The sequence below is a fragment of the Glycine soja genome, chromosome 4 (genome assembly GCF_004193775.1).
Source record: "Glycine soja cultivar W05 chromosome 4, ASM419377v2, whole genome shotgun sequence".
Classification (NCBI taxonomy): domain Eukaryota; kingdom Viridiplantae; phylum Streptophyta; class Magnoliopsida; order Fabales; family Fabaceae; genus Glycine; species Glycine soja.
The window spans coordinates 42118128-42262306 of NC_041005.1; the positions used below are offsets into that span (position 1 = coordinate 42118128).

At 33.4% G+C, this 144179-nt stretch overlaps 10 protein-coding genes across 11 annotated transcripts; 6 read left to right on the forward strand and 4 right to left on the reverse strand.

Moving 5' to 3' along the window:
• Window positions 1–18063: 18063 nt before the first annotated feature.
• Window positions 18064–69104, forward strand: LOC114409731. Its single transcript, XM_028373306.1, has 10 exons — window positions 18064–18199; window positions 23401–23567; window positions 23646–23710; window positions 24785–24825; window positions 24983–25071; window positions 25148–25258; window positions 66454–66531; window positions 66899–66982; window positions 68065–68149; window positions 68998–69104. Exons 1-10 carry the CDS (start codon window positions 18064–18066, stop codon window positions 69102–69104), a joined length of 963 nt encoding a protein of 320 aa, XP_028229107.1.
• On the reverse strand, window positions 29082–29925 carry LOC114409732 (WAT1-related protein At3g28050-like). The gene is made up of 3 exons (XM_028373308.1): window positions 29744–29925; window positions 29499–29649; window positions 29082–29253 (listed from the first exon to the last, which is right to left on the reverse strand). Exons 2-3 carry the CDS (start codon window positions 29603–29605, stop codon window positions 29100–29102), a joined length of 261 nt encoding a protein of 86 aa, XP_028229109.1. The 5' UTR covers window positions 29606–29649; window positions 29744–29925; the 3' UTR covers window positions 29082–29099.
• LOC114409730 lies at window positions 52292–56510 on the forward strand. 2 transcript variants are annotated; one of them, XM_028373304.1, is made up of 9 exons: window positions 52292–53647; window positions 53763–54252; window positions 54377–55048; window positions 55190–55379; window positions 55469–55636; window positions 55713–55817; window positions 55923–55995; window positions 56075–56170; window positions 56270–56510. In XM_028373304.1, exons 1-4 carry the CDS (start codon window positions 53637–53639, stop codon window positions 55208–55210), a joined length of 1194 nt encoding a protein of 397 aa, XP_028229105.1. In that variant the 5' UTR covers window positions 52292–53636; the 3' UTR covers window positions 55211–55379; window positions 55469–55636; window positions 55713–55817; window positions 55923–55995; window positions 56075–56170; window positions 56270–56510. The 2 variants fall into 2 exon arrangements, with proteins under 2 accessions (XP_028229105.1, XP_028229106.1); XM_028373305.1 differs by having other exon boundaries at window positions 55923–55979.
• A 495-nt stretch (window positions 69105–69599) lies between the features above and the next one.
• On the forward strand, window positions 69600–72958 carry LOC114410819. The gene is made up of 9 exons (XM_028374740.1): window positions 69600–69662; window positions 70494–70682; window positions 70897–71011; window positions 71156–71297; window positions 71411–71519; window positions 71621–71806; window positions 72013–72204; window positions 72296–72407; window positions 72921–72958. Exons 1-9 carry the CDS (start codon window positions 69600–69602, stop codon window positions 72956–72958), a joined length of 1146 nt encoding a protein of 381 aa, XP_028230541.1.
• Window positions 72959–76833: 3875 nt separating this feature from the next.
• Window positions 76834–79378, forward strand: LOC114409733 (HVA22-like protein a). The gene is made up of 5 exons (XM_028373309.1): window positions 76834–77017; window positions 77297–77323; window positions 77713–77835; window positions 78732–78975; window positions 79103–79378. Exons 1-5 carry the CDS (start codon window positions 76962–76964, stop codon window positions 79139–79141), a joined length of 489 nt encoding a protein of 162 aa, XP_028229110.1. The 5' UTR covers window positions 76834–76961; the 3' UTR covers window positions 79142–79378.
• A 1975-nt stretch (window positions 79379–81353) lies between these two features.
• On the reverse strand, window positions 81354–86879 carry LOC114409734 (microtubule-associated protein RP/EB family member 1B-like). Its single transcript, XM_028373310.1, has 8 exons — window positions 86382–86879; window positions 85308–85376; window positions 85128–85214; window positions 84442–84548; window positions 83241–83362; window positions 83016–83092; window positions 82605–82718; window positions 81354–81719 (listed from the first exon to the last, which is right to left on the reverse strand). The coding sequence occupies exons 1-8, from the start codon at window positions 86487–86489 to the stop codon at window positions 81570–81572; spliced, it is 834 nt and encodes a 277-aa protein (XP_028229111.1). The 5' UTR covers window positions 86490–86879; the 3' UTR covers window positions 81354–81569.
• A 12771-nt stretch (window positions 86880–99650) lies between these two features.
• On the forward strand, window positions 99651–101728 carry LOC114409735 (40S ribosomal protein S9-2-like). The gene is made up of 3 exons (XM_028373311.1): window positions 99651–99810; window positions 99931–100312; window positions 101344–101728. Exons 1-3 carry the CDS (start codon window positions 99783–99785, stop codon window positions 101525–101527), a joined length of 594 nt encoding a protein of 197 aa, XP_028229112.1. The 5' UTR covers window positions 99651–99782; the 3' UTR covers window positions 101528–101728.
• Window positions 101729–115719: 13991 nt separating this feature from the next.
• Window positions 115720–116139, forward strand: LOC114410820 (pectinesterase 1-like). Its single transcript, XM_028374742.1, has one exon. The coding sequence runs from the start codon at window positions 115720–115722 to the stop codon at window positions 116137–116139; it is 420 nt and encodes a 139-aa protein (XP_028230543.1).
• Window positions 116140–125997: 9858 nt separating this feature from the next.
• Window positions 125998–127205, reverse strand: LOC114408191 (transcription factor PRE4-like). Its single transcript, XM_028371273.1, has 2 exons — window positions 126978–127205; window positions 125998–126483 (listed from the first exon to the last, which is right to left on the reverse strand). The coding sequence occupies exons 1-2, from the start codon at window positions 127089–127091 to the stop codon at window positions 126319–126321; spliced, it is 279 nt and encodes a 92-aa protein (XP_028227074.1). The 5' UTR covers window positions 127092–127205; the 3' UTR covers window positions 125998–126318.
• A 2718-nt stretch (window positions 127206–129923) lies between these two features.
• LOC114409736 (39S ribosomal protein L47, mitochondrial-like) lies at window positions 129924–132617 on the reverse strand. Its single transcript, XM_028373312.1, has 4 exons — window positions 132474–132617; window positions 130979–131146; window positions 130631–130788; window positions 129924–130426 (listed from the first exon to the last, which is right to left on the reverse strand). The coding sequence occupies exons 2-4, from the start codon at window positions 131142–131144 to the stop codon at window positions 130319–130321; spliced, it is 432 nt and encodes a 143-aa protein (XP_028229113.1). The 5' UTR covers window positions 131145–131146; window positions 132474–132617; the 3' UTR covers window positions 129924–130318.
• Between the last annotated feature and the right edge of the window lie 11562 nt (window positions 132618–144179).

Genomic DNA, 144179 nt, shown 5'->3' on the forward strand with positions numbered 1-144179 from the left:
AGATGCAAATATGTAGGAAGAGGGACAAATTAACCCCTACATATGTACCGATATCACATGGAGGAAGCAATTAAATACACTGACTAAACATAAGCTTTGGGTCAGGATTTTCTTCAAACACCATACGTGCGTAAAAGTTTGCCAACTTTAAAATTCATCTCTATAACCCCTACTTCACAGAACAAAACACATTGCATTCCAATTTTCAAATCAACACAAACAACTTCTCAATCGTGTTTGTCATGTCTAGGATTACCATTTTTAATTCAACAATTGAAGTTAAAAATATAATGTGATACTTGTTTGATTGACGATGCACAAATGACTGCAAGAGAACGCGACAGAGGAACCAAACGTGACAAAGACCGCAAGAGAATCAGGCGAAATGGACGCCACAGAGCACGCCTGAACGACAATGGAAGAGGTCATGATAGTGACTTTGTCTCCACGAACTGGGTGCTACTGCAACAAAGGAAATACCATTAGCAATTAGGGTGCTAGGCAACACAACCATAGCGCAAATTTAAAGTGTAAACCAAATACGAACAACAATAATGAAGATCTTGTGGTGTGGTATCCGTGAAGGGCACAAATGGGGGAGGAGGGGGAGAAGAATGCAAAAAAACGAAGTGACTCAAAAGGCTAAGGTTGTCGAGATTTGTTTTGGAGAATTTTAGTTTCCAATAGATTTCCATTTATTGATGTAATCCATCGGAAATGTGAACTTTCCCAAGGAATAATTGATCATATGTAAGATCCATCATTTATTTAATAATTTCAGACAAAAAAAAAATTCTTCAGTAAATTATGTGGGAAAATTCAAAATTTCCAAAAAATTCCGCCGAAAATAAACATTTTTCTTGTAGTGTTTTCCTTCAAAAATATGTTTCATGTTATAGGGTGTTTGGATTTCCATTAAAAAAACATCATATCACTAGACAAAAGTTAAGAAAAAGAAAATTTTCAAATGTTATTATCTGCTACAGGAGAGGAATTCGTAAAGGGGTCTCCCTTTACTTAATTTGGCAACGAGAGATAGCACAAAGAGTGAAAAAAATTTAATTATTATAATTTTTTAATGAAAAAATAGGTATATAGAAGAAGAATTTAATTAGAATCCATTGACAATATAAAGGTTTTTCTGTACTATATATCATATCTTATCATAATGATAAATTAATTAGTTTTTATAATAATTGTTTTAAAAAATATATTTAGAGTAATATTTAAGCATTTGATAACATAAAAATCGTTATTTGTTTGTACATGAAAGTTAAAATCTAAAAAGAAAAGAAAGAAAAATATAAGATAAAATGATTGATACAATAAGATGAGATTAAAAAAAAAGTAGTATGTTTTGGAATCTAATTATATCCCCTTTTCACTAAAATAATAAGCAACATGAGTGTATGATGCAATTTAAAATTAGTAAGATAAAGGGGAAACCCGGAAAAGCAGGTTCAGGATATTCCTCCACTACAATTTTTTCTGTTCTGCACAATACGATTCGAGGCTTAACTTTTATTATGGAGATCATGTCAGTAACAAAGAGCAACCACGAAAATAATTAATGTGTATGTATATGCTTGTTATTCATAATAATAAGATCCCATATCTGATTAATTTATATATATAATTTGTTACGATGGATGATGAGAATGGTCGATGGAATAAGGGTACCTTGGTGATGTTCCAATTATGGGCACTTGAACAGTAAGGTGATAAAGGCACTGCTTTTAGATCGCTCCCACCGAACGCTAGCTAGAGCTGTAAAAGGCGAATCAAGGAACAACAATATTGAATTGTTGCTACAAACATACGTTTCTACTTTCTCGTATTATCACTTAGTTTTTGTTCATATCAGATACAATATACAAATTGTGGTATCTTGACAATGAAGAACACATACCAAGAAAGTATATTGTGTCTTGCTTCGTTTTTTTTTAACAAAGGTATCATTCGGTTCGATTGTAAATCAATGATTGATTCCCAAATTACTTACATTCATTTATGAGATTCATTTTTTCTAATAGATGTTTCTTTATACATATGAATTAAGGATTAAACCTATGATCTCATATTTAAGGAGATAAGATTATTTACTAATCATATCATATTGGTAAGTAGTGTCTTGTTTTAGTTTGGCTACTTCAATTCTCTCTCTCCGACGATAATCTGTGGTGAAATTTTTCTGATGTGCGTGAAATGTTACGTACGTAGAACTGCACGCTGGTGTATTGTACCGATAATAATAATAATAATACATTGCATGCAGTTAGATCGAGGTTGAACATTCCATTGTTAAGGTGCAATCGACATAGGAAGTAAGATGGTTCCTTTCTTTGAAGTTTGAAGGTTTGTAGTACATAGAAGGGCAATAGACAAGCCCCGCATATATACAGATATTCACACAGTCACGACTTCTACAGTTATAATTATTGAATGATGTAATATTTGTTTAAGTTATATTAATATAATTTGATATATATATATATATATATATATATATATATATATATATATATATATATGAAAGATTTTTATGTTTAATTGAGGAAAATAAAATGATTTTCTGAAGGTAAAATATTTTTTAGGATAGTAATTAATTAATAAAACTTTTCCTTAATAATTTATTGTAAAATTACTAAATTATCATATGCTATTTAAATTGACTGAAAGAAATTATTTTTAGTAAAAATAATAATAATAAAATATGATTTATAATTTTGTTAAAAAACAAATTTCTAAGAATTTCATTATCAAAATAAAAATTTTAATTGGAAATGAAAATTTCTTATTACCATACACTATTTTAAGAAGTAAGGGCTCTGAACTTGAATTTTTATTAGCTAGAGACAAAATATGAATAGTATATCTCTAACAAATTAAACAATTTTTAAGGGATCAATATTTAATTAATTTATGAAATGAATAAAAAAAGCCACTCGTATATACGTGTGTACTTTATATATATATATATATATATATATATATATATATATATATATATGTGTGTGTGTGTGTGTGTGTGTGTGAGCCTAAAATTAGTAAATAGTACTCCTTTACATTAATATTTGAGAATTGATTTTTTTATAAAAATTTTAAATAATTTATAATGACAGGCTTATAAATTAAGTGTACATATGCGCTTGTATGCTGATAGATATTTTATACTAATAATATAACTATTAAACAAATTCCTAGAGAAATAGTAGGATATTGATGTTATAGTGGAATTTTAAATTATTCTAAAAAAAAATGCAGGATATTGTAGACTTATTGGAGTCCTTTTGCATGATCAGGTGATGTCACTACCTGTCTGTCCGTTAAATTCATGCTTGGCATCTTTTGCCAATGATTTGTATGATTAGCAAGTGTTTTATTGATCATTTATTACCATTAAAACCATTAATTAATATATACATAACATAACATGTAGCATTATATAGCATCACCCACTCGTGAAGTGGAGAATAGGTCAGTCAGGGTCGTACCCATTGTTCACATGGACTTCAATCTGACATAGCCACACGGATGCGGCCCCCCCTATCAAAATCTTGTACCCCATAATTTTATACCTAAGTCTAGGTAATATATATTATTTTGATTCAATCATTTTTTAAATAAATTAATATAAACTTAGTAACTTAATATTTTATTTTATAAAATATTGTGTAACTCTCTTAATTTAATTAAAACAATTATTTCTTCCCAAAGGCTTGCAAACTTGTCTTAAAGGAGTGAACAAATCTGCTAGATTTTTGGGGCAGATATAAAAAGGGGCTGCAACAAATTTACGTGCTAAGAGGCAACAAATTCTAATAATTTGGCCCATAAAATTCCCTAATTCCCTGTTTGGGCCCAGAAAATCTCTTAATCCTGCCATAGTTTCTGATAAGGAAATATTGACAAATGATTGACATTGACGGACGCACCAGCATGTGCCTCCATACTGGCGCTTTGCCAACAGGTTGAGAGTTACTGGTTACGGCATGAGAAATTAGAGATATAGACACACCACATCCACTCAACATATGTTGTGTTTTACAGTACTGCCCTGTTATGCTTGCACTTTGTATGGATATGGGCGGGAGATAAATCGATCTGTTGCTATTTCATGGTTTAAGTGCATTTAGCTAGAAGAAAAAAATGTGATTAATTAAGTTGAAAAGGACATCTTCCATATTTAAATTTACTTTATTTTAAAGTTGTGAATTGCAGAAGCTGCTTTCCTCATTATCTCAAGCATAATGCATAGACTTCAAGTATTCTTTACGGAAGATAATCTTTTGAGTCAGGTCGGACCATTATAAGCAATAAAGTTTTCCATATAAGAATTTAAAACAACTGCATACAAAAAAATTGAACTCGAAATTTTTTATTAAACTGAAACAACCTTATATCAATTAATTTACATGCTTGTTAGTAGCAATGCATATCTGATAGAGCATGCCATGGATTGATATCACCTATTTATCATGGACCCATATTAATTGGTGATATAACTAAAATAATGTATTTAAGCATGAAGTAATTTTCAAACTTATGAGTTAATTTTTGAGATTGAATTAAATGTTAATCTAAATTTTAAGATGATATATTAGAGTTTATTTTAAGGATTCTTGTTCAGCCTATTAAGTCAACCCTTATATTCACGATAGTTTTTCGCTTTATGTAAAACCTACCTTTTTCTCTAAGCCATGTTCAGTGCTTTGGAAAGTGAAAAAATGTCTTGAAAGTGTAAAATGAAAAACGCTATGCATTCTCAAACACACATTTATAAGTTATGCAAATTTGACACTCAAAATGTTCATTCCTTAACTTGAGAAGATTTGTTAGAAATCTTACATTGACTAATAATATAATTAAAAATTAAAATAATATATATAAGTATAACATACGGTCTTATATATCTAATTAAAACAAAATATATAATCTCCACTAGCCAAAATAATATTTATAGAGAGAGAGAAAATAATCTCATTTCATAAACTAGTTTTTGAAAATAAGTTAAACTCGTACTCAAATTCTAAGAAATGACCATATCTTTTAACACAAAAATGACACACTAATCAGCCTAAAGTTTTCTAATTAAAATTCATATATAACTAATTTTAAAGTAATTATTATAAAAATTAACCATCATATTATACATGACAATTCATGATTGGATGATAATATAAGAGTCTTTTGTTAGCATTGTCCATCCATTCTAAGTAAATTCATAAGATAAACTATGGTAAGTAACTAATTTAACTGCAGTCATGAAAATCTACAAATTTCACTACAGCTGATAGATTTATTATTTGGATGTGTACTCTTCGTAGCTATTAAGGAGGCAGCTGAGCAAGTGAGCAGGTGGTAATAATCACAATCCTCTCTATATTCAAGCCAGTTACATACACTTAATTAGTACATGTGACAACGGGTATAGTCGGAGAGGTACAATAATAATGCAAAAAATTGATGCAGCACACTGCCACATCCCTCACATGTAGTGTTGGAGATCAGTTTAAGTGTTTGTCCTAGCTGGTGACCGGCTGCTGCAACAAGCATGTGCATTCTAAGCTGCCCAAAACAAATGAAGATTTTGGTTGGTTATGTCTCCACAATTGGTGCAGTACATAGTTTTACTCACAGCTCCAGCTTTAGGAGGTTAATTAAAGGTGGACCAGTTTAATTTATAAGGGAAGGAACACACAAAATTATATGTAGGTGATATGTACTGTGTGACTGTGTCCACTGTCCATCTAAAACTGAGTAACAATATGCAATTAATATACAAATAACTGAAGCATGTAATGAAAGAAAACATGTCAAGATTGATGAAGATTTTAAGGGAAGACAAAAAATTATATGTAAGTGGTATAGGTACTGCATGTGTGTGTGACTATGTCTATCTTTTTTTGGTCTAGATAACAGGTATTCTTCATTGAAAGCAATTTTGTTTGAACTAAGTAAGATTACTATAGATAACAAAATTCTCTTTCTAAATATTTAACACAGCTGCATATCCAGACTTGAATCAAAGACCTCTGATTAAACTTGAACAATCTCACGTCAGTTAATGTACATGTTTGATGGTTTACTATGTCCATCTAAAACTGAGTAATATTACATACAATTAATATACAAATAACTGAAGAGCGTGTAATGAAAGAAAACATGTCAAGATTGAAGCTTTGATGATGAAGCTCTTCCATGCAAGGGGCCTCACAGTCACAGGGTCAGTAATATATATGCTGTTTTCTTAAGCATTAAACTCTATTCCCATTTACCCTTTTGTCTGTGGTTGTATATTAATATGAAATTAAACAAGTCAACGTCTGATATGTTCCCTGCTGCTGCTGAAGACCCATATCATTGAATATGATTTGGTTTTGGCCTGATAGCTGCTCTCAGTGCCAATAATTGTTTCTCATCACAGTAGTAAACTGCTCCAACAGCCTAAGAATGATACATACGAATAAAACAATGAAAATGATAGCGTTATGGACAACATTATTTTTTTACATGTGAAGTCTTTCGGATTTAAATAATTTAGGTGTATTAAATTGTTTTTGCTTGGGACAAACTAATCACAACATCACACCATAGGGGCATAATAGGGCAATGTGCAATGATCATTGGAAATAGGCTGGAAGTACCTGTGTTGTAAATACTTCGACATTCGAGAATAATTAAGAAATTAAGAATGTGGGTAAAGAAAAATAAACATGTTTGAGGTAAAAAAATTTACTAATAGAGTTAGGGTCTTCTAAAGTTGTAGGTTAGGTTTATGTTAATGGACTTGTGTTAATTCCTGCTTGTGAAAATTTGTTTCAAGTATAAACATGGACAGTTAATTACCACCAATAAACTGCGGATCTTCATGTTTTAAGGTAATCTTTCAGAATAGCATTTTGTTGACAAAATGAAAGACTAATCACTTGATAAGAAAAGAGATTGCCAGAATTACGGGAAAAGTAACGAGAATGCAAACTGATTGGACGTAAACTAATTAGAAAAAACATGTGTTCTAGAAAAAACATCTGAGAGGGTGGATTGTGGCATAATCTATGCATTGTGACTATCAATCATAATAATTAGTTTTCAATTTCTTTAATTATTTAGCCGTGTAAATCTGTTATTTCCAATTCTGATTTGTTGATAATTATTAGGAGATTGGTAGCTTGATTCACTACATATTAGGGCTGTTCACTTGTATATATATCACTGTAAATTAATATCAAATTCATCAATAAAAGTTACAAACTTATTCCTCTATATGGTATCAGCCTAAACGATCCACCCATTCCCTATTTCTTCAATTAAGGACGTCGTTCCCCACCCTTGCCTCCCATGGCCGACAACAACTCCTTCATTCCCAACCCCCATGAGCCATCCAAACCCCTTGCTTGCATCACTTTCACCAATGTCACCAAACTTCTTCCCAACAATTATCCTAATTGGAAACAACAAGTTGAAGCTCTCCTTGATGGCTATGATCTCCTCCAATATCCAGATGGATCTTTTCCTGCGCCGTCGGAAATGACCCCCACCACTGCATCACTTCCGGTAACAACTCAGAATCCTGCTTACCAAACCTGGCGTCGACAGGACCGCCTTATATATGGTGCTCTCCTCACCATTCTCTCTAATGAAGTGGCCTCCCTGGTGTCTCACACCAAGACCTCGCATGATCTTTGGATCCTTCTCAAAAACACCTATGCCAAAGCATCTCACAAACCTTTTCTTGGCCGCTGTCAGTGGTGCAACATCAAAGGTCATGTTCTCTCTCAGTGCAAAACCTTCCAACAGCAGCATCCTAGTGTCCCACCGCCACCTCGTAACTCTCCGGCTCACACTGGACAAGTTTAGGTCAATACTGCAACTGCCGGCCCATCGCAACATGATTTTCTGTTTGACAGTGGAGCGACACATCACGTAACCAATGATCTCGATAATCTGGTGCTTCATCATCCGTACACTACTCCTGACTCACTGTTTATGGGTAATGGTTCAGGTTTAAACATCACTCATTCTGGAACACTTTTACTTAATGATTTATCCTTGTCTAATGCTCTGTGTGTTCCTTCCATGAAACAAAAAATAATCTCTGTCTCTAAACTTACCCAACAAACCAACTCTGCTGTTGTTTTCCTGCCAAACTCTTTTTATGTGAAGGACTTGCAGACGGGTCACACAACCCATAAAGGCTCATGTGTGGATGGACTCTATCTCTGGCCCGCCACCTCACCCTCCATCCACACGGTTCGAACAGAATCCTCTGCATCATGGCATCATAGGCTTGGGCACCCTTCATCTTCTATTTTCAAATTTGTTCAGAAACATATTTCCTTAGGCTCAAATAAATTTCCGCAATCCGATTGTCACTCGTGTCAAATTAACAAAAGTCATAAACTTTCATTCCATGAATCCACTCTTCAATCTTGTTATCCATTAGAAATAATTTTCTCTAATGTCTGGACTTCTCCTATTTTATCAATTGATGGTCTTCGCTATTATTGCATGTTTGTTGATCATTTTACTCGTTATATTTGGCTATATCCAATGAAACGAAAATCTGATGTGCAAACTATATTTCCCAAATTTAAATCGCTAGTTGAAAATTTCTATCATCACAAAATAAAAATTCTTTACACAGACAATGGTGGCGAATATATTGGTCTTCGCCCTTTTTTACTAAATCATGGTATAAGTCATCATACAACGCCACCTCATACACCTGAACATAATGAAATTTCAGAACGCCGGAATCGTCACATTGCTGAAACCGGTCTCTCTCTTCTCCATCACTTGGGCTTGCCCCTCACCTATTGGCCTCACGCCATGACCACCGCCGCTTATCTCATAAATCGCCTCCCAACTCCAATTCTTGGGTACCAATCACCCTATTCTAAATTGCTTAACATTAGTCCGGATTATCATAAGTTAAAGTGTTTTGGATGTTTGTGTTTTCCCTGGACTAAATCATATGCTAACCATAAACTTGCACCAAAGTCTGCTATGTGTGTTTTTGTAGGTTACTCGGCTGATCAACATGCATATTTGTGTCTCGATCCCACAACAGGAAGGATCTACACCTCTCGGCATGTGAAGTTCGTTGAATCTGAATTCCCGTTCAACTCCCTAGTAACTCATGCTAGTTCAAGTCCGGAGCAACAAACAGGCCCACTTCAACTCTCCATCTTACAACCCATGAACCCACCAGAAGATTCATCTCCTGCCCCTTCCTCCCCATCCATCACCAACTCCCCATATATGGCCCAGTCCTCCACCGAACCCACAAACCCCACTCAATCTCCTCCTCCAACCTCACAATCATCCTCGCAACTCTCTGCTCCACCACCCCAAACCATTGTCCACCCAAATGGAGGTGGGATCATCACTCGGTCTAAAAACAACATTATCGAACCCATCCAAAAGCTTAATCTCCATGTCCAAGCCTCCTCTCCCATTGAACCCAACACCATCACCCAGGCCCTTCGCGACCCTGATTGGCGCTCAGCCATGCAAGCCGAATTTGATGCCTTACACCACAACAACACTTGGGATCTTGTCAGTCGGTCCTCTGATCAAAATTTGGTTGGCTGTAAATGGGTATTTCGAATCAAACGAAATCCAGACGGATCAATTGATCGTTACAAGGCTCGGTTAGTCGCCAAAGGGTTTCACCAACGCTCTGGTTGGGACTATACAGAAACTTTTAGCCCCGTTGTTAAACCGGTGACCATTCGCATTGTCCTAACTCTTGCAGTTCGTCAAGGGTGGCCCATACGTCAGCTTGATGTCAACAATGCATTTCTTCAAGGGACACTTAAGGAGGAAGTCTTCATGATACAACCACCTGGTTTTGTCAACAAAAACTTTCCTGATCATGTTTGTCGCCTCAAAAAGGCACTCTATGGGCTGAAGCAAGCACCCCGCGCCTGGTATACGGAGCTTCGCGTATTCCTGCTCTCCCTTGGTTTTGTCAATTCCACTGCAGATGCATCTCTTTTCATCTACCAAAAACCAGAGGTTACACTTTACTTATTAGTATATGTTGATGATATAATTATCACTGGAAATTCATCTGCAGAGTTGTCCAAACTCATTGCCACACTTGCTGCTCGGTTTTCGTTAAAAGATCTTGGATGTCTCAGTTATTTCTTGGGTGTCGAAGTAATTCCTTCCGCTGCAGGAATGTTTCTTTCACAAAGGAAATATGTCATTGATTTGCTACATAAATCAGGCATGACAAATACAAAACCAGCATCCACTCCTTTGTCAGCGAGTGTTCAATTACTTAAAGATTCTGGTGATCTCCTACCCTCTCCAAAGGAGTACCGCACACTGGTTGGAAGCCTTCAATACTTGAGTCTTACACGTCCAGATATCGCCTTCAGCACTAACAAACTCGCACAGTTCATGCAAAATCCAAGAACGGCGCATTGGTCTGCACTCAAACGAGTGCTCCGATATTTGGCGGGCTCTTGTGACAAAGGAGTCTTCATCTCAGCGACTGCTCCTTTGACCTTTCATGCCTACTCGGATGCTGATTGGGCTGGTGACAAGGATGATTATGTTTCAACCACTGGTTACTTGTTGTATCTCGGTAACACTCCCATCTCCTAGAGCTCCCGTAAACAACGTTCTGTTGCTCGATCATCAACTAAAGCAGAATACAAAGCCTTGGCTGACACGGCTAGTGAACTATTATGGGTTCTTTCCTTGTTCACAGAACTTGGTCACATGCCCACTGCCAATCCAGTCATATACTGTGACAATCTTGGTGCCACAAATCTCAGTGCTAATCCTGTCTTCCACTCTCGGATGAAACATATAGCCTTAGCCTACCACTTTGTCCGAGAACATGTTCAACATGGCAAGTTTCGAGTGTCTTTTGTGTCTACCGATGATCAACTTGCTGATATTCTAACAAAGCCTCTGCTTCGCCCTCGGTTCGAATCGTTACTGTCCAAGTTGCATCTCTCATCCAGATTATACAACTTGCGGGAGGATATCAATCATAATAATTAGTTTTCAATTCCTTTAATTATTTAGCCGTGCAAATCTGTTATTTCCAATTCTGATTTGTTGATAATTATTAGGAGATTGGTAGCTTGATTCACTACATATTAGGGTTGTTCACTTGTATATATATCACTGTAAATTAATATCAAATTCATCAATAAAAGTTACAAACTTATTCCTCTATAGTGACTTCATCTTGTACCACGAGTACAGCCAATCATAGACTTAGGGGTGACGGTCCCCCGATTGCGGCGATCGCAGTAGCAAGCAGTTATTGTGATGCGGATCGTCCGTTGCCATGTGAAAATAAGATATGTTTGTGGCTTAAATATAAGATTGGTGTCCGTAGGTTAACGTTTTTCACTTTTGGTTTTGCTTGTTTTAGTTTTAGGATAAAGAAAACATATAACAGAAAAGTATCAAAGAAGGCAACTTGAGAGTCTATTTGGGAACTGCAGGAGCTTATTTTTTATTGAATTAAACTCATGTTTAAATACATTAAAATAACTGAATAAAAGATAATATTTCTTGATTTTAAGAGTTGCTACTAATAATTAGAAGCTCCTTCAGTTGTGCTTTCTTGTCTCATGAGTTTTCTTAATTAGCTCTTGAGCTTGTAAAACACTGAATACTTCTGCCAAGAAATTAGTTATCAAATCTTTCACGAAGAGTAACTAGAATTTCCTGGACAATTCTAGAGTCTTTGAAGTCCTGGCCTAACAATCTAATTCGATTTGCAATGTTGAGAAGTCAATCAGAATATGTACTCCTTCACTATTTCAGACTCCTTCATCTTTTGCATTTCAAATTTTCTAATCAAGTTGAGAGCTTTCATTCCTTTGATCCTCTCATCTTCTTTATATTCTTTATTGAGAAAATCTCAGATCTCTTTAGCTGACTTCATCATCATGATTCTGGTGAAAACTTCGTATGATAAAGCATTGAACAAACACGTTTTGGCCTTTGCTTTTTCGGAATTTTAATTTAAGAAATTGTAGAAATCACATAATTCGCGGTATCTCTCTACCCAGATCTGTAAGTGTAATGGATTAGGCCTCCCTTAAAAAAAAGGATTCATTTTTTGTCCTAAATGTGTAGAGCTGAAAAATTCGACCATGAAAAATAAAATTCAAATTTTAGTCTCTAAAAGTGGAACAAAAATGCGACAAATTCATTCATCCGTTAACTTCCGTCCATTATCGTTAATGAAAGAGTATGTGTGACACAAAGGGATGAAAATGTCACAAAAATTATTGTCAACGCTGCTAAATAGATTGGACTAAAATGTTAATAAGTTACCATTAGACCAAAATGTCAACAATTTTTCATTGGACCAAAATGTTAGTAATTTTTTTAGACCAAAAATCAATACGTTTTCATTGGACCAAAATGTTAGTAAATTACCATTGGACCAAAATGACACTAATTTTTCATTGGACCAAGATGTCAGTATTTTTTTTGATCAAAATATCAATATGTTTCTATTGGACTAATTTGTCATACCTCAAATTTCGTTTCATTTAATGGTATAATATAATTTAATTTTCATCTTTCCCTTTTTTATCGTTACAAGCATAATATTACAATAAACACTTCAAAAAATAAAGAAGTAAACATAAGTTAGAACAAATATAATAATAAGCATAATCTGTTTGTTGTTATGAAATTTCTAATGTGACAATACTTTATCCAAAATATGATACTCAAACAAAAATGCATAACTATTAAGTTAATCCTTTCACAAAAAAATGAGACCCAATTTGATTTTATCACTACCTAATGTTGTCACAATAGAAAATTTTCAAAATAAACATTCTACCAATATACAAAAATAAACATTATAACAGTATACCAATCATTACAAATTTATTCAAATTATAATAATTAGCAAAAATCTACTATAAACAAAAGACAAATATATTTCATATTTCACTTCTTTAAATCTTGGCGGCTAGGCAACCCTGATGTGGGTATGAAGCTCATGTAATTCGATTCGTTCATCCTATAAGATGGTACATCTGAGAATATAATTTGAATTGGTGGTGAAGGCCTAATTGGACATGGTCTAAACATACTTGAATGTGGTATAGGTATGAAACTTGTTTCCTACAACAATTATAAATAGGACTAGTTATGCATAACATAATTTAATAATAACTAATCAGTTATATGTGAAAATCACTCACAACATTAGGAGTTTGACCACTTTGAGTGGTAGTTGGAGTTGGATCAGAGCTCGAACACTTTCAACATTAGGAGCTGGAGTACTTTCAAAATTAGTTGGAGGTTGTTTCACTTGTGAAGTAGATTGAGAACAATTAATCTCATCCTACAACTATGTAACATCTAACATAAATAACTTGTAAACAACAATAAAAATAATTAATTAAATTTTAAGAAATATGTTACCGTTGTTGTTGTAGTTGCATTTGAGTTACAATGTTTGTTAAAATAATTATGCTTATTAATCAATATTATACTTATTATTATATTTGTTTTAACTTATATTTATTTTCCTATTTTTTAAGTATTTGTTGTAATATTATGCTTGTCATGATAAAAAAAGGAAGAAGATGAAAATTAAATTATATTTTATCCATAAATGAAACGAAATTTGAGGTCTGACAACTTAATTCAATGGAAACGTACTAACATTTTGGTCCAATGAAAAAATGATTAACATTTTGATATTATGAATATTTTGGTTCAACGGTAACTTACTGACTCACATTTTGGTCCAATGATAACTTCTTGACATTTCGGTCCAATGATAATTTCCTGACATTTTGGTCCAATCTATTCCGCGGCAATCATTTGTCTCTCTATTACACATAAGCTCTTTCGTTAACAGATAAAAGTTAACGAAGGAATGAATTTGTCTCTTTTTTTTTTTACTTTTGGGAACTAAAATTTGAATTTTCATCTTTTAAGATCAAATTTATCGGTGCTCTACATATTTAGTAACAAAAATAACTATTTAACAAAAAAAAAAATTTGCACTCTACCACAATACTCATGCAATTTGTTATCACAAAGCAAAATTCACTAGTAGCACCATTACTTTAACGTCTAGGAGGTAAGAAACAAATAAGACATGTTGGTGTACTCTATATAATCTATTATCATCTCCAATTTGTTTGCTCTATGATTACCAATAATTTTGACAGTATAATCGCTCTGGTATCGATTGACGATGAACAATATTTTCCTATTTGTGGTTGCTTCTTGGTACAGCACGCAATGGCAGAGCCATTCCGGTAGAGCCTTAATTAGCATGCATAGTGAAGCTACTGTTATGCGATGATGGAACAATTATTTTTGAAAATTTTAAACTTGATATATTATATATAATTCGTTGACCTCCTCCAAAAAAAAGTTTAAATGATTAACAACGATCAGACTTAAGAAATTGTATGACGATCAATAGACAATTTGGTTAGTATTTACTAGCGATTACATTGATGAAATGTTCTGGATTTTAAAATCACACTTAATTAGTTTGACAACATATATTTTATGAATTGATATCAACTTTAAAAATCACAAATCTACAAATATCATTTACGAATTGGTATAATTCAAGCTTTGTTATAATTTAAAATAAGAGTGTATGCTTCAGAATTTAGTGAAAATTATTTTAACAATACTTAAAAACTTTCATTCAATACCAAATTTATAATCAAATAAGTTAAGATTATCATTTATTTTCATAACTATTTTTAAATTAATATAAATACCCAAATAAATAACTATTTTTGAATTCAAAAAAAAATTCAAGAACCTATTTACAAAATTCTTTTTTTGGTGTGCGTGTTATAAGGATATCTTTTGATCGATAGTGAAAGATTAATTTTTTTCAAGACATAAAGATTATCAAAATAAATTTTGTCCCACATAACTAGACATCCCGATAATATGCTTAAGAAACACGATTATTTACTGATTGCGGTAAACCTTGTTGGTTTTTACAAAAACCATTAAAACTCTTTGTTAAAGAACATTGTTAGCACAAAAATAATAAGATACATGTAAGAAACGATATATATATATATATATATATATATATATATATATATATATATATACACTTTATAATAAGTTTATATTTAACAATTTATTTCAAACAAGTAAAGTTGTATTTAAATTATTTTAAAATTTTAATTTAAATATATTTTTTGTATGTACTTCTTACCGTGTTTCTTTCATTCTTAATTGATATTGTATAGCTTTTATTTTAGTATGATACAAATATTTATCATTTTAGTTATTTAAATATTATTATATTTTGTTATAAAAAAATTATCTCTATATATCGTAATTGATGTATAGCCTTGTTAATTAAATTTTATAACATTTTTTTTATCAAATCAATTAATATAAACAATTACCTTTTATTTAAATATTAATATCTTTTATATAAATTTTTTCATTCCAAATAAACATAAATATTATTGTTTTTCACTTTTTACTATAAACACTTTGATCCCCATATGTTATGGTTTCTGTATAATTTTTATATTTCTATATTAATAATATTACATATAAATAATAATATTTATAAGAAAATTTAAATGTTTTAAATTAAAAAATATCTCTTATATGTTTATTATCATCTTTAATAGGCTTTTATTTTTTAACCCTAGCAATTTTTTAACTATTTGAAAATAATTAACATACAAAAAATTTAAATCAATTTAAAAATAGATTTAAATTGAAATTATAGTTATAAAAATTTATATTAAAATTAGAATAATAATGATGATGAATTAAAAATCATCAAAAACATGTGGAAAAAAATTAGAGTCCAAATTTATATAAACACGCAAGAATTAATTTTAACATGCGATCCTGTAATTGAATCTATATTAATTAGGTAAAAACAATTTCCAAATTTTACTAAATAAAAAACTTCAATAAATTTGGATAAGCAGACACTTCAATAAAAAAATCAAGTCAATAATCACTTGCTTATATGCATATAATTAAATAGTATTTTATCATTTGCAAAAAAGAGAAAAAAAAACTGTTATCAATATAATTATTTGCTTAGAAATTAAATAATATATTTTTTTACTCCAATAATATAATTTTTTTTTATTTTCCACAAATAGTGAAAAAGAATCTCTTCTTCAAGTAGATGAGCACGGGTGATATAACTCTTTACTTATGAATTATATTTGAAAAGTAAGTGATATCTATTTATACCACACACCATGAGTTATGGACAAAAATTATCTTAAAACATGATATAAAGTAATTTAGTTTATTGTCATGAAAATCCGTATGGTAAGGATGCTTCATCACAATTTGTTTCTTCAAGCATATAAAATAATAAATGAAGCTGTCAAATGACTTGTTCTGAACCCGTATAATTATAAGAATAAGAGAAAATTTTGTTACACTAAATTTTATATAGATATAAAATTGCTTTCTAATTATCAACATTTACCTTTTTATGTTTAAAATTCACTTCAAAATTTTAAAAATATGAACCCTCTTCGATGGTTGATCATTCCCCTTTCAGGCTTTCACTATTAGTTTAGCGAAGAGAAATAACAATATCATTCCATTGCAGCACTGTTTACTCCATTGAGCCTCCTTAAATTTCCCATATCAGCTTTTCATTATTTTTCCAATTTTCCCCTCATGCCACTTGTCTTTGTTATTATTTACAACATCTCTTATTTGCGTGCTTATTGGAAACAAAAATTTATAAAACTATATTGAATTAAGCAAATAATTAAACCGTAAATTTATTGTAACATGTCAGAAACCAACATAAAAAATATTGATAATTAACGATGTTGAAGTTATTTGTTTGGAGGGTCTTTTATTGTTAGTTTGTTTATTTTTATTAAAGGAAGGATTTGAATTTACCACATTTTCTCTCTTTTTTTCTTCTTTTATCATTATGTCAATCTTGCTTGGGGTAATATATGATAGAAGTATCAAACCTAAAATGGACATGCTATCATTTTTTATTTTTTATTTCTGAAAACGGATATGCTATCCAAATTCCAAATATAAGGTTAAAAAAATGGCATAGTTGGGAAACAAAGATAAAAGTGTGGATAGAAAGATGTAATTTATAATAATAATAATTAAAAGATAACTGCAATACACAAAATACAATAAATATGAGTTGAGTTTAAAATAATAAGTGAATAAAGATTCATATATATATATATATATATATATATATATATATATATAAAATAAAAAGCAAAAATAACAACAATACATTCCAACATTGACTGTAATAGCATGAAGGAGAGACAAAGAAGAGATCAAATACAAAATTAAATCAAAAAGAGAAAAGAAGAATGCTAAGATACTTGGACTAGTCCTTCTGAAAAGGAAAACGGAGTGATGAATCCTTCTGTTTTTTTCTTTTTGTGTGTGTAAAGAGTGGAATTTTAAAAAGAAAAAAACAGAAGGAGACTGAAGGAAAAAAATTAAAAAGGAGAATGAATACGTAAACAAATCCATAAAAAGGAAAGAAGAAAAACTCCGTCATTTTTATTGATTTCCTTGGTATATCAACAAGCAAGCATATGTCCACTACTAAATCGTATGGATCATCTGAGGTAGTGTTATTTCATCTTAATCAAAAATCTCGATTTGAATTTTAATTATACATATTAAATATTTTGAAGGAAAATTTTATCGCCTAATAATTCTATTTGTCTCAGACTGCTCCAACGAACTAAAGGATACATGTGCTCTAATCTAAATAAAAAAAAGTAAACATGTGTTCAGAAAATGATTTTACAAACAAAATTATTGATTAGACATGATTATAAAGTTGTAGCCTATCCTATCTTATTTATTTATATTATTTTAAAAATAAAAATATTTACGAAGAATTGGAGGAAAAAAAAAACTAGTTTGTTGGAGTGATGGAGTCTTATGCCCATGTATCACGTTAGCTAACTATTAGAACTTAGGAATAATGAATCAGCAAAAGGGTGGTGATGACACTGATTTGGTTGGGACTGTACTACTCACTAAGTTAATCTTTGATATTGTTTGCCGTACAAAGTGATGACGGGTAAGACTCTGAACTTGAGCCATTCCAAAACGGTGGTTTTGATCTGGTTCATCTCCGCTTTCTGCTTCTTCACCTTGTTCAAAATGGCCCTCTACAACTCATCACAAACTCCTTCATCAACGTCTTTAGGTAAAATTGTATTAGTTATTATTGTTGGAAATAAGGCTTTTTATGTTTAGGAAAAATGTTTAGGAATATTGGAGACTTTGAATAGAAACTTGATAGGAAGAAGAATTCTTTATGGAGGAGAGAACTTTGTATTTTTGCTTGATACAAATGTGTAGGATTACATCTCTATTTATACTACTCTAAGGAGAACTCTAGACACACTAATTCTAGAGAGTTCTCAACTCTAGAGATCAAAGAGTATTCTAGAGAATATTACAACCATAAGAAATATCTAGACACTCCAAACACTACAAGAATTCTCTAGAAACATGACCCATAATTACTTAAACCTAAAATAACTAAGTCCAAGGAACCAAATAATTAATTTAGGCCCAAATCAAGTTTATATTTCAACATCCCCCCTTAAACTTGATTTGTGACTCCAAGCATACTCCTTAGCTTCACGAAAGTTTCCAACTTGAGTGGCTTGGTGAAAATGTCAGCAGCTTGATCTTGAGATATCACATACTTCAACTTTACCTCCTTCTTCTCAATGCATTCTCTTATGAAGTGGTAACGGGTGTCGATGTGCTTACTTCTTTCATGAAAGACTGGATTCTTTGCCAAAACGAGTGATGATTTATTGTCAACACATATTTCCATAGGTTCTTCTTGTGGCATTTTTAACTCTTTCAACAAATTCCTAAGCCAAATTGCATGACAAACGCATGATGTGGCAGCGACATACTCGGCTTCACAAGTTGATAGTGTGACTATTGGTTGCTTCTTTGACATCCAAGTGAAAGCAGTATCTCCCATAAAGAACACAAAACCAGTAGTGTTCTTTCTATCATCCAAGTCTCCACTCCAATCGCTATCACTATAGCCAACAATGTTATAATTGTCAGAAGAGTAATAGTACAAGCCAAAGTTTGTTGTACCTTTGATGTATCAAAGGATTCTCTTTGCCGCCTTGAAGTGAGTTGTGGTTGGAGCTTCCATGTAGCAACTTACTACTCCTACAGCATAGAGAATATTCGGCCTTATACATGTCAAGTAACGTAAACTTCCAACCAAACTTTTGTAAAGAGTTGGATCCACATTCTCTCTTTTTTCATGCTTGCTCAACTTGCTGCCACATTCCATCGGGGTGCCAACTGGATTGGCGTCATCCATCTTGAACTTCTTAAGGACTTCTTTGGCATAGTCTTCTTGGGTGATGAAAATTCCTTTGTCTTCTTGTTTTACTTCGATGCCGAGATAATATGCCATGAGCCCCATATCCGTCATCTCAAATTCATTTGACATATCTTTTTTGAACTCTTCGAACATGCTTGGATTGTTCCCTGTAAAGATCAAGTCATCTACATACAAACACACAATCAAAATATCTCCACTTTGCGCTTTGATATAAAGTGCATGCTCATATGGACACTTGATGAAGTTCTTGTCTTGAAAGTACTTGTCGATTCGAACATTCCAAGCTCTCGGTGCTTGCTTGAGACCGTACAACGCCTTCTTCAACTTCAAGACTTTTTCTTCTTTCCCTTTTACTTCATAGCCCAGTGGTTGCTCAATATAAACTTCTTCTTCGAGAAAACCATTCAAGAAGGCTGACTTCACATCCATTTGATAGATCTTCCATTTATTTTGGGCTGCCAAAGAAATGATCAGTCTAATAGTTTCAAGACGAGCAACAGGAGCAAATACCTCATCATAGTCAATTCCTTGTCTTTGACTATAGCCTTTAGCCACTAATCTTGCTTTGTATCTCTCCACATCTCCTTTAGCATTCTTTTTTGCCTTGTACACTCATCTTACTCCGATTGCTTTGTGTCCTCTTGGAAGTGTAGTAAGTTCCCACGTATCATTCTTCGTGATTGACTTGATTTCTTCGTCCATGGCGTCTTTCCACTTTATGTTTTCTGCCGCTTCTTGATAGCTTAGAGGCTCACAATTACCAAAAAGACAAAAGAGGTTAATGTCATTTAGATTTTTGGTTACCTCATAAATCTCTTCAATGCTCCTTAGTGGCGGTGTCCTCTCACTTGAACTTGTTTAATCCAGCCTTGGTGTCGGTGAGGCAGGTGGTGTAATATGTTCCTCTATGATTGGTTGTTCAATTTCATCATCTTCTTCAAAATAAGGAAGAAAATCATACTTATCTTCTTGAACACTCCAATCCTAAAAATCTTCTTCGTCGAACTCCACGTCGCGACTTATGACGATCTTTCTACTATTTGGATTATAGAGCTTGTACCCCTTGGATCTTGAGTCGTAACCCACAAACATGTACTTCTCACTCTTATCATCGAGCTTTGTCCTCTTTTTGTCTGGAACATGGGTATAGGCAATGCTTCCAAACACTTTGAGGTGAGAGATCCTGGGCTTCCTTCCACTCCATGCTTCTTGTGGTGTCTTCTCATGCACGCTTCTTGTTGGGAAATGATTTGTTAGGTAAACTGCACATGCCACTGCTTCAGCCCAAAACTCCTTCGGCATCTTCTTGCTCTTGAGCATGCTTCGCACCATGTTAAGTATGATCCGGTTCTTTCTCTCTGCTACTCCATTTTGTTGTGGCGATATTGACACTATCAGTGGGCGACGAATTCCATGGTCTTCACCATATTTGTTGAACTTATTTGAAGTGAACTCTCCTCCTCGATCAGATCTCATGGCCTTGATGGAAAGACCACTTTCTTTCTCCATGAGGGCTTTGAACTTCTAAAAGTTTTCAAACACTTCTGATTTCTCCTTCAAGAAATAAACCCAGGTTTTTCTGGAATAATCATCAATAAAGAGGAGAAAGTACTTATTCTTACCAAATGAATTAGGTTTGATTGGTCCACAGACAACGGTGTGTATGAGCTCTAGCGGCTTTGTTGCTCTTGTTGTTGATTCCTTTGGAAAACTTTTACGAAATTGCTTCCCAATTAGACATCCTTCGCAAAGTTGGTCTGGGTGGTTGATGCTAGGCAAGCCTCTCACCATCTCCTTCTTCGCTAAACGTTCTAGACCGTCGAAGTTGAGGTGCCCGAATCGTAGATGCCATAGCCACGAAGAGTCGGTATAGCAAGCCTTGAGACACTTTACCACATCATTTTGAATGTTCAAGAGGAACATTCTATTCTTTGACATAGGCACCTTAGCAATCAAGTTATGTCTACAATCTCTTAAGAAAAGACTATGTTCTTTCAAATGGATGTCATAGCCTTTCTCTAATAATTGTCCCAAGCTCAAAATATTATTCTTCATATTAGGCACATGGTAGACATTGGATATGAATTGATGACTCCCATTCTTCAAACGTATGAGAATTTTACCTTTTCCTTTGACTGGTATCTTTGAGTCGTCTCCAAATGAGACATCACCAGTTGCCGCTTCATTGATCTCCATGAACATGCTTTGATCGCCGCACATGTGGTTGCTTGCGCCGGTGTTGAGGTACCACTTATTTCTTTTCTCTTCAAATTTGTTTTGGCACGCGAGTAGCAAAGTTTCTTCTTCTCCGCCTTTTTCTTCTACAAAGTTAGTTTTCTCTTCAACCTTCTTCGAGAATCTACACTCGGATGCGTAGTGACCAATCTTGTTGCAATTGAAGCACTTGATTTGTGATTTGTCATACCTCGACCATGAATTTCCTCTTCCACGACCTCTTGTTACTTGTGGATTCCAACTTCTTTCTCCATTGTTGAATTTGTTGGAGTGGTTGTTGTAACCACCTCTTCCTTCTCCTCCATGTCCTCGTCCACGTCCACGATCTTGGCCGCGACCTCGTCCTCTTTGGCTCTTGTAATTTGCATAGTTTGCTTCCTTTACGTTGAGTTGTAGTAGTTGCTCCGTAGCCTCCTTTTGTTTAATTTTTCTCTTTTGTTTTTCTTCGTATGCTTGTAAGGAACCCATGAGTTGCTCAATAGTCATGGTCTTTAAATCCTTGTTTTCTTCAATGTTGGTAACAATGAAGTCAAAACTTGGATTTAAAGTTCGAAGTATTTTTTCAATGACCTTCACCTCATCAACATCTTCACCATTTCTTTTAAGTTGATTGACTACGGCCAATACTCGAGAAAAATAATCAGAAATTGACTCGGACTCCTCCATAAACAAACGCTCAAAGTCACCTCTAAGAGTTTGAAGATGAATCTTTTTTACCTGCTCAACTCCTTTGTTGCAAGTTTGAAGCTTATCCCATGCTTCTTTGGCCGTCATTGCGTTGGATATCTTCTCAAATGTATCTTCATCCACCGATTGATAAATGAGAAAGAGAGCTTTCTTGTCTCTCTTTCTTGACTCCTTCAACGTCTCCTTTACACCTTGGCTTAACGAGGCTTCATCTTGCTCCTCAAAGCCATTCTCTATGATATCCCACACATCTTGAGCTCCTAGTAGCGCCTTCATCTTGATACTCCAATTATCATAGTTGTTCTTGTGAGCATCGGCATTTGGAAAGGAAAACCTCCATTCGCCATCTTTTGAGGATCTTGAAGCTCTGATACCACTTTGTTGGAAATAAGGCTTTTTATGTTTAGGAAAAGTGTTTAGAAATATTGGAGACTTTGAATAGAAACTTGATAGGAAGGAGAATTCTTTATGGAGGAGAGAACTTTGTATTTTTGCTTGATACAAATGTGTAGGATTACATCTCTATTTATACTACTCTAAGGAGAACTCTAGACACACTAATTCTAGAGAGTTCTCAACTCTAGAGATCCAAAGAGTATTCTAGAGAATATTAAAACCATAAGAAATATCTAGACACTCCAAACACTACAAGAATTCTCTAGAAACATGACCCATAATTACTTAAGCCCAAAATAATTAAGTCCAAGGAACCAAATAATTAATTTAGGCCCAAATCAAGTTTATATTTCAACAATTATCTCCCTTTTATTACCAATCAATTTTCAAACTTTTGTTTACACCAGGTTCAGTTCGGTTGGTTTGTTATGTTCTGTTTATGCTTGTGTCTGTGTTTCCATTTATGGTAGATTTTACTTTTGTGACAATTGTCTAGAGTGTCTTCAATTTGGGTCATTAAATGTTTGTCAAATTGCCAATTATTTGGCCTTCCCAAGACAAGGTTTAACTTTTAGAGTGTGTTCTTATGCTTAACGTGATAATTCCGTGTAAAGATGGTATCTTGGAAGTGGGTTTTATTCAAAATTTGATTTGAGGGGATATATATGCGAGTTTCTTGCTAAATTTAGAAGGGTCTATCTCAGATTCTCCAAATTCAAACACGGGGCAAAGATCAAAGTTGTATGATAAGATGGGGAGAGATCTGGATGAGCATGGAGCTGCTTTCCTGAAACATGGTGAAACCTCTCAGTCATTGTCTCTTTCCGATATATTCACACTGAAGGATGGATCTGTAACACCTGCTCTGAAGGTGACATGTTAACAACAGTTTAGGCTGTGCTTCATGGAATTGTTTGGGCAGCAACTGATGACTATTTTCCATGTGCAGCCAGCAAATCCTCCTGTGCGGGCTAATGTATTGTATTTGAGCACTGAATTCTCTGTACCTATCGCGTAAGCATTAATAATTTGACTCCTGGATTTTATTGATGATCATTTTATGCACCTATGCTTAGCTGAAGACATAATTCTTCTGAATTTGGCCATGGTTTTGAATTGGATGATAATGCTTAGATAGTCATTTAAAAATTGTTTTTTCTTTACATGATATAGGCTGCATCGTCTAATTGTTGCTGGTAAATTCTTTTATTTTGATGTATTGAAAACTTGCATGTCACAAACAAACCATTCATAGGATTTATAATATAGCACTCTTGGTCATGATGTTGATAAGATTTAGTGTTTCCTGGGAATTTGAAAGTTGTATTGTATCTTAAGCCAAGAAATATCTTTCTGAACCCATACGTGTATGTGTCATCTTACTTTTAAAACGGGGTTATGCCAGAGATTCATGCTCCCAGTTAGCATAAGAGGAAATGGAGATTTGAAATAAGTTTTGTCAAAATTATTGCATAAAATTTCGGGATCAATTCATACCTCATGTATTATCATTGTATGGTATAGGCCTCTTTCGGTAAGCTAATCCAAGAGCAAGGTTTATCTGTTTAACCTTACAATACTGGTTCTTTTCTTTCTAACATTTTTACGGCAAGGTTTTATATGTATTGGTGTACAACTGTAGATTCTCTTACGGATGAATGTGTCTTTTTTAAAATACTTACTAATTTTGCTGGAAGTGACCATTTCTTGTTTAAGGTGCAAATCTCCTAATATGGTTCTATTTAGGGAAAAAATGATCACTTGAGTGGTTGGAAGAATCAAGGAGTGTATCAGTTTGAAACTCAATAAGTAAATTGTTATAGAGATCAATGCTTTAAAATTGATTCAGACTAAAACTTCACCAGGTTAAAGTTTGAGTATATCCAATTTTTTTCTTTTGCTCTCCTGGAAAGTGGAACATTGCATACCACATTTGTTAATTATAATTGTAGAAAGGATGATAATTTATCTTCAGTTTCACGTATCCTTCTTTACTTTTATCTTTATATTCTTTGATTTAATTCTTTTATTACTTCATGTCAAACAATTTGGTATTCATATAACACATGCACGGTTTGTATGACACAGGGAGGCTGTCAAAAATGTTTTTAATCCATACTTTGATAAAGGTAAGGTATTGTTGGATCAACGTCTAGCTTGACAGTGATAACAAAATTCTGATTTGTTCACTGGTCTATATCTTTGCACTTTAAACATGCCTGTGCTGCTTCAACCTTCTCTTCATCTTGTTTTATTTATTGGAATTCTTACATGTGTGTCAATTAGCAATCTGGTTTCAGAACTCTAGTCTGTACCATTTTAGCATGTTCCATGCCTCCCATCATATTGTACCTGTACCTGCCACCAAAGAAGAGGTATACTTCAATTGTGCATGTCTCAGTTTCTTCTTGGCAATTTCCTGACTAAGCTCATTGGAATCTTTTGTGTCAGATAGAAGCTGAAGCATCTTCTGTGGAAGTTGTTGCAGCAACACTCTGCCCTTTGAAAATTGTTTTGGATAGGGTTTTGACTTCAACTGGGGTGCTCCTGGGTTGCTGGCAGGTTGTTTCCCGTAATCTAAAGGATTTGTTTCATTAACCTTGACACATGTATTATAGACTGGATAGTATTAATGAGCATTATCCAATTTCTTGATGCTAGTCCCCTACCCCTACCCCATCTCTCTCTCTCTCATACACCAAAAAAAGGCGGTGCAATATATTGAGTTCTGTTAAGTGAAGTGAAATTTTAGAATGGTAAAGCTTGTCCAACATAGAAAATTGTTAGCTTTTGACCTCAAGTGGTTCAGTCTTCTAAATTTTCTATGTTACAACAAAAGTGAAGATATCTATAACATTCTTAGGTTCATACTTGTATGGTTCATTCAGTGTTTGAAGATATCTATAACATGGGTCACTTGATTAATCAAATTTCAAAGGTTAATGTTCATGTGAATTTAAAATTCGTGCATACGTATGGGTCACTTGATTAAGGGAACTTCAAAGGTTGATGTTTATGCAAATTTAAAACCTGTGCATACGCTGAATCACTTGATTAAGGAAACTTCAAAGGTTGATGTTCATGTAAACAATTATTTCAAATCATAAAATTAACAAACTATATTAAGATGAATCTCATGAGACTCAAATATAATAAAGAAAATAAATGTTTAAAACTAAAAGGGTTAAAAAGTAAAAAGAAAGTGTAGCTAAATTGAGAATTGAAATTTCAAATAAGTCAAATAGTTTTTTTTATAAACATATGGCAGCATGTCAATTATAATACAAATTACTCCATATTTATATTTGTCAACTCACATAACAATAAGTTGATTGTTAATTTATATTTAAACACTTGAATTTCAAGCACTTCAACAATGACCACAATATTTTCTCTAATTACATGCAATAACAGGGAAAAATTATCAATTTCAAATCCATGTTCATGTTCTATTAGCTGCAATATCTTACCAACTTAAATTTAAAAGACAATGCAAAAGAATAGGACTCATCACCATCCCTATGACATTTTTCTCATTTCCATTCACTTCACCACCAAAAAAATTCAAGCGAAAAATGAGAGGAAGACTAACGTCTTCAAATCCCGTGGTTGACCTGACCTACTCATGGTGGAGAGAAGGGATCACAGAAGCGAACGAAGAAATATGATAATTGCATGTCTGCAATTGTAAAGAAGAAAATGAAACACAAATTAATAAAAATGAAAAAAGAAGACATAAATCCATAGCACAATAGCATGAAATTTGAAGTTGAAGTACCTTGTACCTTCTATCAAAATAATAATAATAATAATAATAATAATAAACATGCATAAAACAAAGCACAAAGAAAGAATCTTGCAAGCAAGAAAATCAGAAAGGGGAAAAAACCGAAAAAAAATCAGTAAAAAAGAAAAAATATGAAACAAACAAAAATAACTAAATAATAATAATAATAATAATAATAATAATAATAATAATAATAATAATAATAATAATAATATAAAAATAATAATAACAATAATAATTATAACAATAATAATAATAATAATATAAATGTTTTTTTAGCATAACTTGTTATCTTCTCTTCCAATCTCTTTTTCTTGGCTTTTTATCTCTCTAGGAATTGTCGAAACCTCTTGCAAAACCAAATAATAGAACAAATAACAAAAAATAATTTTAACATTTATAATATAAATGTTTACAACAAACAAAAATCAGACAATTGCAGATAGATCTGGCTTAATAATAATTAGATTCTAATCCAACTAAAGATAAAAGTTAAGAAAGGAAAAAACAAAAATCAATTACCTTCTTCCTAGATTTTACATAGGTATTCAACATTTAACTCAGCCAAATTTTTGTACTCAAGCAAAAAGGAAGCAGAGAATCATGTGTATTTTCTCAGCATTATCACAACCAATTGTAAAGAAAAAATTTCAAATGACCAGGGAATGAAGGGCGGGGAATAAAAAGGGAATAACAATGATTTAAAATTTCAAGTTAGATGTTACAACTTCACACCATCTTGCAATGAAGATGAAATATATGTAATCAAAATTTATATAACTATCAAACAGCCATTAGAGGGATAATCTAATAAAAAAAATTCATGGACCTACAGCGAATATGCAAAATCATGAAAGCATATGTAGATAGCAAGGAATAGTAGATAACCATCAAAGCAGTGATAGTCACCTATTTTATACACGGCAAGTCCATGAACTTAAAATTCAAACCTAAAGTAATTTTGGACAAATAAAAAAATCATATCACAGCCTCTCTTCTAGAATAAATCACATAATCAGAATGTTATTCATATAGCATAAATGTCATATCATAGCACAAACACTCAATTTCCAATCCTTCCATAACATATAGTTGCATTGATTTCAGTTTCATATCCACTATAGCAGCCCAATGATTTAATGAATAATACTTTTAGTCCTTTTAAAATAGACTATCTCCTGGTGGGATAAGACTATTATTGTTAGATTACCTCAAACAACTTCACTACACTAAGGTTGACTTATATGTGGGTATTTTGGAGGGATACATTAATACGCCTAGGGGATGCGTAAGACATCTAATCTTATTAAAAATATATAGGAAGATTCAAAAGTATAGACAACATGAGTTTTCAAAATCCTCCAGTTGCCGACCAAAGCATTAGGAATATACTATTCATTTGTAAACCATTGAAACAAACTCATTGTCATATAGGTAACTCGATCTTAACTTATGTCTCTTTTATAATTATTTTTAAAATTTAATTTGATTTTTTTATTTTATATTTTAGTTATTTTAATTATTTATCTTATATAGATTTACTTTTGTTGTTTATTTTTCATTCAATTTAATCTTCTGATTCATTCTAATCATTTAAGAATTAATTTTTTTTATAGAAATAAAGTCAAGAGGAAGGGAAAAAATTGAATAATTTTTTTAAAATGGTAGTCCCAATCAATGATACTTGTTAATCACCCACGTTCCATTATAAAAGATTATAAAAGTAAATTTATTGTCAGTAAAGTACATAGCAATATAGCCAAATGCATGATACTGAAGGATGTTTACTGAATTACAATATTCTCTCTCACTGAATTACAGTATTCTTTCTCCACCTGTGGGAACTGCTTTCCTCATCCACAAAAAGTCTTTTATATATACACCTTAAGAATAGGGGTGCGTGAGTCTCAAGGAAATGAGTGAATTCTTGCTCTCTTGGAAATATCAGCCGGGTACCTAGCCGAATGAATGGAACAGGAAGTGTTAAAAGGCAAGCAACAAAAGTGTATGCCAGGACCAAATAAGGGATCGATATCTTGTAAGTTTAGGAACAGAAACATTACTTATCTATGTTTCATCATTTAAATAACCACTATATTAAGATGAATCTCATGGGATGATTCACAATTGCACATATAAAATATAAAAATAACATGATTAGCCAAAGACAAAGAACTTCACAATTGCACAACCCAAGACCCTCTCTGGACATGCAAATATCTTGATTGAACAAAGAAGGATCGCAATTAAATTTGTAAAAAAGGAGAATACTAACTAACCAATGGTCTGCAATGGCTGGAAATGCAGAAGCAAGATATATGAGAATAGCACGACTGAAATCGTAAAGAAGAAAATGAAGTCAAGAAATTCCAAAGGATAAATTCTTTATTTTCTATCGTACGCCTTCTTTGCTGGGCTGGGCCATATAGCTAATAGAATACTTATTCAGCTGTACAAATGAAACAGTGTGAATGATATTAACAAAAAGAAAGATAAAGGAAAGATAATAATGCCCGATAATCTATAGCAGCGGCAATTCAATTAGAATACAATTGAATTGGAATTTCCCTGGACATGTGCTTTGTGTCTCATTTGAACTAAAGAATTGCTATGATTCTATTCCTCCATTCTCTTGTTCTCCAAAAGAGGGACAACGGGCGAGTATGATTCCGAGTCATCATAGACTTCACACTCTTCCTTTGCTTGCTCTTGGCTTTTCCCCCAAATAACAGCATAAAAACCAATAACCGCTATGGCTGCTCCAAGCACACTGTATATAAACAAAACCATACTTACATAATTGTATTCCTTCCAAGATTAAAGTATTTTTAAGTTGCATTCACACACACGCAAACAAAAGGTCCCCCTTTCATAATTGTAGTCCTTAGACTAAAGTATTTTTTAAATTGCATTCATTCACACGAAAACAAAATGCTCCCATTAATAAAATCATAAGTCCATAAGTGGACACACCTCCAATTTTTCTTATGATTGAGACATGAAAGAAACGTATACCTTCCAAGATAGATAGAGTCACCAAGAAAGGCAATTCCCATGATGACCGCAAAGATGATTCCAATTGGCTTAAACATTGCAACATAGAGAGGGCCCTTCTTGCTCATGACCCATATATGAACAATACTTCGAAGGGATACCCAAAAATTGCCTACATTAAGAAGCAGATCAAGTTAATCGAAATTCAGAGCAAGAAATAGAAGACTCATGCTGATATAGGAAATAGTATCACCATTTATTCTTACTTGCAATGCAATAGCTATCAAATTCACATCAAATCCTAATCTCAAAGCTTTTGGATCCGTTACCGAAATCAGTCAAGGTGGGATAGATAGCATAGCAACTAATGTACCGCGAGTGAGCACTATCACAAGCTCTGCAGGGTAATTTCTGATTATCCATGTCTACAAACATCAAAGAAAGTAAAAGTGTTTTTGTTATGGGGGAAACAAAATGGATGGGGCAGTGTTTTTGTTATGGTCTTGGCTGAAATATTTAGAGAAGGATTTTACCACTCACTATAATCAGTGGTATTCAAATCTTAGGTCTAGATTTTGCATTAGTAGCAGATATCACTGTAGGTCAAATATATGTACAGTTTTTTGTGTGGTTACATTCTGCTCTGGATCAACAATTGGCTGATTTGTATGTAGCAGAAATGTAATCTGAAGCTTGTACCTATTAGTACCTCTGGTATATTGCAAATTTAAAAAAAAAACTTGTGGAATGGCTTAAGAAATGACCCGTGCGTCCATGCTTTGCTATCACTTGGCCACCTCGTACCATTTTGCTTCCTTTTGTTTTAAACATAACTGACACAATGTCACTTCCTTCACTAACCTGAAGCCAAGCTAAATTATGGAGAAGGGAGGAAAAATAATCACTCAAAATGTTTCAAAAAAACAATGACCAATATGGAACATTCATGAAATGAATGCTAGTGAAAGAGATGTCATATAACTCAACAATAGAGAAAGTGAAGTTACTAGAAAAGGTGTATAGCATTCCTTTCTTAAGTTGGACCTTCTGAGAGAAACTATCCAATGGATGTGTTCTGTTGTGAGCAACAATGAATCTACTGCTTGCATTCGATATTCGCTCCTTGATTGCTCCTTTTCCAAATACCGTCCAACCCTCTATGTTGTGATCAAATCCTGGATGGTTCTGCCAAACACTGGTTGTTTTCAAAGCAATGGCAACACCAGTAAGCTTGTGTATTAACTGCTGACAGAAACTACCAAATACATATAAACTATCAAAATAACATGAGTAGCCAAAGTCAAAGAACTTCATAATTGCACAACCCAAGACTCTTTCTGTACATTCAAATATCTTGATTCCACAAAGAAAGATTGCAATTAAATTTTTAAAAAGGGAGAATACTAACTAACCAATGGTCTACATTAAATTTCAAACATAAGTAATAATATTTTTTTCAGCCAATTTTGCTAACCGGCAAGTTTGATTTGTGATTTTAACGGGCTGGCCCGCAGAACACTATAATTTGAAAGAAAAATGGGAATTGAGAATTAACTAATGAATAAGCATTTAAAATTTATACTTGAAAGTTAAGACATTATATAAGACTTTCATATTTAGTCACTGTATTTAGTTGAGAATGTTTTTGGTAGTATTTTGGTGAGACTTTTAACATTAAAATCACCAAAATGGCCCCCAAAATAAATCTTAAACAATGCAGTATTGTGGGAGTAAACAGGGGTTTTCAATCACTAATCAAAGTTGTGCCCGCTGATACCACAAAGCAAATAGCCGTGAATGTGGCTGCAATCCACAGCACCCCAGGCAATGGATGGGCTTCAATGGAGGGGCCCACAGCCGCAACACAACAGTGTAGCACCACTATAGACAGCTCTGCTTATAATCCAGGCCACAAACTTGGCAATTAACCTTAACAGACATCAGAAAAATAACAATAGCAAAATCATCAATTTTGTGCACAACTAAGATGCACACTTGAATTTAGACCCTAAATATAGCTTCAAATAAAAGAATTAAGGCAACAAATCAAATATAATGGAAACAAAATTCTGACCTACACAACACTCAATCAATAGATCTTGGGCATCTCTTGCAACACGTACATCCGGGGGTAACATCTCTTTAATAATTTTTGACATTGTTGCTGCCAAAAAATTAGAGATTTTGTAAGCAATAGAACAGTGATGCATTACCAAGAAAGAGAGAACATTGAGATTCACTACCAAGTACAATAAGAATTAAAGTAACCAAACATCGCAATGCATAATTAATTAGGAGCATTATATCAATTAAACCTATTAAAAAAAACATCAACCGGTCTTCTGATGATTAATGTTAAGAAGAGATTGTTTTGATATGACCACAATTCACTTTAAAGCTTTATAAATTGATAACAAAATAAGCACATGCAATTGTCCGTACAGCTAAGGTACGGATCAAACCAAGAAATGTGCATGATTTAGAAGAAAAAAAGGCAAAATAAAGCAAGTCAAAGAAATTTATTTTCGGGCTGTGCCTCATCATGAGTTGTTCCTTTTGGGGCTGTGCCTCGTCATGAGTTGTCTCACTGCTTTCTCTTCTTCCCCATTTTTTGCTAGAAAATCTGCCATACCCAAGAACCAAAATCATATAACAAAAATGATACTGAAATTATATGCATAATAAACTTACGTTTGCGCTTCAGCAGTTTAAGTTTCAATCTCTTCTTCAATTGAATTTTTCCCTGATGATCTACTGGTATCTTTGGTATCCCCTCCTTTATAATAACTGCTTGTTATAGTCTTGAATCGCTCGTGTCCAGCTCCATCCCACTAAACAAAACACAACAAATGACTCCAAGCTTGGCATGCATGTGGCCATAATCATGAATATGATCAAGTGAAATGATGATTTCGCTTCAAAAATATTAATTGAAAATACATTATTTTCATTAAGCAATATTTAAATACATTCTATAATCTAATTATGAAACATAGAAAAATCAAATGCAATTCAATTTCAACACAATAAAGTAATCATAAACAATCAATTACAGACTTATATACCTTGTATTAGATTCATGTATACCATTACCATATCTTGCACTTATTTAGTTATATACTTCCGGTAAAATGTAAAATAAGGCGCTATTTATCGGTTCAATTTGGATGTTCATGACTTCATGGCCAGAAACGACACGAAAATAATTATATAATAGTAAATTACTGGGATTGAATATAATAATAAACCAAATCATCGGAGGGATAACATTTGGAAAGTCCTAACACTGCTATATGATCGTTGACAATGCCACACTACTAGAAAAGAGATTTTCTACGTCACTGTTTTTACGTCGGTTATACGAAAACCGATGTAGTAAATAAAGCGGTGACATTTTTGTAAATAATTATAGCTTTTTAAAGACGGGTACTTTAAAACCGGCTTAAAAAATGCTTTACGAGAGCGGTTTTAAAAAATCGTCTTTGAAAACTTGTGTTTTCCAATTTGTATGCTAACGTGGCACGTTATAACTGGATAAGCTTTGACAACCCTCTATCTTACTTTTTCTTGTATCGTGACTCTTCGTTGCCATCATAGAGAGCGGGGCAGAGAGAAGAAACACTCTCTGGCCTCTCATCTTCGAGCTTCGATGGAGATGAGCGTTGCAAGGCTAAAGAAGGACGAGATCCAGAGGCTGAAGAAGGAGATCAATTAGCTCCGACGTCCGGCGACAGAGCTGCATGACTCAGAGACAAGCGCGACGCTGAAGAACCTCCTCGAAGAGGGAGAAAGAATGGTGACATTCCTAGAGACGAGCGCGCCAGCACCACCATCACCATCGCTGATGTTATTCAAACCCTAACCCTCCTCACCCTCACCCTCAACCCGTTTTGCTCGTCTTTTCCTGTGGGACCGCCTTCAACGACGTCGTCGAGGAGCTCAAGAATTTCACCACCCGCATCGCTCACGTTCTCCCCATTTCTGACGATGGAGGAAGCACTGCTGAGATTGTTCGTGTGTTGTCAGTACTGCGTTATGTTAAATTAATAATTATGATTACTAGTGTTTCTACATTTGGGAATTTTTGTGGAACCAAATTTCGGGGGCGAGGAATTAGGGATTTCGATTGATTGGGTGTGTGCGTGCGTTGCAGGTGGTCCTGCTGTTGGAGACATACATTCCAGGTTTTCGACCGCCACTATGGTGCCTTCCACGCCACCAACCACGTTGCGGTCGAAGAAGTTAAAGTTTTTTTAACTCTCTTCTTCTCTTTTTCTAATCCTTTCACTTCACTCATCTTTTTTTTCCCATTTTCCCTATTTTCATCATCCTATGCATTTTTCTCCGATTCCGATTCATGCATTTTCCCACTGCTTTAGGACCATCCTTCAATACGACGTCGTATCTTCTTCCTAGGGTTTCTCTGAACCAATTCCTATGGCCATCAGAGGCGTCGATTTCAAGTGGTTAGTTAGTTCTCTCTTTCTATCGTATGAGCTTGATTTCAAGATCGCCTTCTTTTTTTCATTACAGTTTTGATTGAATGTAACTCATTCCTTGCAGGTACGATGACTTTTTCTTGTTAATGCTCGCCACCAGTGTGTATCCTTTCTCAATTCAGCTTCTGAATTTTCCTAATTTTGATGTCATTCTACATTTTCACTTGCCTCATCATTCCTTCCTTCTCTAGCCACTTTCTAATTTAATCTTAGTCAGTTCTATGAGAAACATTGAAAAAATAAATAAGAAATGTGTGTTCTTTAACCTCACTACTCGTAGAGTTATTGTGGCAATCAATTGGAAGCGGTATCATTCTTGAACGTATCCCCTGCATATATGGATTGTGGCGGGGTTTCCTTTCCTTATTTTAATTATTCCATTCAATATCACTATCTATTTCTATTTTTTCATATATGATAAGGTAGCCTCGTAAATGATCCCTCTCCTTTTCTTTCATTTGTGTTTAGGTCAACTACACCATTGTGTTTACTTTCCGGGTATTGATGTTTATTGATAACGGGCTTTCTACAAGAATGGGTTTGTAAGGCCTCCCATCCATGTTTTAATATAAATATTTTGGTTTTCTTCAATTTACATGCACTAATTTAATTGAAATTAGAGTATGATGGATAAGGTTTGGGTTCTCACCATTCTTGTATGTTTCTCGGTATGTTGAATTGAAGTTTAGCCATATTTATGAAGCACGGATACTTCTCCCTGTTCAAAATGTCACTGTGTGTCCGACATTTTTGTGATATGTAGCAGATGAAGTCAAATGATGTTTTAATTCATCAAGTCTCGGTACTAATTCAATTGCGCTTTTATGCCCCCTCCCCCTTTGTATGCTTCTAGAGATTTTGGTTGGCAACAGAGATATGCCTGTTTCTGTGGAAGAGTAGTTGTCCTTTCAATCCTTGTGTTGCTTCTTTATCCATTTCTTTGGGCTTGGACTGTAATTGGTACCCTGTGGTTCAGCAGTGCCAAGAATTGTGTATGTTTTATTCCTGTTTTACCTTTTAGTGTACTCTTGTTAACAAGCTTTTGATGCATAATGCAATTAATTACTTGCAGTTGCCTGAAGTGGTTAAAAAATGGGGCTTTCTCATCTGGTTACTTTTTAGCTATTGTGGACTCTTTTGCATTGCTTGCTTGTCTCTGGGTAAGCACTACTAGAAAAAGCCCAATTTACGACGCGCATTCTACATCGATTGTGCGAGCCCGTAGTAGTTTCTTGCACGGTGGCATTTTTGTAATATTAGCTTCTTCATCAACGACGGTGCTACAAAAGCACGTCGTTGAATAGTCCTTTCCCGTTTTTCCACTGCATTTTTTGGGAAGCACCGTCGTTGACTATCCCATCATTTAGTCACATGAAATTAAGCTTTCCCTCCCTGAACTTGGTGTGCTCACTCAGTTCTGAACTTCGCGCGCGTCACAACCTTCCCTTCTTGAGCTCAAGGTGTTCCTGGTAGCTACCTTCGACGCCGCCTCGCCCCTGACGTCGAACATCTTCGGCCGCCGTCACTTACCATGATCATGTAGGTAGGTGAGTCTCTGATTTCCCTAATTTTATTGTTACATATATGTTGAAAACCCTCCATTAGGGTACGCTTCCTGAAATGTCAAAGATTTCCTTCAAGGCCTTCATGGTCTTTAGTAGTTCTATGGCAGTTTTCGACCTTTTTGGAACATTAGGGTTTACTGAAATCGCAAACATTATGATATTTCACAGCATCTCTTGTCAAGTATAACTTAGGTTGTTGAGAGCAGTTGTGGTTCTCTGAATCAATTTTGAAATTCAACTTAATTAGCATCTCTTGTCAAGTATAACTTAATTAGCTTCTCTGACTTAACTCACTCCTGGGGAATATATGTGTAGTAGCTTCTGGATTCAAAGCTAAATTATGAAATTTAAGATGTTTGCTAGTAACAACTTTCTTACAGGAGTTTGGGAAGTTTATTGGGCAGTGTCAGTGGGAAGAAAGGTCAAGATGAATGAATGAATGGAGAGAAGAATTTTGAGATTTTGAGACTAAAATTTAAGCAAAACGGAAAGGGGTCCACCTTGGGTAGTTATTGGCAAACACAAGGTTGATGCACTTAAGTTAACAATGGATTTGATCTTTAAAATAGAACATGAACACTTCGAAGGCATGCTATGCTTGCTTTTGTCCCAGAAGTTGAAGAATTGAAAGCTTGTGTGATGAGACAATCGATCAGTACTTGACTATAACCCTTAAATTTTAGCTAATTCAAATTCCTCCCAATGACAGCTTCAAGCATTACGCATCCAAACTAGACATTGTTGATATTTGGGTTTGGATTTGTTGAAATATAAACTTGATTTGGGCCCAAATTAATTATTTGGTTCCTTGGACTTAGTTATTTTGGGCTTAAGTAATTATGGGTCATGTTTCTAGAGAATTCTTGTAGTGTTTGGAGTGTCTAGATATTTCTTATGGTTTTAATATTCTCTAGAATACTCTTTGGATCTCTAGAGTTGAGAACTCTCTAGAATTAGTATGTCTAGAGTTCTCCTTAGAGTAGTATAAATAGAGATGTAATCCTACACATTTGTATCAAGCAAAAATACAAAGTTCTCTCCTCCATAAAGAATTCTCCTTCCTATCAAGTTTCTATTCAAAGTCTCCAATATTCCTAAACACTTTTCCTAAACATAAAAAGCCTTATTTCCAACAAATTGGTATCAGAGCTTCAAGATCCTCAAAAGATGGCGAATGGAGGTTTTCCTCTCCAAATGCCGATGCTCACAAAGAACAATTATGATAATTGGAGTATCAAGATGAAGGCGCAACTAGGAGCTCAAGATGTGTGGGATATCGTAGAGAATAGCTTCGAGGAGCAAGATGAAGCCTCGCTAAGCCAAGGTGTAAAGGAGACGTTGAAGGAGTCAAGAAAGAGAGACAAGAAAGCTCTCTTTCTCATTTATCAATCGGTGGATGAAGATACATTTGAGAAGATATCCAACGCAACGACGACCAAAGAAGCATGGGATAAGCTTCAAACTTGCAACAAAGGAGTTGAGCAGGTAAAAAAGATTCGTCTTCAAACTCTTAGAGGTGACTTTGAGCGTTTGTTTATGGAGGAGTCCGAGTCAATTTCTGATTATTTTTCTCGAGTATTGGCCGTAGTCAATCAACTTAAAAGAAATGGTGAAGATGTTGATGAGGTGAAGGTCATGGAAAAAATACTTCGAACTTTAAATCCAAGTTTTGACTTCATTTTTACCAACATTGAAGAAAACAAGGATTTAAAGACCATGACTATTGAACAACTCATGGGTTCCTTACAAGCATACGAAGAAAAACAAAAGAGAAAAATTAAACAAAAGGAGGCTACGAAGCAACTACTACAACTCAACGTAAAGGAAGCAAACTATGCAAATTACAAGAGCCAAAGAGGACGAGGTCGCGGCCAAGATCGTGGACGTGGATGAGGACATGGAGGAGAAGGAAGAGGTGGTTACAACAACCACTCCAACAAATTCAACAATGGAGAAAGAAGTTGGAATCCACAAGTAACAAGAGGTCGTGGAAGAGGAAATTCATGGTCGAGGTATGACAAATCACAAATCAAGTGTTTCAATTGCAACAAGATTGGTCACTATGCATCCGAGTGTAGATTCTCGAAGAAGGTTGAAGAGAAAGCTAACTTCGTAGAAGAAAAAGGCGGAGAAGAAGAAACTTTGCTACTCGCGTGCCAAAACAAATTTGAAGAGAAAAGAAACAAGTGGTACCTCGACACCGGCGCAAGCAACCACATGTGCAGCGATAAAAGCATGTTCGTGGAGATCAATGAAGCGGCAACTGGCGATGTCTCATTTGGAGACGACTCAAAGATACCAGTCAAAGGCAAAGGCTTGCTATACCGACTCTTCGTGGCTATGGCATCTACAGTTCGGGCACCTCAACTTCGACGGTCTAGAACGTTTAACGAAGAAGGAGATGGTGAGAGGCTTGCCTAGCATCAACCACCCAGACCAACTTTGCGAAGGATGTCTAATTGGGAAGCAATTTCGTAAAATTTTTCCAAAGGAATCAACAACAAGAGCAACAAAGCCGCTAGAGCTCATACACACCGATGTCTGTGGACCAATCAAACCCAATTCATTTGGTAAGAATAAGTACTTTCTCCTCTTTATTGATTATTATTCCAGAAAAACCTGGGTTTATTTCTTGAAGGAGAAATCAGAAGTGTTTGAAAACTTTAAGAAGTTCAAAGCCCTCGTGGAGAAAGAAAGTGGTCTTTCCATCAAGGCCATGAGATCTGATCGAGGAGGAGAGTTCACTTCAAATAAGTTCAACAAATATTGTGAAGACCATGGAATCCGTCGCCCACTGACAGTGCCAAGATCACCACAACAAAATGGAGTAGCAGAGAGAAAGAACCGGACCATACTTAACATGGTGCGAAGCATGCTCAAGAGCAAGAAGATGCCGAAGGAGTTTTGGGCTGAAGCAGTGGTATGTGCAGTTTACCTAACAAACCGTTCTCCAACAAGAAGCGTGCATGAGAAGACACCACAAGAAGCATGGAGTGGAAGGAAGCCCGGGATCTCTCACCTCAAAGTGTTTGGAAGCATTGCCTATACCCATGTTCCAGACGAAAAGAGGACAAAGCTTGATGATAAAAGTGAGAAGTACGTGTTTGTGGGTTACGACTCAAGATCCAAGGGGTACAAGCTCTATAATCCAAATAGTAGAAAGATCGTCATAAGTCGCGACGTGGAATTCGACGAAGAAGATTGTTGGGATTGGAATGTTCAAGAAGATAAGTATGATTTTCTTCCTTATTTTGAAGAAGATGATGAAATTGAACAACCAATCATAGAGGAACATATTACACCACCTGCCTCACCGACACCAAGGCTAGATGAAACAAGTTCAAGTGAGAGGACACCGCGACTAAGGAGCATTGAAGAGATTTATGAGGTAACCAAAAACCTAAATGACATTAACCTCTTTTGTCTTTTTGGTGATTGTGAGCCTCTAAGCTATCAAGAAGCGGCGGAAAACATAAAGTGGAAAGACGCCATGGACGAAGAAATCAAGTCAATCACGAAGAATGATACGTGGGAACTTACTACACTTCCACGAGGACACAAAGCAATCGGAGTAAGATGGGTGTACAAGGCAAAGAAGAATGCTAAAGGAGATGTGGAGAGATACAAAGCAAGATTGGTGGCTAAAGGCTATAGTCAAAGACAAGGAATTGACTATGATGAGGTATTTGCTCCTGTTGCTCGTCTTGAAACTATTAGACTGATCATTTCTTTGGCAGCCCAAAATAAATGGAAGATCTATCAAATGGATGTGAAGTCAGCCTTCTTGAATGGTTTTCTCGAAGAAGAAGTCTATATTGAGCAACCACTGGGCTATGAAGTAAAAGGGCAAGAAGAAAAAGTCTTGAAGTTGAAGAAGGCGTTGTACGGTCTCAAGCAAGCACCGAGAGCTTGGAATGTTCGAATCGACAAGTACTTTCTAGACAAGAATTTCATCAAGTGTCCATATGAGCATGCACTCTATATCAAAGCGCAAAGTGGAGATATTTTGATTGTGTGTTTGTATGTAGATGACTTGATCTTTACAGGGAACAATCCAAGCATGTTCGAAGAGTTCAAGAAAGATATGTCAAATGAATTTGAGATGACGGATATGGGGCTCATGGCATATTATCTCGGCATCGAAGTAAAACAAGAAGACAAAGGAATTTTCATCACCCAAGAAGGCTATGCCAAAGAAGTCCTTAAGAAGTTCAAGATGGATGACGCCAATCCAGTTGGCACCCCGATGGAATGTGGCAGCAAGTTGAGCAAGCATGAAAAAGGAGAGAATGTGGATCCAACTCTTTACAAAAGTTTGGTTGGAAGTTTACGTTACTTGACATGTACAAGGCCGAATATTCTCTATGTTGTAGGAGTAGTAAGTCGCTACATGGAAGCTCCAACCACAACTCACTTCAAGGCGGCAAAGAGAATCCTTCGATACATCAAAGGTACAACAAACTTTGGCTTGCACTATTACTCTTCTGACAATTATGACATTGCTGGCTATAGTGATAGCGATTGGAGTGGAGACTTGGATGATAGAAAGAGCACTACTGGTTTTGTGTTCTTTATGGGAGATACTGCTTTCACTTGGATGTCAAAGAAGCAACCAATAGTTACACTATCAACTTGTGAAGCCGAGTATGTCGCGGCCACATCATACGTTTGTCATGCAATTTGGCTAAGGAACTTGTTGAAAGAGTTAAAAATGACACAAGAAGAACCTATGGAAATATGTGTTGACAATAAATCAGCACTCGCTTTGGCAAAGAATCCAGTCTTTCATGAAAAAAGTAAGCACATCGACACCCGTTACCACTTCATAAGAGAATGCATTGAGAAGAAGGAGGTAAAGTTGAAGTATGTGATGTCTCAAGATCAAGCTGCCGACATTTTCACAAAGCCACTTAAGTTGGAAACTTTCGTGAAGCTAAGGAGTATGCTTGGAGTCACAAATCAAGTTTAAGGGGGGATGTTGAAATATAAACTTGATTTGGGCCCAAATTAATTATTTGGTTCCTTGGACTTAGTTATTTTGGGCTTAAGTAATTATGGGTCATGTTTCTAGAGAATTCTTGTAGTGTTTGGAGTGTCTAGATATTTCTTATGGTTTTAATATTCTCTAGAATACTCTTTGGATCTCTAGAGTTGAGAACTCTCTAGAATTAGTGTGTCTAGAGTTCTCCTTAGAGTAGTATAAATAGAGATGTAATCCTACACATTTGTATCAAGCAAAAATACAAAGTTCTCTCCTCCATAAAGAATTCTCCTTCCTATCAAGTTTCTATTCAAAGTCTCCAATATTCCTAAACACTTTTCCTAAACATAAAAAGCCTTATTTCCAACAGGATTTCCCTTTTTTCTCTTGCTTCATTAATTCTACAAGCTCCCTAAAAGCTGCATAAAGAACAGATAACGTTAGTTATTAAGTTGACTGAAATAATTAATGAGGCAGTAAGCTTTTATCTCATACTGTAATCAAAATCATGGGGTCCTGGGGATGCCTCTGGGTGGTATTGAAGAGACATTATTCTTTGAGCAGGGAACGCGAGGCCAACACAACTTCCATCATTAAGATTCCTATGAGTAACCTCCACTCCTTCTGGCAGTGTGGCAGGGTCAACCGCATAGTTGTGGTTCTGCCAATGAATATACAAAGCCATGCCAGACAATAACAACAACAACCCAGTCTTATATAATAACTATGTTGCCTTCTACTTCATGCCAAAACAAATTCAGTGACATTGACTTCATGCAATAATAGCAGACTATCTTGGTCAACAGGGACATGAGCTTAGTTAATGCATAAATTGTTTTAACACCAAAACAAGCATTATTCTACTGAATACTTCTTTTATTTTAAGAAAGTGAGGACAAAGTAGCAACCCTTGTTAGCAAAAACATCCATCTAAAACTAATAATGCTCATTTCTCTTCTCTAGCATACCTAAAAGATTCATGGATTTTACACAAGATATGGTGGAGAAGGAACACTACAAAATTTATCAAAGAATTTTGAGATTTTGAGAGTAAAATTTAAGCAAAACGGAAAGGGGTCCACCTTGCATTTACCTCATGTAGCCTTTTTCTGTCATGGCAAGGCTGTTGGAAGTTGTTTAGCAGTATACAGAAAATCCCTTCACACACACTCACAGGGAAAACAGGAGTGGAACTTTTTATGTATTATATATATTTTTTAATTTTTCCATGTTGGGAAAAACTATTTATGCACTAAGTGGAAGCAAGAGCTAATTACTTTTTCAGAGTTTCTTCAGCGGATAAAGTCTGATAGCTGTTCTCCTGGTGGTCCTACATATCTTGCTCAGCATCCATTATTTGATCAGGTATTTACAATTTAGATTTATGTTGTCTCCAAATCAACTTTTTTCATTTTTAGTGTGCAAGTGCAGGACTTGTACTGCTTTCATTTAAGAATAAAAATATTCCTTTGTAGACATGTTTGCAAATAATAATATTGATGAAGTTATTTGGCATTGTTCTTAGTTGTATATGCATTCTTTAGTTTTATCTTGAGCAGTTCAATTAGATGTAGACTTTACATGTCAGGTACTATTATGATATTTGGTTTTTGTTCTATTCAAGGGTGTCTGGAGTTTCACTTGCTAAAATAAAGCTACAAATGGCAAAAAGAACATTTTGATTTCAAATACATTCTTTTATTCTTGGAAATTGCTTCCATTGACAATGTGTGTATGTGTTTCAATTACATGAAAATAATTAAATTTACATTTTTATATATTTCAAATACATGTAAGCATTTTTACACATATTAGGTGTAATTTGAGGACCGGGAAGGAAGGGATTAGCTACTCTAAAAAAGATAAAATATCATTATATTTAATTCCCTCCTCCACTTGATATTTCATATTTGATTGTTTATTATATAAAAATGGTCGTGGATTTGATTGATCCTCCATTGGCAAGTTATTCACTTTTATTTAAGTACTGCTATATGTCCTTGTTGAGGCTTGTGTTGTGGTATGCTTTGACATAGCAAATGGGGTAACCTCCCTTCCGACTTAACTTCTTTGTTCACATTTTTTTTTAAATCTTGTCAGTATAAGGTTTAGTGTTTAAAGAAAGTGGAATTTTAACATTAACTTTTTTAAATGTTTATTTCTTTTTGTTTATTAATCAACCAATCACACACATATATTTCACATTCACTGATGTAGACTTGTAGCCTTTTCTTTTTTAATGTTAATTAATATCCCGGTGAGGCTTGGTTGTTGTTGTAATGTTAATTATTATATTTTTTTTTAACATTTTAAACACTTTGTTTTCTAGTTATTTCAAGTTTTCTCGTATTAGTAGCGATTCTAGCGAATGGTATTGAATACTTAGTATGACTCCTTGTTCACTACTTCACTCCTATGTTATTATGTGATTCCTTCTTACCTGTTTCCTTCATTTCTGCTATTTGATAAAGTTTTGAAATTCATCCTTTTCTATTTAGCCGTGTTTAATTTTACAGGCAATAGATTCCTCAAGTTCACGTAGTTCCACTGTTTTGGTCTAGTTTCCCCCTTTTCCTTGTATAGAATTAAGTGATATCAATTGTGTGCTTTTTATACTTGGGAGTTTCATCCTTGACTAATGAATTGCTTTTATTAATTTATAAAAGAAGGTATAGAGGTTTTCATTATTTTTTTCTTAGCAGCAGAAAATGGTTCTTATAAATTAGTTTGGCCTTTGATCCAATGTGAAAACCATGCTGCTTATCTACCATTGCTCGTGAGTATTTGGCTGTACGAACTATAAGTTGTCTCCCATACAAGGATTTAATATTAAATGCAGTTGGAGAGAATTTTGGCACAGAAGCCGAGGGTTGGAAAATCCCAATCCCTTTGAAGGAATATGTTGAAAGTACTTTCTATCAGTACCAACGTGAGGCCATAACAGTAAGTTTTTACCTCAGAAGTTCAATAAAGCAACAAAAACTTATTCATCAACTGACTTTCAGGTTTATTAATTATCTTTTTGCCTTTTTTTTTGCAATCCAGTGTTCTTTCTGATTGTATCCTTGTTAGATGCTGATATATTGTTTGGAAAGGATAAATATAGGATTCTGGAATTTAATTAAGATGACATATTTTCAAGTTTGGATTTGAAATTTAGTCATAATTAAAATTCAGGATGTAGTACTTAAGTTAAGGATGCTATAATTAAAATTCAGGATGTAGTACTTAAGTTAAAGGCTTAGATTCTACAATTTCAATCTCATCTCAATCAATTATACCAAAAAAATCATTTCTTTTTGTTTTGATATAGGAGTTAAAAAAAATGTAAGAGCAAGTGACCTCTAAAGCCAACAACCTAAAATCAAAATTAAAATGAACAGTAACACAAAAACCTTTAAAAGCTTACCAATCTCTTCCCATCTTCGTGTGTGCTTTCTTTATCATTTTGTTTTATGAAACTCTCGGTGCTTAATTGAAAGAGAAAATACCTTTTTGTTGATGAACCTGTTAGAAAGATCTTTTGAAAAAAAGTAAAAGCTATTTTACATTTGGATGCAATTTTCAAAAAATACTTTTTAATGCTTGAATAGCTTCTCCTTTCTCAATATTAGTTTTTGTAAGGTCTTTCCAGAAGCATAAAAGTTTAGCTATTTTTTGCTTTTTTAGTTTAAAGCTCTTCCAAGCATGCTCAATTATAAGAAAAATCTCCACTGCAACATATGCCATTGTAACTTATTAAGTCAAACAACTAAGGAGAGAAAAAAGGACCAAAAAATCTTTATAAGAAAGTAAAGATCGATCAAAAGTTTTTATTCTTTTACAACACATAAAGCTCATCTAGCATTATTTATTCAACAGTAACATGTTATTTCTGTTGCAGGCTGATCTATCATCAAAAGCTTTTGTCTTGATACAGGTTGGCCTCTATTTCTGGCTTTGCTTCTGCTGTAAAATTTGTTTAATGTTTTACATACTTGCCTTTTCTTTTAGGTAATATTTGATGTTATGTTTATCAGTGTATGCTGAATTATTTTGTACAAAGACTTCTTTTTTATAGTTGGGAATTGGGAGAAATTTATTACAAAGAACTGTCGATTTCAAGCTTTCATTCTGCCAGTTTTTTCTCTGATTTTAGGCAAAATTAGTTGTGATATTCTTTTTTAGCTTCAAAAAGCCTGACCATTATTTTTTTAAAAATTCTGTAAGAAACAGACTAACTAGTTAAACTGGTTGAATTGTGAACTGGTTCAGTTCCTGATTTCTTGTAATGAATATAGTTTATCCTTTGCTATTTTGTGTTTCTTATCATGCAAAGCTTGAAAGCTAGGCAATTGAGTTAGAGTTTGTAATTTTTTACTACACAAAAACAGGTTATAATGTCCATTTATATCATGTCAGTAGGTCCTTTCCAGATTTTTTTGCTGAAGCATTATCCCTTTGCTAGATATCTATGAGACATATATCTGGGTTGTTATCAATGTATAGTAGTTTTTTTAATATATATATATATATATATAATTGTAATTGAGCCTAACCAACTCCCTTTCAGGGGGCCCCAGGGACTGGGAAGACTCAGACCATACTTGGGATTCTAAGTACCATTTTGCATGCTACTCCTACAAGAATGCATTCAAAGTAAGTATAATATTTTTATATATTTTTGTAGTCTTCTATGTCTAAAAATTTCGTACCCCATTGCCCAGAGGCTCTTCGCTATGCGAAGGTATGGGGGAGGGATGTTGTACGCAGCCTTACCCTTGCATATGCAAAGAGGCTGTTTCCGGATTCGAACCCATGACCTACAAGTCACCAAGGCACAACTTTACCGCTGCACCAGGGCTCGCCCTCTTGTAGTCTTCTATGTCTAAAAATTCTATTTTTGGTTTTGATTGTTGTCTTGAGCAAAGCATTATAAGAGTGTGCCTGGTAAAGGTGAGATTTTGAAGCATTTTTTGCTTCTACCAAGCAATTTATGGTCACATTTTTGCCTAATGTTTCTCTTTGCTCATACATATGTTTATTGATATTTGTTTCTTGGGAGCAGGACCTATGAGCTAAGGTAGGGACCACAATTACCTATTGAGGAGAAGTAAGATTTGCTTTGAGAATATCTAGGCTTCACTTATTCTAGACAACCTCATGTCATGGATGTTGGTTATTTCCTGTGATTCTGATATGATATTTCTTAAAAACACATCCAACTATATGCACATATACATAACTGGATAATTGCATATTTCACAGCCTTTTTCTATCTTGTATTCTTGCCAGAGGAAAGATGTAGTTTGCCTATCAACTATGAATTTTAATGTTTTTATTACCATGGCATTTCTTGGATATTATTATTTTCATTTAAGAATAAATATATTCCTTTGTAGACATGTTTGCAAATAATAATATTGATGAAGTTATGTGGCAGTTCTTTGTTGTATATGCATTCTTTAGTTTTATCTTGAGCAGTGCAATTAGATGTAGACTTTACATGTCAGGTACTATTATGATATTTGGTTTTTGGTCTATTCAAGGGTGCCTGGAGTTTCACTTGCTAAAATCAGGCTACAAATGGCAAAAAGAACATATTGATTTCAAATACATTCTTTTATTCTTGGCAGTTGCTTCCATTGACAATGTGTGTATGTGTTTCAATTACATGAAAATAATTAAATTTACATTTTTATATATTTCAAATACATGTAAGCATTTTTACACATATTAGGTGTAATTTGAGGACCGGGAAGGAAGGGATTAGCTACTCTAAAAGAGATAAACTATCATTATATTTAATTCCCTCACAACCACATTGTTCGTAAAACAAAGTTGGATTAATCACTAGCACTCACAACCACATTGTTTGTAAAACATAGTTGGATTAATCACTAGCACTCACAACCACATTGTTTGTAAAACTTTAAATTGAATCTCATATAGCACAGGTGGTGTCAATTTGGATCCTTCAAATTTTTGGATGAATTAATTTATTTTTAATTTGCATACAAGATAAAATAAAACCAAACATCTTCAAACTTCAGACTCCAACTTGTGACAGTATAAGAAGCAGCATTATTGCATTTACCATATTGCTTATTTAGGAATAAAGAAATACTTGAAGTGACCACTACTGTAGCTTTTGATAAGTATGAACTGTATAAAGATCTCAGGGAAGGGTAGTTAAGAGGTCATGTGTAATTGATTGACAGCTGAATGAATATTCTATACTCTGTGTTGATGGGATCTGAAAACAGCAAGTGGTGAATTTCAGGTTTTAGTGTTTTCCTTTTATCAGCTGTACCTCCCTAAATTTCCATCTGCTATATTTCATTGATACTCCATGCACACAATCAAATAGCTTTTTGTGATTTCCATAGACTCAAAATAAATGGGACAGCCTTATATTGTTATCGAACGTCCGTAGCTTACTGCTAATATGTTTGGATCTATGACCATTTGTTTTATGTTTGTAGGTACTAGGATCTGACAAACAGAGGAGTTGAATCTACAGTGTTGTCTTTGCGTTGCCATAACTGTTATCCCAGTCTTAGGTGTTATTTACCATTGTCAAGTGAGGTATGTCTATGTATGACTGTCAACAATGATAATTGAATGCTTCTTTATATATGACATGATGTATTATATAACTAAATTATGAGCATTGTGAGTGAACCTTAGTTTCCCGTTTGCGATTCTGTACATCGATTAATACGGATAGTTTGTATTAATCGATGTATTGAATCTTGAATTGTCCGTTTGGACAGTTTGGGAAGAATCATTTTTTATAGTAGATTATTACATACAGGTTAATTTTCTTTTCTTAAATTTGTCAACATTTCGGTATGCTTCATTTCCCTTTGTTCTCCGAGTGCATACTTGAATGTGGTGGATAACAATAGATCACCGCTTTCATCTCGTGTACTTGGGGACCTAGGCGAAATGTTGCCGAAATTTTGACAAATTTAGAAAAGACAATTAACTTGTAGTATTGAATCTACTATAAAAAAAATTCTTCCTGAATGGGATGAGGCCACACCTTTACTTAGAAAAGTGAGGTTTACATGCATGTTACATAACTTATGAAAGTGGTGCAGTAGACGGAAAACATGGATCGAAGTTGGATGAGAGCATCACGCATCACTGATGAGTATGGGACTGGGGTGGAGCAGTTTCTCCAATTTACCGAAATGCATGCTCCCTCGTTGCATGGCAAATACTTTTGTCATGTGTGAAATGTGCAAATGGTAGACACCAATCATTAAATGAAATAAGAACACATCTAATATGTCACGGCATGATTCCAACTTACACATAGTGGACATGGCATGGGGTGTCACACCCTCTACCCCACACATATATGTACTAATAATAAAAGAAATAATTAAAAAAATTAAACTTAATTCAAGTTTTTAAAACATATTTAAATACAAGCCTTTCAAGAGGGTAGCAAGCTCACATTCACCTTTCAAACATCATCATAAAACTTTTCTAAATAAATAATAAATTCACTTTGGCTTAAACAAGGTTGTCTATAAAACCCTATACCCCAATGCCACATCCTATCAGAGTGTTGTGTCCTAATGTCCTTCAGCACATGGTTCCTTAAAGCAATTCACCTAGTCATCTGCTCCCCCGAACACAAAGTTCAAGATCATCACAGGATCCAAAACACAAACAACACACGAGGAGTAAGTTATCACATTCCTAACTAATAGAGAAACAAGACAACTAGATATACATATCATATAAACCAAATAAAACTTAGTTACACGTAATTCCATCACTTTGTTATTCAAAGTTCACTTTTCAATCATCAATCACATTACACAAGAATCACACGCTCTAATCAAGACATAATAACACATCAATTTCATAATAACCAATTAGCAAGCGCATGAGATAGTTATGCTAAGACTCAAGCCTATATGCAATGTGGTACCATGTCAGTGAAAAACCACCCTGGGGCGCTTAGGAGTACATAACAAGACACACCACACAATGGGTTTGTCAGGTCATTCTCACTAAGTAAGATCATAGGGAGACCAGTCAGGGTCACGATGTTTTGCGAGAATGCTCCAACCATATGGCATCAGCATAGGCTTAAAGGAACACTCAAACCCGGTGACCCCCAAGGCCTACACTCCGAAGAGTCCGTCAAGGCCTCTTCCTCCTGATTCAGGTCCAACCCCTAAAATCATTTTAGCGCACAGACACTGCTCGTGAATTATACAATACCCATGACCTCACACTCGTGTGTTAAACACGTACAACATATTGCGCTACAATTTAACACTGGTTCCTAAATAGGAAACCTAAACTTTCTCTTTAACACTGGTTCCTAAATAGGAAACCTACACTTTCTCTTTAACACTGCGCATTTACACATTTCTCAAGATAACACTGGTCGAGTTATTGTACAATTCACAGCTTACAACACAAATAATGTCACATCAAGAGTTAATCACACACTTATTTACAACCAAAACTCATTCACAATTTCACATCTCATAATGTCACAATCCACCATCACATGTTTTCACGTATCTCACAATTCAACACATGTTCTACTTTACACTTTTACTCAATCTCAATAACAATATTATAATCTCAAGGCAACATATTATTCCATAATTCATCACATATTTTATTTATAAACACTGCTCATGAATTATACAATACCACGACCTCACACTCATGTTTCAAACATGTTTAACACAATTGCGCTACAATTTAACATTGGTTCCTAACTAGGAACCTACACTTTCTTTTTAACATTGCACATAAACACTGGTCGGGTTATTGTATAATTCATAGCTCACAATATAATTAATGTAACATCAAGTGTTAAACACATCCACTTATTCACAATCAAATATCATGTCCACACTTTAACATCACATCAATCATCTCATAACATTCCTAATGATATTCATAAGGTACAACACACACATGTTCATCAAATTTAACCATAATATTCTCAAACTCCAATACTTAATAATTTTTGGAATCATACTATAACACTCTACAATATTATTTACATAAATTATTAATATAAATAACTACCTCTATATATATAAGCTGGCATACATCATATTGAATCACAAATATCAAAGTAAGCTTTCAATGCACAAATTCTAAATAATTATATGAACACTTTGGTCAATTTCAATTATGATATTAATTTTTTAAATTATATATAAAAACCTAAAAAAAACAAGAAAAAGAGAAAATACAAAATCAATATATCTCTCTAAATTTTTCCTTACTTTATTTCATCAATTCATATTAATTAGAAAAATGTTCGATTTGTAGGGTTCACGCTCAACACAATAGCATATCAATTTCACAACAATTGGTCTGTCAAACATATACAATTCATTGTAATAATTATAAGGATAAAATGAAAATTGCAAAAACACCCCAAAACTCATTCCAATTGATATCTCTAAGGATCCCTACACATGTTCTCACTAATCCCCAATTGTGAATAACTCATCCCTTACCTCTGAGCGGACTCACGTGTCTTCATCCAGCAATAGCAGCATCTCTAGCGATTCCCTGAAATCTCTTCAGTTATTCCTCCGACTGCTCCGATAGAATTCCCAAACGTCAGAGAGACGGAGAAAAGATTGAAACCTCCACTTGTACTGTCTTCATGCGATTCCTTTTTCTCCCTTCACGAATATTATCTCGCCAATCCCAACGGTGGAAGTGTGCGCAATTGAATTTCGAACAACATATCCAAATTTAATGAAAATCCAACGGTTAACAAAACCGGGATCATATTTTTACCGAGACTATTCTGGGTTTATGCAGGAAATTAAAAGGCTACAATGCGAAGGGTTTTCCTATAAGCTCAGACATGATATTGAAATTCCCAACGGTGAGATTTCTCGGAATTGGGTTTTGAACCTGGTGTTTAAATTTCACGATAATCCAACGGTGAATGAGTCCGAGATCGTCGTATTTCGGAGACAAGTTTAGTGAGCTGCGGGAAAAAGAAATGGTTTTGAGAGGAGAAGGGGAAAAACGAAAATGAGAGACAGAGGAGGTTGAGGAGCCAGTCTAAAAAACCTAGCATGTTGCTATTTATAGCTAGGGGCATTTACGACCTATTATTTACTCTAATTATTTATTTTTATTATTTTTACTAAAAAAACTTTTTAAATTTATTTATGAAAAAAAATGGGAAGTTAGATGGGGAATTGCCAGACAATCCAACAGTCTCTGACACTGAGGCAGTCAATGTAGATACGGGTTGTCGTATAGAAGAATTGATTCGCGACCTAGGGCAGGATGGTTTTCGGCAAGCACATGCTCCTTTGTATGACAAAATAGAGAATGATTCGAAGACTCCTTTGTATTCTGGGTGCACAACATTCACAAGGTTATCTGCGGTGTTAGCTTTGGTCAACTTGAAGGCACGATTTGGCTGGAGTGACAAGAGCTTTACTGAATTGCTAGTGTTATTGAAAAAATTACTTCCTGAAGATAACACGTTGCCAAAGAGTCAATACGAGGCGAAGAAGATCTTATGTCCAGTTGGAATGGAGTATCAGAAAATTAATGCATGCCCAACATGTGGTGTATCCCGCTACAAGGTCAACAACCATGAAGACAGTGATGTTGCAACCGCAGAGAACAATCGTCCAGCAAAGGTTTGTTGGTATCTTCCAATAATACCAAGGTTTAGGCGATTCTTTGCCAATGGACATGATGCAAAACAGTTGATGTGGCATGTTGAAGGCAGAAAAATTGATGGATTGCTACGACATCCTGCTGATAGTCCGCAATGGAAGGCATTCGATTCTTTGTATCCTGATTTTGGGAATGACGGGAGAAATCTAAGGCTTGGTTTGGCCTCCGATGGAGTGAATCCTTTTGGTAACTTAAGCAGCAGTCACAGTTTATGACTTGTTTTGCTGATGATTTACAACCTTCCTCCTTGGTTGTGCATGAAGCGGAAGTATATAATGCTTTGCATGATGATAGCGGGACCAAGACAACCCGGTAATGATATTGATGTGTATCTAACTCTGTTGATTGAAGACCTGAGAACAATGTGGGAACACGGGGTAGATGTTTGGGACGGCAATTTGTAGGAGACGTTTAGGTTGTGTGCAATGGTGTTTTGTACCATAAATGACTTTCCAGCATATGGAAATTTAAGTGATTACAGTGTGAAGGGCCATCACGCATGTCCTATTTGTGAGAAAAATACAAGTTTTGTCCAACTTAAACATGGAAAGAAAACAATATACACACGGCATCGAAGATTTCTGAACCAATTCCATCCATATCGACGACTGAAGAAAGCTTTCAATGGATCTGTAGAAAATGAAACTGCGCTGAAACCGTTAGATGGAAAAGAAGTCCATGATCGTGACAAGGATATCATAACTATCTTTGGGGAGACTAAAAAAAAGGCACCACTGAGACACACATTTGGAAGAAAAGGTCCATTTTCTTTGAGCTTCCTTACTGGTCTGATCTTGACATTAGACATTGTATAGACGTGATGCATGTGGAGAAAAATGTTTGTGATAGTTTAATTGGCACCCTTCTTAACATTAAAGGCAAGACAAAGGATGGTTTGAAGTGTCGTCAAGACTTGGTTGACATGGGTATATGAGAGCAGTTGCATCCAATACCAAAAGGTTCACGAACGTACCTACCCCCAGCATGTCACACAATGTCAACAAAGGAAAAAAAGAGTTTCTGTCATTGTCTGCGAAATGTCAAAGTCCCATAAGGATACTCTTCAAATATCAAGAGCCTTGTATCCATGGATGATCTTAAATTGGTTGGCTTGAAATCTCATGATTGTCATGTATTAATGCAACAACTATTGCCAGTAGCGATTCGGGGAATCTTGCCTGACAAAGTGCGGGTTGCCATAACTCGTCTATGTTTTCTTTTTAATGCTATATGTAGCAAAGTGATTGACCCTGCAAGATTGGATGAATTGCAGAATGAGGCTGTCATTGTCCTTTTTCAAATAGAGATGTACTTTCCTCCATCATTTTTCGACATAATGGTTCACTTAATTGTTCATCTAGTCAGGGAGATCCAGTTGTGTGGTCCTATATTTTTACGCTGGATGTATCCAATTGAACGGTACATGAAGGTGTTAAAGGGGTATACCAAGAATCAACACCGACCAGAGGCTTCGATTGTTGAAAGGTATGTTGCTGAAGAGTGTATTGAGTTTTGCTCTCAATACATTGAAGCTAAATCTGTCGGGGTACCTGAAACTCGTCATGTTAGGACACCGGGGGGTAAGGGTACACGAGGATACAATGTTGTCACAATGACTCGCCAGGAGGTCTCACAAGCGCATCTATATATATTGAATAATACAGCAGAGGTCATTCCATACATAGAAGCCCACAAAAAAGAAGTGGCCGCACGAAACCCAAAATTAAACATGATGAGGGTTTTGCCGGAGCACAACAAAACTTTCATGAACTGGTTTAGACACACAATATTTGTTGATCAGACTGCTTCCAAAACATTATGATTGTTGGCTCTTGGGTCAAATCTAAATGTTCCAACTTGGAAAGGGTATGACATCAACAATTATTCCTTCTACACCAAGTCCCAAGATGACAGAAGCTCGATGCAAAATAGTGGTGTCACTATTGATGTCGACTCCGATCACTTTTGCAATGCAGCAGACAAGAATCCGATTCGAGCCTCCATGCATTACTATGGAGTCATTGAACAAATCTGGGAGGTTGATTACACTGAATTTAGAGTGCCAGTGTTTAAGTGTAAGTGGGTCAACGCCAATGTCGGTGTCCGGCATGATGAAATTGGATTTACCTTAGTTGACCTCAACAAGGTGGCATACCTGGACGAACCCTTCATTTTGGCACAACAAGCAAGACAGGTTTTTTATGTGGAAGATCCTTGCGATTCTAGATATTTTGTGGTTCTACAGGGAAGACCAAGTGGTTTAAATGACGCACATGATCCAACGATGCTTGACATTTGTGAGACACCACCTTTTTCGACAGCTATGCCTAATATCAATGATTCGCACTACGTTGACGATGTACACGCCAATCGTAACGATCATGATGAAGGACTATGGGAGAACATTGCAACATGACGAATTTCCATGCATGACATGTAATAACCTTATGCCTTTTGTGTTTTGTTATTTGTTAATGTTCATATTTCCTTTTAATTCAGTTTATAAAATTAGTACGTCGTTGCTTTTAACATAGTTGTTTTTCTTTGATAGGTTCATGGGTACACCACCAACTTCCCCCCCACAATCAAATATTCAGTCTGAAGCAAAGTCTAGGAATACTAGAAAATCAACACGGCTACGGAGGTTGACAGTACGATCATTAGATCATCCAAGACCAACTGTACAGGTGGATGCCGCAACTGGCCGAGGATCGGGCCCACACAAAGAGAAATTCCACAATTATCTTGGGGTGGTGGCCCGAGAGAAAATTCCCATAGTACATAATAGCTGGAAAGATGTTCCGGACAAGCTAAAGGACTGCCCCCATGTACTTTCTCGTGGAGGGTATGATTTACTTGAAAAGAAGTTGATGGATGATAAAATCAAAAAGAGACAACATGAAGCAATGCTGACTGAGTCTACAGTAGACATGGACGAGCCCCCATCTCCAATTAAAAGACATGTGAAGTGGGTGTTGGCACGCACAAAGCAATTTGGGCAGATGACATCTGAGGCGGCACGAGAAATCTCTGATAAAATTGTGAGTTGCCTGTTGAATTTCTGTTACAAATAATTGAATTTTGGAATAATTGTTTGTTATCCCTAAAAGGTCATTGACTTTTTAATTTTTGAATAATTATATGTTTATTTTGTGTTTCATGAAGGCCTCATTGGAAGAACAATCATCACAGGGTACGTTTGTCCCGAATGGTCGTCAAGACATACTTAATACAGCCATTGGGCGACCGGATCATGGAGGGCGTGTTCGTGCAGCGGGTTCTGGGGTGACAATAACTCAATACTTTGGGAAGGCAGCACGTGGCTCTGGTAGCTCATATAGATCCTTCAACCAACAACAGTTGGATGAAATAATAGTAACCATAAAGGAACAAAACGAACGCAGGCTAGAGACATTTAAACATGTGTTGAAGGAACAAATCATACTTGAGATTTCGCAAAGGGGATCGACTGTCGCAGCTCCTATTCAGCCAGATATACAGCTATTAGGTGCAAGAGTTAGCACAAAGGGGAGCAATGCGGAGGCTGTTGTCAACCCATCTCCGCCAGATCATGTTGGTCCTGTCAAGCCGACTATGGGGTTGTATGTCCATAGGGAACTTTGTACAAAGTTGGTGGCATTAGGAAAAACATATGATGGAGGCTCTACCATACACGGTGTGGCTTATGCAGATGATGTCGTCAGGGTTAGTGTTGACTTGGTTATTAATGGTGAAGCTGAAGTCCCATTTCTGACATCAGACATTAAGTATGTCAGCCAGGCGCTAGACACATTCATTGCATGGCCAACATCACTTGTAAAACTAGTCTCAAATGAGGTCATTTTCTTTTCATGTTTTTCAATTCTGTACATAACTACCTATGTAAAAAGTAGTTACTAACCTTACATTAATTATTGGTTTCGTTAAATATTTAGCTTACAAGTTGTACTCCAAATAAAAACAATGATGTTCCTGTAGAGGACCCGTTGCGCGAGTTGATTAAGAGCCTAGTTGACATTTATGAGAAGCCTGTAGAGTTCGTGTGGGATCCTGCTAGATTTGGAATTCCAAATGGAGCTACATCGTTGTTCGTTACATGTGCTGATGTCAACAAAATCATATCAGGCGTACAATGTTTGAACATAACTATACTACAGTTGTGGACCATGTAAGTCAAAATCATGCCATTCACGATTAATTCCATATTTTTGCACTATATACATTATGTTAACTGAGTTTTTCATATGTTCAAAATAGCCATATGGAAGACTGGACTAATACCTTGGGTCTTGGATCAATTTATGGATTCCTTGAGCCGCAATCTATACTGAATGCAAAGGATAAACGACAAGAATGTCAATAATACATTGAAAAATGGGTTGCGGAATCGCAAAAACAATTCTATCTGGGAGCTTATTTGAATTTGTCAGTAAAATATATTTATGCTTTCTTTGTAAATGATGTTTGTGTCATTGGTACATGACTGTTGTGTCAAATGTAGGGGCCATTGGCAGCTCGTTGTTTTGTGTCCAGCAGAGAACCGTGTTGTGTGGTTTTGTTCTTTGCGTAGAAAGCCAGATGTTCATATAAAATCTGCAATTAACAAGTATGGTAACCTTCTGAATGTTTTGTTGTGTAATGTTTCTTATAGAACAAGGGTACAACATTATTATTGCCGATATTACCTTAAGAATTTTATGTTTCTATGCAGTGCATTTAAGACATTAAATTCAACTTCTGAGGGGAAATCTGATCAAACTACACCAAGGTGGCTAGAAATTAAGGTTATTCATACAATTAAAAATTGTTTTGTACTGATTTCCATTTATTAACCCTCTAAATGATGTGTCCCATTCAATGTAGAGTCACGTTCAAAGCGGAGGCTATGAGTGTGGCTATTATGTCATGCAATGGATGTGGAACATAATCGGCGGGGAGGTGAAGACTGATTGGGCGATGGTAAATTTTGTATCCCCAAAAGCATGACACCAAATAAATATTTTTTATTCATATTTTTACCAAATAAATTTGTAATTACTTGTATTTTATAATGTGTAGTGGTTCGGTGATGGCACGGCACACGACATCGAGATTATCACATCATTACGGAAGAAATGGGCTGAATATTTTTAAAAACTTAGAAGCATCCAATGTAAAAAGCTTTAGTTCACATGCAAACAACCACTTTTGTGTTTCTCATGTATTTCTTTAAGTGTTACAAACAATTTAGATGTTGTAGTGATTTTTATGTCTGTATAACACTTAATAGTTGTTTAATGCAATTTCGTATGCACCGAAATAATCAGACAATTTCTTGTTTTGGCATTTGGTTTTTGCATTGGTACGCAAATTATTTGTTGTGCAACCAAGCTGGAAATTATTTGCAGGTGTTTTGACAGGTGTGAATCCATAACTACAAATGATTGCAACTATACTGTTCTCAACTTTAAGGGCCCCTAAGAAGGTAAATCGTAATCATTTAAGTTTTTCATTGAAATTTGACATGCATGGTGCCTAACTGTGTTTTTTCATTGTTAATCGACTGTGCTATGTGTATAACTCACACGCATTTCAAAAACCTTACAACATTTTAGTCAACACAACGACTCTATCACAAACCTCTATGATGATGTAGTTGATGAGCTTGCAGCTTCCATCCCAGTCGTTGACCTGTCTCTCCTCACTTCACATGACCCTCAAATTCACACCAAAGTTCTGTACCAACTTGGCAAGGCCTGCGCAGAATGGGGTTTCTTCATGGTAAGTAACTTTCTCTTTCAAAATATTTTTGTTCCCTATAGAAAGTACTAATGGGATTCACTTTGGAGGTATAAGGTGGGTTCGATGGTTAAGGGAGAAGGGGAGAGTGGAGAGGTCTTGGGTTCAATGTCTTCTGCTAACAAAAAACAACATTCTAACAAACACTAACATTTGGCGATAAAAAAAAAAGTACTAATGCAATTCACTTTCAACTGTCTCTCACTTGCTGGTAAGCTCACAAATCATGAGATTCCGGAGAAGCTGGTGGAGGATGTGAAGAAAAAGTCTCGTGAGTTTCATGATTTTTCGGTGGAGGAAAAGGAGTTTAGTGACAAAGTCCCTTTTACACCCATCAGGTATGCCAATATGGGAACATGGATATTTACTAGCTATATCTTCCGTCTTTGGGGGGTTATGACCGTGAGAGGTTTTCCTTTCTTGTTTTTTTATTAAGAGGTAAGCAGTTAGGTAATTCGATATTTTGACTTTCAATTGTATGAAAATGGACTAGAGGCATCGTTTGCTTAAAATAAAATAAGGACACTTGGCACGTAGTCATGGATAGTGATAGAATAATAGAACACTAGAAGCATGATTCATGATTAGTTGAAGAATATGACAACAACTAGAAGAAATACTATTAGAGATGTGTTAGTTTTTTTCAAAGCGTGAGACATGGATTATAAAATATTATTAGTAAATTCTCAAGGTTCTGTTTGAGTGTGTGAAGCAAAGGAAGTGTGATGAGTTTGGAGGCAGACCTCACTAAATTTTTAAATAGATATTTATAATTTACAAAAAAAGAAAAACCTTCTGTAAAACCTAACAACAGTTAATATGAATAGTTTGATGACATGTTCCTTATATACACAGGTCTTTCAAGAAGTGCCAAATATGGGTTAGCAATAGGAGTGGGAATACCTGGACTCTTGTGTCTAATTGGGATTTCTTGTTGTATCTGCGGCAAGCTAACCAATCGTCCACATAGCGTGGATTCAATAAGATGTTCCTTATATACACAGGTGAAATTGTGCAGATGAAATTGTGCACAGGCCTTTATATACACCTTATATTTTAATTCATCCTTTTTGCCTAATCACCTCTATTTTTCTTTTTCCTTCCTTTTCATTTGTTAACTCATTATGAATCTAACTAATTTTAAAGTGAATGGTTTAATATTACATCTCAAAGTCTCTCTTACATGCAAGAGTATTGTGAAACTGATGGCAGTAAGGGATCAAATTTTAGATGACTTGCTGATCAATTTTGAAACAAAAAGTCAAACTTATAGTTTCAACAACATACAACCTCACTAGAAGGACATTTAAATCAATTAATTTTAATTTTAAAATTAAAAGAAAAATTCTCAATTCTTTTACAAATGGCAGGAAGAAGGTAGTGGTGCAGGCCAACAAAAACTACTTGATAATTCAAGGTCAAGGGTATCTGAATACAACCATAGAATGGAACAACACCGCAAATTCCACCGGCTATACTTCCTATAGCTACTCCTTTGTCATCTTTGCTTCTAAGTTCACTGCTTACAACATCAGCTTTAAGGTGATATTAAGCATGCATGCAATTCAATTGGTTACTTTGTTCAATTTCACGTTCTTGCATACGTTGTGAACATTATTAACATGTATATATATGTTGTAACTTATGATTTTTACGATTTATTTTCTGAAAAGAACATGGCTCCTCCACCGCCACCAAGAGTTGTTGGGGCACAAGCAGTGGCACTGAGGGTTACCATGATCAAGCTGCTTTCTATGGGTGTGGGTTTTATGGTGCGCAGGACACACTCAATGATGATAGTGGAAGACATTATTTTAAAGAATGCTTCATCCAAGGATCCATTGATTTCATATTAGGAAATGCTAAATCACTTTATGAGGTAAAAATAAATAAAATAATATAAATAAATAATTGCCTTCCCTTTAAAGTATGTCTTGTCTACCGCAATTCGTCACCACATACACAAATTAACATATCACTCTTAATTATATGCATCCTCTGCGATATTACGGCTTTAATTAAATTTTAGTTGCCCCATCATAAGTGAAAGATTAGGAGAAACGTTTTTTTTTTTTGTGAATAAAGATTAGGTGAAACTAGTAATGCTCAGATGAGGGATTTAACTGAATGACAAGTTATTATATGAAGGTATATAAATGGCATTCATTTGACAAAGTGAATTGAAGTAAATGCCATTCTAGCATTACATACTTAAATTAAATTTACTTTATTCATTTTTCCATTCAATTATTATAATTTTGTCATTTTAAACGACTGAAATCCTTAATTTGACTCACATAATTTAAATTATGTAATTAGATCAAAAACATTATTTTTTGTTTGTTTTATACACACACAAACACACTCTTTGCATTTTGCAGTATGCAATTAATATGATATCATTAGGAGAAAACTTGATATATAATTGGAAAACACACAATTTAAGTTGTGACACGTGCAGGATTGTACCATAAAGTGTGTGGCAAAAGAAGAGAAGGATGAGATTAGCGGATCGATCACCGCTCAAGGGAGGCAATCGATGAATGAGGAAAGCGGATTTTCCTTTGTGAATTGTAGAATTGTTGGAAGTGGAAGTGGAAGTGGGAGGGAGTGGCTTGGAAGAGCTTGGGGAGCCTATGCCACTGTGTTCTTCTCAAGAACATACATGTCTGATGTCGTAGCTCCTGATGGATGGAACGATTTGAGAGATCCCTTTAGAGACCAGTTTGTATCCCTTCTCCTCCTTGTCATTTTTATCTTTTAACTGATCAATTTCAACACATTATATTTTTACATCCAATAATCTTATTGAATGAACATGTTACTTCCTCTGAAAGACCTGTGTATATAAGGAACATGTCATCAATTAGACACAATTAGACCTGTGCACAATTTCATCTGCACAATTAGACCTGTGTATATAAGGAACATGTCATCAATTAGACCTGTGCACGGATTCAATAAGATGTTCCTTATATACACATTATATTTTACCTATTTTTATCTTTTAACTGATCTATTTGGATTGCAGATGAAATTATGCTGATATTACTTCCTCTGGTCTTGATTATAAGGCATAGTTTAGAAGGAATTGATAGTCTTTTGTATAAGGCATTTTAGAATTCCTATGAAGCATTGAATCTTTTTTCCATTACTTGTCGTTATTAAATATTCTTAAGTATTTGTACTTTTTATTGATAGTGGCTCATAACACTCACACACTTTAATGTTTTCACATCTAACATAACAAGTTAATGATTATTAAAAAGGGTATAATTGGTACATTAGCAACATTTTATAAAAAAAATTGATAAAATCAACTGAATTAATTACTTTATTTGTCTGTGTAATTTATTTCCAAAGTGCCTTATAATAAGGACCATAGGGAGTAACTCTTATGGAAGAATTATAAATTATGTTGTCACCATCTTTTCTCATTTTCTTTCTGCTTTAGAAGCACAGATGTGTGCTATGAGTGTTTAATAACTGTGTCTTGCAAGTTACAGCCCTTGCATGCCTTGATGGTATATTATTGTATTTGATTGCTTGTCAATGTTATAACATTGGGAGTGTGATTTCTAACCCTCTATTTGTTTGGGTAGAAAGGGAGGGGAAGGAAGTAAGGAGGGAGATTGGATAGGATAGAAATATCAAATTTCCAAAAAAAATTTGAGAGGAGAAATAGGAAGGAGGAAATTATTTTTGTGGTGCTCTATCACCACTATGCTGATGGTGGCCAAAATCTTGTGAATACCCTGTCAAAGTTCATAACTATCATACCTCACTTGTCTCCTCTCCTACCTTGCAACTACTACTTGACCCCCCATGCACCCTCATGAGACCATTATGGACCCTCTGGTCTCTCTCTTGCAACCCATTTAAAGATTATTTTTTTTATTCCTCTTCTTATTTTCAGATTTTTTTTATTCAGTTCTGAACTGTTGCTCCCTAGGTAGTCTGGAGTGACCAGGCTGAATGAATTTATGTTGTTGAAGGGAATATCAGATAGTATCATAGTCATATGCCTTTATTCCCAAGTTACATAGAAAAAGGGATGCAAGTGAAAATTACTTGTAAAGAAGGAAATGGAATGAATTAGGCTATGACTTGGGATTTTTTGATAAAAGTACACCTGACTATGTCATATGGATTTTTTTATTTTCCATTATCTTCTGTTAATGTGTATTCTTTTTATTTTTTTTAAGAATTGTTATGTGTATTCTGTATTATTAATGTACTTGCATTTAGCAATTTGATGTTTGTAGCCTCTCTATTTGCTGCTTCTTTTATGAAAAATCAGATTGAGTATTGTTGCTTTACTGTTGAATACTGAGCAGTATTATTTTAGGCTTGAAGATGATTTATGGTTTCTCTATTATTTTGAATTTTGTGAGTTAGACATACCATGCTGGAATTTGTTTCATATGTTTTCTATCATAAGAGGTGCTCAAATTTCTCCATTTTAGTTATTTGTACTTAATTATCAATTTATCATGTAACCATGCACTATTCTCTTATTTTGTCATTAGAATACTTGAACTTCCAAGTGTGCCATCTTATTTGTGATATATTGTATACTATAGGTCTGGACCCTTTTTTATTTTCTGTCATTGGGTATTCAGTATTGTTTGTTACTTTGGTCATCAATCATTGTGATTTGATGCGTTTTATGTGAATCCTATCTGAATCTTATCAATTAGTTATATGTTAGTCTTATGTCATCTGCTTTCATTTATTATGCAGCACCTTTGGCTGTCCATTCGATGAAGGATGCCACTTCCTGCATTATGTTCCTGGTGGCTTCAAAGTTGGTAGCAATCCTGTTAATGATCAATGTTGGTAGCAATCTTGTTAATGACTGGTATGTGTGAAGTAACTTTATTATTAGTAATATATAGTTAATAAATTTCAAATATTCATTAAAAAAATAACTAATTTTTAATTGCAGGTTGACCCCCATTCAACATCGGTGCTGACGTCAGCACCGATGTTGAAATACTAACTTACAAAGACGTTCCTGGAGATCCAACGATGTAGAAAGCGCGGTTTCAACATCGGTGCTGACGTCAGCATCGATGTTGAAATAATAACATACAAAGACGTTCCTGGATTTCCAGCGATGTAGAAAGCACGATTTCAACATCGGGGCTGACGTCATCACCGATGTTGAAATACTAACATACAAAGACGTTCTTGGAATTCCACCGATGTAGATTTTTGCGGTTTCAACATCGGGCACGTCCGAACAAACGATGTTGAATGAATGCATTCAACGTCGTGCCTGAAAGCACCACCGATTTTGATCCGAAGCTTTCAACATCGGTCATTATGCTGGCACCAATTTAGAATATTATGGATTTTTACATCGGGCAGTTGACGAACGTTGTTGAAACGTTAGCCTATCAACGATTGTACATTCTACATCGTCTATGCACCGTCTTTGAATGTGGGTTTCCACCGATGTAGAATCCGCGCTTTCCACTAGTGAAGGTTAGTAGTGGTCTATTGCTACCTTTTTTTCTTCATATTTTTGGTGATATGCTTTTGTAACTATTCATCAACCACTTTCTTGTCTGGATTAGCACCGCACATAAACGTTATACAGTAACAATGAAATTTTAATTTAGGAACATAAAATGTTATTATTGAAGAACATAAAAATTGTTATGTTTTCTCTTAACCTCATTTTACCGAGATTTTGGATGTCTGTGTAATTCTATTACAAGTTATCAAACATGACAAAACAACACATTTTGGAGGAGCTGAAGCATACCATGTGTGGTTAATAAAAACACGTGTCCTGCCTTTAATATCACTTTAGTTAAGTTTTTTCATAATCAAAACTGTTTTACTGGCCTTATTCATCCAATTACTAAACCAGCAAAACATCACAATTCATCAGTAATCACAGTGCTCTAGTTTTATTTCTTTTATCATGTGAAGTAGATTTTATTTCCATAATTATTACATGAACAAAAGATTTTGTGTTCTATTTTTTTTTCACACAAAAATGTTACAGTATTATGTAAAATAATTTTAAAACTGTTTTTTTTTTAAAGAAAAAGAAAAAAATATGTTTGGTGATACTGTTTTTAAATCAGCTTACGTAGTTAAAAAATAAGAATTAGAAATATTAAAAAATTGTCTTTATATAAGATATTTGTCTTTATATAAAAGATGTTGGTACCAAAGCACTATAATTTAGCAATGGAAATGAGATTTAGAGAAAGGGACTAACCTCTATTCTCTATGATGTGAGAAAGTATATTTTTATTTTTTTATTAGGAAAACACAAATATTTAACATCCAAATATATCTTCAATAAGTCCAAATTAATTATAGAATTAATTTTGGGGAAAATTAATTTTGGAGAAAGATTTCCTCCTATGAAAGATATGTGTGGGGAAAATTAATTATAGAATTTCACAATACTTTAATATAAGTCCAAATTAGGTGAGATATATTCACTTTCTATTAAATTAAAATATACTTCTTTAACAAAAACTTTTTTGCATATTTTCTAAAATATCATATATTTTAATTTGAAATCCTATTTTATATGTAATATAATATGGAAGGCTAGTCCAGCTTGTTTTTATTACGCATACTATTTGTTCAGGTTAAATGAATGTTACCAGATTTTGGAGAGAACATGCACGGCGAGTTTCTTGAAATTCTTCGCAATTTATTGGACTCATGCACATTGTCAGGACCACAGGTTCATGTTTCTGCTATTTTCTGGAACATGCCCACTTATAGTTAGATGACATTCTGCTATTTTCTGCTATTGGTTATTCTAAATCTAATTACTCAATAGGAAATCTAGAGTTAATTGGTCCCTATTGCCCACTTATAGTTATCTCTTTTGTCTAGATGCCATTGTTTTTGTTTTTTCTTTTAGTTTTATATTAATATTAATTATTAGTTTTTAGTAGTGAGTTTTAAACTCACTACTTTCTCACTATCTCTTCCCTTTATTAATCTAACCTTTAAAATCTTGTCTACAAGTCAGTGTAGTTTCCTAGGTTTTCTTTTTTTACTAGTTATTATCTTCCCACTAAATTTAATTCTATAAAGTCTTATTTTGGGGAAATGACTATATAATAAATTATAAATTCTCTCCTAATTATTTTTTTAACAATAATATCATTTATTATTATTTACCCTTATAAAAATTACAGAAAATTGTTTTATTGGTTTTTGATTCAGTGTATGTCTAATGATTTTACTAGAAAATTATTAAGGGTAATTGACAAAAAGAAATATACAGGATGATTCAGCTTTCAAATTAATTTAGATAAGTTTGTGTTTTCTGTAATATTCAAGTCCTCAAATGAATGTTTTATGTGAGATCATCAAATTTTGTTAAGTTGAAAATATTTATCATCACACAAATCATCTGTTTCTTCTTCTTTCCTATTTTTTAATTAAAATTTTTTTAACAAAAAATGATAATAAGAAAGAATTTTGTTACTTATCATTTTTTTAAATGATGTACCTCTAAATAAGCTTCACCTCAATTACGGTAAAAAATGACTGTCGGCATGACAAGTAAATATTTTACTCTTACATTTTGAGTTGTGTTGGTCTTATTTCATTTCATTTTGCTTGTAAATTGCATGTGCTTGCTTACTAAGTATCCACCTTGATAACCATTATGTATTGAAACCTTGAGAAACACTAGCTCAAGGAATGTAGTATCTATCTTATTTTTCATTTCAATGGAGAAAGTTCATTTTTTCTAATATTTTTTTTATTTTTTTTAAAAAAAATACATTCTAAGATGGTTTTAAAAGAAAATCGTTTTAGAATGTCTATATTCTAAGACGGTTTTCTCATAAAACCGTCTTAGAATCCTCAATATTTTTATTTTTTTAAAAAAAATACATTCTAAGACGGTTCTCAAGAGAACCATCTTAGAATGTCTATATTCTAAGACGGTTTTCTCATAAAACCGTCTTAGAATCCTTAATATTTTTATTTTTAAAAAAAAAATACATTCTAAGACGGTTCTAAGAGAATGTAGACATTCTAAGACGGTCTTTTGAAAAACCGTCTTAGAAAGGTTGCACATCCTAAGACGATTCTCAGGAAGATAACCGTCTTAGAATGTATAACTTTTTTAAGACGGTAATTTAAGAACTGTCGTAAAAAATTTTGACTTTTTATGACACTGGTTACAACGATGGTTCAAAACCATCGTTAAAAGTGCTTTAAAACCGATGTAAAATCCTCTTTTTATAATAGTGCCACTACCTAAGCACCGTCCCAGACGTTGAGTGACCAACAATAAAATAAAGGAAAAAGTGTTCCATTCCATGCATGATCATGCTTTCTAGGCATTATAAATGAAGTAGTCGGTAAAAGACATTGATTCGTGTCAGTGAAGTGTGAATACTCACAATCTGCAGCTTGACGGTTTTCCCTTCCATCTCCACGGTTCTGATTTTTTGAAAATAAAATAAAATGAGTGTTGGGCCATAAATAGAAATAACAAAAGAGAAGAAGAGTGATAATTACGAAATCAACTCCAATAATACTTACGTAGCTGTCGACCTAGGAGTCATCCTAAAACGAAACGAAGAAACAAAGGAAGTGAACCAAAAGAGAGATTAGGAGAAGCAAATAAAGTGATGACTCACAGCGAATCTGAGAAGCAAGAAGGATTTTCCAATGGAAGAGTCACCGATTAGGAGAAGCTTGATCAGGTAATCACTGAAACCAAACCAAACCCCAAATTAAACTCGAAGGCTAAATTTTATAGTTTAAAGACAAGCCCAGAAAAGGAAACTCGGTTGAGTGCAGGAACGACGACGAGATAAAGCATGGCTACCCAACCCATCCTCAAAGCCAAACCAAAATCGTAAAAAGAAAAAATAGAATGAAGATGAGAAGAGAAGCAAAAACAGACAATGCTCAGGCTTTGTGTAAAGAAGAGATGAAGAGAGAGGAAATATCTCAACGTGGCAGAAAAAAGGCAACACAGCAGGCAGGTGGCACAAAATAAAGCAACAGGTGGCACAAAATCAAAGCAAAGCTGGAGGGCTATAAAATGACCAAAAAACCAAGAAAATGGATAGATGTCAACACCTCAGCCATGGGCATTTTAGTATATTCATCATACTTCAATTTTAGTATATAGATATTGATGATTAGATGGAAACAACAAATCTTTATCTGTTAATTGTTATGCTTTTAAGCCAAACCTTTCCTCTAGTTTTTTTTTTGTGCTTTTCTAATAACTTGTGATTATCAAGTTTCATATTTGCTTTGTTAATTTCAAAGCATAGCCAATTGTTGAAACTATCAACCTGTGCATCAATCAGTATATTGAAAAAACTTGAAATCAGTAACCAAAAAAAACGGGAAACTACTCCCATAACTCTTTATGTTGAATTGTGTCAGTATTAAAATTTCTCACTACATTCACAAACCTTGTCTGAACAATTGTGCATATTTTGTAGGTCATCACGGGGACAGATCCCATAACCATTCGTGCTAACTTGAAGAATGCACTTCCACATGCATCGGAGAAGCAACTTGTAAGCATAATTTGAAATACTCAGTTTCGCTATAATGCCTATGCAAGTACTGTATATATATACTATGGGTTGAGCCAGGACTACATTGTGAAGTTTCAGATGTAATTAGAACAATTTATTATCCACATATGAATTTGGATGCTTTGGGAATTAAAACTGAGGTCCAGGCTTTCATGAGTCTGAAATCTTAAAATTAATTTGAGATGTCCTCTTTAGAATTCTATTATTGTACAAGTTAATAACAGTTTCCTCTGTGGACTCCAATCCTATGTTTCTGTAAAGTTATTCTGGTAATTTGAAACAATTTATGCCACTAAAATTGTGTTACTTTGTGATGCTTGATGATCTGTGTTAATTTCATCTTCAGTATGATGCTGCAATTCTCCACCTGTCATTTGCAAGGCTTTTGGGTCTACCTAAAGCATTATCACCTTCGATAATATGTTCTACAGTATTTATTAAAATTTATTAGTGCTAGTTGTTAAGTGACATAATCGTTTATTTTAGGATTGCACTTAGTTCCTGACTTGGATATCAGCACGATTGTCCATTACCTATAGCTAAGAAGTAACAATTGTTAACTTGTTATTGCTTTAGAAGAAGCCTACAAAATACAAGTTGATATCAATTTATTTCACTCTACATGCAAACATTATTGTAGTCTAAAAAGTTTTAGAATTTATTTGTGATATGACGCCAGCGTATTTTCTTTTGTTGGCAATACATTTGGAGCATGGTAAAGTGTCAAGTGATATGGACAAAAAACTAAGTTTAATTTATATGCTCTATCAGTGCAAAAATATTTATATTGATAACCAATTAGAAATCACAGTAGTTGATAATACGGTAGTATGATATTTAAGATAGTTTTACAAAAGTGAATCAACTCACCATGCATGTTAATTTGTAATGAATAAATGACCTATTTGATCTTTTATCTTACTTTTTTATTTAATTTGGTCATTTATCTTTTAAAAAGTTCAATTTGATCTTTTATCTTAATATTTTTGTTCAGTTTAATCCTTTATCTTTTAAAAAGTTTATTTTGATCATTTATCTTTTTTTTGTTCAATCTAGTCATTTGATCCATTCAAGATTGACGTCATTAATCATTTAAGAATGATTTTTTTTTTGTTGATAAAAATGAAGTGGAAGGATAGGGGAGAAAACCGAACTAAAAAAAATCATTTTTAAATGATTAACGAAATCAATCTTAAATAGATTGAAAGATCAAATTGAACAAAAAATAAGATAAAATATAAGATAACAGACCAATTAAACTTTTAAAAAAAATGAAAGATTAAACTTAACCAAAAAAATAAGATAAATGATCAAATTAAAATTTTTAAAAGATAAAGGACCTGGATAAAAAAAAATAAGATAAAGAATCAAATAGGTTATTTAACCATGTGTAATTATATGATAGTGTAAAATGCCTTTAGGTCATTATATAGATTATTTTCTTAAAAAATTAATAAGGAATGAATATGAGGGCAGATAGGATACCAAAGAATGACTTCTTGTAATGTGTAGGAACAGCTTAGAATGTCAGATGGTGTCCATTTTTTCCACGACCTAGTTTATCGACTTAACAGTCAGATTCATGGATTCAAGGTTTGTGCTTATTTGTTATTTAATGGGATAGTTATAATTGGAATTACAGTTAAGAAGTTTGAAATCTGAAAGGTTCGTTAGCAGTTGGTATTGGAATTGCTTTACCTAATGTTTAAACCAAGGACCTGATTTGTTATTGACATTGTCCCTGTTTGTACCGGCTCCTCTCATGCTATTATCTTTCACCTGGTACATGGCACTACCTCTCTATACATACACTTCTTATTCACCAAATACATCTACCAAGGACCTGATAACTCCTCTCACATGTCATGTTCTCACTAGATATCGGGTCTGTTTATCCACTTTTTTTCATTTTCTTTTCTTATTTTCTTCTCTTACAAGTGGTTATGGAGAAGTTTAACAGGCCCTCAGTCTCTGATAGGAGGCTATCAAGTGAAAGGGTCATTACTCATTTGTATGAGAGGGTAAGAAGAGTATATGTGGACGGTAAATGAATGTTTATGATTAAAAAATATTTAATGATTACATGATCACTTAAAAAATTACATAATTATCTCTTAATCTTAACCTTTCATGATTATGGAAATGATTCGCTCAAAAATTCTTTCACTTGACATGCTCCCGACCCATATATATAGTATTAAATATGAGAACTTTTTTATATGAGAGCTATATATTTAGGTCATATATGAATGATCAAATTTAAGTGCTAGTGGTAACAAAACTATTTTAAAAAGTTCTCTTGTATTTTTTTCTATCAATCTTAACTATTTAAATATAATCTAATTATCTATATTTATAATTCTCATTCCATTTCTTAGAATAAGAATTCTGATTTGATATGATCTTTATAAAAGCATCCCTAACATTTATTTACATATATCCAAGCGGTGGTGTCAGAGCTCTTGTACGTTGAGGAATATGATGTGCTAGCCCTTGCTCTAAATGGAAGAATGAACACTCGCAAATTCAGACTTGGGTGCTCAAAAGAATGAAGTTGTCTTACACGGATATTAAATTTAGTGGCTGCAAGAATATGCACTAATGTGTAAAAGAACCATTAGTATGCAGAAGACTACATGATTTTTTGTTTCTTTTACTGAATTAAAAGTGAGTCCAAATGATATCATAGGTGAGGTTATACTAATGTGTATGATCATTGATTCATAGAATTATATTTTATACGGTTAATGGACTTCAATTTTTTTCCTTTCTTTTCTTTGCTGCTAAGTGCTAACTGCCACGAGGGTTTTGCTTTAGATACCAGCCCAATTGCTGATACGCCCAACAAAAAAGATAAAATGGCAAAAATATCCTTCACCTATGTTTTAAATGTGTTTTTGTTTCCTCTCCCGCTCATTTACTTAAGCAGCATAGGGCCTCCTCTCTCTGATTTGTTTGTCTTCTTCACGATTTCGTTGTCGCCACCATTAATGCCACTAGTGACCGATGCCACCACGCCATTCGTGTTTCCTTGACAGAGATCCATCATGTCAAGGTACGTCTCCTTTCCTCTCACTCTCGCTGTCGAACTTGCAGGGATGGGGGGATCCGTATATTTATTTTAATTTATTTTTTTCAATTTGAGATAAAAAATTATTTTATAATTATTTAAAAATTATAAATAAATTAATATTTTTGTTTAAATTTTTTTTTGTAATAGATAAATATTGTTGTAATTTTTTGTGTTATTTTATTTAATTAATTATATTTATTTTTTGAAGTTAATTTTTATTAAGAACTTAAGTAATTTGTTTATTTTAAAATAAATGTATATATATTATTGTGTTTAAAGTATTTTTAAACAGTATAAGTAAATTAGTATTTCTTATACTTGATATTTTAAAAAGTGTTTTATAAATGTTACACATTTTAAAAGAGTTTTATAAATTTATTAGTATATATTTGACAATTTAGTTAGTTTAATAACAAAATGTAAATTTTTAAATTACAATTTATATATATATATATATATATATATATATATATATGACTGTTGATATAGTCATATGTATATTATTACAGTCATAGTATTAAATATGTATATAAATAGTGTTTGGAAGTATAAAATTAAAATATTTTCATTAGTAAAAAAAATTAAAGTTATTGTCATAGTAATTTCTTGAAAAATGAAATAGTGATTTGTCAGAAATAAAAACCAAAATTGTAGTTATATTTTGGTCATTAATTTAACTTTACTAGAATTAGTGTTGTGTACTTTATATATTTGAAAAAAAAAATTGTATGCATTTATGAATATATTAAAGTAATAAAAAAGTTATTCAAAAAATAAAAAAAAATTTATTTATAAATTATTAAATATTAATTGATTGAAGTATTGTTTGAACGCTTACATAAATTGTTTTAACTGTTTCAATGTGCAGATTATGATTAGAACCAGAGGTTTGGGTCGAACTTTAGGCAAGGTTATAGGAAGAGCCTTAGGGAGAGAAGTCAGTGGTGATGCAGATGAAGCCCCCCTACAGCGAATGCTCCCAGCATCTACACATAGACAATGGGAAGCTGTAACTGTTGTTGAAGATGTTCAGCATGTGGATCATGCAGATGACGAGGTCCATGAATAGCCTGAAGAAGCAGTTGTTGATTATGTAGTTACTGATGCTAAGGGTTTTCCAAGCAGACCCCACAACACATCAGTTTTGATAGACTATGTTTATCATGTGGCAGCAAAAGTTTGGAATGGAGAGGTATTTATATTTTTAAATAAATAATACTTTCATAACTATTTGTTATTATTGCTTAAATGAGTTAAATTATGATTTTCAGGAACATCTTGAGCTGAAGTTATCCTCCCATGGAAGGAAGGTTGAGAAATTTGGCAGGCCTGCTCGAGAGATCAAAGGCTTAGTGGCTGCCACAGGATTAAGTCCTCTGATCGCATGTTCACTGGACACGAGTGATCAAGGACTTATGTCCGCTTTCGTGGAGAGGTGACATAAGGAAACTAGTAGTTTCCATCTGCTAGTAGGAGAGGTGACTATCACCTTGGATGATGTAGCATCACTGTTGCATCTGCCTATTACAGGCGCGTTCCATAGCTTTGAGCCTCTTTATGTGGACGATGTCGTGTTTCTCTTAGTCGAATTCTTTGATGCCATGGGGCATATGTGTGACTATCCTGGCAGTGAGACGTATATCGGAGCAAATGTGACACAGCACAGTGGACTGTAACAACTCAAGCGTATTTGTTGCATCTACTTGGTTACACACTCTTTGCTAACAAGAGTGTCACACACGTGCACGTGGTATTCTTGGACGCATTTCATGACCTGACGCAAAGTGGAAGTTATGCATGGAGAGTTGTTGCACTAGCGCATATGTATGACAATTTGAATGATGCGTCAAAGAGCACAGTCCAGCAACTTGCAGGATATATCACACTATTACAGGTAATTTAATTTTTTTTAATTTAATTTTAGTTGGTTACTTTATTTGATAATTGTGTTGAATTTATTTGTTTTTAAAATATGTGCAATGTTGGATCTACGAGCATTTTCCTATTGTTGGTTCTGCTATTGTTGCTGAGGATTATGATGAGAGGAAACCATGTTCCTACCGTTGGAAGTCTGGGAAGGCATTCCCAGTATCGACGTACCGTAAGCGTTTGAATAGATTGATGTCTGATGTTGTGTGTTGGATACTGTACGGGGAGCACCGTGCATTCAGAGAGTTTGAGGTTATCTCTTTATTTTTCGGTCATATCAGATGGGGTCCATCTACTGTCATACACCGATCGAAGAGGGTAGTATGACAATTTAGGTATGTGCAGATCATTCCTCCATACTTTGTTGCTCCTTCTCTATGTATAGAAGACATTGATGATAGATGGATTCGATTTTCTGAATACATTACACCGGTGGGTCAGATATGTGTATCGCCTAGACAGTGTTCTACATGATATCTCATCCCTTCATGAGTCCGGCACAACCTGGGGATCCTCCTAAACATCCGCTCGTGCAGCACCATGACACATTTGTTGAACCAGATGTTGCTCAGCACCCGGTAGCGGCAACGGCTATGGACAAAGCACCTGAAGATGCACATGCTGATGTAGACCAGCCTCGACATGCAGTGGTACACAAAATTATCAATTGTGACTGTTACTCAATGTATGTGAACATGCATTAACCCTAAACTTTTTTATGGTTTTTTGATAATTTACTAGGAGGCTTGCCAAGCAATAGTTGAAAGGTTGGAAAGGCTGCTCAACCTAAGGATAGTGACCGAGGGAACAGAAGCATACACTGTCACCGAAGATTGCCTGGGCATCGCAAGAGGTGTCACTACGTAACGAAATGTCTACGTTCGATCCAGACGTAGGCAACGTATGGAAGACGCATGAAGATTGTTGCGATTATTTAGGTTTCATATGATTTATGTTTCATATGATTTATGTATCATATATGAGAATACAATGTTAATTATTTAATGTTATTTGATAAGTTTTTTAAATAATTTAGTTTAAGTCGTATTTGAATTTAAAAGTAATCACCAATTTGCATTATTATGTTAAACCTTTAGTCACCGTAATTAGGCAAACCAACCCAATTATCCAAGTAACACTAATTAATTACGTCACAGTAAACCTTGATCAGTGGATTCACTTTGGGATAAACAGACAAAGACATACTCCCAATAAATACCGTCTTAAAATTTAGTGAAACACGCATATATTATCGTATTACATGACAACCGCTTAAGTAACTAAATGTTCAATCTTCACCTAAATCAACAAATTATGTTTTCAACCTTGACAAATTTGTATACTACTGCATTCTACTCATATGTAGTGTGGGTCACTGCTTTGTCTGATGATGACAATGTGTAGATCATAACAACGCTAGTGGCGGTAACGGACAACGTTCTCTTAAGAATACATGTTGCATAAGGACATACACATTCAAAATGTCAGAACATATTTTTTTTACAAAAATTACACAAACATGATGATCATGTATTTACCTAAACAAAATTATAATCATACACATGACCGATACATATGACGCGATGCACAGAAGAATCTGTTGGTGGTTGACTTCTATGAAGGAAAAATCTCATCCTTTGTTGGAGTGAAAGAGAAAAAAAGGATCACATTATACCTTGATGCAATGACATATCCCATGTCGATTATATTCATTCACTTATCCATGGTAACTTGCATGTAACAGCCAACAAATTGAATTTATTTAAAGCAAATTAAATCGACAAGTAGAAAATGCTTTAATTCCTCAAATCTGTCTATGCCACCAACCAAGTTAATATACTCATCAGACCATTTTGTAAGTTCTTTAAGCAAATGGTTGTGCACCAGTGACCATGAATCTTCACCCATACCTAATAAGGCAGCAATTGCACGATATCCACAATTACCATCAGTTTTGACATCAACAATATTTACAATGGAATCATGAATGCATGGATGAAATTGATCCAACATCGGCATGTTCCTTATTTGAATTGGTTGCTTAGATGATGATGCACTACGTTTGACTAAAGAATTACTACTCTGCACAAAATGTAATGCATTAACATTCTCCCAATAAGACGGATCACGCTTTGTTGATCTTTGTTGTTTGGTCATCGGTTTCTTCTAAGCACCTTTTGTTTTCACCTTTTCTGGAGGAGCACACATAGAGTTTAGATCAGGGTAAGAAATTTCCCAAAGCTTAATCTTCAAAGTAACTTTGCCACAAACATCAAACTCTTTAAATCGCTTGGATATAGTTTCCATCTCTTCGGTTATGCTCACTTGGGGCTCAAATAATCCTTGGTCTAAAAAACTTAACCTCTGCCAAAACATATGGATTGTCTCAAGTAGTATGACACCAAGAACATATTTAGATAGCTCACATGCACATGGAAGACCGTGACTAGGTCTCATCACACATCCACAAGAGAAGAGTTTTTGTCAACATAATGTACACACTCAAACTCAGCAGCAATCTGATTTAAAGCATACCTTGATATCATGCCAAGTAATCTCTTGTATAAGGTAACTTTAAAAACATATGCAACTACATGTGTACTTGTCTCAAAAGATATCTTAATTTCAGGGTGTTGCAGTGTGATCATGTTGTTTATGGCTTCCGAAATACTACATAGGTCTCTGAGGCTATTTTGTAGTAGTCTCTTTAAGGCCCAATGAGTAGACTCAACCCTGCATATGAAATACACAACCAGGTAAAGAAACATAATATTTTTTTAATCCATTCAATCGTAAACCATGACAACTACAAAAATTTACAATTTTCGTACCTGTTAGTTGTTGTGTTTCTCAAGTGCATCACCTTATTCGTTCAGACTTTAACAAATCTTTCTTTGTGAGGAATCAACCATGTTTGGTTGACATAGTCAACAAACATTGGCCATAGTGAGCAAGTAATTTCAAACTTCTTAAGACACTCATCAAATTGTTACTCAGAAGGACAATCCACCAAACTCCCCCAGGCTTCCATGACATAATCTCATGCATTTTTTTTACCAACCAGTGTTTTACACTTTGCCTTCACATTCTTATCAATATGAAACCGACACAAGAAATTGTTAGCCTCAGGAAATACAGTTTTCACTGCACTCATCAATGCTAGATCTCTGTCGGTAACAATAACTCCAGGGAGTGCTTCACGTTTGAGGAAAAAACCTTGAAACCATTGTAGACCCCAAACAACATGATTCAGACATTCTCCCTCCAAATAGGCAAAAGCAATAGAGAATGTCATCTCTATTGGGGTCACACCAACAATATCAAGTAATGACAGCCTGTACCTGTTTGTTTTGTAGGTATTGTCTATCAAAAATACCAAATTACAAGCATTGCCTAATTTGACCGCATCATAATGACTCCAAAATATGTCACGTACAACATCTTCATCCTTCAATCTATGCCAATGAATATATTGATCTCGTTTAAGAAGCTTCATTAGTTGTTGTATTTCATTATTACTGCCTCTTATGGAAGAACGGTAAGCATTTCTTGCATTGTATATTTGCTTGATTGTTGTATAACTATTGTCATTGTGCTCCTTCAACATTAGAAGAATATTTACATTTTCTACTGTCAGTATATGTTCTTACCAAATCCTTCTTCTTGGTCTATACTGACCACTCCTTTCACAACCAATTAAAACAAATGAGGTCCTTCCTCTAATACCATTATTTGTGTCTGACCTCATAATCACCGCCACAAATCCAATTTCATAAGCAACAAATCGAGCCCAATGCAGAACATCATCACGGGTAGCAAACACTTAGAATGCAATCCATACAAGTTTAGTCTTCAAGGAACATTCATTTAATTACTTTAATGACAATAAATCATATTAATACCCAAGAAGTGTTGAACGCATCAGAACAATCAACATGTTCTTCATTCACACCACCTTCGTCTTCCTTTTGGTCATTCATATAAACTTCTTCAGACATTATACTATCATACATCCATTGATATTCATCCATCTTAAGAAAACATTCAAAAATTTCAATGACAAACAAAAAAAACCCTAAGCAAATAAACTCGAACCGCCTAAACCCAACCCGATTTTGATGGAAAGTACCTGCTTTGATCGGTTATGGACACTGGTACGAGTATGTTTAAGCAGAGATGGAGATGGATATCAAATTATACTTGTACCTACCACTATTATATTTTTTATATTTTTTTCACAATATATATATATATATATATATATATATATATATATATAAGATTTTATTGTTATAATTTTTGAAAGTATAAATCAATTAGTTTAATAGTTAAATAATTAAATAAAAACTTAAAAATATTCATTTAACTAAAAATATAATTGATTTCTTAATTTTTTAACTTTAATGTTATTCATTATATTTATATATTGTTTGAATTAAAATATAATTAAAAACTTAACATATGATTTATTGAAATATATATATATATAAAAATAAATTAAAATTATAAAAAGAGTGTAATAGGTTTTCCACATGTATACCAAAAAATACGGGTATGGGGATATTGGTTTGAATGTATTCAAACTTAACTCCAGGATAAAATGTAACCGATTTAAATTTGTGAGTACAAAAAATAGATAAAAAAATTTCCGTGACAAATTTTGAACGTTTAATTTCATATTTATGTAGACAAAAAACATATTTATCTTTTTAAATCAAAATTGTCAATACATATGATTTGTTATTGTCAAATATTTAAAGGACATTTAAAGAATTGGTATAGATTTTTAAAATATATATATAATTTTCTTAAACCTCGTATAAAACATATATAGTTTACTCAATTATTAATAATTATCTTTAAAATCATATAATCTAATTTCTGATTGGTTAATGATTTTAAACCATACATAATTACTAAACTATTTCGTATCAGTTATTATGTCTAAATTCTAGTTGTACTTTTGAAACCGACCCTATCTAGCAAGTAATCCCTAACAATAAAATTCAGTACATGACCAGGGTATACCGAACTAGCACTTCCATAAAATCAAAGAAAATTGTAAATCTTTCTAAAAAAAAGTATTTTTTATTAATTTTCTTATTATTAGACAAAAAAAAATGTTTTAAGATATTAAAATATACTTATTTTTTCAGAAAATATTGAAAAATTCCTTAAAAAAAAGGTAAAAAGATAAAAATTCCCCTAAATAAAATCAATTCTGTGATTGCCAATCCAACGGTGAGATTGGATTCACCGGAAGCAGATAAATTCTCTCGTTTTCACTTGATTGCTTCGTTCTCTCACAGACAACTTGTGTCAAATCCTAAGTACACTCTCCAACCAACAACAACACGGCCTTAGTTTCATTCACTGACAAACTCCTTTTAAGAGAGAAGGATCGAAAATGGGAGCTGGAAGTTTCCTCAAGGTGGTTCTAAAAAATTTTGATGTTCTCGCTGGGTATGTGTTTTATTTTTTCTACTTTTCTAACTAAGCACTTTCCTTTCTTCAAAACACACACAAAACAAAAAAGCACTTTCCTTTTGTTGCTTTTACGTACCCCCTGTGAAACACACTACTCTCTAACTTGGAAATTATTTCTAGAATGAATTTTGATTACGTGCACAGGGCTTCACAATCGTACCCCAATGACTAAATTAACCATATTTTTCATGTTCAGTGTGTTTTTTCTTTGTGTATTAACTGATGATACCTTTGGCTTTTGGGTTTCTCTTGCAGGCCTTTGCTTAGTCTTGCCTATCCTCTGTAAGTGCACACAGTACATGTTAACAACTTTTTTTAAAAAAAGATTAACTGTGTTTTTAGTTCTGCAAAATTTTCTGAAGTTTGGTTTTAGTTCCTGATTATTAGAACCAATAGTTTTCGTCCATGTATTTTTTAAAATATTCAAATTTTAGTCTCTAAAATTAACATTTTTTTTCTCTGTACAGATACCAAAGTTTGAGTATTTCAAAAAAAATATAGGGACTAAAGCTAAAATTTGGAAATTTGCTAGGGGCTAAAAACACCAAAAAATCCCTTTTTTTTTAATTTCTGTTTGTTTTTATTTTGCTGGTTCTTGTTATGTGTTAAGCTATTGTTGGAGAATGAATAGATTGATTCATGGTTTGTGATTTCTTTGAATAATGCTTCAGATATGCCTCGGTTAGGGCAATTGAGAGCAAGTCTCCTGTTGATGACCAGCAATGGCTCACTTATTGGGTTCTCTACTCCTTGATCACCCTCTTTGAACTTACTTTTGCCAAAGTTATTGAATGGTAATTTTGCCTTTACCCTTGAATCTCTTTATGGTCTTTCTTGTGTGATTTACCTGATTTGAGTGCTCAATATATTTGATGAGAAACCTGCGATTTTGACCCGGAGTGGTTATTATTAAGAAAGAAGTGTTTGTCACAACTTACTAGTTAACTGCCATGGTAGATAAGTTTACCAGCAATGCAATTCATACTAACTTTTGTGGTGTTATTCTAGTCTTCAATCAAATCTAACGATCTACAATCTGTTCTATTTTACATGGAACACGGAGATAAAGACGTAAATGAAATTGAATGTTGAGTTTGATTTTGCTTTGAGTGTTCTGATTATTTTAGCTGCAAAAATCTATGCCTTATCTTGTGCATTGTAATAGTCTTAGAAAATGCAGTAATAACTAATAAATGCATAATTGTATACATTTTTTTACAGACTATAATTGTAAACATTTAAAGGGATTACTGTTATACTGATATGCAATATAATAACAATGAAAGTATACTTATACTATTAGGTAGTTAAATTCCTGTGAACTGTGTGACACTTTATCTGCATTATACAAACCTTGTATAATAGAGGAGTGCGCAACACATTCTCTTACTTTTTTTTTATCTCAACATACTCTCTCTAATTGATTGAAATTCATGTGGATCTCAATATTTTGGGAATAAAATCTGCCATATGAGAAATGAGACCCACATATTTAATGAGATCCACATGAATTTCGCCCAATAGGAGAGTGTATTAGAGAGAGTGTTGGAGAGTGTGTTCCTAACGTCATATGGAAAATGGGACCCACATTTCTATTGTGTTTACATTGTCATGATTATATGTAGAGAGATGATTAGGCTGGGGGCAAGTACTAAACTACTTGTGGTTAAATTGTCTGAATCTATTACAGGATTCCCATCTGGCCATATGCAAAGCTGATCCTTACCAGCTGGTTGGTCATTCCTTACTTCAGCGGCGCGGCCTACGTTTATGAGCACTATGTGAGACCTTTCTTTGTCAATCCTCAGAACGTTAACATCTGGTATGTCCCTAGCAAAAAGGACTCCTCGGGCAAGCCAGAGGACGTTCTCACTGCCGCGGAGAAGTACATTGAAGAGCATGGAACTGAAGCATTTGAGAATCTGCTTAGCAAGGTGTCTCCTAATTCCATATGTACAATTTGGTTACCAAATATTTATTCTATCTTTTGTTTTGTTTTTTTATCAACTATGCTATTTTTGTATCTCACCTTTTGTACTAATGGTGCTCATCATTCTGCAGGCTGGTAAATCTAGGAAAAGTGGCAGGCATGCAAATTGAAGCTATTGAATGCAATATATTAGCCTAGCTTGTGTCATGTTTGGGATAAAGGGGTGCATGTACATGTGTTGGCTTAACTTTTGTTAAGTTGTGTAACTATATCAGTCTTAGTCATCTATGTTTTGGCTCAAGGCTATACAACTATGGTATGTGCCAAACTGTAGTAAATAGAATTATAGAATATAGATAATAGATAATGGAGTACAATACAAATCAGTTTGTTGACTTTTTTTTTGTTGTTGTTGTCGTCACACTACTCCCTACCTCAACCACCCCACCCCCTCTCTCCCCCAACAAAATAGTCAAATAGGTTTTGGTCCATACTACGTACTAACTCTTAACACAGTTTGTTTATGGGTTTACTATTTTTTAGTTCTCTAATTTTTTTTTTGGCTGGTTTTAATCGTTGGATAGGGATTAAAAATAAAAATGAAAAAAATATAATGAGACTAAAAGTAAGGATGAAAAAAAAAGTTAAGGAACGATAATCAATCAAAAAAATTTTAAGAATTAAAAATAAAAATTCTAAAATGTTTAACAATTAAAAAGATAATAAATTTTTTATCTATAGAAAATTATGTTTAGTTCAAAATATACAACATGAAAAGAGATTAATCACTTATCTTTTCCCTCGGAGTGAATTGTTCAAATTTAAATTCATTAAAATAAAAATTTGTGCTTAAACTAATTCATACTCAATAGCATTAGGCACGAGAAGATTTTATCATTTGTGTCAATCATTTTTTATAAATAAGTCTTCAATTTCAATAACAAGAATTTTGTCCCTTTAATTTTTTGTTATAGAACAATAGGTACATTCTGTTTTTTTTTTACATTAGGTACATAATTAATACAATAGTTAACAAAGAAGATGATTAAAACATAAAAATTTAATAGATATGCACTCAGTAAAAGGTTTACACTTTGAGACGATTAGAAATTAAGTTGATATAACTTTTAACATAATTATTAAAAGTTCATTTCCATAAAATTCTATTTGAATCATTTTTTAAAGAAGATAAATCCAAAATAAATTGAGTTTTTTGGTGTGGTAAAATAAATTATGTTAAACACTATAACAATAATTTTTTTCTTTTTCTCCCCCATCATTTCCTTTTTATTTATTTCCTTTCCAACTTTCAAGCATACGCTGGTTTGTTTGATTGGGTTGGCATAGGCCTATTTGTCGCAGTTCTATTCAATGTTGCTTTGTATCTTGAGCTAGTATTGTTGTTCTTTTATCTCTATTGACAAAATAATGTAAATTGTATCAAAAAAAATAGTTTAAAATTCTTATCCTAAATAATAGAAAAAATAGCATAATGATTAATAATTAATATTAATACAATTAAATGGTAAACCAACGCTTTATATTATTCAACACCTTGAAGTGTTTACCCAGTCTTTCATATTTGCATCAATTTTCTAGTAACATTGGATGGTGGCATCGAATATTTTCTTGAAAAAATAGAAGACAACTTAAGAAGTCACGAGCACAAACATTACTTACAATTTCGGATTGTCTCTTTTGTAAGAGATGCACATCAAGAACAGAATTATAATCACCCATGAATCCTCAATTACAATATAAGTTGTAATAATTCAGTTTAATTATTTTCTTTTAATTGGTAAGAATCAAATCAAACACATATCCAAAGAGATTTACAACAACTCACACATCAACTAATTGAACTAAACACCTTGATCAGGTAACATCCTCCTCACCAATTTCTTTGAGAAAAAAAAAAAATCAATCACCCTAACCGTCTTAAATGGCACACAGCAATTGCCAATCTCTTGCATTTGCTATTCCTTTTAAATGTAAAGTGAATCCATTTCATCCAAAATTATAGATAGTATACATCAAAACACGTACGATAAATTGCATTGTGACTGGTAATCTATAGCATATTTGATTCCGGTTAAATTTGAAAGAAAGAAGAAAAAAAAACGCTCATTTTTTAAAAGCTCTTAAATCAAAAGCTAAACCGAACAACTCATGCATCAAATTTAAAAAAAAAAGTGAATCAAAAATTGGACAAAGCAAAACAATGGAGTCATTTTGAATCAAACATTTTAGACATAAGTATTCCCAAGGCTTGGCAGCTAATTTCATAAGCGGAGAGGATCCAACATATACGAAAAACATTGGTTGAAGTAGAACGCATCCATTTCAAAACAAAGTTCATTATAAAGTTCTTTTGAATCGATATAAAGGACAATGAGATGAACTTTATTTATTGGAAACATCAACCAGAATATCTGATTATCGATCCAGGCTTACAAGAAGAAAACAAAAGATCCATACAACTACAGCTAAGTCATTATGGTAATTCATGGCCACGGCAGATTACCAGCAGTCTCAGTCATCACAGATGGAACTAAGCTTGTTTAACAAGGACCAGCCAGGATCTATTTGTAAGACTAATCAGGCTTCAGTTTCTACTTCAGCTTCTGCTTCAGCTTCAGCTTCATCTTCATTGCCATTGATGACTTCATTAAGGTACTCCTGAGCTTCATCTAGTGCTGATCCTTTTGCATCAGCAGCATACAAAATCTTCTTAATTGCTAGAGACATCTGCATTAAAAAAAAACATAATAAATTATTTGATTTTTTTTTAACTCCATCGTAAATAAATGCTCAATTTTCTTTTTAAAACTCCCGAATATTCAAATACTTTGTGATCAACTACAATCTTGATCTATTTTGGATTACTAACTTAGATTTAGGAATAGATTGTTTGTAAATATAAAAAGAAATGTAAGCAGTTTCCAACACCAATACATACACTGTCATCCAGCTGAATCATACCAAATCAAACAAACATATACACCTTAGGAAAGGTGGAGTATAGAGGGATTACAATGCAAGTCAAGTTAGACGTAGAAAGCAAAAAATACTATAGTTCCAAACCCTACAAAGAATCATTCTTATTTGACTAAAATATAGAAATTTAAAACACAAAGGAGACAATACCTCCTAACAATCCAGACTACACACTAAAAAATATAATTCTCTACCAGCAAGGTCTAATACAACCATAACTCTTTCCTAACAATCTATAACAGATTCCCACCAATGATAACAACCTTCTAACCGTACTAATCAACACTTCTGATTATTTGGGCCTCATCATTAGCTCGCCCATCCCTCCTCCTAACGACCCTTTTAATTAGGGTTCTACTATCACAAAAGAAATACCTGTCAATGCCAAAACCAGACTTATTTTAAGTAAACACTTCCACATTGCTTCTTTCCCCAATTTCCAGTCAAAAGGTATTAGGAAATTTAGATAAAAGAAAATCATTGAATAGATCACGACAATAGAATATGATATTTTATGCTAAAGCACAATATAGTTAGAAATGATTAAAAGCAAACTGAAAAGAAATAGAACTCTCAAATCCATTGTGAATAAAAAAATAACTAAAGTGCAATGCAAGCCTTCATTAGAATTCTTACAGGATCGTTCTCTAGTTCTGAAGCCTGACAGAGAATTTCTATATCCCTTAGTTTTGCAAAGTAAAAGTCTCTTTCTTTTTCCAAGTGATCCACTGAGAGTTTAAGATCAGAAACCTGAGAAACAGAAAACAGAAAATGTATGCAAACAATGAAAAAACTAAAGGTAAATAACTAATACGTGGCTATATTATATGCCATCAGGTGCAAGTATCGGGAAAATCAACAATGTCTACATACATGTAGCATTTTCCTTGATATAGAATTCTATTATAAGTTAAAAGGCTTCTTTGGCTATTTAATATGCATCAAGTTATGCTTCAATGCTTATAGGTTTATCTTGTATGCCATTTCTATAGCCACCGCAGATCGCAGGCACAGCAAACACTGTGAACCTAATCTTCATAACCATACCTGCTTGGACAAAGCTTGTATCTCTGCTGAAGAATTAACCCCGTCAGCTCCTCCACTTGACCTCAATTGCTTGGACCCTACACTCAAAGTCAAACCAAAAAAGGAAAACAGAACAGAAAAGGATGAAGGGGGGAAAAGATTATGATGGAAAAACCATCATGAAAGAAATGCAAAACAATTTAGTATCAAAGACACCAATAAGCAAACTAAAGGTTTCATTCGTACTCAGTGAGTCGCCTGAACCAGAATGATTCATAGTATTTGTTTGCAGTGATTTTGAGCTCTTTAGACCCTTAACATTCCGGTCCTTTCCACCCTTAACCCTACGCTCCACAGGATTGTAGTTCCTATAAAAAAAAAAGGGGAAAGGATTCGATAAATATACTCACAATAACATTATAAGCATTGCCAGCATGGCTTAATATTGCATATCCAAGTATTGGTAAAAATATGCATTTGTTTAAATAAATTTGAATGTTGATCTATTCTAGAAAAGACCAACAGTGAATGGCAAAATACCACACAATTATTAATAATATAAGGACTATAAAATAAACATACTAACTTGAAAAGTTTAAATGTAAAACTAAAAATCTAAAATCAAAACCACATTTCAAACCTTTTTCGGTTTTCCTCTCCCACAAACTTTTAATTTTGAAATGTATAATAAGTCAGTTCCATATGATAGATCAGAATGAACCCCTTTGAAAAGTACACCTCTGGAATTTAAAGAACACCAACTACCATGTCTATCCTTATAAATAAAAGAGGTATATGGTCAAAAGCCCAGTCCCAAAACTTTCAACTTCTTTTTAATACTAAAGTCTGAACATCTCATTCTATTTGGGACATTGTGGTTATGCATTTACACAAGCAGGTGGCTTATTGTAGACCAAACTTCATATCTAGAATCTAGTAAAATGAGATCAGGTTTACCGTAGTATTATCTTAGACATACAGATGAGCCATACTCACCTAAACAGCAAATGGCTTCACCTTCCAATAACTTCTATAATGCAACTACATTCACACACACACACACACACACGAAAAAAAAAAAAAAAAAACTTTAACATGATTGCAAACTCTTTTTACATGTTTTGGAATCACTTTCTCATGTTTTAAATTTTTTTATTCTATTTGGATTTTCCCAAATGAACTCGCTGAGTGTATAAATCTTCAGGAGTAGTCACTGTGTCAACTGGAACAGCTTTCTTTTGAGAAACTAAAACAAAAATAGGGTTTTTACTTTTTTATTACATGGCATTTTATTATATCATAGAATAGGTCGACACTATAGTATTTAAACTCCATATGCATTGGAAACATCACAAGAAATGATAGAATTATGTATTTCTACAAGTTAATATAGAAACAGAGATCATCAAAACTGTTTAAAAGATTGGAAGGAACTCAGAAAGCATACTCGTTCATAATGCCACCATTTACAGAATCACAGTAGCGTTTCAGCCATTGTAGGAACTCCAGGTTGTCCAAGGGTCGGCCTTTAACAAGCCTGCCAACTTCGATATGCTGCCACATGGAAGTCAAGTTAGCCCAATAAATGCAAACATCAACTATTGATTGTGCCAAAGTATATATGAGTTTTCAATCTCAAGCTATAATCTGAAATATATTCACTATTAAATCAAGAGGAACATTCACAACCAGGCATAAAACCTATGCAACCAATGAAACTGGGATTGCATAGCCTGAGAAAATGAGGAAGCTGGGATTGAGCAATAAACTCAGAATGCACACCACAAAAATTGCAGTACACCAGCAATGCAAGCATAAGGGTGTAAATTGAGGCAGAGGAAGGGGAGAGGGGCAAAAAAAAGTAAACTAATGTGGAATTGGATCGGAATCAAACCATCAAATTTACCACTCATTAGAACCTCTAGGCCTTGATAACATACTATTTACCCATACACTAAAATTTACTGGTGGTAAGCATTCCATTGAAGTTTAAAATCTTAAAGATATGTTGATTTGATACAACAACAAAATTTATGAGAAGTCATCCCACTGTTATTTCTTGCTTTCATATTTACTAAAGCAAAACTCTCTTCCAAGTCTTCAGCTTAACATTGTGATGAGAAGAACATATACCTTTTCAATTTTCAGCTTGTTGAACACATCCTGTAGAACTTTGTAGTTCTGGATCATATCATACTCGGTCTTTGCATCAAAATTCACCTAGAACAAACTCCCAAGTTTAAAAAACTATTCTTCGTAGAGAGAAAATATCAGAAAAACATAAAAGAAGTTAAAGCAAAGTCATTTTGCCACCTTGTGCATTGGAACAACCCCTGGATATGTCATGTCCATCATCTGGCATTGTACAGCACCAGATGCAGCCTGGCCAAGAGCATAAGGAATAAGAAGGAAAAGACAATCAACATAGATTTTCATCATACATAATAGGCTCAATTAACTTTAGCATTTGCTAATCATCTTTTCTGTCAATATTTTGCCCTGTATCTAGTAATGAAAGAAAAATTTTCCCCCCAATTTTTTCCTTAACAAAACAAAAAAAAAGAGGGAGTGATCGAATGAAAAAGGAAAATAAATCAGACAAGCATGATGCAAAAACAATGTTAGTTCCATGGGATGTTCAAAATTGAACAAACCATTAACACTAGCCATTGGCAAAAATAATTATCAACATCTTGAAACTTCTACCAAGTGTGCATGCATATACAAGAAGTGTACAGATTTAGACAATTTGTTGTAAATTAAGGGAAAAAAAGGATTAAATTTAAAAATAAAAATAAAAAAGATAAAGGGCCAACATATCAAGCAATAATCATCTAAATTAGTATCATCATTGAATAACTTCGCTCAAAACCCACAATGTGAACACGAAAACTCCAAGAAACAGATCAAACAAAAGCTAGTGGTGCACAAATCAACTGATTCACATTCAATCAACATTCCCCGATACCGGCATAATCCTTAAAAGCTTATTTATTCAACCACATTCAGCAGAACCTTCAAAGAAAACTCCAGCAAAAGCCTTGCTAGCAAGTTTTTCAAAAGAAAATTCACAGCAAAACCAGATTCTAATTCTTCAAGGACCCAAACATCAACAAAAACGCACATAGAGATAACATTCTCTCTAACCAAGATTGGAAATTAAAAAGCCATTATGTATGAACAAAACCAAAAAAAAAAGTTATTATAAAAAAAACCCACAAGATTACAAAAAAGAAAAAACCGGCATTCAGATAATGACATAAAAAACACAGAAACAAAATGAAGGAAGAAAGAAACCCCATTTCTCAAAAAAAAAAACAGAAAAGAAAAGATAAGTTTTCTTCTTTTTTTATTTCATTGAATGATGGAAAGAACCAAAAGGGTTACCTCCTCAATGCGAGAGAGGTTAAGTTGAAGGCGATTGTTGATCCAACTGAGAATTTCGTTTCTGCCGACAAAGTAAGCGCTATCCATAATCCCTATACTCGTCGCCATTTCTCTTCCACAAACAATGAACCACAACAACAACAACAACAACAATCCCAGTGGAAAAAAAAAAAACAATAAGTACCCTTCTGGATAAAGGGATCAAGATTCTGGGGGCGAAATCTCAGGGTGGGGTTCCACGTTTAAAGCAAAGTTCCGATTTTTATTTTTTGAGGGAAAAAATAGAAAAACCGAAGAAAGGGAATTGAATGAATTAATGAACGAACGAACGGTGAAGGATTGATTTGATTTGATTCTTCTGCTTTCAAAGCAAAACAGAAACCGAAACAAACAGGACAATGGGCACGACCAAACCGTACCAAATGAGAGAGAGAGGTTCTTTCTCATACACACTCTCTTCCTTCCGACACATATAACGTTTGCTAAATGCTAATGCTCTGGCCACTGGGAGTGGGAAAACCCGTTTCTTAAAATATTAATTTAATTTCCGGATGAATTGTTTTAATTAATTGGTCTGTTATTTAATAACGCCGTTCCGAATTGTTGTTGCCAAATGGAATAATAATGATAACGTTCTGTTCTGTCATTCATTCCTAATCATTTTATAAATATTAAATTATTAATTTGGTTTTACATTTATTTTTCTATTATTAAAAAGTTTATATTCTACCAATATATATTAATTCAAGTAACACTCAACTTGATCTTTTTTAATAATTTTCTGATTAAAAGTTTTGTAAATAAAAAAATGTGTTTAACTTTTGATAAAGTTCATGCTAATAAAAAAAATTTAGATTACTCACAATATTTTTTCTTATTTAAAGTTTACAACAATATTTATTATAAGAGTACTAGTACAAATGTAATTTTTTTAAAACATTAAGGGGTTAGTGTAAAATAAAAAATAAAGATACAGTAGCAGTCAAACAATTAAGGCAGATTACTAAATTAAACTTTGAACAAATCATACTTTTACTAGTTTTTTTAAATTTCACATAATATTGCTTTTTTATTTATACACTAATTTCTTAATTGACTAAATTTGAGTTGTCACTATATTGAATTTTTTAATTATAGAAAGACCTAAATTAAATTAATAAAAGGGTCAAATTAATAATTTACCTTTTTATACGTTAGTGGAAGAATATATATTAAGCTATTTTAAGGAAAAGGGGCTGAGGATGTGGGGTCCTTTGGATGTGTTGTCTTATTCCGCATGGGGTAATAAAGAAGTTGCGGGCCCTCACCGATAAAGTCTTTAATTGGATAAATGTTTAATCCAAAGGACAGTGAGAATTGTTAATTACGTAGTATAAGATTAGTTGCACTTAAGTGCTATTCTAAGCATTCTTTGTACGTATAAGGTAAACGGACTTTTCTAAACGTTTGTAACCTACCACAGAAAGAAGCCCTCTAAATCTTAAGTATTCTAATAATATAAATATAAACATAAACTAATGTGATTTCCTTGTTTCTTCGTTTATTGTTTAGCTTAAGTAAAGTGAATAGTATTACAATGATGGTTAATAACAAAATTTGTTAATACATTTCTTTCCGATTGATAATTCAAAACACCAACCTCCTATAAACATTGCCAAACTCATTCCAATTTTTATGAAGTACAAATTCTTAGGCTGCTCAATTTAAAATTGCATGATACTCATTGAAATCTTAGAGCCCAAAATCAATTTGTATTCCATAATTTTTTGTGTAAATATTTATTAGTGCGCTTAGTTGCTCATTCAAAAAGGTGGATGTGTATTACCTAGGCACATATAATACTTGCTTTATCATCGTATATGTTGGTAAATAACATTATTTTTTAGATATATAATTATGGGTTTGATTCGTAATCCTAATTTATGTATATAAAAAAATATTTATTAAAAGAAATCAATTTCTTATATAAATCTCAATAACTTAAGGGATTAATTTTTAATTTTTTATCAACAGATATCTTAGTTAAAAAAATATAATACTTACTTTTTAGTTATTTCTATTCATTGCATATACATTTCTTAAGCTAAACTAGACATGTACTATGTCACCTTACCAAAAAAAATCAATTTAGTTAATTAAAGTACTATCTTAGAGATAAGTTTCAAATTTCATATTTTTTATATATAATGACAGTAGTAAATAGTTAAAAAAAATCTTATACCAACAAGCCAAATCTCTTGGTACTTTAGTGAGTTTAAATTTCAGATTTGAAGCTAAAACTAAGGCTACTTTTATTACGTCCAAGCAAAAAATGTATTCAGTTATTCCAATACTATCATTAGAGGTGAAAGACAGATTCGAAGGAATATAATTTGTCCCCTATACCCTTATTTGACCAGCTAGAGCATAACCTTTTTCACAAAGTCCAGTAAAACATGAGCAGCAGGTCAGTGTCTTATAGCATCTCCGACTAAGTTATCCACAAAGTTTCTCTTTAATTTTTTAATAATATTTCACATTTTTTTATAATATTATGTCTCATTTTTTATTTTAAATAACTCAATCAAATTTTTACTCCAACTAAATAATTTACTTAAATTTTCAAATGGACTCCAAAATATATCTAATTTTTATATTTTAGTACTCATGTTAATGTTAAGTTAATATATTTAAACGACAATTGGTAAATAATAAATAAATATATAAATACATTTTAATTAAATAAAATTTAAATTTTAAAATTAAAATACATAAAATATAATGCAAATTAAAATTAATAATAATAATAATAGAGTTCCCAAATACATAAAGAAATTAAAAATAAAATAATAATAATAATAAGTATACTACTTGAATTTGTTAAACCTCCGTACTCGACGGTCAGTCGAGTAGACAACTCGAATTCAGAGAATCTAGTGGATTTGATTGAGGTAAGAAAAAAATTCTATCTTCTACTGAAAGATAAAGATATCCCATAAAATCAAATATTATCTATTATTATAGGAAAGTTAAGATAAAATCATATTTTCCATATTTTACATTATCTTAGAAAGAAAATAGAGATCTTATTATCCAACTTCACCTCTATAAAAGAGAATCGTCAAAATTTTGATAAACCAACTCTTAATCCAACCTATATTCTAATACCTTATACTTTTATGCCTCTAATTTGAGCATGAGAATGTCTTTGTAGATACACCCCACCACTACTTGGGGAGAAGCTTACGGAGGAATGTCGTCATGAGAAGATTCTATCAAATTTAGTAAGAACATTTGGCATACACCTAGAGCCGGAGGAAAACTTCTATTTCGACCACTACATCATCAATGGTTGAGAATGACAATGACACTAAATCGTCCTTTAAGGAAATCGACCACGTGAGCAGGAATCCACCATAAAGGGGATACATGTCGTGGGTGTCTCTGAAAAGGGGAACCCAACAAACATGGTAATTCCCTTCTGTCAAGAGCTTGATGATCACTCGTTGATCATCTCCCTACAAAGAGAGATGCACTCCTTGAAGCAAAGAAATGCCCAAGAGATGGAAGATCTTCGAAAGGAGAACGTCACTCTTAGAGAACAATATATGAAAATTCAAGAGGGCCAAGACGCAAACTCGGTTGTGACAATGACAACTCATCAGACTCATCCAACTAGGACAGATGCGGTTGATACAACATGGTGAGAAGGAACCTCCTCCATCACGCAACCAGTCTAGAGAGTAGCAAACATTGGCACTCAACTACATCCTTTCATCGATGGGATTATGAAGGCACAACTCTTCCCTAGATGGAAGTCGTTGAACATCGATCGTTACAATGGGCTCTCGAACCCAGACGAACACGTGGACACATTTGTCACACAGACGAATCTGTTTATGAATGATGACCAATCATGTGTCAAGTGTTTCAACCACGTTGAAGGGTGCAACACTCCATTGGTATACTCGATTGCTGAAAACTTTGTTGACGCGACGCTTATTGTGTGTTTTGGAGCTTAATACGCGACAAGCGGACCAATCACCGGACGGTTGTCGCACTTGCCAACATTAGGCAAGAAGAAGATGAACCGCTTCACGAAAACATGGAGAAGTTCCCATCAGTCTTAGTTCAAATTTAGAACTTGAGCCTTGAAGTTGTGCTCACTTCAATGATTATGGCATTGAAATTGGGTCCATTCTCGGACACCCTACCTGCAACATTACACGAGTTGAGAGTAAGGGTTGCCAAATTCATTCAAATGGAAGAAATGACTAGGTTCAAAGAGAAAGTGCGTAGAGAATCCTCAATGAAGCCATTAGACTAGGAGGTGAAGATCAAAAGCAATTGTAGTTAAGGAAAATCCAAAACTGACAAACTGTCCTAGTCCAAATTTAGCCACTACACTCTACTAACGGAGAGTCGAGGCCAAGTACTAAAGGGAGCTTGTAGTACCAAGTTAATCCAATTGTCGGCTTCCACCAAGAGCTAACAAGTCCAAGTGCTGTCAATATTATCGAGTAGCTAGTCATAACACTAAAGATTGCACTACCTTAAAGGATAAAATAGAAAAATTAACATAAAAAAGCATATGTAGAAGTTTGTCAAAGACCCATCACGTGAAAAGGTGTGAGATAGAATCTGAGAACGCAATAGGTCTTGTGAGGCAACGAAAACATAGCGTCAGGGCGAGAATCCCCCACCTGAAAACTCAGCTTTTAGGTGTAATCAACCCAATAGTTGGAGGATTCGCAGGGAGAGGAAGTTCAAACTTAGCACGCAAGTGCTATGTTCGCAACCTTAAGTCTGTTAACTTGGTCCTAGTCGAAAAGAGGCCCATAAGGATACTACCCCCCATCACTTTCATGGATGAGGATTTCGAGGGGATCAACAGAAGTCACAATGATCCCATGGTGGTCAAGATAGAGGTTGCTAACTTCTTAGTATGCAAAGTTCTACTTGATAATAGGAGCTCGATCGATGTCCTATATTGGTTGGCCTTTAAACAACTAGGCTTACCAAAAAGCCAAATTGAGCCATTCTCGAAGAAATTCATAGGTTTCGCAGGAGAGACAATGGATACAGTACGATATATGCACTTGCTAACTACTTTTGAAGATGAAGAGGGGTCAAAGTCCATCATGATCAAGTACCTCTTAGTCGACACCTTGACTTTTTATAATATATTGATATGAGATCCTTAACTAAATGAGTTAGGGGTCATTATTTTGACTCCCTATCTAGCGACGAAGTTCCCAAGTGAGGATGGAAAAATTATCACTGACAGAGCTGATCAGATGATCGCAAGGGAATGTTATGTTGCAAGCCTCATGATTGCTAAAGGGAAGAAAATGGCATAACCCAAAGTACAACTGGTAGCATGCACCTTTCTCAACAGCAACTTGGGAGAAGTTGAACTCGATCCAAGAAAAGCATAGCTAAGAATGGATCTCAGTGAAGAAGTGAAGTCCTTCCAACTTGACAAAAAGTCGTCTTAATGCACTAAACTCAAATTCCAAATGAGTAGCGAAATAAAAAAAAATTCATAACCTAAGTACAGACAAAGAATGTCAATCTCTTTGCATGATCAGCATCAGACATGCCCGAAATCGACCCCGAGTTTCATTGTCACAAACTAGCAATTTGTCAAGAGGCTAGACCATCACACAAAGAAAGAGGAAGCTCGAGCTTGAAAGGGGAAATGTTGTGGATAGAGAAGCAAAGAAACTCCTAAGTGCGTTATTCATCAGAGAAGTATAATACACCACATCGTTAGCTAACGTGGTAATGGTAAAAAAGTATAATGGGAAGAAGAGGATATGAACCGACTACACAAACCTAAGCAAAGCCTACCCTAAAGACTCGTATATCCTTCTGAGTATAGATTGCCTAGTTGATAGAGCATCCAGATTCCTCATCCTCAGTTTCTTAGATGCATATTTTGAGTATAATCAAATCCTAATGTTTAAGCAGAATAGGGAGAAAATTGGGTTCATGACTGATACGACTAATTATTGTTATTTGATGATGCCATTAAGTTTTAAGAATGATAGAGCAACTTACTAGAGGCTAATGAACAAGATATTCGTGAACCAGCTCGAAAAGAATTTAGAAGTCTTTGTAGATGACATGGTGGTCAAAAGCACAAACATCACCTCTCATGCAAAAGACTTGGCATAAATAAGAAAGTACAACATGAAGCTAAACCCAAAAAAATGCATATTTAGGGTACAAGGGGGAAATTCCTTGGCTTCATGCTTACCCACAAAGGGATTAAGGACAACCTGGAGAATTGTGTGACCATTATTGAAATAAGAAGTTCGAACACTGAAAGAAATCCAAATACTCATTGAATGATTAGAAGCATTTTCCAGATTTTTGTCGGGAGCAACTGACACAACCAAACCTTTCTTCAAACTACTAAAAAAGAAAGAGGGAACAAAGTGGAATGAGGAATGTGAAGCCCATTTTCAAAAACTCAAAGAGTTCCTCAGTTCACCACCCATCCTCTCCAAGCCTTGACTGGGTAAGGATCTAATCCTATACTTAGCAGTATCAAAACATGCTATAAGTTCTATAGTCGTAGTAGAGGAAGAAAAAAAGTCAAAACCATGTTTACTATGTCATCCGAGTCCTCAAAGAAGCAAAGAATTGGTATCAAATGATTGAGAAGTTAGCCTTAGCTCGAGTCATTGCTACTAGAAGACTAAGACCATACTTTCAAAGTCATCTGATAATGGTTTGAACTGATCACCATGTCCGAACAATCCTGAAGAAACCAGAACTCACAGGTTGAATGATAGCTTGGTTTATTGAGCTATTAGAATTTAGGATCAAGTATAAGCCAATGTGGCCAATGAGAGCTCAATGCCTAGCGGACTTCGTTGTCGAATTGGCAACCACTACAAAAACATAATTGTTATGGTGGAAGCTATATGTAGACGATTCATCAAATGAAAATGGTAGTGGGGGGTAGAGTCATTTTAGAAAGCCTAGATGAAGTAATCCTTGAGGAATCCCTATTGTTTGAGTTCAAAACAACAAGCAATCAAGCTGAGTACGAAGCCCTCCTAGTCGGCCTGAGATTAGCAAGAGAAGTAGGAGCTAAGCATTTGAAGTGTTGGAGTGACTCCAAACTTGTCATTGGTCAGCTAAATGGAGGCTATCAAACTAAGGATCCTTAGATGAAAAGATAGTACCAAATGGCTATCTGGTTTAAAGAGGCCTTCACCAAGTTTGAGCTTCGACACATTGTAAGAGAAAATAATGAGAGAGTCAACTTACTATCGAAACTCGCCAGTACAAAGAAGAAATGTCAATATAGAATAATTATTCAGGAAACAATCGTGGAACCAAGCCTGGACAAGGCAATAATGAGTGTAATTCCCGTTGACCAAGAATGAATGATTTAGATTTACTTCTTGGAAAAAGGCTCACTTTTGGAAAATCCAATAACGACAAGAAAAGTTAAGAAAATCCAGTAGCAACTAGAAAATCCGTTGACGTCGGCATCTCTTTGTCAACCTTGATGTGGTCGGTGTTGATGGTAGAGACATCAGGGACAAAGTCCATGCAGCGCTTGCGCTCCTCCTCCTAAAGCTTGTGGGAGACATAAGGCCCTTCTGGATCTGCGTCGAGAACCCGATGATTATGTTCCGCATCCATCAACCACCTCCATATTTGACCTCCTAGGGACTCCTTCAACTAACACCATCATGGGCAACAACCATTGTCGTCATCACTCCATGCCACATTGGACCTCATGCCTCTGTACAAACATTAACTCCCTAAAAGCACTCTACACCTCCTTCCTCATCCACGACCCCCCTACTACAACATCCTCTTCGTCATTTTCAAATCCTACACCAAATTGTGCTAAAGGAAGTAGCCGACGATGGGAGAGATGTGCTAGATCCAAATGAAACGTTACCGAAGGCCCTCAAATAACACCATATGCTTGACTTTGCTGTAGTGGCCCAAAGAGAAAGTTTTAATATTTTTTAAGGTATTATTGTTCAAAAGATTTGATTTTTTTCTTCCTTTGTGCACTCTTTGTATGAACATGAAGAGTAATACTGGTATGAATTTGATGAGCAATATGTTGTTGTTGTTGTTGGTATGAATCTGATGTGTAATATTGGTATGAATATGATGAGTAAAATTTAAAAATGGGTTTATAAAAAGGTTGAATATGAGAACTTCTGTTTGTGCAATCATGGTATGAATCTAATGAGTAATATTGTTTTTTGTTTTTGCTGATGATGCCATTGTTCATGGAGTCGTCATTGAAAAAGTGTTATGTTGTTGATGATGGAGACAATGTGCAATGAGGAAGACAAGGGTATTTTTGTTCTAAAAATTCATTAAATAAGCATGTGCATAACATGTCATGGATTTCAATTAACAGAAGCAACATCGTTATGGTGTAAGGGGTGCATCTGTAATGGAAACACATAAATTAAGGGAGGTTTGTGTAGGGGTTCAATAACGAGGGATGCGAGTATAATAAGTCCTAAACATAGGGGACCAATGTAATTTGCTCAAATAAATATTATAATATTAACTTTTATAGCATGAGCCCCACAAAATCAGAAGAGGACATATTCACTACTTAACAACTCAAAGTCAAAATGGGTCCCATAATGGTTTCTCTCCAACGACTCCAACTACACTCTTGCGGACGTTTAAGCTCCACGTTACAAGAGAAATTTAGCATTGAGCTGCTCTTAGATTGCCCCCAATTGAGTTCTTATTAAATTCATGACTTAATTATATTTTTTATCTCCAACTTTTTTACTTTCGATAAACTTTACCACTAATAAATTAATTTAACGTATTTTACTTCCAATTTTTAAAAAATTTATGAATTTTATCCTCTATCATTTTATTGTTAACATAATCACATTTTTTTATCCTAAGTTTTTTATTTTTTTGGTAAATTTTATCCCAAAATTTTGTGCTTGTTAATTGATAAATGATTGGGATAAAATTCGTAAGTTTTTAAAAAATTTAGGATAAAATGTATCAAATTAAAAAGTTGGGATAAAATTCTAAATTAATTTAGTTTTTAAACAAACGTCAATTCTAGTTTATCAAAACCACAAAAACAAATGTAAAATAAATATAAATACATGTAAAGTGTAAACAATAATTACGTTATTGTAATATCTTTATAAAATCACAATTAAACTTTATACAGGTGAAGTAACTAGGGATGGAAATGAGCTGAGCCGCTTGTCTAGGGCCTATGGCTCGGCCTATCTAAGGCTCGACTCAACTTGGCTTGTTTACTAGCTCAAGCTTTTTAAAAAACTTTTTTAGATAAAAAGGTCAAAGTCAAATTATAAAAAAGACTTGTTAAGCTTGACAAGTCGGCTTGTTTAAGTAGTAGTAGTAGTAATAATAATAATAATAATAATAATAATAATAATATAACTATTATCTATATCATTTTTATGGCATTATGAATGACAGGATGAAATGACATAAAGTGCTTAGAAAGTTCACTTGCATGTGGAAATTTTTTTAAAAAAAAAAACTTAAGTTAGAAGGATAATGTAACCAGATTAATACTTTCAAAGAAAAAAATGTTTTGTAAAGACATTTTCAGACAATTTAAATATTTTTATTTGGCTATATTAGTATAAATCATCTCTAATCCATATATTTTTTAATATCATGTTCTTTTTTTTTTTCATTTTCTTTTGATATACTTTGGGTTTTAATAACTTGAATTCAATATGATTTTGTTTATCAATTATTTTTGGATTTATACATTACTTATACAAAATTTTATAAGTTTCCTTTTTTGGTTAGTATTTCACTAGGTTTTAAAATAATTAATTGGTTAAAAACGTCTTTAAATAGACTTTTAAATAGGCTCGTAGGCCAAATCAGACTTTTATGTAAGCCAAATCGAATCTTAAAAAAAAAAAGTCTATGACAGGTAATAAGTCAAACTCAAGCCTTGCCTATTTAACTCAAGCCGAGCTCAAGTCTAGTAAAGCTTGGTTTGATTTGACTCATTTCCACCCCTAGAAGTGACACGCAAAGTGAAATGTTGAAGTAAAATAGAAAATATCTATTCTTTTCTGATTTAATACGTATTTGTGAATTGAAGGAAAAATAATCACAGATTAGTGGATTACAAGGAACTTGTAAAAGTAGATCGAAGACGCCAAGGTTTTGCATGAAACCTCCCCTGATTATCTTGTACTACATTTTTTGTCGTGAGACAACCATTTGTTAAGAAAAATAATTTCATCATTAGTATTTTAGTTTCTACACTAAGAATAAATGTTTATTTTATTTAATTAAAATTTATAATTTATAATAAATAAATATAATTTTACTTTGCTACATATTTCTTTTATTACTAATTGTAAGATTCTTTTAATTAATTTATGTTCTTTAAAAAAATAATTAATTAATTTAATTATGTTAAATCTACCAATTATTTATACCATTAGATATAAATATTTTTTTGAAAAAAATCTTATAATTATAAACCAAGGAATACACTATTTACTTTTTATGCTATGACCACGGAGGTTTATTTGATTATGTCATATGATGTTGATATTCTGTTAAAAGTCCAGAGAAACATGAGCAAGAGGCCATAGAAAATATTTATAATTTACTTTGCTAGATACACTATTTACTTTTGATATTTTGTATCCGTTTAGTTAGGTTATGTGTAGTAAAAATAACTGAAAGTTTAAAAATTAATTTATTAAATTATAAATATTTAATAAAATTAGTTTTTTAAGTAATTAAAAAGTATAAAATAATAAAAAATAATAAAATCATTATTTATTAAAAAAAGGTAATTATAAAATTTGATAAATATATAAGAATAAAAAATGAAAAATATAAAAAGTTAGAAGTTAGAACCTAATGTTTTAAAAAATACTACAAATTAATAAATAATTTATTTATCAAAGAGTTAAATAAACTTTTCAATTAATAAATAAAATTAAAAACTAATTAAAATTTTTTAGCCAAGATATGCGTGTGTAGCTCTAGAGTTTACATTTTCATGACGCAACGTGATCAACTTTGTTTTTTTTTTTTTAAAAAAAAAGATTCATGGTAAAAAGAGATAATTAAGTGACCATGAGTTTTATTGAAAAGGTGGGAAATATTATAAAATATATTATATTTTATAGATGTGAAGTGTAGGTTCTAGTAATTGATATGAGTAAATATATAAAAAAAAGTATTGATTTTATTTTTTAATTTAGAAATTATTATTGATTTTATTGTTTGATATATTCTATAGGTGTAATACAGTTTAAGAAATGAATAATATCCGACGAGATAATAAGGATTTTTGTTGTAAATAATATTTAAGTGTCTCATAAATATTTTTAGGGTTAAATAGTTAAATTCGTTTCTAAAAGTGAGATAAATTGATCCTTGAAAGATGAAAAATACAAATTTAATGTTCAAATGAGTAAATAGTGCAACAAATTAGTGAAGCGGTTAAATTTGTGAGATAATTTTATCATTAAATCGTAATGTTCAAGGATCAATGTGATAATAAGTTATATTTTTTATGATCAATTTAATATTATGTTGTAAAGTTTAAGAATCAATTTATCATTAAATTGTTTACCATACTAATTTGTCACTTTTTGCAAATTCAAAAATTAAATTTAAATTTTTCATCTTTTAGAAATCAAATATTTTTTTAACATTACTAGTTACCTTGCCTGGTTAAGTGTTAAGTCATTAAAACCCAAATCATTTAAACTTTATCATGGAAAAAAATAGTAAAGGAAAACTTTCTCTATTAGTTCCTACAAGGTAGCCACCTACACATTATTAGTCTTTCAAACTACTAAAATTTAAGTTAAATTATTCATTTGATCCTTATATTTTTACGATTTTTACCTTTTTAGTTCCTATAGTTTGAAAGTAATTTTGAAAGCGATCTTTTTAGTTTCTATACTTTATTTTAATTCCCTTTTAGTCCTTACCATCAAAATATGAGTAATATTATCGCAAATAATTCGTAACTAATTTATCACAAGATAATTTGTAATAAAAAAATAGTTAATAATTTATAATTAATTTGTAACTAATTATTTTTATATTTTTTGTGTAATAAGGACTAAAAGGTAATTAAAATATAAATTATAAGGATTAAAAAGATCACTTTCAAACTATATGGACTAAAAAAAAATTAAAATACAAACTATAAGGACTAAAAAGAACATTTTAAACTATAGGGACTAAAAGAGAATTAAAATGTAAACTATAGGAACTAAAAAAATCACTTTCAAACTATAAGAACTAGAAAGATAATTATCGTGAAACTATAGGAACCAAATGAGTAATTTAACCTAAAATTTATATAATACATTGGATTATAAGACAAGTCTATAAATTTAAGTATTTTTTTGTCATTATAATATCTAAATATACGTTGATAATGTACTACTTTGTTTAAGTTTATTTTTTAAAATATTTTTTTAAATCAAATAAATAATTTTATGATTTTCTGATATGTTTGTCTATACTACTTTTACTTGCAATAAACAATTTATTTTAATTTTTTAATAAGTAAATTTTATTTATTTCATAAAAAAGCACTTATAAAAAATTCTTATTTTAAATTATTTTTTTAAGTTTAAACAAATTGGTCCACTAACACTTTTGTTACACATTTTCTTTTCAATTTTAAATTAATCTATTTTTTTAAGGAAAAATTAAATTTAACGTGATTATCATTTTTTTTCTCATTCTACATTTATGCTTTACATGTAACAACACATTATCATCACCCAACAAAAATTGCTATAAAGTGGAGAGATAAAAAGAGATTTTTATGTTTTTCTAAAATTAAGTATTAATTTAACAATGGAAATATTATTTCATTGACAAAATACGCAACGAAAATATGATTCCAAATAACACAATGGAGTCATGGGGTGAAAAAAATTGTGAAAAAAATTACATACTAGAATCATGATTCGATTGCAGTTTTTGGAGGTGAAAAAAATTACACAATAAAAATGCAATTTTATTGTATATTTATACAACAAAATCATATTTTTATTTTGCTTTATTTTTTTCACTCTCATATAAGTAATGAAATCATGATTTTGTTGTGTTTCAATCAAAATGACATTTTGGAGATACTATTAAGAGACACCCACGTGAGTTGTGCCAATAACAAAAGTGGAAGTGCTAATAGCAACTCCCTTTCAGTTTTTGTGGTGGATGAGGAGCTCGGGGTTGGGCCCGGACCCGTCCCTGAAGCTCAACTACACACACATGGCAGACACTAAGAACTAGGGTTTTCATTTAAAAAGGGCAAAACAAAAGGATGCAAAAAAGATCCAGTTGTCGGAGGCGCAGAGTAGAGCAGCAGAGAAGAGAGAAAACGGCACTGCAGCCGTAGAAGGAAAACCGACCATGGTGCACGTCTCCTTTTACAGGAACTGTACGTTTTCTTACGACGCCGTTTTAAAAACCCTAACCCTTGCATCGCCTTTTTAAAAACCCTTACCCTAACACGGCAATTTTTCTGTCTATGCTTTGCTTTGTTTTCTGATTTTCTCAGATGGTAAGACGTTTAAGAAGCCCCGCCGTCCGTACGAGAAGGAGCGTCTAGACGCGGAGCTGAAGCTGGTGGGGGAGTACGGGCTGCGGTGCAAGAGGGAGCTGTGGAGGGTGCAGTACGCGCTCAGCCGCATCCGCAACAACGCGCGGAATCTCCTTACCCTCGACGAGAAGAACCCGCGCCGGATCTTCGAGGGCGAGGCTCTTCTCCGCAGAATGTTCCGCTACGGACTCCTCGACGAGACTCAGAACAAGCTCGATTACGTCCTCGCCCTCACCGTCGAGAATTTCCTCGAGCGCCGCCTTCAGACGCTCGTCTTCAAATCCGGGATGGCCAAGTCCATTCACCACGCCAGGGTTCTCATCAAGCAGAGACATATCAGGTTCGTTAAAAAAAAATGCCCTCTTGTCTTCATGTGAATTGTGCATGTCATTGTCGGTTATAGGAATTTGTGAGTTAATTGTATTGTGGACTAATTATCATAAAATGTTTATTGAAGTTTCACGTTATGTTTGTATTGCAATCGTATGAACTGTGTATCTCATTGTTAGTTATGTTTGTTTGAGTTGATTGTGTTGGGGACTAATTGGAAAGTGTTACTGTTTAGTGAAATTTGATATTTTCAGGGATAATATGAGGCTGCTGTACTTAAGAATTGGATTGAGGGTTTTCTTTTTATTCTTGCTTTTTTTGAATCGGATGCTCTTCTTTGTGATGAAGTCCCATTTGAGTGATTAGGGTACTGTCTGTTTGTGTAAGCAGCGTAATTAAGTGGCTTATTGAATAAGTGTCTATTATGTAAGCATTTGTGAATAAGGTTTTGTTTTTGGATAAATTTCTTCACTAGTAATTGTAGAACAAGGGAAGAAAAAACAAAATGAATTGACCTTTCAAAGATTAAAATCAGCATTATGTACCTCAGCTTTTGGGAAAGTTGGATGACAGAAATTTTATAATTTTTGCAATGCATGCTTTTTTGACTTACAGGAGAAGTGTATAGTTTGCTGTACCGTATTTTTTTTGAGTTATCTATGAAGAAATTTATGCAAACAGGGCCTAGGTTGTTTTCATAATTAAGTTGTAAGATCTTCTCATAAAAGGGTTTATTGAAATAAGCTGAAATCTACTTATTAATATATCATAAGCTGTTTTCATAAGCTCCCTGAAACACTTACTAAACAAGTCTTTTATGTCATAAGATTAACCAGAATAAGATCAAGCAAATAAGCAAATAAGGAAAATTTCAATTTTGTAGGGCTAATACATCCTGTGTTTTGCAAGGACCGAATGAGGATTTATCAGCCTTCTTTTTTGAAATTTAAATTCTATTCACTTCAAGATGAAGTTCCATGTGTGTGATGACAGCTACTTTTTGGAGAATGACCTTTTTGATTTGTGATTTGTGATTGGCAGGGTTGGGAGGCAAGTGGTGAACATCCCATCTTTCTTGGTGAGGGTTGACTCACAGAAGCACATTGACTTCTCACTTACAAGTCCCCTTGGTGGCGGACGCCCTGGAAGAGTGAAGAGAAGAAACCAAAGGGCTGCTGCTAAGAAGGCCGCAGGTGGAGACGGAGACGAGGAAGACGAGGATTAGACTGTTCATTATGTCTTTCTCTAGTGCTATTAGATCTTATGCCACCTTTTACTTTGCCTACCTAATCGATTTTGGTTGTTATACATTTTCATCCTTTGGTTCCCTTGTTTGAGAAAATATTAAGTGGTGACATATTATGTTTTTGTGAATTTGGATATTTTAAAGTATCAAGATTTTCCATTAAATAATTTTTGATGATCATTGATTGGTTTCCTCTGTCTTAAACTTTTAACGGACTTGGTAGTTTCTGAGCATCATTGCCACCTGGTTTATAAAAGATGATGTTGAAGTATGAACGAATCAATTTCTATAGTGAAATATTTAGTGATAGGAATAAGAAAGGTTGGTGTGGCTAAACTTGAAGTTTCTAGTCCGTTAAAAGTTGTCAATTTGTGTTATAGAGCTGTCAATTTGAATAATTACTATGCATGATGGGATATATAATTGTCAAATCAAATGCTAAAATATTCCATTATCAAAAGCTCAGCATGGCCTGCATATCTTCCATGAAATGCTTCTTTGATTCATTTGCAGCGCATGATCATTGGGCTTTGTTAGGTGCATCGGACATATTACTTGGGCAACCAACATTAAAACAAAATTTCAAAAATGCCCTTGAGTATTTTTTACTTTTATGGATTACGTAATTCGAATGACTTATACGGATTACATAATTTATGACTGATACGGATTATATAATCTGTATAACTCATATGGATCATGTAATTCGTATGAGTTAACTTATGGATTACATGATTCGTAATTTTTTTTAAATTAAAAAATGTTTTCTTAATTTATTAATAAATTAATTTTTTTAATACTAAATATTTTTTTATAAAAAATATACGAATTAAATAATTCGTATGAGTTATATCAAAATTAATTGTTACAAAATTTATTATTTAAATTTACATGTGCATTAAATATACATTAGAAATTTTAGTGTATATAACATTATTTATTTTATAATATAATTGGTCTATTAGTTGAGTTGGTTAGAGCGTCGTGCTAATATCCTGAAAGTGACAGGTCACTTACGGATTAGTTGATCAGTAAGGCTTACGGATTAGGCTTATACGGATTAACTGATCCGTATGGAGGTTTACGGATAAGCTGATATGTATCCCTTTTATGAAAGGGCAAAATGGAAAAATTGTAAAATTGCTGGGTGTTCACTGGGTGTACGTAGCAATGCCCATGATCATCCGTATAATAGATTAAGGTAGTAGCTTCCATTTTTTGGAGACTGAAAAATAATGAATAGTCAATTTGTTTGTTTTTTGAATTTAAAAGTTAGGTTGAGTAAAATTTGTGTTGCTGACTTATATGGGTTCATTTAAACTATTATCACGAGTTCCTTCCCCGTTTTCACTATCCATTCATCTTCTAAGTTACATCAAGGACCTACATCTGTCTCACAGGTCAGTCCAAGCAAAAGACAAAATAGATTCAATGGAAAGAACTTGTTAAAACTCATAGAACTTTAGCTGTAGATTCCAAGCAAAAGACAAAATAGATTCATTGGAAAGAACTTGATAAAACTTATAGAACTTTAGCTGTAGATTCAACCCTACAACTTGAGGGAGGTATTCTGTATCTTGGCTTCCCTTTTGGTTTTGAACCTGCATCACCATTTTCTTTCCATTTAACCTGCCCACTTGGCTAGTGCCTAGACAATCATTTTAGGCTTACCAATAAAATGAACTAAATTGAGTTTGCTTGTTTCGGTTCAACACACTAAGGTACATTTGGTTTAGGAAAGAAGTGGAAGAAAAGAAAAAGACATGGAGATAAAGGAACAAAAATTGAGGTGATTTTTCTGTTCCTTGGTAAGAAAGAAAATTAAACAATAGAAAGTTAATTTCTTTTCTTTTCTTTTAATTGGTTGGATAGAAATGTAAAATTTTTAAGGGTTTCATAAATTAACAATGATAAGAAACAAACGGGATCTTAAAACCTATGATTCTCACATATAAATAAAAAATACGTACCTTTCTTCATAGCGAGGCTTCTCTCCGGTGTACTTTGATTTCTTAGAAGAGGAGAGAAACAAGATTTCACTATAATGACTATTCTTTTTATCTCTCTACGTTTGTGATGGTCAGAGGTTAGAGAAAACACTTTTCTGTCAGGAAAGAGACATTGTTTCACATTAGTAGGTATTAACCTTTTTTATAACCATTACTCCCATCAAGTAGCAGTTGTCTATATAAATTTCTCCTATTTAACTCAATTACAATTTAGTCCCTAATTATTAATTATTTATTTATTAGTCCCTACATAAGTCACATGCCTCTCACATGAGACATTAGTTCTAACATTCTCCCACTTGGCTCATGTGACATTACTAAATATTATGGACTAAATAAATAAATAGATTAAACTAACATAATGTGCATTAAAATGACTAAATCGTTCTATACATTGGGTACATCATAATTCATGACTAAGAATATGAATCAATTCGAGTCATGGCGGTTGTACATCACTTAATCGACATAGTCCCTTCTATGTACTACAAATTAGTCTTCTCCTTAATATGAGCATTAGTTATGAGTACATAATTGGTCTCACATAATGTCTTTATTCAAGATAAAACCTGCTAACATTACTTTAATACAAATATACATGCAAACATAGAGAAATACATGCAAACATAGAGAACATGTAATGAGAAACATATCATAAATGAGCTCAGAGTGTCACTAAAATGCATAAGGTAAATTACACTTAATGATCATTAATAAAAATAATGTTCTATTGACACTCTTTGTTTCTGAACTTCTTCCTTAATGACAAAGTAATTCAATTCCATATGCTTAGCATCCTTAGAGTACTTGTCGTTCTTAGAAAAAAATACTACTGCGAAGTTATCACAATACATTTTCAGCGGCCTAGTAATACTGTTGACAATTCCAAGTCCTGAAATAAAGTTTCACAACCAATTAGCCTGAATTGTAGTCTCAAAACATGCTACAAATTCAGCTTTCATGGTAGATGCAACAACAACTACTGCATACGAAATTGCTTCCATTTGTTTTCGTTCCAGATCATTTAGGACATTGTGCAAGACAAAATTTGCATCCTTTCTAAATTGGAAAAGATAATGCTGAACACCTTTCCATCATGAATCTCTTTAGTACTTTATTGATATATACTTTTTGAGAAAAGGTAATGTTGAACACCTTTCCATCATGAATATTTTTATCCCTATCAAAGTTGTTAGAGAGAAACTTCTTAGTTTTATGAAGAACACCAAGATCATTAGTTGCAAGCAAGATATCATCAACATACAAAATTAGAAAAATAACCTTACTCCTACTAACCTTCAGATATATGCATTGATTAACTGTATTTTTCTTAAATCCAAAGGAAATAATGATATCATTAAACTTCAAATACCATTGGCGGGAACCTTGCTTAAGACTGTATATTGATTTCTTTAATTTGCACACCATGTGTTCATTTCCTTCAACTGAAAACCCCATTGGTTAGTCCATATAAACATTCTCCTCTAAATCTCCATTAAGAAAGACAATTTTCACATTCATATGATGTAACTCCAAGTCTTAATGGGCTACTAATGTCATGATAATCCTAAAAGAATCCTTTCGTGAGACCGGTGAAAACGTCTCTCAATGTCATCTTTCTAAGTAAAATCCCTTAGCAACAAGTCTAGCCTTGTAACATTCAAGGTTTCCATGAGAATCACGTTTAGTCTTAAAGACCCATTTGCAACCAACTTTCTTACAACCTTTGGAAATTCTACAAGGTCCAAAGCACCATTATGTTTCATGAAATTTATTTCTTTTTTCATGGCATTTAACCACTTTTCAGAATTATCATAGCTTACAGCTTGTAAAACAAAACCAGATCATTATCATTAATGCTTAAGTCTGTTTTTGTTTCATGTAGGTATACCACATAGTCATTCGAAATAGCTAGTCTCCTTTCTCTTTAAGACCTCCTTAATGCTACTTCTTGTAGTTCTTCCACAATAGGTTCATTATGTATCATGTACTCATTATTGTGTTTCTCCTCTTCATTATTTTTGGAACAACAACTAAAGAAGCAATCACCTTACTGCTAGAGGCACAAACTAAAGGGACTTGCACTCTAACTTTTTTAATTTCCACATCTTGTGGAATTGTACTCCCACTAATTTCACCATTTTCAATGAACCTTGCATTCCTAGTTTCGATAATTCTCATACTATGATTAGGACAATAAAACATATACCCCTTTGACTTTTTTGAATAACCAATGAAATATCCACTGATTGTTCTTGCATCCAATTTTCTTTCTTCCATATTATAAATCCTTATTCCTGCCTGACAACCCCAAACATGCAGGTGCCTTATACTAGGTGTCCTATTCGTCCACAGTTCAAAAGGTGTCTTTGGAACTGCCTTACTAGGAACCCTATTCAACAAATACATGACAGTTTTCAAGGCATACATCCACAAAGATACGGGTAAAGTTGAATTGCTTAACATACTCCTAACCATATCCATTAAAGTTCTATTACGCCTTTCTGATACACCATTTTGTTGTGGTGTACGAGGCATTGTATATCGCGCACAAATCTCACATTTCTAAAGAAGTTTAGCAAATGGACCTGGGTGTTGCCCAATTTCATCATATCTTTTGTAATATTCACCATCTCTATCAGATCTAATAACTTTCACCTTTCTGTCTAATTGTTTTTCTACTTCATTTAAGTAAATTTATAAGGCATCCACTGCCTAAGATTTCTCATTCAGTAAGTAGACATAACCGTAACCTGAATAGTCTTCAATAAAGGTGATAAAGTATCTTTCCTTTTCGAAAGAATTAACATCGAAAGAATTAACATCAAAAGGCATCCATTGTGTAGCTCATTTCATTGTATGTTTTGTTTATTTTCCCTTAATATGATCCACACAAATATTAAGATCCGTAAAATCTAGATCAGGAACAATTTCATTTTTTATTAATTTTTTCATCCTTTCTCTAGAAATGTGTTAGGCCACAAGAAAGCAGATCGTTCATCCACTAAACTATGTTTAGTGCCAACATTATGATGTAGAGTTAAAATGGTTTCAACATACAAACAATCTAATTTTAATTTATATAAACCATCACAAAAAATATCAGTATCAATGAGATGATTATGCTTAAATAAGCTGAAACATCCATTACCAAAATTAAAAGAGTATCTAATAACATTAAGTTTATATAATGAAACTAAATTCCTAGATAAACTAGGTACATAAAAAGTTTCTAGTAAATCTAAATGATGTCCAATGTCGAGTTTGAAACGATAAGTCCCGAATGCTTCCACTGGAGTTTTCACTCTATTCCCCATGAAGACGAACATCTCATTTGGGCTTATGACTTGAATTGTAAAGAATCCCTGCATAGTGTTAGAAACATTAGTCGTACATCCAGAATCAAGCCACCATGTATTATGGGGAACTTCAATTAAGCTTAATTCAAAACATACATGTGCATTAAGTTCACCTTTCTTTTCGAACCAAGACTTGCGCTTTAGGCAATCCTTCTAGAAGTATCCAGATTTCTCACAAAATTGGCAATTATTGCCCATCGATACCTTCTTCTAGATTTGCAAAGAGTCGTCATTGATCTTTAATGGCCCTTTGCATTTATCATGCTTCTTTATAAATTTCTTTTCAGCTCCTTGACTCCCTTGGTGGCTTACATAATGGACTGAGTGGCTTCCTTGATTCTTAAGCCCCATTTCTTCAAGAACTAACATAATGTGTAGTTCATGCACATTCTATTTATCTTTCATAGTATTATAGCTCATTTGGAACAAGGAAGTTCTCATTCATAGTCATTCCCAAGGTCTTAAGTCTTGCTGCAATGTTTGTCATCTTAATGACATGTTCATGCATAGTATGTGAACCATCAAACTTCATGGTGGTCAATGTACTCATTAATGTCCCAGCAAAAGACTTATCATCTATTTGAGAGCGCTCTCCCACTAATCTCATAAACTCTTTAGCATTATCAGTCTTAGGGAGAGTTGTCTTAATACAGTCTGCAACAGTCATTCTCATGAACATTAGACTGAGTCTGTTAGATATTTTCCAAGCTTTATAATGGACTTTCTCTTCATAATAAAATTCACATAACTGTTTTGAGACATAAAACAGATGTCATACATGTGATTCATTCAAACAACGGTCAATGTATATTAATGCTCTCCTTTGGATGATACACCAATACATAACATACAAACATGATGATACTAATAAAATTCTTAACATTATTTAGCAATTAAATATACATCAATTAGTAGTACCTATTTCCTTTGGGTATATAAATAAAACTAATGATACACACAAATCGCCTACAATTATATTCATTAATTATAAGAACAACTAATCAACCTTTGGGTGATCCATAAATGCCTTATAACAATGAATTTCAATGTACCCATAAACCAATAATCATATAATTTAGCATCCATTATTCTATGAGTAATTAAAATAATCATTAATTTGGAATTAACTAACCTTATAGATTTGACCACTTTGGTGACTAACAAATCTATCATACATTTAATTCCAATCAAATATATGGCTTGCACATACTTATTGCTATTAACAATTCATAGCCATTTTATTAATTTCATTTTAGGCCATAAAATAATATTCACATTTATTTGCCTTTTGCATTCAAACACGTTCAAACAAATATGTAGCATATACATATTTACTGCTATTGAAAATTTCAAAGCATTCACGAAAATTTAATTTCAAGACGTAAACTTTCAATCCTTTAATGAAATTCAACAATTATATTTGAAAAAAATGAGCATGTGGGATTGAGAATAACAAAAAGGGGGTTTGAATAGAAATTCCATGAATTCCTAAACCTAACTTGCTTCGGCTTTCTTTCCGTTACCGTAAAATGCAATGCTGCCAGACCCGCTTTTCAAAGAATATATTGTAGCAAAAACATGTACAGATAAATCATAATGGGTTTCATATGTGCAACTAGAATTAAATTTGAGAGACAATTTTAACAATCATAAAATTTCATATTTGAAGTAGAAAAAAAATCCTTAAATTTCATAATTAGGATTTATGTATAATTGGGAGAAAATAAATCATGGAGAATCATAAATTTTATAACGAATGCTCTGATATCACATGTTGAAATTTTAAGGGTTTCCTAGATTAACAATTATAGAAAACAAATAGGATCTTAAAACTTAATCCTTTATTATATTTCTTGTAATAAATGTGATTTTTGGAATATGGATAAATAAATCATGGAAAAATCTAAGCGGCTCTTTATTAAATCCAAGCGATCTCTTTGTAGGCGCTTGCCCCGATCTAATCGGGGGACCGAATTGATTATAAGAACATGAGTTTAATTAGTCGATTTATCAGTGAACAAGGAAAAATATTATCCAAACGCATAAATAGATTGACCTTAAAACAATAACGATTATAATAAATAATGCGTACCTTTCTCAATAGTGAAACTTCTCTTTGGTGTATTTTGATTTCTTGGAAGAGGAGAGAAATAAGATTTCACTACCATGACTATTCTTTCTGTTTCTATACGTTTGTGATGACTAGATATCACAGAGAGCACTTTCATCTCAGGAAGGGAACCTTGTTTCACATTATTTGGTATTAACTTTTTTTATAACCACTACTCCCATCAAGTAACAATTACCTTTGTAAACTTCTCCTGTTTAACTCAATTACAATTTAGTCCCTAATTATTAATTATTTATTTATCAGTCTTTACATAAGTCACATGCTTCTCACACGAGACATTAATTCTAACAAGAAAGAGAAAAGAAAAAAAATATTTTTTATTTATTTATAAAATGAAAAATATTCCTGATATTAAACGTAATATAAAAAATAAGGATAATTTGATCATTATACACTTTAAACCATTCACTCCTTTCATTTTCTCTTCGTTTACAAATTTTTATTTATGTGTTTTTATGTAATTGTTTTTTTAAAAAAAACATATAATTTAGTCTTTATATTATATGTGTTTGATATTCTGAATTTGGTTCTTATACCTAAAAACTTATTGAAGTCTTTATAAGTGTTTTTTCTCTAAAAAAAGTTCTTATACATGCAAACATTACTGATTTAGACATTTAGTCTATGTCATCACATGTTGACCATCATTTTACACATTTTTAATTTGATTCTTATATATGTAATACATTCTCAGTTCAATCCATATATTTAACACTAATACATTTTTAATTTAATTTTTATATGTGTAATATATTTTTAATTTGATCCCTTACATGTTGAGACCAAATTAAGAATGTCTTACACACATATAGACTAAATTAAGAATATGTTACGAGTATTTGACCAAAATTAAAAATACATCAGGAAATTAAGATGACAATAACCAAATTGGTAACATTTAAAAAAGAAGAAAAATGCACATCCTTTTTTAATAGTTGAGTTATGTTCATGACCTTTGTATATATTTCTTTTATGTTTAGGGATGAAAAAGCTTAGGTGTTTGTTTTTTTATTTGTTCCAATTCATTTATTCCTCTCGATTTGTGATTTTCAATTGCTTATGCTCTGTGTGGGTACTACACATTGTTAGCTCCTTCAACTGGGTTGTATCACTTTGCTATGCATTGCATGAGGTTTACATCGTTCTTTTGGGGAAAAAGATCTATGAAATCTTTACAGCAGTATTTGAGCCAACAAATCTTATTATTTTTTTAAACTAGAAATCGTGTATCAACCTCATCAATCGTTACCATTACTTTTGGAATAAAATTGATGAAATTACTGAATTATACATTGGAAAGTAGGGTAGCAGCAATTGCTAATGGCCTCGTCATTTAGGACATCAATGTTTTCATGAATTTTCTGGTTGTTAGTTTTCTTCAATTAAGTGAAGTTGTCTAAAGGTATTTAAATCGTCCTTCACATTTTTTTTCTTCGATAAGAGGTGATGTCTAATAGAATAGATGGTACATGCACTACTAGAAAAGCACTTTTCTACGACACAAGTTTTACGACGGTTGTATAAAAACCGATGTCGTAAGAAAAGCAGTGGCATTTTTGTAAATATTTGAAAAATTTTAAAGACGGGTTTGATAAACTCATCTTTGAAAATGCATTACGACATCGGTTCTTGTAGAACCGATGTAGAATGAAAACCGCATGCTGGCCTTATTTTAATCACTTCCTTAGCAAATTAAAACCCTAAAGTTCTAATGCGAACCAGCCAACACCGTTTCTCTATTCACCAGAGGGAGGTAGCTCAATCCCTTTCCCTCTCCTTCTCCCTCCCTATCCCCGTCTGTAATGGAATCATCGCTCCGTAACCACCTTCCTCTCTCTTTCTCTCTCTCTCAATCCAAGCTTTTCATTTATAATTATTTCTTTTTCTTCCGTTAGGGAGCAGAAGCACGAAGCAGAGCAAAAGAAGCTGGAAGAGCTCTGCAAACAGATCTAGGAGGAGAGAGAGCGCACCGAGTTTCGTCTTCTTCAGGAGAAAGCTAGCCTCGTTTCGTAATTTCCCCTTTCCCATTCAATTTTATTTTTTTAGGGTTTTCAATTTGTACTGTAGTGTAAGTGAATTTGGAAAGATGCTTTTGGTTCATTTAAATTCCATTTGCTCGAACTGATGTTACGGTAAATTGCTTTTCTTTTTTACATCGTGAACGAGAATGAGAGAGGAATGGCGTGGCGACGTTGGCGTCACAGAGAAGGAAGAAGAAGAAGTGACGTTGATGAAGAAGAAGAGTAAGAGAAATGAGAGGGTTGGTGCCGCAAAGAAGGAATATGAAGAAGAATAAGAGAACGAAGAGGGAGCGGTGGTGCTCCACTGTGCATGGTTGTGAAGCATCATCGGTAACAACTACTTTTCCCTTTTTTTCCCTTTTCTTTTTGTCTTTTGTTGTTGTTGTTGTTATTTATTGTGCATCTTTTGATTTGTGTTTAATTTTAAATGTTAATGTAGTGCTATTAGGTTTCATTTGCTATTTTGGGTAGACAATACTTTTGATGTGTTCACAGGTACTCATGGTAGAGCAATTAAACCATAACATAAAACCAGTACATAGGGGTAGCAAATAACACACTACAAAGCAATTAATTGCAAAGCCTTGGAATGCTATATTGCAACACGATCAAAGAAATCATAATTTTTTTGGTTTGTTTGGTCTTTTATGTTACATTATTTGAATTGGAAATTTGGTTTTGCTTAATTTGAAACCTAATTATTATGACAACTATTCCAAAATCTTTTATCCTTCATTTCATTTTCTCTGTCAAAACTTTAATTTAATCAACCTTTTTGTTCCTTTTGTTTTAAGACCGTCTTCATTAGATTGATTTGGGTTTTGGTTATCAATTTCAACTCTTGAGGTTGTTTTGGTGCATCATTAGCAATTTGGAGGCTTTCTATAACTCTCACATGACCCAAAGGTAATAGTATTTGGTCTTTGAATTTATATTGGTATAGATTGCACGACCCAATTGTTGTGCGCGATTAATATATGTATTATTGGTTGTTATTTCTCCATGTTTGATTTTGAATGTAACAATTGTTTTCCATAAATTATAATGTATGGTGTTGGATCTTCTATAATAAATTCTAAGAATTTAAACAAAAAATAGAAATTGAAATGTAAATGGAAGTGTAGAAGAATCAAAATTGTGCAAGCACATGGGGATAATAAGGTTGAAGAGGATAATTAAAAATTTTGCACTTATAATTGAGACCTTTGACAGTAGTACACAATAGGTCAAATGCATATAAATGCATCAATTTTTGTATATGCATATAAATAAAAAGAAAATTGTATTAGATCTTTCTAATCAAATGGTTTATGATATTTATAGCCATGCATCATTCAATTCTAATTTTTTGTAAAGGAATTATAAATTCTCAATTTAATGTGGCCATGAGGTTCATTCATGTAAAAATAATTTATATTCAATTGATATAACTAACGACCATTCTTTTGAATTTAATGTGAAACATGTACAAGTTATTATCATGTCTTGGAGTTATAATTTCAAGGGTATCTTTAATGAATAAAATGTAGCAGTATAATTTTTCTTGCACAAGATATATAATAAATAATATATGCCAAATCCATTATTTAATCTTTAATTATACCTTTTACTATATTCATTTTTAGCTTCATTTTACTAACGTCACCCGCTGCATGAGTGCCATTATATATGGCCTTGTGATTGTGAGTCGTAATGTTGACCAAGTCTTTCATTTTCATGTACCCTGGTTTAGTGTATTCATGTGATGAAATTTCTGATTGTGTGGGAGTACTTGCTTCTGAAGACATATAATCCTGTTTTCTTCCTTTTGGCTTATATCCTAACTGTGGGCATTGCATATTTGAACTTCCCAACTTTTTTTTTATCATTGTTGAATTTCTTTGATTTTTCTCCTCAAATGTGGTCTCTTTACTCAAATCTTATTCCCCTTGCTCCTTAAATAGCTTTCAAATTGAGAATAAGATGGAAAGCAGAATTGATTTGCTAATAAAGGAAAATTTATTGAAGAGACACAAAAGCAATAGTCTGCACAGCTGGAGTAAAATAGTTGAAATATGATTTTCAATATAGCAAAAAAAATTGTGCCCCTGGATAGGTGCTGTTAGACAAATTGTGATATATACTGTTCTTTCGTAGGGTTCTGCTGCTAATATTAAAGTAAATTGCAACTGTATGGGTATATTATTGGCTTGTTTGGGAGCTGGGGAAGAAGCAAGAATTTTATGTTGAAAAATTATTTGATTTATTTTAATTGATGTTCAAGTTTACTTAATTTTTCAAAATTTTAGATGTCTAAAGAGGTGGTAACGATATTTAGTCTTTAATTATACCTTTTACTATATTCATTTCTTTCGCCATTAGGGAGAAAATGTTTCATATTGCTAAAGTTAATTCTTTATCTACAAATTGTTGATTTGACTCTTCCTTTTGATAAGTTACTATATCTTTAGGATTGGTTGCTCTCTACCTATTTGTTTCTTAGAGCAAAGTGGACTTAAAAGGTCATTATTAATTGTTTCAGAACTTCTTATATCTTAGAATGAACGAACTATAGAAATACATCACTTGGATTATGTCGAGTGTTTGTAGCAGAGATGTCTATTCTCCTTAGCTTGGAATTTGAATCTTTCAATAGTATCATTGAATTAAGTCTAATTGATGTTGTCAGGATGAATCTTATTGAATTTGAACACTTGATTAGTTCATGATATATGTTAACTCCGTGTTGAAGTTGTAAGAAAAGTTTTTATTTTTTTAAAAAAAGAACTACAGTCTAAGACGGTTCTTCAGATGGTTATCTGAAGACGTCTACATTCTAAGATGATTCTCAGAAAGATAACCGTTTTAGAATGTATAATTTTTCTAAGATGATTTTTCAAGAACCGTCGTAGAAAATTTTAAACTTTCTACGACATTGGTTACAAAGACGGTTCATAACCATCTTTAAAAGTAACCTAGAATCGATGTAAAATCATCTTTTTGTAGTAGTGATGAAAATGGATTATAAGATGTGATATCACGTTAGATTTTATCTTAAAATTAATTTATATAAATTACTTAATAGTTATTAAAATACATTCAAAAATTGAGACAGATGATATAAGAATTTTGAATACTAACAAAATAAATAAAATAAAATGGCAATTTAATTGAATAGTTACTTCTTAGAAAAATAAAATAATATCTTTTCAACATTTTTTTTCTTTCACTTTTTAAATGTTGGATGCTTGAAAAATATAAAGACTAAAATGGAGCATGTAAAAATTGAGATTCACCTTATATTAGCATTCTAATTTCATATTAGTATTTTTTAAACTCATTTACCTTTCGTTGAATGTTTTAAAAATATAGGGATCAAAATCAACCAATTAAAAATTGGAAGATCAAAATTGCCCAAACACTATACTACAAGGGTTTAAATAAGTAATTTTTTTGAATGAAAACCATTTCATTCCACACTTAATTTTAACTAAAATTAGTTTTACAAAATCAAGGTTAATTAAAATCAGGTTCATAAACACTCATGCGGTTTTTTAAGTTATATTGAAGAATACTCCAAAACAAAATGTAAAAAAGATTGAATAATTTTTTAGATAAATTTTGTAATTTTTCCTTTTCTGCCATTTTCTTTCATTTAATTTTTCTCATCAAATAAACAATGGGTAAATCAAACAATCAAGGGATGTAATGTAACACTGTATTATTAATTGTACAGCTGCACTGCCGCAACTCAAAGTGATTGGGACACAAATTGCCAATTGTACAATACATAAACTTCTTCCTTCCATTAAAAAAAACTAAGCCGAATCCTTGACCCTGAGACACTTGATTTTGAAATCGCAATTCTAAAAACGCGGTTGGTTTCTTTATTTCTCAACTTACACCCAAATAATTAATAAAAAACCACGGATTTTAAAAGTTTATAAATAAATAGCCTTACCTCTTTAAGTGTATTCTGCCGCGTTAAAAAGCTCTAAAAAAGTATTTAATATTAATAACTTATCAAGAATTTTTTAATATCAACTACTTTTTTTTTAAAGAATAATATCAACTACTTAAAAATCAGTTTAAACGTGATTGTTAAATAATTATTATAATTTTTTAACAAGTTATAATAATATAAAAAATTCATAATTAAATATCAATATTAAAATACACTATTAATATATTTTAATTAATTTTTAAAATGCTTATTATTTATTAATGATATTTGTATGTGCTAGCGCGCCATCATTTTTATCTATATTAATTAAAAGCTTAAATTTATTTTTAATACATGTAGCCCATTTTGATTTTACTATGTAAACTTCACATATTTAACTCTTAATTAAAAACAATGCATATTAACATACCTTGTTGACTAAGCAATTTTATGTCCCAGTAATTTTTTTTCCAACTAATTAATGTCTTTAGAACATTAAAGAGTTAAAAAAAATTATTTGTCCTAAAAATCAGAGAAAAACATAAAAAAAAGTAATAAAAAAACATAATCTTACGCTTTGTAATAAAAAAATTATTCTTTTTAGTTTCTTAATAAAAATTATTGGTTAGCATTTTTCCCCTCTCAAATAAACAAAATAAGAAACTCCCATTCCCAAACCCTAGCAAGTTCCAATTCCAACCACAAACTAAAAGAGGAAAAGAGCATAACATGGATTCTTTGAAGATGTTCAAAGGTTATGGCAAAGTAGAACACGAGCAACACCACCTTGAAGATCATTGTAACCCCAAACCCAAACCTAAATTCTCAAAACCCTTCATCGCCACAATTTCCATCTTCGCAATACTCTTCCTCACTCTCACCTTCGCCTTTGCCCTAGCATCCATCCTCCACCACACCAAGTCACAACAACAACTTCTGATCAACTTGGTCGAGTCGATCCGATTCGTTTGCAATGTCACGCGCTTCCCCAGTGCGTGCCTCCCTGCCATCCCACCCTCTGCCAACATCGCTAACCGTAAGCGATCCTCTCCCTCTCACTTTGTGCATCGCTCTAAGCGCTCCAGAGCCTCAATTCCATGCTCGAAACAAAGAATTCACGTGCGCTCGCCAACTGTAGGATTCATCTAGACGACGTGCTAGGTCGACTTAGCAACTCGCTGTTGGCCTGGGCGGCACTCACGGAGGTGACAATCTCCGACGTCCAGACCTGGGCGAGCATGGCGATGACGGACCAGGAGACGTGCCTTGACGGGCTGGAAGAGGTGGGTGATGTGGCAACAATGGAAGAGATGAAGAAAATAATGAAGAGGGCGAATGAGTACACTAGTAACAGTTTGGCTATTGTCGCTAATATTCACAACTTGTTACAACGATTCTACATGGCACTCCACTGAAGTTGAAGTTTTTGAATCGTTGTGTTATTTTTTATATGAATTTTGTGTGTATTATGGAGGTTGTGAATATGTGATTCTTAATTAATTGTATAATATGTATGTGGCTATACGAAAAATGTTGTATTGACCATTTTAATTAATTTCTCTAGCACGATATCCATGCTTCCTCCACACGGGTGATTCGGTTGCATTCATATGTTTTATAGACAAGTAAATAATGTAATACATATTCAATTTTGTTGCTTCTAAGTGTGACACCCTCTACCCCTCACATATATACTAATAGAGGAATAAAAATTTAAATATTAATTAAAAGTATTTTTAAATACAAGCCTTTCAAAGGGGTAAAAGACTCACATTTCCTTCCTTCTAAATCATATTCAAATTTGTCCAAATAAATAATAAAGTCATCTCGGCTCAAACAAGGTTGTCTAAGCTTCATACAATTGATATAGAACCTATATCCTAATGTCACATCCTATCAGAGTGTTGTGTTCCCATATCCTCTAGCATGAGGTTCTTCATAGTCATCCACCTATTCATCTGCTCCCCCGAATACAAAGTTCAAAATCATCACAGGATCCAAACACAAACAACACGCAGGGAGTGAGTTATCACATTCCTAACTATTGGAGAGAAACAAGATAACATGTAGGTATAAATATCATATAAACAAAATACAACTTACTTAAGCATCACTCACGTTATTTCACCACTTTGTCGCATAACATTACCTCGCAACACCACACATTTCATTTATTTTCACAACATTCACGTACTCAAGGATCAAAACACAATATCATCAAGTCAATCAATATCGATTAATACACAAGCGTTATGCAACATATACACTAAGACTCAATCCTATATGCAATATGATACCATGTCAGTGAAAAACCACGTCGGGCGCCTAGGAGTACATGACAAGACAAATCACACACTAGTAAGTCAGGTCACTCTCACTAGGTAAGATCATAGGGAGACCAGTCAGGGTCACGGTGTTTTGCGAGAATGCTCCAACGACATGGGATCAACATAGGCTTAAAGGAACACTTAAACCGGGTGACCCCCAAGGCCTACACTCCGAAGAGTCTGTCAGGGCCTCTCCCTCCTGATTCAGGTCCAACCCAGAAAACATTTTAGCACACAGACTCTATCTATGAACTGTACAAAACACACGACTCCTCAATTGTTCTCAAAATAGTTTTAACTCATTGCTCTTTACGGGTCTTAGCATTAACTCGTCGCCCTTAAAGAGACTTAACATTAACTCATCGCCCTTAAAGGATCTTAGCATTAACTCGTCGCCCTTGAAGGGTCTTAGCATTAACTCGTCGCCCTTAAAGGGACTTATAGTCGTGCGATTGTACAATCCATAGTGTACAACTCAATGCATACAACATCTCAATGCACACAACATCTCAATCACGTGCATACTTAGTTTATCACATACACTCGATCTCTATCACAATGGTATAATCTCAAAATAGCATGTTATCACACCTCATGAATCATATTCACTTCACCTATGAACTATGCAATACGCACAACTACTCAATTATTTTCAAAATCATTTTAACTCGTCGCAGTTGTGATTAAACTCGTCGGGTTCCCACAATGGACCCCATCACAATACTCATCGCGCAAAACTCGTCGCCTTTAAAGGGTCTTACAGTTGTGTGATTACACAATTCATAGCTCACAACACAATACACATCTCAATATACATGTATTCCATCATTCATCACATGTTCAATTCACCACATACTCAAAATTTGAATCATCATTTCATATCCACAATATAACAATTTATACAAAAGATTATCACAACCTAGGGACTAAAACCCCTAAAATAATATTACACAATAATATCAAAATCATAGGTCAAAATATACAAATACCAAGAGCACAATTTGTCAAGCAATTCTCATCAGAACAACAATATTTTATTTATAATAATAAAGGAAAAATTGCAATTTAATAAACATCCCAAAATAAAACCCCAATTTAATCCTTTAAGGATCCCTACACATGTTCTCACTAACCCCCAATTGTGAATAACTCATCCCTTACCTCTAAGCGGGCTCACGTGTCTTCCGACAGTGATAGAGACATCTCTAACAATTTCCTGAGATTCATCTGATTGCTTTGATAGGATTTCCAAACGTTAGAGAGAATGAGAAGGGATTGAAGCATCCATTTGTATTATTTTCATGAGATTCCTTTTTCTCCCTCCACGAATATTATCTCGCAAATCCCAACGGTGAAAGTGTGTACAATTGAATTTAGAACAACATATGCACATTTCATGAAAATCCAACCGTTAATGAAACCGAAATCGTAGTTTTACTGAGACTATTTTGGATTTCTACGGGAAAAGAGAAAGCTACGGTGCGAAGTGTATTTCTCTTAGCTCTGACAAGATTTTTCAATTCTCAACGGTGAGAATGCTCGGAAATGGGTTACGAACGTGGTGCTCAAATTGGACGACGATCCAGTGGTGAATGAGTCCGAGATCGTCGTTTTTCTGAGACAAGTCGGGTGGGCTACGGGAAAAGAAAGGGTTTTGGGGGAAGAGAAGGGGAAAAACGAAAATGAGGAAAAAAAAGAGGCACCCGTCAGTGTGAAAACTGACCTAACGCTATTTATAGCTAGGTTTAATCTATTTATTTATTTATTATTTTATAAAAACAAACTCTATTTTATTCTCTATCAAACAAATAAATAAAATATCATTTTTATTTTCTCTCAAATCATTATTTTAGTACACTTCTCTTTATTTATTCAATTATAAAAACCTTATCATAAAAATCTATTTATTTACAAATAAAAACTCCTTTTAAATTAGTCTACATAAAATGGGGTGTTACACTAAGGAGGGAGTCACATCGGGGGTGGAGGATCAAGTTAATTAGAATTTTTGTTGATAGAAATTAGAAATACAAGGTTACTTGTTATACAAGCAATTTTACCAGAATGCACAGTGAAGAACAATAAAGAGTATTAAACCAGAATGTGACCCACAAAGAGAATTGGTTCGGTATTTTAAGTGGACAACAACAGAAGAATGCAAGTATGTCTTTGAATGTGAATGGTAGGCTTCACTAAATTGCAGTTTGGTGCTAAATAAATGGGTGATGAATATTCGTACCTACATGACACAATATGCAAAGTCTCTTGTTATGTATGAAGGAATTCACTACTAGAAAAAATATTTTTTACGACATTGATTCAACATCAGTTGATAAAAAAACTGTCTTAAAAAGAAACGTGGTGACATTTTTTTTGTAAATAAATATAATCATTCTATAACAATTATGTGAAAATCGTCTTAAAAACTACTATTCTAAGATGGTGTGCAAAATCATCTTAGAATGATTGTCATTCTACGACGGTTTTTCGAAAACAATCTTAAAAGGCTGTCATTTTAAGACGATTTTACAAAACCATCTTAAAAGATTTTATGTTGTTTTCAAGACTCTTTGTATTCTTATTATCCCTCTCACTCTCTGTACTCAAGGCCACAAACTTCCTCGTCACCCACTCGCTTGCTCCGCTGTCTTTCCATCGCACAAGGTACTCCAAATTCTCACCTCTTCCTCTCTATTCAAGAATCTCCTACACCTCTGCGTACTCAAATAGCGTCCCTTCCAAAACCCTAATCACTCCTTTGAATCCTACACCGAAAAGGAGCACGATGCGGCCATCGGCATCCACAACGTAGATGTCGCGACCGTTGTTAGCTCCGAGCCAAGTCACGCGATGAAGAGGTACTCCATTCCAGTGGCGTCGTCTAAGGCTCTGCTTCGGATGATGCGTTTGACTTTGTCGTAGGACTCATCTTCGATGTCTTCGAAAGCTGTTGCTGCTTCTTGCTGTTGTTGGTTTTGGAAAACAACATTGATGGCACGGAAGCGCGTGGGTTTATGGCGAATGGTGGGAAATGATTGATGGTAGGGAGGGAAGAGGTTTTTGGGATTTGGAGAGAGTTTAGTTAAGAGGTGTTTAGGTTAGACTTTGGCACATGCGATGCCAAATTTGCCATCATTGACAAAGATGAGACAATTCAAGCTGAGGCTAAGAGAGAGTACCCTTTCTACTTGGTAAGGAGTATTATTTTATTTTCCTTTTTTAATTTTCAATAACAAATTATATGGAATTTTCAGTGAAATAAAATATGTGTGCAATTAGTAATTTAATTCTACTACTGCTATTAGTTTAGTAGGTTGAGGTTTTTGTTTCTCTTGTCTTAGAAAGAGTGGAGAATCATGATTGGGTATGTCCGTGGAAGGAGACATTGTTTTCTCTGCTTCAAGATATCCCACTTCACCTCTGCAAACATGTTGTCTCCATTTCTATTGATGGGACCTCTGTAACTACTATCATTGTCGATAAATGGATCGATTTTTTGTTGTAAATTTTAATATTTCTGTTAATTAAATATTAAGATTATTGTGTATTTGAATTCTGAAGTAGGAATATGAATTTGATGTTGCAGTGCCACGAGAGAACTGTTGTGGAGACCTTTACTTCATATTGTGTTTTTCACATCTAGGAGGTTTATGTGTTTGTGTTGCAATTTTGACCTTTGTTTTATGTTTTGTCGCAGATTGGCTATGATCCTGAGGTGGGCTTATATCTTTCATGGCTAGTCTCTCAACTCATATCCTGAGGTCATTGCTCCTGGGACTCCAATTGCTTGTTTAAAGGAGGAAATTGGAAATAAATATGATATGTTTTGCTTTCTTAATACATTGTTTGCAATTGTAATGAGAATCTGTATACTTGAAATTACAGATTTTCAATACTTGAGAGTAACCAAGTTTGAGAGTAACCAAAGCTGCAAAAGCATGCTAACCAATTTGAAGGTCACTTTAAAAATAGGAACCAACTTGAAACTGTTCCCCTTTTCCTCCAGACATCAAACCATGTAATTGGGTTCATTGAGTTTTAAAATTGGATTTTCTCTTTTCCTTTTGCTATTTCAGTGAATATAGGATTGCCCAATTTATATAGTTGAGAATTTATAACCAAGTGACTATTCTTATATTTATGTTTTCTAGATCTGGGTGGAACTTATTGCAAATAATAAATGCTTTACTTCCCAATTAACTTATTGACAGTTGATTTTATTAAAAGACATATATAAGAGAACATTTACTACACCCTATGAAACATTTAGTTACTTGAAAAATAAGTATTAAATGTTGTTTGTATTAATATATATGGATTCTTGACTTTGTTATTAATATATTTGTCCAGAAATGGGGATTATCCAATAACACTTAAGTACATTATTGCATAAAAGAGGTTTTTCAACAGGTTCTTGAAGAAGATGGAAGTTTGTGAGCCAGTCAAATATGAAAATAGTGTTGTTTATAAAAATTCAAACACACACACACACACACACACACACACACATAACTGTTATTTCTTACTCATACGGGAACACTACTTTCTCTACAAACAGGTTGAGGTTAGTTTCACTTTGTTAAAGTGTAAATTCACCAATTAAACTAATACTCAAACTCAAAGGAAAAAGCAAAGGGAGTGTACCTCAATTGACTGAACAATATGTGAATTGTTTTAAGTTTTGTAATACCAATCTTCAATTCATATATATAAAAAAAGACTCAAAGGAAAAGAAGTAAATAAAAGCACTACTTAGAACTTAATTGAAATCCTCTTCACTTTGATTTTAAGACATGGCATAATTACTTAGTACCTGTTACCATTACATTTCATGATCAAAACCAAACTTTTAAGTATGAAATATAGTGATGAATGCACTGTTCATTGGCGATTCATGAGTAGATAAACTTTAACCATATAATTGCATGAATGTAGGGGTTCTTTAATTTTGCTAGAAGATTTTGCAATTGATTACCACTTCGAGTGGTCTTATGCCTTTAGAGATTTAGATCAATGGAAAGAGTTACAATTGACTGAAATATAATGTAATGGTTATAGATTGACTTTTTTTTATGTGTTTCATTACATTCGGTTTAATTTTGCTAGAAGATTTTGCAATTGATTTTGTAGGATTGACGATTTTGTGATGGCAAACTTAGATCCTTGTTAGTTTAAAAATAAAAGATCATGATTATTATATCTTTCTCATTTAAGCAGGAGCAAGAAGAACCATCAGTCATGTAGCTAATTTTTCCTTTATTACAACAAATAATTGCATTGAATTTATTTACCATCATTTTTTTCATTAAAGGTTTTTGTTTGGTTGCTATGCTTTTGATTGATTAATTAGATTTTATGACATAGGTTGTGAATTTTGAGTATGTTGATGAGGCCAAGGCTACAACAGAGGAGGCAGCACAAAAAAGAGCAATGGAGACACTTAATAGTTCAGAAAAGACACATTTCTAGGAGGTGTTGTTAAGAGACAAGTATCAAGAGCATAAAAAGGAGTTTAATGCCTTGGGCAAGAGGAAGCGAAATCGAAAGTCGGTATGTGATTCTAATACTCATGCTATTGTCTTCTATAATTCTATTAATTTGCAGAAAGATTATTATTTCTTGCTGTCATTTATAAAGTTATTATGAAGTTACATTCAACTGTGTCAATACATATTCTGTTTGCTTTCTAATGTTACTTTTTACCTTGGTACATTCTTATGTAATTTGTTTCTTTTTGTTCTCCTCTCAATAGGGTAAAAATACACTACCATTAAACTCTTAAATAAATATTTGTAACATTCTCTAGTAAAAGTGTTCTTAAAAATTAGGCGTTGAAGATGTTTATGCACCAACACTTTTGTTCTTGAAATTGTATCTTAAACATTACAAAAATGAAAGGAAGAGAAATATAGATATAATAATAAAATATAACAAAAGAGAGAGATGGAAATAAATAATAGATGTTGATAAAATGTCCATAAATAAGTGTTCATGAATAATTTGAAACATTGTAGTGTTCATTGTCTTCTTATTTATATTTTGAATAATGATAAAAATAGAGGTTGAAAGAAGAGAATATAGAAATAAAAGAGAAAAAAATAAATAAAATAAATCTGAGATAGAAAAGAAAGTGACTAATACTAAATATTTTCCTTCTATTTTAAGCTGCAAAAAAAAATGGTATTATTATTACTTTGGGTAACTCCTTCATGATATACCCCTCATGGATGAACGACCTTTGCAAATAAGCAATGTGTTTTTCTTACTTTTAGTGTTTGCTGTGAGCTTTTTTAATCCTTATTTTTCTTTTCTTTCTTTCTGCCTTTTACATTTTCAATTATACTATTTTAATAATTGTTAAAATAAGGTATTAGTATGATATGGATTTTTAGCACTGTTTGATAATTTTATTTCCTACCTTGTGGTTTATCATACCTAAAGTCATTCTGTGAGTGAATATAATGTTTATATATTTTTTGTTACAACTATGGAACCCTTTTCTTGTCTCATATTGCTGAAGATATAACTGATTCCTCTACATTTGCAGGTGATAGATCTTAAATACTATTAGTATATCTTCCCTCATTCCTTCCCCTCCCTTTTTCTTTTCTATATCTTAGTTTCCTAATTTTTCCTTTGTGCTTATAATTTTCCTATTGATGGTTTTCCAAAAGAAGGACTCCGAATCCAAGATGTACTTGTTAGGATTGCACATGTTCTGTGAGGAGTGTGCATCTGAATAGTCAATTAATAGTTTTATTTCTTGGTTGCACCTTTTAAATTGAAAGCTTACTACATATTTAAGAGAAATGAGCTATAAGATTCTAAAAGTAATAGATAATTGTTTAAGGTGGACTAGCTATCTGTCAAGAGTTTATCCCACAAGCTGCATCAATTAATTCTGTATGAAATAAATTCAATACAGTTTGTTGATCTTGACTGTTTGCTTACATATCTCTTTCTCCTAAATATATTTGCTAGCTTTTTCAATAGTCTATAATATTTTTCTATGGAATCAATTCAAAATATTGAATAGGCTATGTAATTATTCACTAGTAAAAATTGAAACTCTAGTTTGATATGCATCCTTAGACTAGAATTTTTCTTTTTATTATTTTATTATAATTTTTTTTTTAAATAAGACATTCTAAGACGATTATTTTAAAACCGTCTTAGAAAGTGTATATTCTAAGATGATTTTTAACTAAAAAACGTCTTAGAAGGTCACCTTTCTAAGACGGTTCTTAGCTAAAACCGTCTTAGAAGGATAACTTTATCTAAGACAATTTTTTATGAAACCGTCATAGAAAATCAGACTTTCTACAACACCGCCTACGACAACGGTCAATAACAATCATAGAAAATATCTTTTAACCAACGTAGAATAATTGTTTTTTAGTAGTGATTAGAGGGTTAAAATGACGGTCAAATTATGCAGTACCACTGTGATGAAGTTTGTCCCTTAGGTCAGAGCAATCATTGGATGAAAATTGAAATACACATACATATTTTGTTGACAAACTGCACTAACAAGACACAGATTTAATCCTCCTACAGTGAGAAAGTATATTTTAAAGTACACTTACAGTTGATTCTAATGAGAGTTGTGATAAAATTAAATACATATATAATAGAATCTAAAATTGTTGTATTATCGAGTTTTAATTAACTAATTTTGATTTATTAGAATGTGTGTTGGTATAAATTTTAGTGAGGATAGAAATTAAAAAAAGAAATTACTAGTTATACAAGCAATTTTAAAGTGATTATTGTGCAATAGGTTATAAGTTATAACTATTAAGGGGGTTGGTTCAAAAAAAAAAAGAACTCATTAAGGGGGAAGATTGTGCAGGATATTATCTGGAGAGCATCTCAATTTTGCTGATGATTCTGATTATAGGAGTGGGAAAGAAAATATAGTAAATGAAACCAAATTGTTGACAATAAGTACAGTTAAAAACAAAAAGAAGAGTATTAAACCAGAATTTCACCAAGGATGAGAATTGGTTCAGTATTTTAGGTGATCAACCACAGTATAATGCAAGTTTGACTAATGTCTATAAATGATAGTCTTCACTATTACTGATTGGTGCTAGAGAGCGAAGTGATGCCCTTCAAAACTGGCAAACGGGGTGTTCATCAAATCATATTGATGCAGACTCAATCATACAAACCAAGTCAATTAAATTAGTTTGGTTAATTGATTATTTTACTTCAAATTGAAATCAAATAAATTATAATTGGTTTGGTTCTTGGACTGTTCGTTTTCCAACTTGAACCAACCCGATAACTTGATCAACTAATTTTTAACTTTTATATTAATGCATTTTAGACTTTAGAGTTTAACTTTTTCTTCAACTTATATTTTTCCCATTTTGCTCTTATTATCTTATCTAGTGTTCCTAAATGTCTTAATTTGATCAGGTTAACGGGCTGGCATAGTGGGCTGTCAAGATGGGTCCAAGGTCCAAAACACTCTCTGATTGGACGAAGTTACTTTTGCCTCTTGAGTTGACTCTCTTTCAAGAGTAACAAAGTGTCAGAAGAGTTCTATAATTTGGGCATAGAAGTGGTAGGATAGCAAGCATGGAAGTTTTATTTAGTTCCTAATATTTCTATATAAATCAAAGAAAAGAGATTGATTTCTTATAACTATGCATGGAACCTGTCAAGAGCAATGTGATCACCCGAAGAAAGCATATTACTACATGTCACATATTACATGGTGCTTGGTTGGAGTCTTCCAACTGACAACTGCAGTCTCTATGGGAACCTAAAGATAAGGAAGAACAAGTTAAAAAAAACATATATTTAGTGTTATTTTTAATTAAAATTAGAGTTTTATCTCAGTAGTTGATGCAATAAAAGTTGCCATTAAAGGTTGACCCTAGTTATAGAGATAAACCTCTAATTTTGATCAGCCACCAAAAAATACTAAAAGACTGCACTTAAATTTTAACTTAAAATCTGGTGATGGAATGGTAGTAAAAGGAGACTTTTGTTATTGTTGCAGAAGTCTTGTAAAACGTTCCTCGTCAATATCACTAAGGTCTACAGAATCCATCAGCTGTACTAGCCTTTCACCAAGGTCTTTCACCTCTTTCTGTAGCCTTGTGATGTGAGAGCAAGTTTCCTTCATGATCTTCATCACGCTTACTGATGATGCCTGTACCAAAACATACAGAAACTAATGTTATGGATCACAATGAATGCACTAGGACTCGAGAGAAGTTGTTTTTATTTTAGGTTTTGTTTGGATAAACTTATCTATTAGCAATTACAAGAGAAGAAAATTAAAAGGTAAAAAGAAATGAACTTGTTCTATGAACTAAAGCCAACTTATACACTTCAGCTTTTATAGAAATTATGAGAGAACTTTTTATAAAAGTCCAGAGCATAGATTGATTTTAGTTTATGGGAAAAGATCAATTTTATTACCTTTTTATTTCTTCTATTACAGGTGTTTATGAACATGTTTATCCAAAAAGGACCTTAATGAATTACTATTGCCATTTGCCACCACTATCCTCAATAGCTGTCTGGTTACATTAAGAGCTCTATTGGAATTGGCTATGAACTTGTAAAAAATGTAATAATGCTGAGAATGGAGAAATATAATGTTCAAAACATCAAATGTTTACATGTCTTGGTATGTCATACCCTTGAGTTGCTTGTTTGGTTTAGTTGTGGTAGCAGTGCTTGTAGCCTCAACATCAGATCATTAATCTCACTTTCTGTGAATTTTGAAGTTCTGGAGTTTCTCTGGCCAGGCATGGTGAAAGTTGTTTGAACTTGTGAAATTGTGTTCACTTTGATCTTTGCTTCTATGTGAGATGTGTGAGAATTTGCATCAAGGAAACTGAAAATTTAACTTATTCCTAAATGGAGGAAGAGGGAGGGTCAGAGACTGTTTTTATATTAATAATCTATAACTATTTGGTTTGTTGACACTATGAACAGTTACAATTAGATGACTACAGATAAACATCAACTAATTAAAATTGTTTATGTCACACAATTCTAAGTACATGGCCCACGATTACAGTGGTTTTGAGACCCATTGCCTAATATAAACCTTATAATATACTACACCATGATGAGTCATGAGCTTAACTTATTTCTGATATGCATGAATCTTGAAGGACAGGCTTAATATTTTTGGGAGTGGATTGCACATCAAAGGGTATCTTCTTGTTTGTTTTTGTGAGAAAATTAAGGTTGGCAAAACATTGCATTCGCTGTGTCCATCATTGCTTGCGTAATATTCCTTTTGTTAAGCCCTTGCCCGTTGGTTTCAGTCACTACCGGCCGTAATGTGTAATGTTCTCCTCGGTTATGGAGCATTTGTTAGTTAGGCCATCAAAATCTGACCCAATCTTAACTGTAAAAGCACAGTAGCAATATATACTCTAATGCACTCTTTTGAATATAGAATCATTACAAAAATTTGTGCGTCTCATCTCTTTAGTAAATCTCACACCTTTAGTGGTTTTTAATAAATTTTAACCACTAATAAAAGAGTGTATTGGAGAATGTTTTGGTAGCACTCCTTGTTAGTTAATATTGGATCATCCCATTGCACAATAATGGTTGGGCTAAAGTAAAAGTGAATCTCCAAATGAACTGTTCTTATTATAACTTCAACAATTTGAAATTTAAAATTATGAAATTCTCACTTAAGAGTGTCGATGACATGTTTCCTTTTATTAATTTAGAAATTAAACTGATATATTTATCAATAATGTTGAGTTTAACAAAAGGAATCAGTCTCTCACAAAAACTAAGGTTTGAATCCCTACTGAAAGAGATACCTGCATTTAATGTTCGATTATACTCGAACAAGATTGTCTATAAAAAACTTGATATATTGTAAAGATTAATTCAATTCGTATTTAACTTGTCCTAACTTTATTTGATGTCTTATATAGTTATATTTCTTTTAAAAAAGTGTCATTTAAGATTATATGTCAATACCTATTTAGTCTTTGGTATGGTGCCTTATATTTCTTCGGGTCGTCCTTACAATTTTTTAGTGCATGTTTGATTTTCAGGTGAAAAGTACTTTTGAGACAAAAGTAATTTTGTCAAATGATTAAGATCCTTTTGTTTTTGTTTTTATTTTGCTTATATCTATTGGATTTGTATTGGAATGCATGAATGATATTTCTAACTTCAATTCAAACATGTACTTAGAAGTGTGTCCGTACCAGCATCCTAACTGAATACCGCCTAATCTAACTAACTAGCTCGCCTCTCCTAGAGTACACCTTCTATATGCTTGGCCCTTTAGATTGTTGGCTCAGTAACACAGGCACCTCCCTCCTAATTCATCAATTTGCCCACTGACTCTATCAGATTACTTGACTTATTTTAGCTGTATGCAAATATTAAAATTATATAGTAGCAAATTTTAATGGACTCTTAATTTTAGCATTGGTGGCAGTGCAAAAGACAACTAAATAGAATTATCAGCAGATACCTGCGCAAGTGAATAAACCAGCAAAATCATAAAGTACTGGAAACAACAACATAAGTGATCTAATTGTGTTATATGTGTTGATAGGCCTTACATCTCAAATTTACTCATGTCACATAAATAAGAATATTTGATGCTTCGGATTGAATGCCACATTGTTCAAATGCACCTGGTTTCCATGTTCCTTGCTCATAGGAGCATTTTAACGATGTTGTTCTCAGGGAAACACCGTAATCATTAAAAACAGACTCTCCAAGTCGAGAAGTTCCAAATGGATTACCCTCACCATGTTGTGCCAATTTTCAATGGACAAACAAGAAGTTATTAATACTGCTTAAGAGTATTGACTTGACTCCACCATAAAACTTCCCCACCACTCCTTTTCTTTTTATTTTGACTTAATTGCACTTTTGATCTTTTAAGTTTTGTAATTATGTAACTCTAGTTTCAACTGTGTTAATTAGATTCCTCAAGTATTATGCTTTTTTTTTTTTAATCCCTTAGATTTCAATTAGGCCTATTGAGTCTTCAATTATCACAATTATATTAACAATTGTCTTATCCAAAACTTCTGTTCATTCTTAAAAATAATCACTGACTAATTATCATTTCCAATTTTTTGACGATGATCAGTTTTAGTTAATTTGACATGTCTTCACAATCAATGTTAATGACTTACTTTTGCTTCTTCGCAAACTTTTAGAATATTTAGTTAGCAGGTAAAATAATACTATTCATCTTTTAACTTTAATTAGCAGGTAAAATAATGCTATTCATCTTTTAGCTTTATTTTAAGGTTTAGCTTAATCATTAATCTTTTCCCCCCGCTGAGCTTGATTCTCTAGTTAAGTTTTTCAACCAAGCCTTTGCCATATCATGTTCTAATTGACAATTATTTACTTCAAAGGTTGCCCTTTAAAGTAACAAAGGAAAATAATACTATTCATCTTTTAGCTTTATTTAGCAGGTAAAATAATCATGTTCATCTTTTAGCTCTATTTTAAGGTTTAGCTTAATCATTAATCTTTTCCCCCCGCTGAGTTTGATTCTCTAGTTAAGTTTTTCAACCAAGCCTTTGCCATATCATGTTCTAATTGACAATTATTTACTTCAAAGGTTGCCCTTTAAAGTAACAAAGGAAAAACATTTTTATTACATGAGAGCAGGAAGAAGCCTTCCTCTCTAACATTTTGCATAACCTCTAACACGTAATATGATGACACCTGTTTGCTTGATACATCTAAAGGTAGTAAATAGAAATTAGGACAGCAAAATATTTGGGATGTAACCCACTTAACACTTTATCAAGAAATAGATCGCAAGGAACAATGAATGATTGATTAGATTCCCTCCGGACTGACCCTTAAACAAAACCAAGCAAAAATCATTCACGGGTAAACTCCTTCATAAACAATATTTTTGGACAATGCTTCAAGTTAGCGAACCTTACATCCGCAAATGTAGATGTCCTATTCTAACAACATACCCAGTAATGTCATCACAAGAACAGGTCAATTTTAAGTCATCAAAGAGCATTTATCATTCTTTTCATCTCAGCAGACCTCCTGGGATCTGGTTCTTCAATTGCTCTCTCAGTAAGTACATGCTTGATGCGACACATTGACTTCCTCACCTGATTTCACGTAACAATAAATCAATAAAAAGCATACATGCTTTTTTTTCTCTCTCTCTCTAATCAGTTCTATATTGAGCAATGTTCCGGAATAGATGATAGAAGCAATAACACTGATTGTTCTATACCATACATCCATGTAACTATGGTTAACAAGAGCAACACCCGTGTAAAGAAGAACAATAAAAAGAAATGAGGCAATACCTTAGGGATGCGCTCCGGGTTAGGAAAACGCAGGTTCTGTGCATTAAGCATTTGACGTTGAGTCATCAACATGTTCTTTTCCTTTAACAACACATACCACAACTTATGAAGGTCGTCCCAAGACTTCAGACGCAGTTCAGACGCCTTCCAACTCCGACCTAACAACCAACATTAATTAAAATATAATAAAAAAAAGACAGCCATTGCAAGAACAAAGGTTGCACACCCTTCAAAGCTCAATGGAAAACTTAGGAATTTTGGTTGCACCGAACAGGTGTTGCTATAACGAAAATCAGTGAAAATTTTCATTTCAAATCCAAATGAAAACAAGAGGTGCATAGTGCATACCATAAACAACAGGTTTGTCATCATCAGGGCTCCTGTCTGCCTCAAAGAACTCCTGAAGGGGGTTGTGTCCTTCTCTGCCAGCAGCAGCAGCTGCTGTAGTGGCATATTGTTTTGATCTGGCAGCTGCAGCAAATAGTGTTCGTCCAAGTGTTCTTGACAAAAACATAGCTGTAATGACAATCATATTGATTACACAATGTATGCAACCAGAGGACAAGTAAATGCCAATGCAACAAATGTTGTCAAAATCAAATATATTTTCATAAATCACATTCACATGGATTTTGCAGGCAATGTACAATTGAGTATGATCAAGTAACAATTGAAAGACCCCATCATTTTGGAAAATATGCAGGTGAGTGGGAAGAAACAAAAAGGGAAGAAAGTGCAACTCTAGAATTCAAAAATCTGATGGAAGACTAGGCTTCTATTCTTTTACACCCACACATGTAGGGGTCGGGTTGATTTTATATTCATAGAGCTATCAATATTTGCCAGCCAGCCAGCCCATTCAACCCTATCCCACTTAGGTTAAGGCCAAAAAGCCAACAGATATGGATTAAGGACAACTCACTGAAAAAAAATGAAAAGTAGTTAAAAGGACATTCTTATCTCAAAAGGGAGAAGTAACCCTAAAACAAAATGAAAATATTGATCAACAAAGTTTCACTACATTCCAAGTTCAATATTTTATTAGAATGTAATCCTAAGATTCAAGATGCCACCAGATACAGTATACCCTTACACAGTTGCATTCTTACTTCACCATATATATCCAGGAAATGAAGCAAGTCTAGTAGAAAAAACACAGATGAGGGGTAAGAGAAAGGAGGAAACAAGATGACATATTCAGATAAGTCGCAAGATTCATTGTGAGACAGCATGCCAAAATGTGCAATTGACTAGTTGACTGTGGATAATGTTCAATTCAGGTCTTGGTTGAAAACACAGATCTTTCAGCCAACAAAGAGGAAGAAACTCCTCAAACAAAGCTTATAGGAAGAAAGTATTGATCTCAGTGAAATGGAACCTTGGTAACAGAGAAAATTGATGACGGTGGAAGAAAAATAATCTATTTGGCATATTAACATGGTATTGGATTCATAGTCCACACATGTGCCGTGTATATATGGTTATTAACACCCATAACGATCCTACATGTGCTCATCAATTTGTGGATACCGGACAAAGTGACAAAAAAAAATGCGAATACTGGACCCCTAAATCGCATCTGTGGGCAAAAATGTTTTTGCATGGTTCAGACCAAATATCGAACAGTTTGTGGGCAAAAATCAAATATATTGCGGACAGAAAAACGTTAATAGAATGTGAAACATCGTGGACAAACAAAGGAAATTTCCGGCCAGAGAGACAGAGAAAACCTCATAAAAGTGGGAAATAAATACATAAATAATACTCAGGTTCATAGGATCACAATAATAGGCACTGGGGAATTAGATCCGCTATGAAAATTAGCAAAGAGAAGAAAACAGACCTGAAGAAATAAACAGACTAGCACTGCAAATATGAAGGTCGGGGTTTAAGGGTTTTTCGGGGGAAAGGAGGAAGAGGAGAGTGCTTTTGTTTTTATGTTTAACGTACCTGGTGTTCAGGTGTAACTAAAAAATCGTTAAATTACTCAACTGGTCCTAAACTAATTCAAATTTTCTAGATAGGTCTTGAAACTTTTTTTTAACTGAGTTATTGATCATGATGGTTTTTTTTATATATATAATTTGGTTTATAAGATTTTAAACTCGTTATAAATTGTCTCTTTTCTTTTTTCAATTTCAAGTCACTGCAAACTAATTATAAGGAAAAACTTTTTGGTTATAATTTTTTTTAAAAAATATTTCCATTTTAATTATAAGAAACATCTAATTAGTATCTTAAACATATAAAATATCTATTGTAAATTAATTAAAAAATATTTTTTTATCATAAATCAGAGATTACATGTGTCTCTCAATCTATTGAATCAAAGACCAATATCACTCGTGATGTGTAATTGACGCTTACCTAAGAATATTTTACACACATAAAAAATGGAATATAAGTTTTCTTGCTAAATAAATCGTTCTCTCACAAGTGAACGTAACATAATCTTATATCACTACTTAATTTTATGGGTTAAGAATACTTTTGAAATAATTATTATAATGTTTAATTTTTAGGAAAAATTATTTTAACTATCTTATATTAAGTAACAAAATACTAATTTTTTAATTCTCTTGTAACATCCTAATTAAAATTATCAAAAAATATTTTCTCGAAATCCTATGCACCATAACTCACTTGTCATTGGTGGTGGTAAAATAGTTATCTAGCAAATTTTGGCATGTCCATCATCTTGCCAAAAGTGAATTGAGCTAGGTAACCTATTTAAGAGATGTAGGATTGAAAGTTGAAACATATAGTCTATCCCATTTTATGGATGGGTGAGCAAGGATGAACAAGAGATAAAGAGAGAATGAGCAAGAGATAAAGCGAATGTAAGAATCAAGATAGACGAGCTAAGAGAAGATGAGATGGGACTATGTTGCCATAACAGTGGTAGCGGTCACCAAAATTGCGAAGAGAGAGGGGAAGAGTGAGAAAGAGAAGGGGGAGAAAGAGAGCATGAGAAAAGGTGAGGTGAAATTGGAAAAGAGAAGTGAAAGAGGCAAGCAAAAAAGCTGATGGAGACTATTGATGTAGGAAAGATGAAGAGGCTGAAATGAAAGGAAGAAAAAAATTTGAAGATTGAGAAATTGAATTGGACGTTGGAGAATTGTTGTTATTTTTTCTTCTTTTGCTTTGCTGGATTTTGGAGTTTAAAATCTCCACAAAACATATTTTTTTAAAATATTATTGGTTAATCTAAATTTTGGAAGTTTAAAATCATCTTAAATCATACTTTTGATTGTGTAAGCAAACACATTATTAGTCATGCCAATAATTTTTTTAACATAAACTTGGAAGACTAGAATAAGTTACAAAAATTAAAGGATAGTCACTTTTAAATTTAGAGGACTAAAAAATCACTTTTAAATTTAGCAAACCAAAAAGATATTTAAGATAATTTATTTATAAAAAAACACTTTATTTATTTAATTAATTACACATGGCATATGCTGACATGAACATCATTAATCACATCATCAATGCTTCTAACACATCGACCATGAGGGACTAAAATCAACATTTCGTGAAATTTGGGATTTAAAAAAGTTTTCAATTTTGCAGACAAAAAAACTCAAATTTAAAGAACCAAAAATATATTTTTTCATTGCATCAATTATTATATATTTTTTATAATCATCACTTATTATATATCATGTTTATCTTTTTATCTCTTTATGGACCAATTTGTTTAAGCATATTTGCCAAAATAAATGCTTATCTTAATAAAATGAGTAACTTTCTATTTTTTTAATGTTTGTCTAAACTGCTTTTGCTTAAAATAATCACTTTTCTTCTTATTTTAAGAAGCAAATCTTATCTGCTTATTAAAAAGGTGCATGAGGCATCCACTGTTAAGTGCCTTCCCTTCCTCTTTGAGTTTCTAAGGAGAGCATCTTGGCTAATCCTCCATAAGAATGCTTGAATCCTTTCTAGACCAGGCCACTTCTAAAGCACTTTGCACAAAGGGTCCACTTGAGATGGAATAACTTGACATATATTATTATAGGAGGTCTTGACTAAAAATTCATCATTGGTGGAACCCTTCCAAGTCAGCGTATCTTGCTTATCTGCATCACAGGGTGTAGGAAGAGCCAAAATTTGCATACAAATATCCTATGGAAGAGACTTCCAATTTAGAAAGAGATTGGGTGACAACATCATTCAAAACCATGACAAAGGGGAGCCATCTGTCACTCCAGAATTGGACACTCGACCCATTCCCTAGTCTCCATAAAATTTGGCTACACAAATCATTTGAAACAAGACAAATACCTTTCCACAGATTTGACCCTATGATATGCTTGCGAATAATAGGTAGGATTTGAGTCCCCACTGTGAATGTATGAATACAGGATTTTGATGATGTCAAAGTAGAATCAAACAACAAGGTTGTTTCAACAAACATTCAAAGGTTAAGCATTGCTTCAAGAATAATTCAAGGTCAAAGCAAACAAGATCAAGAAAAAGATAAGGCCTCAAACAATCTCATTGGTTGATCAAGCTTTTGCCTCAAAACACATTATTTCCGACATCTGGTAATCGATTACCAAGCAGTGTAATCAATTACCAGAAGATAATTTTGAAGCAAAGGGTTTAAAAAAGATTTTGAATTTGAATTTTGAATCATGTAATCGATTACCAGATGTTTGTAATCGATTACCAGTAACGACACTTCAAAAAATACTTTGAAAAGACATGACCCTTCAAAATATAACTGTGCAATCGATTACCAGTGAAGAATTTCAGAAAAAAGTTTTTTGAAAAGACACATCTCTTCAAACCATTTTGAAAAGGCACGAAGGGCCTATATATATGTGTGTGTGTGTCTGACTTTGAAAAGAAAAGAGAGATATTCTAAGAGAACTTAATTGTCAAATGCTCTCTCAACAACTCTTGGGCAAACACTTGTAAATCTATTGAGAATTCATCTAGGAACTTCAAATTGTATTATCATCTCTAAAAGAGAGAAATTCCTCTAGGAACTTCAATTTGTATCATCCACTCTAAAGGAGAGAAATCTTTCTGTTTATCTCAGAAAGTCAGTTGTAATCAAGAGACTGGTTGTCTCTTGGATTGTGAGAATTATAATCAAGAGACGGGTTGTCTCTTGGAGAATCTTTGAACAAAATGGAGAGGGATCCCAAGGTGTGCTCAAAGTCTGTAAAGGATTTACAGAGATAGTGGAAAATCTTAAGTGAGTTGATTGAGGATTGGACGTAGGCACAGGAAGTGGTCGAACTAATATAAATTGAGTTTGTATTTCTCTCTTCCTTTATCTCATTTATGTTATTGCAATCAATTTTGTCTTGCATGTTTAAAGAACATTATTAAATTGATTGTTACTTCTTATTTTGCATTTTGAGCCTATCATTTAGAAAGGGGTAAAAGTTTATTAGTGGGAAATTTTGAAACTTAATTCACCCCCCCCCCCTTTTAAGTTATTGAGGCCACTTGTCCAACACCTACTTTTAATTTTTATAACTTGTACCCAAATTTGGTCCCTGTTATTATAGAACTCCCAAACAAGATTCATCAGGAACACTTTATTAGTAGGCCAAGCAAACCTAATACCTAATCCTCCAACCTCTTTGGGTTTACAAATTCTTTCCTAGGGGACTAATCTTAATTTTCGGCCATTATCAGTGTCACCCCATAAGAAAGACCAACTAATCAAGTCCAGTTTGTAACACCCCATACGAATCACATTGGAATGAGAGAGATCTAGAGGCTGTGCAGGTATGAGGCTATACAATTGAGGATGACTTAAAGGAATTAATTGATATTACCTATACCAACAAGATGCATCTACTTTTTGATAGCCTATCACTTAAGAACTTCATAATTACGCATGTTTGACTTGGAGTAGTTATGAGATGAGTTACCTTCTAGGAAGTTTGCCAAAAAACATGAGTGAAAACAAAACACACTAAAAAACCTTATGTTAGTTTGTGGGTACAACGATTGGTGGAAGGTTCCGACCAATAAGGGTGTTGAGTGAAGTGTCGCAGTGTGAGAGTCATTGACAAGTCGACAATAAGGGGTGTTACATAGTCTATCACAAATAAACTTGGGAAGGTAGGTTGATTGCATAATGTATGACAGGAGAGCAAACAACACCAATTTGGTGAGAGTTAGGTTTCTTGTGAAGGAAAGGTTCCTACTCTTCTAAGAACAAAGTTTGTTACTTGTTTTATCAATAATATCTTGAAACCAAGACCTTCTTTCCCTTTGGTGGTGAAGCTTCAGTCCGAGATATTTTCCCAAATTAGAAGTACGGCTAAAGCCAAGAGTAGTATTCAATTGGTCACATACACCCCAACTAACATTCTTCGAAAAGTAAACTTTTGTTTTCTCTTTGCTAACCTTTTCCCCTTAATTGGCACAAAAAGTTTCCAAGTAAGAGACAATAACCTATGCTTGGTCCATAGAGGTTCCATAGAAGAGAATAAAGTCATCAACAAACACTAGATGAGAAAGTTTAGCTCCACTACAAGATCTATCAACTGGCTTAACCTTTCCATATAGAGGATAAATAAGTAGGGTGATATAGGGCCATCCTGCCTAATACCCCTAGATGAGGTGAATTTTGTTAAAGCCCCCCATTCCACAATGTGACACCCTCTACCCCAACATGCATATAAATGGGAAAAACGTATAAAACATGGAATCTAATTAAATTAATTTTATTTAATAAAATCGTAAGTAAATTCACGTGGGTAAAAAGTGTATATTCGCTTCACTGTTACCAAATAAAACTTCTTAGGAACATTTCTAGCTTAAAACAAGGTCATTCAAGTTTACAAAAGAACTTAAGTTAAGCAACAAAATAAAATAAAGTAAAATAATATGTTCGAAACATCATGCAATTAAAACAAAATTCATGCCCCAATATCATATCCTATGAGAGCATTGTGTCCCGACGTCCTCCAACACAAGGTTCCGTAAAGCAATCCACCTAGCCATATGCTCTCACGAACACAAGGTTCGAGATTATCACAGGATCCAAACACAAACAACACACAAGGAGTGAGTTATCACGTTTCTAAATAAAATACAAATAAACAAAAACATAAGCAAAATATATTATGGAAATATTTATCACATAACTCAACTTAATACAATCCATGTCACTTCACCACTTTATCATTTAAAATTCATTTTTCAATCACCAATCACGTTACACATGAATCACACACTTGACTCTAGATGTAACAACACTCACCAATTTCATAATAAACAAATCACATACATTATGCAACGGTTATACTAAGACTCAAGCCTATATGCAATGTGGTACCATGTCAGTGAAAAACAACACTAGGATGCCTAAGAGTACATAACAAAACATGCCACACAATGGGTATGTTAGGTCACTCACACTAAGTGAAATCATAAAGTGACCAATCAGGGTCACGTCGTTTTGCTAGATTGCTCCAACCCCATGGGATCAACATAGGCTTAAAGGAGCACTCAAACCGAGAATATTTACCCCCAAGGCCTAAACTCTGAAAAATCCGCTAAGGCCTCACCTTCCTAATTAAGGTCTAACCCCTAAAATAACTTTTGCATGTAGACACTGCTCATGAATCATACAATACCCACGACCTCACACTTATTTTCAAACATGTTTAACACATTGTACTACAATTTAACACCTTAGGTTCATAACTTGGAATCCTACACTTTCCTTTTAACACCTCGTACATAAACACTTTTCTCAAGGTAAACATCAATCGGTTATTGTATAATTCACAATTCACAATACAAGTAAAATCACATCAAGGATTGACCAAACAATTATTCACAACCATATACCATGTCTACAATTTAATATCTCACAACGTCACAATCCACTGTCACATGTATCTTACAAATTAACACATGCTCAACTTGTCACTTATACTCAATCTCAATCACAATTTCATAATCCAAAAATGACATGTCATTACGCCTCAAGAATCATATACACATCACAAAATAGTAATATTTACATGACACAAAACATATATATATATATATATATATATATATATATATATATATATATATCATTAAATATCAATTTTCCAACATTTAAAGCATATAATCATTCACTTATTCATTCGGTTAATAGCAACCACACATACATGTATAGTAAACAAGTATATCCTTACATTCCCTCCTAAGTTACTACAACCTTTGTAGAGTAAAATTACAAGTATAGGGGATGTACTAATCCTACTAAGTTCATACTTTTCTTTTTTGAAAGCTAAAACAATTATCTACAACTCTTATGTTTATCACAAAAACCGTTTTGACCATTAACTATGTCTAAGCATAAGGTAAACATTGGATCATTGCTTAATCCTAACATCTCAACCTTTTCTCAGTAATTTGACTCTCTAAGGGGCTATACGAATCCGAATTGGGTGGAACCAATGGCATTTGTCAGCTAACATCCAGGGCTATAACTTCAATGAAGACCACAAAACCTAATTTAATAATTTTCTTAGTCATTTTTAGGCTACAAGTTAATTCACATTGTCAGAAAAATAGCATGGGCTTAAAACAACTTATTTTCACTAAGCACAGGTGTACTCTCATCAAGCACGGACGTGCTTCACTAAAAACCTATGTTTTGTGAAGAAAAAGAGGAAAAATTCAGGCCTCAAAGCACACCCAAATTGAAAACAAATAGCACAGAACATGTGATCACATCATGGGAAACAAAACCGCTCAATCAATTTCAAGAAAACATGTAAGAATCAAGAATTCCAAATTTTCTAGGTTTCTAACATTCAAAGCCAAACACTCAATCAACCATCCAATTTGCATCAGGGCATCAATTGACCGGTCAAAAATGAGCAATTCATAGTTATCATTCTACAGACAAAATTAAAATGCATAAAATACTCTAAAATTAACCCCAATTTGATCATCTAAGGATCCATACACACATGTTCACTCTAACCTCAATTGTGATAAACTCATCCCTTACCTCTAAGCAGGCTCACGTCTATAGTCTAGCAGCGATAGCGGCATCTCTATTGGTTTCCTAAGATTCCTCTAGTTGCTCTCCTAGGATTTCCAAGAGTTAGAGAGAATGAGAAGGGATTAAAGCCTCCTCCGTGAGAAGCACATTTATCTCTCTATAAACATTATTTCGCAAATTCCAACAGTGGGAATGTGTGAATATGAGTTTCGAAGGTAGTGTCCAAATTTCAGGATGATCCAATGGTTAACGAGTCTTTTACTGAGAAAGGTTTAGGTGCATGCGGGAAAAAGAGAGGGTTTTCGAAGAGGAAGAAAGGATAACGAATTTGGAAGGAAAAAAGAGCGAATAGATGTATTGTAATTGTAAAAACTGACCTAATATATCTCTATTTATAGTTAGGGTACTTTGAGCCTATTATCTACTCTATTTTTCTTTATTTTATTATTTTATAAAAAAATTATATTTTACTCTTTCATTAAATAAATAACCAATTAAAACATTACTTTATTTTCTAAAACATCATTTTACTATATTTATTTTCTAATACCATGAAACCATTATTTTAAATAACAAAAACCATTTCCTCTCATTTATTTAATTTCTAAAAATTCTAATAATTTTTAAATAAACCTCATTTTATTTATTTTATGAAAAACAAAATATTATACACAGCATAACATATTCTGATCTTAGAGGATGAAATGAAAAACCAAACCTCATTAATAAAGTTGTTGAGTAGGCCTATGTCTTGCAGAGTGTTATGGATAAATTATCACTTTAGCCTATCATGGGCTTTTTTCGAAATATTACAGACAACATAACATATTCTGATCTTATAGGATGAAATGTAAAACCAAACCACATTAATGAAGTTGTTGAGTAGGCCTATGTCCTGTAGAGTGTCATGGATAAATTTGTTAGACTAAAATTTTTAACCTATGATGTTACAAACTACAAAATGAAACACGGGTCATTAACAAAATGCGAAAAAACAAAATCAAAATATACCTCCAGCCATTGCCATGAAAGAATTGTCTTGTTTTGGTTCTTCCAAGCTCTCTCTCTCTCTCTCTATAGATGGTGTATCAGACGAAATTGGAAGAGGTGAGCCCAGGGACCAAATACATGTGCTATATATAGGCATTCTATCATCAAGAATGCATTTAGTAGTCATTACCACTCATTAGTGGTCATTACCACCCATTAGTAGTTATTCAATTTGGCTTCTCAATTCCAAAACTGATGGAGCTTTTCATTTTCCAAAACGTACAGACCAAATTATTACATTCTCCCACTTGGTCCAAATGTTTTGAATTAATGATTAAAATAAGTCATTGTTCAATCTTCTTAAGAAATGAATATATGAATCATAGTGATAGTTCCTCTTATAACGAGTAATATCATCTATGTATTACAATATGCTCAATTTCCCAAGCAGTATACTCAAAGTGGTAATAAAACTTAATGAATAAACCAAATGTTTACTCTTGGTCCAAAACATAATTTTTCTCAAATAAATCAATGTGCACTGGATATGACAAAATATCACAATATAAAAGTTTCAATTTTAACGTGTATGTATTCAATCATAAAGTGGAACCAAGTCTCATTCTTTCTACATGATTCTTGAATTTAAACGGTGGCATGCCCTTAGTTAAAGGATCAGCGATCATCAACTCAATGCTTATATGTTCAATGACCACTTTCTTGTCTTTTACTCTTTCTCTAATGGCTAAGTACTTAATGTCGATGTGCTTACTTCGACTTCCACTTTTGTTATTCTTAGCCATAAAGACAACAACTAAGTTATCACAGAAAATTTTCAAAGGCCTTGAAATAGTATCAACTATCTTTAGCCCAGAAATGAAACTCTTAAGCCATACATCATGTAATGTAGCCTCAAAACAAGAGACAAATTCAGCTTCCATGGTAGAAGTAGCAGTCAAAGTCTGCTTAACACTTCTCCACGAAATAGCTCCACCAGCCATCATGAAAATGTACCCAGATGTTGATTTGCAAGAGTCAACACAGTCAGCAAAGTCTGAGTCTGAATAACCAATGACATCTAGATTGTATGTTTGTCTATACATAAGCATGTAATCTTTGGTCCCCTGAAGGTACCTCATCACTTTCTTAGCATCTCTCTAGTGGTCAATACCTAGATTACTCTTATATCTTCCTAACATTCCAGCTGCAAAAGTAATGTTAGGCCTTATGCACACTTGAGCATACATGAGGCTTCCAACAACTGAAGCATAAGGAATTTTTTTCATCTGTTCCCTTTCAAAGTCATTTTTTGGGCATTGGTTCAAATTAAATATATCACCCTTCACGATGGGAGCAACACTTGGTGAACAATTTTCATCCAAAATCACTATAAAATTTTGTTAATATAGGTTTCCTATGATAGACCTAAAATACCTCGAGGTCTATCTCTATGAATCTTAATGCCGATGACATAAGATGCATCACCCATATCCTTCATGTCCAAATTCTTAGAGAGAAATTGTTTCACCTCATGTAGCAAACCTTGATCATTGGTTGCAAGTAAAATATCATCTACATATAAAACAAGAAAACATATTTTACTCCCACTGACCTTGTGGTATATGCATTGATCCATGTGGTTTTCATCAAAACCAAATGAAGAAATTATCCCATGAAACTTAAGGTACCACTGACGTGAGGCTTGTTTTAAATCATACATAGATTTATTAAGCTTGTAAACCAAATGCTCGCCACTACTAAAGGAAAAGCCTTCAGGTTGTTTCATATAAACCTTTTCCTCTAAATTACCATTAAGAAAGGTTGTTTTCACATCCATTTGTTGCAACTAAAGGTCAAAATGAGCAACTAATGTCAAGATAATACGAAGATAATCTTTCTTAGATACAAGAGAAAAAGTCTCTGTGTAGTCTACTCCTTCTTTTTGAGTAAATCCCTTAGCAACAAGTCTTGCCTTGTATCTCTCAATGTTGCCTAATGAATCCCTTTTGGTCTTAAAGACCCATTTATAGCCAATGGCCTTTGCCCCATTAGGAAACTCTACAAGGTTCCAAACTCCATTACACTTCATGGAATTCATCTCATCCTTCATGGCATCATACCATAAATTTAACTCTTTACAACTCATGGCTTGATCAAAAGTTTCGGGATCATTTTCAGCTTCAATGTTATAGTTAGATTCTTGCAAATATACAATATAATCACTAGGAATAACTGATTATCTTACTCTAGTAGACCTGCTTAATGTTGCATCAACATTTTCTTAGGGATCATGTTGTTCAGCTGGTTGTTCATCATTTTCAAGAATTTGATGATCAACTTGATATACTGGATTATCAGCAACAGGTTGTGGAATGCTAATCATGTGTTATTCATCATCCCTTTGAACTTGAGGGGTATGAATTTGTTAGTCGTCATTTACGATTAACTTTTGTATAGAAAAGTTTTATAAAATGTTTTTCTTTTCCCCAATTTATGGTTATTTTTGTAGGTTTGTACATATTTTTAGGTTTAGTTTAATTTTGTTCAGTAGAAATGTCTTGCATTTTGAATTTAATGTGTTTCAACTTCAATTTCAGGTAAAAAGGATGAAATTTGTGAAGGTTAGCAGGTGGTGTCTCGCTAAGCGAGGCTTGTGCGCTTAGCGAGAGTCATGCGCTAAGCGAGACACTCAGCTCGCTTAGAGAATTGGGAGAATCTGGAGGAGAATCTGAGAAGCATCTGCACTCAGCGCGTCATTAGCCCGCTTAGCGAGGCATTTGTCTCTTCATACGCTAAGCACGCCCAGCTCGCTTAGCGGATATTCACTAACTCGTGCTAAGCGTGAAAATGGTGCTAAGCGAGCCTCCGAGGATAGAAAGCCCCTTTTAAAGCTAAAGTTGGAAAAATCAAGGGAGAACATGAATTGAGTGAACAAAAAGCGTAACAGAGGTGCAAAACAGAGCAAGGAAGCCAAAAATCTCAGCTTTCAAGAGGATTTTAGGTTTAGGAGTAATTTCTAGGTTCCTAGAGGTGGAGGAGACATCTCCACCACTGTGTAATCTGTTATTTTCTTCTTAAACCCTCATCTTGTAGTTGAAAGGTGCTACCTTGTGATGGAAGACTAAGTATCTCTGTTGGAAAATTCTGCTGAAACTTGATGTAAATTCTTAACTATCTATTTAAAGTTGTTTTATGTGTTCATTGCTTCTATCTGCACTTAATTATTGCATGATTTTGGTCTGATCACCCATTGGTATGTAAAGTTAGGATTTTTAGCATTGGAAAATGTATTAATCCTTAGAACTGAATAGAGCAGGGCTAGATAACTGCATTGCTAGACATAAAGTGCAGGGTTTTAGTTTTTGTTATGTTGTGATTGTAATGTTGTTCAATTAGGCTAAGTTCGACGAGACATCCGAGAATGAAGTTTAATTAGAATTAGTCCATTCACGCGAGGAATCAGTATTTGATATTTTAGTCCTTAACATAGAACACAGAAATAACATTAAATAGAGAAAAATATTTTAGTTACATCAAGCGCTCAGTAGAAGGACCCAACATTTTAATTATTTGTTT

Coding starts and splice junctions, on each gene's coding strand:
- LOC114409730 (XM_028373304.1), top strand. Junction 54,253..54,376: donor GAGAAATCTCTGATAAAATT/GTGAGTTGCCTG, acceptor TGTTTCATGAAG/GCCTCATTGGAAGAACAATC. Junction 55,049..55,189: donor TAAAACTAGTCTCAAATGAG/GTCATTTTCTTT, acceptor ATGTTCCTGTAG/AGGACCCGTTGCGCGAGTTG.
- LOC114409733 (XM_028373309.1), top strand. CDS start 76,962: ATGGGAGCTGGAAGTTTCCTCAAGGTGGTTCTAAAAAATTTTGATGTT. Junction 77,836..78,731: donor TTTGCCAAAGTTATTGAATG/GTAATTTTGCCT, acceptor AATCTATTACAG/GATTCCCATCTGGCCATATG. Junction 78,976..79,102: donor TTGAGAATCTGCTTAGCAAG/GTGTCTCCTAAT, acceptor ATCATTCTGCAG/GCTGGTAAATCTAGGAAAAG.
- LOC114409731 (XM_028373306.1), top strand. CDS start 18,064: ATGACGGGTAAGACTCTGAACTTGAGCCATTCCAAAACGGTGGTTTTG. Junction 18,200..23,400: donor TCCTTCATCAACGTCTTTAG/GTAAAATTGTAT, acceptor GGTCTATCTCAG/ATTCTCCAAATTCAAACACG. Junction 24,826..24,982: donor TAATCCATACTTTGATAAAG/GTAAGGTATTGT, acceptor TGTGTCAATTAG/CAATCTGGTTTCAGAACTCT.
- LOC114409735 (XM_028373311.1), top strand. CDS start 99,783: ATGGTGCACGTCTCCTTTTACAGGAACT. Junction 99,811..99,930: donor CGTCTCCTTTTACAGGAACT/GTACGTTTTCTT, acceptor TGATTTTCTCAG/ATGGTAAGACGTTTAAGAAG. Junction 100,313..101,343: donor ATCAAGCAGAGACATATCAG/GTTCGTTAAAAA, acceptor TGTGATTGGCAG/GGTTGGGAGGCAAGTGGTGA.
- LOC114409732 (XM_028373308.1), bottom strand. CDS start 29,605: ATGAGCAAGAAGGGCCCTCTCTATGTTGCAATGTTTAAGCCAATTGGA. Junction 29,254..29,498: donor GACTCTATCTATCTTGGAAG/GTATACGTTTCT, acceptor GTTTATATACAG/TGTGCTTGGAGCAGCCATAG.
- LOC114409736 (XM_028373312.1), bottom strand. CDS start 131,144: ATGTTTTTGTCAAGAACACTTGGACGAACACTATTTGCTGCAGCTGCC. Junction 130,789..130,978: donor TGACAAACCTGTTGTTTATG/GTATGCACTATG, acceptor GTTGGTTGTTAG/GTCGGAGTTGGAAGGCGTCT. Junction 130,427..130,630: donor ACCCGGAGCGCATCCCTAAG/GTATTGCCTCAT, acceptor ACGTGAAATCAG/GTGAGGAAGTCAATGTGTCG.
- LOC114408191 (XM_028371273.1), bottom strand. CDS start 127,091: ATGCCTGGCCAGAGAAACTCCAGAACTTCAAAATTCACAGAAAGTGAG. Junction 126,484..126,977: donor ACCAAACAAGCAACTCAAGG/GTATGACATACC, acceptor GTTTTGGTACAG/GCATCATCAGTAAGCGTGAT.
- LOC114410819 (XM_028374740.1), top strand. CDS start 69,600: ATGTCAAGGTACGTCTCCTTTCCTCTCACTCTCGCTGTCGAACTTGCA. Junction 71,807..72,012: donor GTGCATTCAGAGAGTTTGAG/GTTATCTCTTTA, acceptor TGTATCGCCTAG/ACAGTGTTCTACATGATATC. Junction 72,205..72,295: donor ACCAGCCTCGACATGCAGTG/GTACACAAAATT, acceptor ATAATTTACTAG/GAGGCTTGCCAAGCAATAGT.
- LOC114409734 (XM_028373310.1), bottom strand. CDS start 86,489: ATGGCGACGAGTATAGGGATTATGGATAGCGCTTACTTTGTCGGCAGA. Junction 85,377..86,381: donor ACCTCTCTCGCATTGAGGAG/GTAACCCTTTTG, acceptor GCTCTTGGCCAG/GCTGCATCTGGTGCTGTACA. Junction 85,215..85,307: donor GGGTTGTTCCAATGCACAAG/GTGGCAAAATGA, acceptor AGTTTGTTCTAG/GTGAATTTTGATGCAAAGAC.
- LOC114410820 (XM_028374742.1), top strand. CDS start 115,720: ATGGATTCTTTGAAGATGTTCAAAGGTTATGGCAAAGTAGAACACGAG.